The 144,179-nt window shown below is 38.7% G+C and overlaps 2 protein-coding genes and 2 long non-coding RNA genes across 4 annotated transcripts in view; 2 read left to right on the top strand and 2 right to left on the bottom strand.

Annotated features, from left to right (window-relative positions):
* Positions 1-18,728: 18,728 nt before the first annotated feature.
* On the bottom strand, positions 18,729-23,513 carry LOC149130335 (uncharacterized). Its single transcript, XR_016239106.1, has 2 exons — positions 23,218-23,513; positions 18,729-19,314 (listed from the first exon to the last, which is right to left on the bottom strand). It is a non-coding gene; the product is annotated as an uncharacterized LOC149130335 (long non-coding RNA).
* A 117-nt stretch (positions 23,514-23,630) lies between these two features.
* Positions 23,631-34,786, top strand: LOC149130334 (uncharacterized). Its single transcript, XR_016238982.1, has 2 exons — positions 23,631-24,974; positions 33,750-34,786. It is a non-coding gene; the product is annotated as an uncharacterized LOC149130334 (long non-coding RNA).
* Positions 34,787-53,463: 18,677 nt separating this feature from the next.
* On the bottom strand, positions 53,464-119,161 carry LOC149130333 (uncharacterized). Its single transcript, XM_089345171.1, has 6 exons — positions 119,014-119,161; positions 113,449-113,622; positions 110,418-110,509; positions 103,726-103,812; positions 70,814-70,875; positions 53,464-56,305 (listed from the first exon to the last, which is right to left on the bottom strand). Exons 1-6 carry the CDS (start codon positions 119,027-119,029, stop codon positions 53,953-53,955), a joined length of 2,784 nt encoding a protein of 927 aa, XP_089201297.1. The 5' UTR covers positions 119,030-119,161; the 3' UTR covers positions 53,464-53,952.
* Positions 119,162-143,166: 24,005 nt separating this feature from the next.
* The window catches only part of LOC106879930 (ubiquitin carboxyl-terminal hydrolase 19), a 187,638-nt gene continuing 186,625 nt past the window's right edge, over positions 143,167-144,179 (top strand). Inside the window, exon 1 of the mRNA XM_089345165.1 lies at positions 143,167-144,179. This exon is cut by the window's right edge and continues 240 nt beyond it. Within this exon, the coding sequence (XP_089201291.1) occupies positions 143,648-144,179 (532 nt within the window). The 5' untranslated portion in view covers positions 143,167-143,647.

The raw sequence follows: 144,179 nt of genomic DNA, 5'->3' as shown, positions 1-144,179 counted from the left end.
CCTGTGTGTGTGTGTGTATGTTTGTCCCTGCACCATAGTTTGACAACTGATGCTGCTGTGTTTACGTCCCTGTAACTAAGCAGTTTGGTAAAAGAGACTGATAGAATAAGTACTAGGCTTACAAAGAATAAGTCCTGAAGGCGATTTGTTTGACCTCAGCCTGGCTGCAGTCAAGTGACTGAAACAAATAAAAGAATACATATATATATATATATATATATATATATATATATATATATATATATATATATATCTTCCAAGAATCTAATGCTCTTAGCTTAGTTTTTCCTTTGGGCTGGCCAGATTGGAGCAATCTCAAGTATAATCAGCCGAAATTGCGAAGATAATCTGGAACTTGACTGAGGAAAGAAAACTTCGGATGACCCATTCTTGTTTTCTTTGTATCGTCTATCTCGATGTTTTTTTGTTCCATTTTTGTATCACCTAACTGTCCAGATGTTTTGCGTTCTTGTCCCATTTTGTATTTTTTATATATATATATAGATATAGATATATATATACATACATATATATTCTTTTATTCTTTTACTTGTTTCAGTCATTTGACTGTGGCCATGCTGGAGCACCACCTTTAGTTGAGCAAATTGACCCCAGGTCTTATTCTTTTGTAAGCCTAGTACTTATTCTATCTGTTCCTTTTTGCTGAACCGCTAAGTTATGGGGTCATAAACACACTAGTATCAGTCGTCAAGCAATGTTGGTGGGGGCAAATACAGACATGCACATGCACGCATGCATACACACACACACACACACACACACACATATATATATACAACAGATTTCTTTCAGTTTTCGTCTACCAAATCCACTCACCAGGCCTTGGGTTGGCCCAAGGCTATAGTATAAGACACTTGCCCAAGGTGCAGTGGGATTGAACCCAGAACTATGTGGTTGGTAAGCAAGCTACTTACCACACAGCCAGTCCTGTGCCTATATATATATATATACATATATATATATATATATATATATATATATATATATATATATATATATATTCATATATATATATATATATATATATATATATATATATATATATATATATATATATATATATATATATATATATATATATATATATATATATATATATATACATACATACATACATACATACATACATACATACATACATACATACATACATACATACATACATACATACATACATACATACATACATACATACATACATACATACATACATACATACATACATATATATATATATATATATATATATATATATACATGTCGGACGTCGTGCTGGAGGCTTCCATGGCATACATGGAGGCTATGGCTTCGGTTCCCGCAATGAGGAGGGAACCAGACTGCTGGAGTTCTGTGATGCAACCGATTTTATGGTCTGCAATACCAACTTCAGGAAACCTGCCAGTCACCTAGTCACCTACCGCTCCGGCAGACACTCTAGCCAAATCGACTACATCCTCGCCAGAAATAGGGAAAGAGGGCAGCTTATAAATGCCAAAACCTACCCTGGCGAAGAATGTACCCCACAACATAGATTAGTAGTTAGCGACTTTGGGATCAAGGCAAAATGGGTGCCCAGAATTAGACCGGCTTGGAGGAGAAGGGTGTGGAAGCTTAAAGACCCTGCAAATGGACAGACACTTAGAGACAAGTTACTTGAAGCATTTAACGAAATAGAAGGGGATATAGCATCATACAACGTGGAAGACAATTGGAGATTTCTGCGGGACAACCTGTTGAAAGCCACCGACCAGATTTGTGGGTGGTGTAAGGTCCCCTCCCGACCCAGAGTAACGTGGTGGTGGAACAAGGAGGTAGACAGGGCTATTAGACAAAAGAAACAGGCTTGGAAGGACTGGAAGAACGGTGGTAGCAGGGAATTGTACCAATGTGCCAGAAGGGCGGCTAGGCGACAGGTTTATTTAGCCAGAGTGGAAGCAGATAAGAAAAGATTTGCCAATGTTCTGCGTCGTGAGGACCAAAGACTCGAGGTATTTCGTGTTGCAAGACTGTGTAGGAGAGAGAATAGTGATGTTGTAGGAGAGAAATGTGTTCGCATGGATGATGGTACGCTTGCACTAAATGAGGATGCAAAGAAAGAGGTCTGGAGATGCCACTACGATAGATTGCTTAATAAAGAAAATGAATGGGAGGAAGAGAGCCTGCCGTATGTCGACCCAATAGAGGGACCAGCTATCCGAGTTGATAGTACCAGGGTAGATAAAGCAATTAAGAGTATGAAGACCGGGAAAGCCCCCGGCCCATCAAGAATCACTGCAGAGATGCTCAAAATATCTGGCAGTGTTGGCTATAGCCTAGTCACCCGTATTACGAACCAGGTGATACACGAAGGAGTCATACCCAATGACTATATAGGAGCATCATAGTCAACTGCTACAAAGGTAAAGGTGACGCTTTAGATACAAATAATTACAGAGGCATCAAGCTGTTAGATCAGGTTATGAAAGTTACAGAGAGGGTCATAGCCCAACTAATTAGGGAGCGAATCAATTTAGATGAGATGCAGTTTGGGTTCGTGCCAGGTAAAAGCACTACTGATGCCTTATTTCTAGTGAGACAGCTGCAGGAGAAATACCTAGCTAAGGATAAACCTCTGTACCTGGCTTTCGTTGACATGGAGAAAGCCTTTGACAGGGTCCCCCGATCCCTTATCTGGTGGTCAATGAGGAAACTTGGGATAGAAGAATGGTTAGTGAGAGCTGTGCGAGCCATGTACAGAGATGCTGCCAGTAAGGTGAGGGTTGGAAATGAGTACAGCAATGAATTCCGGGTAGAGGTAGGGGTCCACCAAGGTTCCGTCCTCAGCCCCCTCTTATTTATCATAGTCCTCCAGGCAATCACAGAGGAGTTCAAGACAGGTTGCTCCTGGGAGCTCCTCTATGCTGATGACCTTGCTCTAATTGCGGAGTCACTATCAGAACTAGAGGAGAAGTTTCAGGTGTGGAAGCAAGGTCTAGAATTGAAGGGCCTTAGAGTCAACCTAGCTAAAACCAAAATCCTAATAAGTAGGAAGGTAGATAAAACACAAACCCCTTCAGGTAGATAGCCCTGCTCAGTATGTAGAAAAGGAGTAGGTAGTAACTCTATAAGATGTACCCGGTGCAAGCTATGGACACATAAGAGGTGCAGCAACATCAAAGGCAGGTTAACTAGCAAGTTAGTTTTTGTTTGTGGCAGATGTTCAGGTGCAATAAAGACTGTAAACAAACAGGAAACAACTTCTATCTCATTCCAGGGTGAAAAACTAGAGGTAGTCGATAGCTTCCGCTATCTGGGCGACCAAGTTAGTAGTGGGGGTGTGCTGAAAGTGTAGCTGCTAGAATAAGAATAGCCTGGGCAAAGTTTAGAGAGCTCTTACCCCTGCTGGCGACAAAGGGACTCTCACTCAGAGTAAAAGGCAGACTGTATGACACATGCGTACGAACAGCCATGCTACATGGCAGTGAAACATGGGCTGTAACTGCTGAGGACATACGTAAGCTCGCAAGGAATGAAGCCAGTATGCTCCGTTGGATGTGTAATGTCAATGTGAATACCCGTCAGAGTGTAAGTATCTTAAGAGAAAAGCTGAACATTAGAAGCATCAGTTGTGGTGTGCAAGAGAAACGATTGTGCTGGTATGGACATGTGGTGAGAATGGATGAGGATAGCTGCGTGAAAAAGTGCCACACCCTAACAGTTGAGGGAACCCGTGGAAGAGGTAGGCCCAGGAAGACCTGGGCTGAGGTGGTGAGGCAAGACCTTCGTACATTGGGCCACACCGAGGCGATGACTACTGACCGAGACCTTTGGAAATGGGCTGTGCGTGAGAAGACCCGGCAAGCCAAGTAAGATCGTTGCCAGTGCCCCTGGACTGGCTCTTGTGCGAGTGGCACAAGAGATGCACCATTTTGAGCGTGGCCGTTGCCAGTACCGCCTGACTGGCTCCCGTAGGATTTTCGAGTGAGATCGTTGCCAGTGCCCCTGGACTGGCTTGTGCGGGTGGCACATAAAAGACACCATTTCGAGCGTGGCCGTTTTCGTGCGGGTGACACGTAAAAGCACCCACTACACTCTCTGAGTGGTTGGCGTTAGGAAGGGCATCCAGCTGTAGAAACTCTGCCAAATTAGATTGGAGCCTGGTGTTGCCATCCGGTTTCACCAGTCCTCAGTCAAATCGTCCAACCCATGCTAGCATGGAAAGCGGACGTTAAACGATGATGATGATATATATATATATATATATATATATATATATATATATATATATATATATATATATATAGATATATATACACATATATATACACACACACACATACTTACATACACACATACATATATGTATATATACGTGTATACATACATACATATACTTATATATATATATATATATATATATATATATATACACACACACGTACATACATACATACATACATGATGGCTGTCCACTCGTGACCGAGGAAGACCATTGCCGACCTTCAGAAACATTGTACGCTCTAAGACTAACTTATATTTTGCATTTGCGGCTCTGTTGGTGGCTAATGAGCCCTGCTCTTGACAAACATTCACGACTGCAAACATTGCAGACCAAGCTTTCCCCATTCACTATACGAGCTGTGCACTTTTGCGCAGCTCGCTTAAGTTATTCATGCTGGATACGTGCTCTCTCAAAAGTGTCGATCCCCTCCTTAACCTGCTTCCTCCATCTATGGCGATGACAGGCATTGTTCTCCCAGTCAGTGTCCTGTATATCACAGGCCTTTAATGAGGACTTGACACAGTCCTTAAATCGTGGCCTTGATTTCTGCCGGAGTCTGCTTCCATTCTCAAGTTCTCCATATACCATCTGCTTAGGAATCCTGCTATCCTTCATTCTAATAAAGTAACATTCTAATAAGGTCCAACGTAACCAGCGCTTGTGCACCATTGCTTCAATACTCAAGATTCAGCTGTCCTCAGGTCCTGTGTGTCTGGAATTTTTGAGGTCCAGCCAACATTGAGAATGTGTCTGAGACATCTCTGATGAAAGCGTTCAAGGACCCTTACCTGACGTTTGTACAGAGTCCATGTTTCACACGAGTAGAGGAGTGATGTTAGTACACAAGCGCGGTACACAGCAACTTTTGTTTGCCTTGCTATGCCATGCTGGGACCAGACACGAGACTGAAGAGACCAGAAGGAATTAGTTGCTCTCTGCAACCTGAAGCATATTTCCTCATCCAGGGAGCAAGAATGGCTGAGTGTGCTGCCCAGGTAGACAAACTTGTCTACTACTTTCAGAATTGTTCCTTCAACCAAGATAGCTGGTTCCACATATGGATTTCCTGGTGCAGGCTGGAACATTACAACAGTCTTGTCCAGGCTAATGCCAAGTCCAAATGCCTTGCAAGAAGCAGAAATGCAATTCATGAGTATTTGCATGTCATCCACTGTATGAGTGACTAAGTCACAGTCATCTGCATAAAGGAGGTCACGAATAATAGAATGGAGAACCTTTGAATTGGCAGCAAATCGGTGAAGATTAAAGAGGCGGCCAAAAGATTGATATCTGACATAAATTCCCAGAGAGCTAACCTTAACAAAAATATGAGTAAAAGCAGCAGCAAAGTACAAAGAAAAGAGAGTTGGGGCAAGGATGTCACCCTGCTTGACACCATTCTCTACAGGAATTTGCTTCTATTTGCTTCTATCTTGAAATCAGAGGAAATTATTTCTATTCCCTTCAAATTTTGCTTTTGCCAATGGTACATCAATGTTTTGAAACTTACCTATTTTCCATTACATTTCACACAGATTCAGCACTGAGTTACTGAAGGAGAAATATTGTTATAGCAAATATTCTGCTCAATACCACAGATTTGCTTGTCACTTGCTTGACTTTAATCACTTGAGCATGTCTCTTAGTGGCTAATGATATGTGCATCTCTGGTAGAGCATCATAGCCATGTGTTGAGAGGGATTCTTTGGGGCTTGGATAAATATTGTAACAAAAGTTACGTTTTGAAGGAAATATTATCCATTTTTCATACTTTCTAAGGGTAAGCAACAGGGAATAAAGGACAAAACTCATGTTACACAGTGTTATTGCTGCTGGTGACAAAGGTCTTGTCCTTCAGAGTGTAAAGTAGATTGTATGATGTTTGTGTTAGAACTGCAAAGCTGCATGGTAAGCAAGACTTGAGCCAAGAATTCAGATTTGTGAAGACTAGAAAGAACCATAACTAGTTTGCACTGAAAATGTGTAATGTTAGTGTAAAAAGATTACCAGGGTACAAATAAGTTGAGAGAAAAACTGGGTATCAGAAAGAGACCAAGGAAGAAGTGTACTCACTGGTGATATACAATGCTACAGAAAACTCGATAGTAAATGGTAAAACATACACTCACAGAAGGGTAGAGATTAAGAAGCATACACATGTGTGTATGCATATATATATATATATATATATATATATAATTGCTGCATGGAAGGTGTTTATAAGACATTTAAAAACACACAAAACCATATGATTCACTTCAACATTTAAATTTAATTTGTGTCAAAATATTTTTGTCACTTTGAAACTGTGACCTGTTCACTGACAAAACTTCATGCTGCATCTCATTTCAGCCCACGATCTCAGATCAAGTCACTTGCTGTGCAAGTACATCTCTATAATATATATATATATATATATATATATATATATAAATTTTACTTAGGCATAGTGAGACTAATAACCTGGTATAGAACTCAATATATGTACGCTTCAAAACACAATGTCAGATGAGTATAGACCGGTAATAAGAACAAAGAAATGACACTAGAAAAAGCAAAGGGTATGTGATGAACTTCATTAGCTTACAGATGTTTCTGCTATAAGATGTGGTGGAGTCTTAGTTGAGTACCCAGATAACATCCTATAGCTTCATCATAGCCTTGAATATGAAGTGCACTTTATTTGGGAAAAATCAGATTTTCAGAACATAGAAGTGTTACAAGTGAGAAAGTTTATGTTGATATATATATACATAATTCCGTTTATATATTTGTTTTGCAAGATTTTTGATGTGAAATCGTATGTTGAAACAGATGTTGTTGTACTTGGGGATAGTCATATTGCCAGTTTAGGCAATAAAAACACACGCACCATTTGGCTGATAGTTAGCAAGGTGGGACACACATAAGAAAGAAGAAAGCAAAATACCACTGATGAGGTCACAGAAGTGTGACGAAAGAACTCTGGCCGAAATAGGATTAATGTAATGTAATGTAATATAAAGCTGAAGCAAATTAACACCAAATATACAGTGCGTGTGTTTTTATTGCCTAAACTGGCAATATGACCATCCCCAAGTACAACAACATATATACGTAATGTTATAATAAAAACCCACAAGTCTTGTTAACAAGTTGCATTTAACAAGACTTGTGATTTTTATGACATCATCTTTACTCGCTTAGCTGACTGAGTGTTATTCTTCTTGATGAAGCTTTACCACATAAAAAATATATATAAAGGGTGTCTTGAAATTAAGGCAAACGAAGTTTTGGGCTTTAATAACTATCAATAAATGTGATAAGATATGAAAATTATACATCATTATAAAAGCTTAGTATATCTCCTTTTTGTTTCAGACTAAATAAATTAAGATTTATAAATTAGATAATGGCTGTAGATCAAAATACAATCATAACCCTCCACAAAAGTGATGAAAGTAATGCAGCTATAGCAAAAAAACTTAAAATTAACCAAACATTCTGGAAAATTGTCAAGAATTGTCTTCAGGGTTTGCTTTTGGCCCTTCTCATTATACCTCCTTTTCTCCCTCTCCCCCCCTTTCCTACAGCTTCTCTACTTCCTCAGCACCCCTTCTCATCATTATGCACCTCACATACCCATAAGAGACCCATACACTGCTCTTTTTTTCACTGACTCCCTCAGCCTTTCTCTCCATCCAAATTTATTCCTCTCTTTCAGTCACCCTAACCCTTTCTCATTCTCTCCCCTTCTAATATAGGATTACCCTAGACCGCTGATCCATCTGGACATTGCCAAAAAAGAAGTGTATGGACTCCTCAGCTTATGAAAAGTACCAGAGAAAAGATATGGCAAAATCCTCATTGTTCTGTCAGAAAACTGGCTGTCACAGCAGAAATAAGCTGAACATCGATGTATCAGGTGCTAAAGGAGGATCTCAGGACCCATCCCCTAAAACATGATGCACTGTCATGATCTCATGCAAGTTTATATGTCCATGAGACTGGAGAGAAGTCGTCTTATCCTGCATCACATTACTGAAAGCATGCTGCCCAACTTGGTTTTCACTGATGAAAAGAAATTTGACATCAAACAGACAGTAAGCCATCAGAATGACCAACTTTGGAGTGCATCTGCCTCTTTCGAGGGTAGACTCATAATTTGACATCAAAATCTACAGTCAGTTATGGTTTGGGTGGTTGTGACAGCCACTGAAAGGTCTCTCCTCGTTTTTGTGCCCTCGGGTTTTAAAATTAGCACTCAGGGATATGTTAGTGACATTCTGGAGGCTGAACTGCTTCCATGGGTGAATGAGCACTTTGAAGGTGCATCTTGGAGCCTCCAACAGGACTTGCCACCATCCCACAGCTCCAAATAGACACAACACTGGATTCAGAAAAATATTCCGTCACTCATAGGCAAGGTTGTATGGCCCTCAAGAAGTCCCAATCTCAACCTGTTGAATTTTTCTATTTGGTCCATTTTGGAAACAAGGGTCTCCAGCACTTCTCATGCTTTGTTTGATGCTCTGCAAGCAAAACTGTGCAGGAACAGTTGCGTGCCACGTGTGAAGCATTTGTACCTAGACTTAAGGCTGTGATTCAAAACAGAGGTAGTTACATTGAATAAATGTGGTAGTGTCATAATTGTGTTTCCCTTACCATTGCATTGAAGCACTTGGACCCAGAATATAACAATATTTGGTGTGGCAAAACAGAAAACACTTGGTCGACTTAATTTAGGGACACCCTGTATATGCAGGCAAATCAAAAAAAAAAAAAAATGCAAAAATAACAATAGTCAAAAGGACACACACAGTGAATGCATTAGGTTGACACTCAGTTTAAGATGGAAAAAAGAGGTGGAGTGATGTTTTGAGCATGATTCTTCATCAGAAAGAAGAGAAAAGGTCTGGAGAGAATAGAAAAAAATAGTCCTAATATATATATATATACATACATACATACATACATATACATATATTATCCATCTAAAGGTCATGGATCAGTACATTATATATACATACATATAAACAATAAACTAGATAGAGAGATTCAATTGACAATCTAATAATTTATTTATGTTATAATGCAACATAATATACTAATATAACATTAAAAAATCATTAAAAAACCAAAATAGCCAACAATTTATTTTGACTTATATACATCCAGACAGTTAGGTGATGCAAAAAAGCGACAAGAAAACATCCAGATAGACAATACAAGGAAACAAGGACAAGTCAATAGGAGTTTTCTTTCCTCAGTCGAGTTCCAGATTATCTTTGCAATTTTGGCTGGTTATACTCGAGATTGCTCCAATCTGGCCAGCCCTAAGGAAAAACTAAGCTAAGAGCATTAGATTCCTTGGAAGAAAGCAGCGAATGTATATAAAAAAAAAAACGAAAAAAAAAAAACAGAATGTTACACAAATACAAAAAAACAGGACATAACAACAGCTGTCTTTTGACTAAGGACGAAGTAAATTAAGCTGGCGTGTGTGGAAGTGAAGCCTTACGGCAAGGATACAAGTTTTCACAGGCACAGAGAGGAATATAGATGTTGCACGGATAACGGCCGAACCAAGAAAGAAAGGTCAGGCTTGGCCAAACACCGGTCACGTGGGGGGAGAGAAGAGAGAGAGGTAGAGGCAGAGGGACAGTAGAAATAAGGAGGGACAAGAAAAAAAAAAATGAAAGAGACACAGTGAAGTGAAAGAGGAGGGAAAGTGAGCATGAAGAGAAGGCCAGGAAATGTGAGAGAAGGGGAACAAAAGAACGAAGAGTGGAATGAACGAAGGAAGCGTGAAAGGGCTGATAGAAAGAAGGAAAGAATAGAAAGAATAATAGAGTCGTACAAAATTTAGATATATATATACTTACATATAAGATACCAAAGTGTATGTACACCACTATATATATATATATATATATATATATAAAATACAAATGGGACAAGAACGCAAAACATCCAGACAGTTAGGTGATACAAAAAGGGACAATGAAACATCCAGATAGATGATACAAGGAAACAAGGGCGGGTCCTATATGTATATATTTGTATGTATATATATATGTATATAAACATAGATATGTATGTGTGTGTGTGTGTGTGTATATATATATATATATATATATATATATATATATATATGCAATAATAAATCTCTGAGTGAGTAGCAGCATGACATCATGAAGTATATTTGCCACCTAAATGTGGCTGATCCATATGGGACAATGCTATTCTACTTTATAGCCCCAGGAAGACATCTCCTCCAGCTGGTGGTTTAGTTCACAGGTAATCTAAATGATTAGGTATGCTAGGTAAGTGTTGTAATGGACTACTAGAGTTCTAGTGTTATAACTGAGATGGTTATGGAGTTATGGAGCCATTGCAGATTTCTGATGCAGTGGATATATGATTGTTAAAGAGAACAACAAACATTATGGCAAGGCAAACATCTCAAATCATATACAATATTATTACTGGAAAAACTCAAAGTCCTACAGCTGTTTCCAGGATATCCCCAATTATGGGATATTCCGTCATCAGAGACAAATAGGGAAAAATAGGGAAAATGAGAATGGTGTATATTACCGAGATGACAGCATAGAAGAAGGGAGTAAAAGAATTTCCTTTATCTTCCCTTTGATGTCTTCTGATACTGTTCCCAAGAACCCAACAATAATTGGCACTATCTTCACCTTCTTCATTTTCCAGAGCCAGGCTCATACTTAAGAGGGTGGTATCTTTTCACTTTCCTTCTTGACTATTCGTGGGTCAAAGGAGCATACAATATCAACTATGTAGCATATACGGTGCACCTTGTCTACCACTACTAGGTCTGGTCTGTTATGCTCTAGCATCTAATCTGTTTGGATTGGGAAATCCCAGAGGATTTTGCTAGTCTTCAACTCTGCCACTCTCTGTCGTTTCTGTTCATACCACATTTTGCCTCTCTTTAGCCCCCATTTTTTTCACAGTTTCCAATGTAGCATTTTCACTAAGTGGCCGTGTTGCAACAACTTGTAGTGGTTTTGGGCAAATCTAGGGCATTCGTTTGTGATATGGACAATGATTTCATTCACTCTATTGCAGATGTGGCGCAGTGGAGACACTTGCTCATTCCTAAGGTTGACCCTCCAGTTCGTAGCCAAAGCTTGGCCTTGCGCTGTCAGCATAATGCACTCAGTCTCTTTTTTTAGTGTTCCTTTCATCAGCCGATCCCACCCATTTTTTCCAGCAACTTCTGTTGTGGCTGCATGGAACTGATTGTGTAGTCCCTTCTTGCGTAATTCTTCTTCATGCCCTTTTTGCACTTCTTCCTTTGTTTTCCCTTTTTTCTCTGCTTTTAATACTTCCTTGTTCCTAACTGTTACTAGCAAAGTTTCCTTACTTTGCGCCAGGTATCTCATTAAACTCTCGAGTTCGATACGCACTCAGTCTTCCACACTTATCAGTTCTCTTCCTCCATTTGCTCTCTTCATTTATAGCGATCAGTGTCTGCACATGGATGATGGGCTTCATGCATCGTAAGACGCTTTTTTGACTTCCTGTCCTTTACTTCGCTCTCTGTCCGCTTCAAGACTCCAGTGCCATACCGAACTACTGCGACTGCGCGCGAGTTTATTGCCGAAATTATGTTTCTGGCATTTAGCTTTGAGGCCAATATTTTCTCACCCGCCGCAGGTACTCTCTTTTTGTTTTTTTCCTTCATGTCATTATATTTGCTTCCATCTGCCTCAAGTATTCCCAGTATTTATAGCTGGATTGAGGTTGAATTTCATCACTTGGCAATCATATGCCCTCTGTCTTGGCCAGCTTTCCTCACCTCATCACCATCGTAGCACATTTTGGGAGTCCAAACTCTATCAATGGAGAAAATCCACACAGACTGGACTAGGCTGTCCAGTTCTGCTTCAGTTTCTGTGAATAGCTTCAGGTCGTCCATGAATAGCAAGTGGTTCAGTTTTCCCTTATATACCCCAACTTCATTTTCTGTAGAATTTCACCCAATGGGATCATTCCCAGCATAAATATCAGTGGGGACACGCTGTCACATTGGAAGATTCCTATTATTATTATTGTTCAGTAGTTTTATTTTTATAATGTGCTTTCACTTCACTACTGAGTGCAGCTCTGTGTGCCTTGGGTATGTGCTATAGTTTGCTGTGATGCTCTTATGGTTACTGTATTGAAAGTGTTTTGCGTAGGATGTGTGCAGTGCCCAGTAGTGCAATTTTCTGTATGTTATATATATTTGTAAGTCCTGGTGTTTTTGTTATGTATTTGTCTGAATATTTTTTTATTATACCTAGGTTACCTACTATGATAGGAATTGTTTCTGTTTTTAGATTCCACATTCGAGTTACCTCTATTTCCAGGTCTTTGTATTTTGAAAGTTTTTCCATTTCTTTTAGGGAAACGTTGTCATCTGCTGGTATTGATACATTAATTAGAAAGCATTTTTTTTCTTCATGATCTTTGACAACTATATCTGGTCTATTTGCCTTAATTTCTCTATCTGTGTGTATTGACATATCCCAGAGTATGGTTGCTTTCTCGTTTTCTGTGACCTTTTCTGGCGTGTGTTTATACCATCTTTTTTCTGTTGTTATTCCATAGTGTTGGCATAGCATCCAGTGTATATAGGTCCCAGCTCTGTCGTGTCTGTGAATATATTCCTTCTTAGCCAGGACTGGGCAGCCAGAGATAATGTGATTTATTGTTTCTTGTCCTATTATTATTATTATTATTATTATTATTATTATTATTATCTTTAATGTTATTATTATAATAATTGTTATTATCATTATTATTACTATAATCATCATCATCATCATCATTATTGTTTTCATATACTATTTCCTGTTTATATCCTGTGTGAGAAAGCCAAATTGTAAAAGTGAGAGTATGAATTGAAAATATCTACATTTGCCAAAAGTTGTATAATTCTACTTGAAATACCTTAAGCTAAAGAATTAATAATGGATGGGGTGTTATTGGAAAATTTGCTAACATATTTAGTGATTTTACATGGTTTTCTGTATGGATAGCAGAGTCTGGATTTTAGGTTTAACGAGACATCTAAAAAGTTAACTAATTTCGTACCAAGTTCAAAAGTTAAGTCTCAGTTAAAGTTATAGAACAATTTCTTAATTTTTTGGCACATTCTTTCAAGTATAACTTTGCTATTAGTGAGTCTGACAAAGACAGTGTCATCTCTATATAGACCACCATGAAGATCTGGGAAATCACTTGCCAGCAATGCAAAAGGTAGATTCCTACAATATTGGTAAACTGGGCTAAGTCACTCAATCCTCTTACTATATCAAAATTGTCAGGGGTGTTGCTTCTCGTCCACAGTCTACCTTCAAATTCAATTATAGTTCTAGCTAATAAAATAATTTCAATCTTATCTTTAGTAATGGGTGGGAAGTTTCTTGCATAAATTAGGGCCTTGTTTAGGAGTGTGTGGGATATATTTGAATAGTATGCATCTATATCAAATTGAAGGAACGAGTACTTCTATTCTGTAATAATGTAAACCAGGTTATGACTTAGTTTAATTTCTGGAGTAAATTTAGGTATGATCAGTTGGCTTAGTAAGTCTACCCTAGATAAGATCATGCCTAAACTTACTCCAAAAATGCATACTTGCATGGTATGCTATATTGAAGGAACTAACCCCTAAATCCTGTGTATCTCTGCCCTTCACCCTTTGTCCTTTAGCTAGCGAATCCTAAACCCTGAGCCTAGACCTAATTGGCTTGTATGTTTTTATTTTTCTTCACCCTTACCTTTGCTTTCTTTATTATTTCTTTCTTTAGCCTTAATTTATATTAGGACCTCGCCTTGCTACCCACTGCTCTAAGCCTACTATGATGAAATATCACCTACACCCCACTCCAGCCTATGTTAGAACCAGTCTAGCAGACACCTATCTCATCTGGGTCCTTAGATATCATATTACACACTTTCAAGAATTATATTCTTAACCTGCTGTATTCTTGGGATATTATTTTGTTTGTAAAATTACATTTCAGCTGATGATTACGGTTTTTTTGTAATGGAGTAATGTTCTCATTCTTCTCTTGAAAAGATGCGTAAGAAACAGCTGTAATGAGCTGACAATTATCCATTGTGTGCTATTATTTATTTATTTATGTGTGTGTGTATGTATGTATGTATGCCATTCTCTGTACATCGGACAAACGGTGCGCCGCTTGGTCGACCGATTCGCGGAACACCTCTGAGACATCAACGTTTGCAATGACACCCTGGTGTCACGCCATTTCCGCTCTGCCGGTCACTCCTTGCAGCAACACCTGTCCGTATTTGGATTGTCCATGCACAGGGGCCATCCGGACTCCCGTTTGCGCCGTGAACAGGGATTAATCTTCTCTCTTTGCTCCTTTACGCCACATAGGCTCAACTCCCCTCCCCTCTTCATCTAACCCCTCCCCCTTTGCCATCCCTCCTACTTCCTCCCACCCACCTCTCCCCTCCTGCTCCGACTCTTACTTCTCTGTACTTCTCTTCACCCCTACTCTTTCTCTCTTCTCTCTTACTCTCTTCCTCGCTTTCTCCCTCCTCCCATACCCACCTTCCCCCTCTCTTATATCCACCTTCCCCCTCTCTTATATCCACCTTCCCCTTCTCCCCCTTCATCGTCAACCCTCCCTCATAAGCTCATCCCACCCTAACACACTTCCACTCTACCTTCCCACCCCACCCCATCCAATTCCTTACACCCACCCCAACCTCTGCCTACCCACATACCCCTACCTCTACCCCCACCCTCAGCCTAACCCACACTCCACCCATGCTTTCCCCACTCTCGCCTCCCCCGCCTTCGTCTTCCCCACCTCCCAACACTCTCACATCACACCACACATCACTTCACATCACCACACATCACTTCACAACACACCACCACGCACACACTAGCACTGACCAACTCCTTTCTCCCTTCCCCATTTTTTCACACCTACATACACACATACATACTTTAAGATCACCAGCATTCTCTCTCACACACACACACAGCTTCTCGTATTTGGATCACCGCTTCTTTCCCCTTTTGTTATCTCCCCCTTTTTCTTAGCTCTCCTGTGTGAACTTTCTGTCCGGCAGTCGCCATGATAGATCGCTGACCAAACACCATTCAATTTTTTTTCTCCGTGTTTTTCTCCTTGTTTTCTCCGTATTCTTTCTGTTGAAGAGCGTAGCTCGAAACGTCAAAGACTTTCCGTATTCCCGAGCGTCATACTAATACATCCTTTTGTTGTTTACACCACCTGTCCTCGTCTGTTGTTGTTTTTTTCGTAAATTCGCCCATATATATATATATATATATATATATATATATATGAGGTCTGATCAATAAGTATCCGGATTGTTGCCATAGTAACAAAGCTAAAGCATGCAGAGTGAAGCTGCTGGCATACATTGACCAGGCCCTGCTATGCATGTGCACCAAGTTTTGTTGTTCTAGCTCACTTCCACTGCTTACAGCAGTGCTTGGAAGGAACGTGTGTAGTGTATGATCATCGCATTGACCATGACAGAGAAAGTTTTCGTGGCGATACCTGCTCAGAGGCCTATGCAAGGTTGCAGAAAGTGTATGGAGAGGAGTCTATGAGTCACTCACAGGTATATGAGTGGTTCAGATGTTTCCAAGATGGCCAAAAACATGTTGATATTGATGAACATTCTGGGAGACCCACAACCAGCAGAACTGAGAAAAGCATTGCAGCGGTGTGAGCAACTGTGAGGGGAAATCATCAAATAACCATCCTTGAGTTATCAGAGGATGTGCAGATTAGTTGCAGTTCAGTTCGGTCCTTTATCACTGAAGATTTGGGAATGAGATGTGTCTGTGAAATTTGTGTCAAAACTGCTTTCAGCTGACCAAAAAGACACTCAGGTTTCAGTTGCACAAGATCTCCTTGATTGTGTTGAGAACAATGGCAAAAACCTTTTTGAAAACTTTGCATAGGCCTCTGAACAGGTCTCACCAAGCATTTGGTAAAATTTGATGCAGATTCTCTGCTCAACTTTCTCTGTCATGGTCAATGTGATGATCACATGCTACACACGTTCCTTCAAATCACTGCTGGAAATAGAAGTGAGCTAGAGTGTTAAAACTTAGTGCACATCCACAGCAGAGTTCAAAGTCAATCTGTGGCATGCAGCTTTATTCTGCATGCTTTAGCTTCATTACTATGGCAACAGTCCAGATACTTATCAATCAGATTATGTATACATGCATGTGTGTGCTTACACACACACACACACACACACACACACACACACACACATACATATATATATATATATATATATATATATATATATATATATATATATATATATATATATATATATATATATATATATAAATATATATATATATATAAGAAATATAATATTTCTAAATCTCTCAGAGAGATTTAAGCAGTAGTGGAGTGACAAAGTTGTAGTATATTGTCAACTTAATGTGACAATCCCAATAAGGGAACACACTACTGCCGTTTAGCCCTAGGAAGCTGGACCGCTTCCTGTCGGCCTTGACACAATTACTGTGTCCTTAAGTTTGCGAAGGGGAGACAAGCTCCTCCACCCAGCCTAGCCAGCATTCAGGGACATGTTTCTGAGTCTTTGCTCGTCATCAGCCTGAAGTAGCTTGCCAGCTGGATAGAGAGGCCTGTCTCTCCTTCGCAAACTTATGAAAATCATAGTGAAGTTCATTCACTGATCAGCAAAATTAGAAATATAATATTTCTAAATCTCTCTGAGAGTGGATTTGGTAGACTATAACGAAAGGAAGACCCTGGTAAAATATGATACCAGAAATAAGTACATTGAGGGCGCCTTAAAAGAACACCCCACCACAGAGGTGTTTCAACAGCGCAAGGACTTGACAGAGAGGTGTGCTTGGATAGGAGAAGGTCTTTACAAGCAACTGAAGGACAGGCATCCAAAGACCATCAGAAGTATCCCGGACATTCCAGATTATCTGAAGAAGGAGGAGGAGGAAAGGGCTGCCTCACGTGTAGTGAGGTCAGCCCCAACATCACCAGTTAAAGGAAAAGATAATGAGTAAATAGAACCCTTGCTTTTCCTTGTTTTTAATGACTACACTTAACCTTGGGTGTTTGAATGTGCATGGTTTGAGCTCGAAATGGAAGCAAGCTTGTTTCCTCGACAACCTCAGATCATACGATATGCATGTGATGGTTGCTGCAGAGACAAGCCTTCTTGCCCCTCCTGAATGGCTATGAGAAAATCATGTCTCCTAGCCAGACCGGAGGGCAAGGGGCTGTAGTAGTACTGGTCCAAAAAGGCTTGGCTCTGCAGACAAGTACAGTCTATCTAGACCTAGAAGGTGGGCTGGTCGTCCTTCAGGCTGATTGGGATCTATGCACCTTGTGCTAGAGGATTTCAAACTGATTTTTATCGGCGCCTAGAGAACTTTCCCATGACGTCGAAGACATTAGTGGTGTTAGGAGACTATAACGCTATCGTTGACGCATGCATCGATAGCGTTGGCTCGATCGATGGGAAAGTGAACTCACGTCTCGTAGATCTGCTTAAGCGTTTTCAGTTGGCAGATCGTTATAGACTTGACCATCCGAACGTCCCAGAATGGACCTGGATGAGTGGCAACAGAAGGTTCAAGTCTTACTTACATAGGATAATGATAAAGACTAGAGATAAGTCTAGTTTTAGCTGTCCACAGCTTGTCCAAGTAGCTTACACTGACCGATGTAGATAATACAGTTAAGAGAGGATCCGGCTACTGGAAGCTGAACAAGTCTATTTTGACTTGTGAGGCATACCGTAGCCGGATTAAAGAATTAGTACAGATGGCATTAACCGGCGGTGTGGTTAATAACTGATGGTGGTTTGCCCTCAAGAGAGACATTCGTTTTGAGCCTATTAGGTTTCAGAATAGAAGGGCAACTAGTTAAGGACCTAGAAGAGGCGTTGATGTTGAGCTCTGAGAGTGGATTTGGTAGACAGAAACTGAAAGAAGCCCGTCGTGTATATATGTGTGTGTGTGTGTGTGTGTGTGTGTGTGTGTATGTCTGTGTGTCTGTGTTTGTCCCCCCAACATTGCTTGACAACCGATGCTGGTGTGTTTACGTCCCCGTCACTTAGTAGTTTGGCAAGAAAGACCGATAGAATAAGTACTAGGCTTACAAAGAATAAGTCCTGAGTTCAATTTGCTCAACTAAAGGCAGTGCTCCAGCATGGCTGCAGTCAAATGACTGTAACAAATAAAAGAATATATATATATATATATGTGTGTGTGTGTATATATATATATATATATATATATATATATATATATATGTGTGTGTGTGTATATATATATATATATATATATATATTGGAAGGTTTGGAGGTGATGTACAGAAATTATATAGAAAAAAATTAAGGTACTCAGAAATCTGGATGTTTGTACATTTACAGATTTTTATTAATGTCACATATTAAATAAAGCGCTTTTCACCTAATCGTGTAGGATTTTCAAATTGTTTTGAGAAGACCTTGCGGAGGGTCTCTTTATATAGTTTTATTGAGTGTGTAGGGGTGGAGAGAGAGATATATAGGATAGTAAGAGAGGGTGAGGAAAAGTGAGAGAGAGAGTGTGTGTGTGTGAGTGTGTGTTTTTTTGTGTTGGTGTGTGTGTCTGTGTGTGTGCGTGTGTGTGTGTCGATGGGAAAGAGAAAAGAAGAAAATTGGGTTCATAGCTGGTTAGTTCTTTTCAATGATAAGTTTATTTTTAGCCTTTTAAAGGAATGGCAAAAGCAGGTGTGATTGTTTTGAAGAAGTTGTTTTTCGAAAAGAATCTTTGGTGTCATTGTCTAGTAGGAGAGTGTGGGTGTGTTTTTGTGTGTGTGTGTGTATGGGTGCGTGTGTGTCTGTGTGCGTGCGTGTGTGTGTGCCTGTGTATTTGAAAGGTGTGTCAGTAGGAAGAGGAAGATTCTGTTTACAGTTTACAGTTGGTCAGTTCCTGCTGTGACAAGTTCATTCTTGGCCTTTAAAAAAAAAAAAAAAAAAAGAAGCAAAACCAGATGAAAAGACAAAAGAAAGAAAGAGACTTCGATATTATGTAAATAGAGGAATTTATTTGTAAAAATATGTGACAATTATTCGGTAGCCATGATAAAACTCTGAGTTTCGAATGCCGGGGCGGAAACCCATGTGGCTATCTCTTCAGTTATCTGGCCATTGAAAATTCCAATGAAAATGACCGTTAAACAAAGCGAAATTACTGTGTGGTTGACCATTATTAAGACAAAAGAGCTATTAGAATGACCGCTAAGTAAGGGGAGGGAGTAAAGGTAAGGGAGTAAAAAAGTCCATAGTATTCGTGTAAGCGCACCAATCCATACATGCGCCTATATGTATATAGTCATCCACCCTCGCTTGAAACACAGACATGTTCACCCACACATTCGCCAAATATATATATATATATATATATATATATATATATATATATATATATATATATATATGTATATATCCGCATACACACGTGCGCAAAAGGGTCCATCGATATACGCACGTGCTCAAGAAAAAATACAGGGCTAAAAGCAAAATACAGAAAAAAGTGTGCAAAAACTATAAGGGCAAAACATGTCTATACTTGCATGCACGCACATACATCTATATACGCACATAAGTTTCCATGTTCGCATCTATAGACGCACAGGAAAAAAGCGGAGTGGAAGGGAGAATACAGAAAAAAAATGTGTGAAAAATATACAAAATAATATCTCTATAAATATGTAAAAAAAATATATATGAAATCTAAGTAAAAAGTATAGAGAGATAAAAAAAACTTGTGTACATAGACACAAAATAGAAAGCAAGTCCTCTCAGTAATCTCGGGGAGACCAAAAACGTAGTAAATATTTAGCCACATGTGGACATGATCTGAAAAGTTCAGTTCTTGAATTTAGACATGTGGTAGGGTCTAAGCTGCCTTTCCAGATGAGCCATCTTTCCATATCACATAGACCGCACTTTCCACTGTCGTTGGTGTAGGGTTTACACTTGGCTAAGATCTTCCAATGGATGTTGTAACTGACACCTTTATCAAGTGTAAACCTTACACCAATGGCAGCGGAAAGTGCGGTCTATGTGATATGGAAAGATGGCTCATCTGGAAAGGCAGCTTAGACCCTGCCACATGTCTAAATTCAAGAACTGAACTTTTCAGATCATGTCCACATGTGGCTAAATATTTACTACGTTTTTGGTCCCCCCGAGATTACTGAGAGGACTTGCTTTCTATTTTGTGTCTATGTACACAAGTTTTTTTTTATCTCTCTATACTTTTTACTTAGATTTCATATATATTTTTTTACATATTTATAGAGATATTGTTTTATATATTTTTCACACATTTTTTTTCTGTATTCTCCCTTCCACCCTGCTTCTTTCCTGTGCGCCTATAGATGCGTACATGGAACCTTATGTGTGCGCTTGTGGATGTGTGCAGGTACATGCAAGTATAGATGCGTTTTGCCCTTAAAGCTTTTTCACACTTTTTTCTGTATTTTGCTTTTAGCCCTATATTTTTTCTTGCGCATGTGCGTATATTGACATGTGTATTGACTTTTTTGCGCACGTGTGTATGGGTGCGAGTGTGTTGCATGTACGTGTGTGTGCGTGTATGCGGGTATATACATGTGTGCGTGTATGCGGGTATATACATGTGTGTGTGTGTGTGTGTGTGTGTGTGTATTTGGTGAATGTGTGGGTGAGCATGTCTGTGTTTCAAGTGAGGGTGGATGACTATATGCATCTAGGCACATGTACGGATTGGTGTGCTTACACGAATACTATGAACTTTTTTACTCCCTCCCCTTACTTAGCGGTCATTCTAATAGCTCTTTTGTCTTAATAACGGTCAATCACACAGTAATTTTGCTTTGTTTAACGGTCATTTTCATTGGAATTTTCAATGGCCAGATAACTGAAGAGATGGCGGCGTGGGTCCCCCCCCTCCGGCATCCAAAACTCAGAGTTTTATCATGGCTACCGAAATATTGTCACATATTTTTACAGGTATATATATATATATATATATATATATATACATATATATACATAAATGTTATATATATATATATTATATGTATATATAAATGTTATATATATATATATATATATATATATATATATATGTATATATATATATATATATAACATACATATATATAATATATAGGCGCAGCAGTGGCTGTGTGGTAAGTAGCTTGCTTACCAACCACATGGTTCCGGGTTCAGTCCCACTCCGTGGCACCTTGGGCAAGTGCTTTCTACTATAGCTTCGGGCCGACCAAAGCCTTGTGAGTGGATTTGGTAGACGGAAACTGAAAGAAGCCCGTCGTATATATGTATATATATATGTGTGTGTGTGTTTGTGTGTCTGTGTTTGTCCTCCTAGCATTGCTTGACAACCGATGCTGGTGTGTTTATGTCCCCATCACTTCGCGGTTCGGCAAAAAGAGACCGATAGAATAAGTACTAGGCTTACAAAGAATAAGTACCGGGGTCGATTTGCTCGACTAAAGGCGGTGCTCCAGCATCCAGCATGGCCGCAGTCAAATGACTGAAACAAGTAAAAGAGTAAAGAGTAAAAGAGTATATAGAACATATATGTATATATAATATATATATGTAGAACATACGTATATATATAATATATATATATTATATATATATACATATATATACATATATGTACATATATTATATATATATATATATATATATATATATATATATATATATATATATATATATAACATTTATATATACATATAATATATATATATAAAATATACAGATATATATATATATATATATATATATACAGATATATATATATATATATACAGATATATATATATATATATATATATATATATATATATATATATATATATATATATATATACAGATATATATATATATATATATATATATATATATATATATATATATATATATATATATATATATATATATAAAATATACAGATATAGGGCAGGGAATCGTCAATTAGTAATTAAATTAATAATTAACAATTTTGCCAAGTAGTTCAGTATGAAAAAAACCTTTATCGGTAAAACCGTTTATAATCATAAATATACAGGGATTAGCATGAGTTGGAGAAGCAACTCATGCTAATCCCTATATATTTATGATATATATATATATATATAGATATAACATTTATATATACATATAATATATATATATAACATTTATATATACATATATATATATATATATATAACATTTATATACACATATAATATATATATATATATATGTATGTATGTATAACTGTGGGAAATGAAAACCGCCGTGTTTTCCTCCACCGCCCATAATGTCGCCACTCCACCTCTCTCACTGTCGCTACCTCCCACCTGTGTCTCTGTTGCTGCCTCCTATTTCCTCGCCCTATGACGCCATTTATAAAAATAGCTTCTTTCTCCCATTTTCTGTCTTTCATTTAATTTGTCCAGCTGTTACTTGTTTTATTTTAAATTTACTTCAACACGTTTATTTTATCATTGGAGCTTATAAAATCAAGATCCATTATAGGAAAAATTAATAATAAAAATAAAACGATACAACCATCACATTCATTGCGGAATAAATGATTTTGTATTTTATTTTATTATATGCTAATTAGATTTTATTTTTCCTTTTGAAATTATAAATAAAATTAAAACAATTATTGAAAAAAATCAAAATTATTAAAATACGTTTAAACACCTATGAGCCTCAGTTTCTCTTACACTCACGTTATTATAAAATAAATTATCATTAATATAATTTAATTTTTTATATTTCATTACAGCATCCCCAAAATAATTTTAAAAAATAAAGAAAATAGTGTAATTACAAAAACTCACTGAGCTCTCATCACGGTAGAGATGTAGAAGATAATTCGGTAATTGTCGTACATTTCCGTTATTTAATTAATGCGCACACACACACACACACACACACACAATTTAAAGATCCAATATCGGTAGAATCAACAAAAAGAAAAGAACTGCATCCAGTGAGAGATAAATATCAATTTTAACATACAACCGAAAGAGCTATTAAAACTTTCATACTATTATGATACTCTTGAACAGGCATATTTATAAAATACGCTATGCATCTTAAAGCAATCTTTCAGGTTCTGTATTTAAATTGATATATATATATATATATATATATATATATATATATATATATATATATATATATATATATATATATATGTGTGTGTATATATAAATTCCTACATATTAAATAACTATTATTTTTTATATAAACTCGTTTTATTTTTTAGACTCAAGATATTTCAGGACAGTTGAAATTAAAAGCTTTTTTTTAGCTTTTCCAGCTTTGAAAATGCTGCGCAGTCTGGTCTCGTTTCCCCGAGAACTTAAACAGCGATCGATGAATGAATGCGATAATATGATGTTAACAAAAAATAAGTAATAATAAATGAAAAAAACATAATAATCATTTCCACTATAGAGACACAGTCTGAAATTTAGAGAGACGAGGGTTAGTCAATTACGTCGACTCCAGTGCTCAACTGGTATTTATTTTATCAACATTGAAGAAAAAAACATGCGAAATTTACATCGATGGAATTCGAACTCAGAACGTAAGCAGTAGGAGGAAATGCGGATAAGCATTTTTTTTTGTTTTTTGTCCCGTGCGGTAACGATTCTGCCAGCTTGTCACCTTAAGAATACGAAGAGTATTTTTTCTATTTGACACAGGGTACTACTAAAGCAGCGCGGACCCGAACGCGCAGACGCGCGTCCGCGCTAGCTAGTCTTGAGTGGTCGATCCTAACCCTAACCCTATCCCTAACCCTAACCCTGTCCCTAACCCTAACCCTAACCCTATCCCTAACCCGCGTGTGCAAATGAATACGTGTTTAGGGTTAGGGTTAGGGTTAGGGTTAGGATCGACCACTCACGACTAGCCAGCTCGGACGCGCGACTGCGCGTTCGGGTCCGCGCTGCTTTAGTAGTACCGAACCCCCTCATAAACATTCTTTCTTAAAATGAGAGTTTAAAATACGGATAGTTCAGACTTTTTGCTTAAATTTCAGCAATAGACCACCCTTGGATGCATCTTCATTCCATTCAATGTGTTTAAGAGGGAAAAATATCGATAAACATCAATACATTTCAGAGTGACAAATAAACGAGGAAGGTATCTGGTGGTCGTAAGATGTGCTAAAAACAACAACTAAATTGCCCTTAAATCACACAAAATTCCCCCCTCCCCATAATCGTATGAATTCCCGTGTGTAAAACACAAATTCGCAAAAATTTCCTGAAAATTCAAAAAAAAAAAAGTTATGAGGGTTTATATAGGAAGCTTAAACCGGAATTCCGCCAGCACAGGTTCATGACAAGGACAGTCTACAGTTTGTGTTGAGGGGAAAGAAAGGGGTAAATCGGTGAAGTGAGATAATAGTATACATAAGTATGTGAACATATGATGGATGCAGTCCTCCTGATACTGGAGAAACACCAGCTAGAGTCAACCTAGGAACCCTACAGAGCCAGGATGACCCTGGACATGCCTACATATGTGTACCCCCACAACTTGGTTTCCTTATAACTTCCAGGAAAATGGATATTTTTTTAATGTAAGTTTCTATAAATATGCTTTAGATGGTGCAGATTCCAATTATATCTGAATTTGTAGAGAAAATTTTCCAAAGATAGGGAGAGGAGTTTTGGAAAATTCACACAAGTCGGTTTCGTTTTCTTATAACTTTTAGAAAAATGGCTAATTTTTATGTAATTTTCTTCAAGTACTTTTCAGAGTAAGTAAATTACAATTATATTGGAATCTGATGTGAAAAAAAAGTTAAAAAAACCTGCTGGGCACACACACATACGTACTGACACACATCACAATTTTTTATGAATATCTCAACTTTCATTTTGTAGATACAGGGGTTGGACAAAATAGTGGAAACACCTTAAAATTTCAAACAAATTTATCTTAATATGGGGTAGGACCACCTTTGGCAGTAATTACAGCTTGAATTCTACAAGGTATTGAATTGTTTCCAAAGGAATTTTTGTCCATTCTTCAGTTAAAACAGTCTCCAGTTCTTGTAGTGATGATGGTGGAGGATATCAACTCCTTACTTGTTTTTCTAAAATGCACCATAAATGTTCAATAATATTGAGATCTGGGGTCTGTGGTGGCCAGATAAGATGTTCAACTTCACTAGAATGTCCGTCGTGCAATTCAGTAACCACTTTAGCTGTGTGAATCGGTGCATTATCATCGTGTAAGATTGCGTTTCCTTCCGGAAGCAGTTCTGCAACCATAGGATGAATTTGATCAGATAAAATGTTTAAGTAGTCTTGACTATTAATTCAGCCATGAAGGGAAACCAGTAGGCTAGTGGATTTCCAAGATATAACCCCCCTCCCCCGATCATCACAGATCCTCCTCCATGTCAAATGCTTCTTTTGGCTGTCTCCACACGTATACTCAGCTGGTAGTCAGAAATAAGGTAAAGGATGACTCGTCTGAGAAAATAACATTCTTTCACTGCGTAAATACTCTAAACGCCTTGCAACGTTTGTTTTTGAAAGTAGTGGTTTTCTGATTGCAGCCCACCTGTGAAATCCGGCTTTGTGCAGCTCCCGGCAAATAGTTTTTGTGGAAATTGGGTTCTCAAGGTAGTCATTAAGCTCTGCAGTAATTTTGGGAGCTGTATTTTTGTGATCCTTTCTAACAATTCTTGTAAGAGTCTGACGGTCTCTATCTGAAAGTTTTAGTTTTCTTCCAGAGTTTTGTTTCGACGAGGAGTTTTTTCCCTCTTTCTCAAAGGCTCTCATTACTTTCAAGATGCACCAGACATTGCGGCTGTTTTCATTACCCTAGCACCTGCCATATGAGCACCAACAATTTGACCTCTTTGAAAATCCAATAGATCTGTCATTTTAATGAATTTTAATTATCTTTTTTCTGATGATATCTGTAAAGAAACAGCAATTTTAGCAAAAACATATTAAACAACACTAATAATAAATCAAAAAGCATAAATATAAACAAGCTTTTGACGGTTTTATAGATATTTCAAAATTATGATGCTAGGTGTTTCCATTATTTTGTCCAACCTGTGTATATGTGACATGTGTCAGTAAGTATGTGTACGAGCCAACCAAATTCTTTTTTGTTTTTCTTCTTCAAACTAAATTTTTTATATCCTGGACAAACGTTGGATATATAATTTAATAGAAGGGAAGTAAAAATCAATGTCTTCACACGACATGCATCGCGAGACTCTAAAACGCTCTCTCGATGACTTCTATCAACCTCTCGTCTCAACCAATACACTACTCTTTATAAGAGTTTGGCTAGTCCAGTTTTCCAATCCCCCAGGGGTGTCAATGACTCTTGCCACATCTCCCCTTTGAGATTGACTTCCGTTGGAAGTTAATATTATTTTCATCATATCTCGCATTCTGAGATTTCTTCCCCAGGAAGTTTAATATTACTTCCATTTAGGCACTACTTCCAATCATTCTGTTTGTTGCCTCTTTATTGTGCTGCTACGCATAGGTTCGATTTCTTGTGGCATTGGAACATCAAAGGTGTTGTAGAACACTTCCATGGGTATCTCTTTTCTTTTTTCTGTATATCTATTTTTTTTTAGCTGGTTTAAATGTCTTTTGCGTTCCCATCTTTTGCCTCTTATCATATATGTCATTTTGCCTACTCTTTTTGTTACTAACCTGTCTTCCCAACTTTGTCTTCCATTTTTATATATTTTGAAAAACACCTTGTCACCAATGTTAAAATGCTTTGTCGTATTTTTAGTGTTTTGTCTATTTGTTTTTCTAACTGGTAGCAGCTTGTCAAAAATTGATCTTATTTTTCAAGCAAACATTAGTTCCACAGTGTTTGGGGGTTTGGTGTTATCCTATAAACCCCCCAGGGATTGTATCAATGTTGCATCATTGACTAGCTCATTTCTTGATTTCTTTAATGCTCTTTTAAATGTATTCACGAACCTTTCTGCTGGCCCATTTGATCTTGGGTGATTCGGAGTAGTGAGTACATCTTGCAAAAATTCTTAAAGTCATTTGCCGTGAATTGTGTACCATTATCAGAGTCTATAGTATCCGGGACACCATACCAAGCAAAAGGTTTGTGTAGAAATTCCACTGTTACTATGGATGTTGGTTTTCTACATTTACACATTTCTGGCCATTTTGCAATGCTATCTACCACAATTAGATAATATGATCGGTTTAACGGTCCTGCAAAGTCTATGTGTAGTCTGGACTATGGAATATCAGTCTTAGGCCAAGGTTGAAATTTTATAGATGGTGATTTCGCTGCAAGAACACAACCTCTGCAGGATTTTACCAACTTCTCCATATCTAGATCCATTTTTATCCAGTAAACATAACTCCTCATAAGCGACTTCATCGTAGAAATTCCTGGATGTCCAGTGTGAAATTCCTTTAACATTCAATCCTTTTAATGAGGTAGGCATTACGCCCCTCTGTGCATACATAAGCACATCATCATATATCGAATACAAATTTGAAACTGTACTACGTCCAGTCACACGTATTTTTTTATTTGTCTTCTGATCTCACTATTTTCTCATTTTTATGATAAACTCATCCGTCTCTGCCTTAATTTTTATTTCCTCCAATATCACAGACAATTCACGCACACCATTGTACAATATATTCTTTATTTCATTTTCGGCTTTTAACGCCGCTATCACTCTGTCTTCTAGTGGTTCACTGTATTTTGGTATTAACCTTGGCAAACCAACTGCATGTCGCAATTTTTTCGATGGCAAATACACCACACCTCACTTTAAATCGTACATATCAACCCACAACCCCAGAAACAATGAAGCATACAACACAATTGTACAAAATCTCACTCTGCTCACTCAAGACCCGAAAATGAACAATATTCTGAATACACACAAATTACTAAAATGCAAAAGACAAGACAAATCATTCAAGAGACTCCTAACAAGTACAAAACTGTACTCAACACATAAGATACCAACAGTTAAAAAATGCGGACAACCTAATTGTGATACATACCTGTACCTAACATGCTTGGAATTCACATTCCAGCAAGAAGAAAAATTTTCAGTTAAGACCAACTTCGCATGTACCTCCCAGAACCTAATTTATGTCCTAACTTGCTCAGGTTGTGGCCACAATAATGTGGGTCAAACAAGCCTTACTTTGAGATGCAGAGTTATGCTGCATAAGGAACAGATTCGTTCTCCTCAATACAGGCAGATAGCTCTGAACAAACATATTAACAGATGTGCAAGAAATAAAACACCGAATTTCCATATTTTTCCATTATACCAATGCAAATATTCAATCTCCTTACAAGAATGCCGAAACAAGGAAAACTTGTTTCATACAAAAGTACAGAACACACCTTAATATATAAACTTGACCACCTGATTCCTACACATTCCTATTTCAAAATCAAATTTAATACCACTATTCAATAATACTGAGGAGGTAGTTGTCTACCTTTCCACCTATTGCCTCCCTTTATCCACTCTCTTCATTCATTCTTACATTTCAAGAAATCAAAAATGGCGTGATTCCTTTGACTCAAGGAATGATTACTTCACAATGTCCCATGAAAAGCTAATTTAAATAGCGAAAACCAGTAGGATATCACTACATTTTATGAGACTTTTACCACCCATAATATATGTATATATATTTTTTTATAAAAAGATATTAAAACTATGTGACATAAAAGCATTTCTCTTTCCCTTTTTATATGTTTTACACATATTTTCACTTCATTATATTTATATATATATATAAATATTTATGCATATATAGAAAAGCTGAACATTAGAAGCATCAGTTGTAGTGTGCAAGAGAGACGATTGCGCTGGTATGGACATGTGGTGAGAATGGATGAGGATAGCTGCGTGAAAAAGTGCCACACCCTAACAGTTGAGGGAACCCGTGGAAGAGGTAGGCCCAGGAAGACCTGGGCTGAGGTGGTGAGGCAAGACCTTCGTACATTGGGCCTCACCGAGGCGATGACTACTGACCGAGACCTTTGGAAATGTGCTGTGCGTGAGAAGACCCGGCAAGTCAAGTAAGATCGTTGCCAGTGCCCCTGGACTGGTTCTTGTGCGGGTGGCACATGAGATGCACCATTTTGAGCGTGGCCGTTGCCAGTACCGCCTGACTGGCTCCCGTAGGATTTTCGAGCGAGATCGTTGCCAGTGCCCCTGGACTGGCTTGTGCGGGTGGCATATAAAAGACACCATTTCGAGCATGGCCGTTTTCGTGCGGGTGACACGTAAAAGCACCCACTACACTCTCTGAGTGGTTGGTGTTAGGAAGGGCATCCAGCTGTAGAAACTCTGCCAAATTAGATTGGAGCCTGGTGTTGCCATCCGGTTTCACCAGTCCTCAGTCAAATCGTCCAACCCATGCTAGCATGGAAAGCGAACGTTAAACGATGATGATGATGATGATGATGATATAGATATGTATGCATGTTTGTATGTGTATATCTATGTGTACATATATATGTATGTATATATATATATATATATATATTATATATATGTAGATGTATATGTGTAGATGTATAGGTGTATATGTATAGATGTATATATATCGATGTGTATATATATATATGTATCATGGGCCGTGACTGCTGAAGACATGCGTAAGCTCGCAAGGAATGAAGCCAGTATGCTCCGATGGATGAGTAATGTCAGTGTGCATACCCGACAGAGTGTAAGTATCTTGAGAGAAAAGTTGAACATAAGAAGCCTCAGTTGTGGTGTGCAAGAGAGACAATTGCGCTGGTATGGACATGTGGCGAGAATGGATGAGGATAGCTGCGTGAAAAAGTGCCACACCCTAACAGTTGAGGGAACCCGTGGAAGAGGCAGGCCTAGGAAGACCTGGGATGTGGTGGTGAAGCACGACCTCCAAACATTAGGCCTCACTGAGGCAATGACTAATGACCGGGACCTTTGGAAATATGCAGCACGTGAGAAGACTCAGCAAGCCAAGTGAGAGCAAAATCCAAGGCCTCTGCCTAGGATGCAGCCAGCCCACTTATGCGTACCATTCCTTCATTGGACACCAAACTGGTGAGGCAAGTGAAATCGGAACTGAACTATATTTGTAGGAACACTAAACTCGGCTTGCGAAGACCTGTTGGGGCAAGCGAAATCGTGTTGGCACCTGTACCAGTGGAGCACTAAGAGCACCGTCCGAGCGCGATCATTGCCAGAGCAGCTGTCTGGCTTCCATGCTGGTGGCACGTAAATAGCACCAGTGTGATCGTTACCAACGTCGCCTTCCTGGCACTTGTGCCAGTGGCATGTGAAAAGACATTTGAGCAAGATCGTTGCCAGTGCCAATCGACTGGCCCCTATGCAGGTGACATGTAAAATTCACCATTTCGAGCGTGGCCGTTGATCGTTACCAATGTCGCCTGGTGTCGCCTCCTGGTCCACCAGTCCTCAGTCAAATTGTCCAACCCATGCTAGCATGGAAAGCGTACGTTAAACGACGATGATGATGAAGTATGTATATATATATATATATATATATATATATATATATATATAATACAAATAATATGTGAGTATATGCATATATACGTACATGTATGTACATACCTACATCTACATGTATATGTAGATGCATATCTGGGTACAGGACATTACAAAAATACGTGGACAAAATGAAAAACAGAACATAAACAGAGTACAGAAAACACACAGGCCACATAGAGAACATTTCCTTCATCAGCTGCCACCATTCTAAAACTAGGTGTTTCGAAGAGTTAGGGCAGGATGCATTGTTAGAATGGCTCTTCCAGTGGAAACAAATTAAATTTATAGTGCGGAGGAATATCGTGGCGAACAGAAAACATGACAGGAAAATGAGACAGTGAAAATAAACAAGAAGGGCTAGTAGGGCCAGACGTGAAAAAATATATATGTATACTGAACGCTGTGATGAGACGAACTGGAAGGGAGAGAGAAGAAGTTCGTGCTGGCTTGGCAGTGACCAAGATAAGAAAGGAGGCAGAAGCCAGACACATGTGACCAGCAAGGGGTAAGGAGAAAGAGTTGTAGAGAGAGAAAAAAGGGGAGGAAGTAGAATATAGGTAAGCAACGAGAGTCAGGGAGGAAGATATATATATATATATATAGTAGTGAAGAGAAGAGGCGAAGAACAACAGAAGGAAGAATGAGAGGGAAAGAAAGATACAAAGATAGATAGAATCGCATCAGAAATATAAAGTTAAGACTTACATATATATATAGATAGATATGTATATATATATATGGATGTATATGTATATATAGAAGTATATATATATATATATATAGAAGTATATATATATATATATATATATATATATATATATATATATATATATATATATATATATATATATATATATATATATATATATAAAAACAAATAGTAAATGAGTATATGCATATATACGTACAGGTATGTGCATACCGACATCCACCTGTATGTATAGGTGCATATCTGGGTACAGGACATTGCAAACAAAGCGTAGACAAGAAAACACACAAGCCACATAGAGAACATTCTCCTTCATCAGCTACCCCCGTTTTAACACCGGCGTTTCGAAGAGATATATATATATATCTGTCTATTTATGTATACATATATACGTATATATATATATTTTAATTTATGTATATATTAATATTTTCTCAGTTGAAAAAACTTCGATAATGTAAATATGTTAATCATTACCAGGGTAGCAAAAAACACACAAAAACTGGGATATCACACCCGTTTAATAGGTAGAAATACCATGTTAATCTGATGTATTTTGAGTAGATATGAATAATAATAATAAATGGGCCAAAACGCATGTAAACAATAAGTTCCTTTAATTCCTACATATGTTTCAAAATATATGTGCACTCTACTCCAAAGAAGTAATAGGTGCTGTAATTGCACATAAATTCATCTTCATGGAACCAACAAACAAAAAGCAAGACATGCGCTAAATACTAAGGTTGCGTACGAGTTATAACGTTATATAGCTAAGTAAGTGACCGGTAGAAACAAGAACGCTGGTTTATAGGGAGTTATTAAGGGAGAGAGGCTATGAACACTATACTAAAAGTTTGAATTAGAGGAAGGCATAATGCACCCCTCCCTCGTAACCCTATCCCCATACAATCCAACCCCACCCTCCCTATCCCTCCCATCCCTCCCCACCCTTACACCCACTCCCACATACCCCACCTCTACCCCCAGCCTCAGCCTAACCCACACCCCACCTTTGCTTTCCTCACTCTCGCCTCCCCCAAATCCCAACACCATCATACCACACCACACACCACCATACCACACACACACTAGCACTGACCACTTCCCAGACCCACATCCACACACCTACACATACACACATGCACACGTCAAGGTCACCAGCCCTCTTCCACACGCACATACATGCTCTCTTATACACACACATGCGCACCTTCATTTTGGGATCTCTACTACTGTATTATATCCCCTTCTTCCTAGCTCACCTGTATGACCCTTCTGTCCGGCATTCACCATGATAGATCACTAGCCACTACACCTTCTTTATTTTCTCTCCTTGTTTCTTTCTGTGTTCCTTTCTGTGGAAGAGCGAAGGCTCGAAACATTAAATACTTTTTCACTTCCCGAGTGTCAAACTAATACATCTGTTTGTTGTCTACACCACCTGTCTTCATCTTTTTTTTTTGTGAATTCTCCCTATATATATAGATATATATGCATATATATATATATATATATATATATATATATATATATATATATATAGATGTAAATATATAGATTTATATGTATATATGTATATATATATATATACATATATATATATATATATATATATATATACATATATATATATACATATACATATATATATATACATATATATATATATATATATATATATATATATATATATATATATATATATATATATATATATATATATATATATGTCTATATATATATTTATGTGTATATACATAAGTATTTATGTATATATATAGATGTATATATAGGCATATATATATAATTATATGTATATACATGTATATATATATATATATATATATATATATATATATATATATATATATATATATATATATATATGTATGTATGTGTATATATATATATATATATATATATATATATATATATATACAGGGGTTGGACAAAATAATGGAAACACCTTGCATCATAATTTTGAAATATCTATAAAACCGTCAAAAGCTTGTTTATTTTTATGTTTTTTGATTTATTATTAGTGTTGCTTAATATGTTTTGCTAAAATTGCTGTTTCTTTGCAGATATCATCAGAAAAAGGTAATTAAAATTCATTAAAATGACAGATCTATCGAACTTTCAAAGAGGTCAAATTGTTGCTGTTCGTATGGCAGGCGCTAGTGTAACGAAAACAGCCGAAATATTTGGTGCATCAAAAAGAACTGACAGCCTTTGAGAAAGTGGGAAAAACCTCCTCATCAAAACAAAACTCCAGAAGAAACCAAAACTTTCAGATAGGGTTTGTCAGACTCTCACACAAATTATTAGAATGGATCACAAAAGTACAGCTCCCAAAATTACCACAGAGCTTAATGACCACCTCGAGAACCCAGTTTTCACAAAAACTGTTTGCCAGGATCTGCACAAAGCTGGATTTCACAGGTGGGCTGCAATCAGAAAACCACTACTTTCGAAAACAAATGTTGCAAAGCATTGAAAGTGGAATAAAAACTTACAGAATTGGTCTCTAGAGCAGTGGAAGAATGTTATTTTCTCGGACGAGTGATCCTTTACCTTATTTCCAACCACGGGCCGAGTATACGTGTGGAGACAGCCAAAAGAGACATTTGACCCAGAATGCCTTCTACTGACTATTAAACATGGAGGAGGATCTGTGATAATCTGGGGGAGGCTATATTTTGGAAATCCGCCAGCCCAATGGTTTCCCTTCATGGCAGAATTAATAGTCAAGATTATTTAAGCATTTTATCTGATCAAATTCATCCTATGGTTGTGGAACTGTTTCCAGAAGGAAACACAATCTTTCAGGATGATAATGCACCAATTAACACAGCTAAAGTGGTTACTGAATTGCACGACGGACATTCTAGTGAAGTTGAACGTCTTATCTGGCCACCACAGTCCCCAGATCTCAATATTATTGAACATTTATGGTGCATTTTAGAAAAACAAGTAAGGAGGCAATATCCTCCACCATCATCACTACAAGAACTGGAGATTGTATTAGCTGAAGAATGGACAAAAATTCTTTTGGAAACAATTCGAACTTTGCAAAAGGTGGTCCTACCCCTTATTCAAATAAATTTGTTTGAAATTTTAAGGTGTTTCCATTATTTTGTCCAACCCCTGTAGGTATATATATGTATGTATGTGTGTGTATATATATATCAAAATAAGCAACACGGATTTTAAAGATGACTGCAGTACGCACGTTTCATGCTACTCCATTTATTTAAGCAATGCGAGCATTACATTAAATGCAATATGTAGAGTAATCTTCAGCTGCACAGAAATGTAGAGAATTACAGTAGAATAGACATATTATAATTGTGGCAACATTTAAAATCCAAGTGGGAAGAAGAATACATAAAAATTCATCTTGACATATATATATATATATATTTCGAGCAAGATCGTTGCCAGTGCCCCTGGACTGGCTCTTGTGCGGGTGGCACATAAAATACACCATTTTGAGTGTGGCCGTTGCTAGTACCGCCTGACTGGCATTCGTGCTGGTGGCACGTAAAGCACCCACTACACTCTCTGAGTGGTTGACATTAAGAAGGGCATCCAGCTGTAGAAACTCTGCCAAATCAGATTGGAGCCTGGTATAGCCATCTGGTTTCACCAGTCCTCAGTCAAATCGTCCAGCCCATGCCAGCATGGAAAGCGCACGTTAAATGATGATGATGATGATGATGATGATGATATATATATATATATATATATATATATTAGGGACAAAATCCAAAATTACAGGTAAAAACTCAATTAAAATCAATTTATAAAAAATTAAAATTAAATTGAGCTTTACAGATTAAAATATATATAAATATATAGTTTTAGGGAAAAGAACCAAGTTTCATGAACTCATCGATGAAAATCCACTATCACATATAGAAAAATTAATAATTAAAAGCACAATAAATTAGTATAATATAATACAAAGTAAATATCATAAGATAAAGATAATATCTTATGATATTTACTTTGTATTATATACTAATTTATTGTGCTTTCAATTATTAATTTTTCTATATGTAATAGTGGATTTTCATCGATGAGTTCATGGAACTTGGTTTTTTTCTCTAAAACTATATATATATATATATATATATATAATAATAATTATGATAATGATATTACGTATAAAAATCCAAATTTACAGGGAAAAATTCAATTTAATTTAATTTATCAAAATTAAAATTAAATTAAATTTCACAATATATAATATATAAATATATAATTTAGAGAAAAAAAAAACACAATTATTGAATTCATCCATGAAAATCCAGTCACATATAGAAAAATTTAATAAGTAAATACACTAAAAAGACCTATAATAAAAATCAAAAAAGTACAAAGTAATAAATATTAAAATAATAAAATGACTACACATGTTTCATAACCACATTTTCATTTTATTATTTTAATATTTATTACTTTGTACTTTTGTGATTGTGGTCAAGCAATCTTCAAGAAAAAGTAAAAATAAACATCCTTTGAATTCTGGTTGTTGGAATGTGCGCACACTCCTTGATGATAATTTCAACAAGAGGCCAGAAAGGTGTACTGCACCTATTGCATGAGAGCTTAAGAAATATTCCCTTGATATAGTTGTGCTCTCTGAAACTTGTCTCTCTGGTAAGGGTGAAGTAAATGAACCTACTTATGGATATACTATCTTCTAGAGAGGCCTACCTAAGGGTCAGCATAGAGAATCTAGTGTTGGGTTTGCTCTCAAGAATACATTAGTATCCTCCATTGCAGAGCTTCCAAGTGGTATATCTAAATAGACTATGTCATGCCATATTAAAGTGACAAAAGTTAGCTTTCTTACCGTTGTCAGTATTTATGCACCAACAATGTCCCATTCTGATGAAACTGTAGGACAGCTTTATGATGATCTAGCACAATTATTGAGGAAAGTACCAATTTCTGACAAGCCGGTCATATTGGGAGATTTCAATGCAAAAGTTGGAAAAGACTGTTTCCTGGCCTGTTTTAGGTCGACATGGGATTGGAAAATGCAATAAAAATGGAGTAGCTCTTTTGACGTTTTGTACTGAGAATGATCTGGTTGTCACCAACACTCTGTTTAAGCAGAAAAATAAATATAAAGCCACCTGGATGCACACCAAGATCTAAGGACTGGCATCTCATAGATTATATTCTGATCAGAAAACGTGATATGAAAGCTGTTTCTAGTGTTTGGGTCATGAGGGGGGCAGAGAGCTGGACTGACCATCATCTAGTGTGTAGAAAAAAAGATTTTTCGATAATGCCTAAAAATCGACAGTCTGGTCCTAAGGTACTCAAAAAGTTAAACCTTGCAAACTTTAAATTATCAAGCAACTTGCAAAGATTCCACGACGCTATAGAAAGTATTAATCTTGATCCAAACATTCTATGGGAGGATTTCAAAACAAAAGTATTTCAGGTTGCAAGTTTGTCAGTGGCATTTAAACCTCATAAATCCAGTGACTGGTACTCAGGTAGATCAGCAGAAATTCATGATCTACTTATTGAACACCTTCCAGTTATAGAAGAGAACCAACTCTAAACGACATTTATTTAGCTGTGAATAAGCTGAATAACAACAAGTCTCCAGGGTCTGATGGAATCTGTGCAGAAGTCTTGAAATATGGGGGTGACAAAATGATGGAACTCTTAAATATATTAATCTGTCACTGTTGGAGAACTGAGAAAGTGCCTCAAGACTGGATTGATGCCACTTTATTCTCCTTGTATAAATCGGGGCCATGGGATCTGTGTGGTAATTTTTGTGGGATTTCGCTTTTGTCTGTGGTTGGAAAGGTACTTGCCCGCATTTTGTTAGAACATTTAAATACCTTTATTGTTCCAAATACAGTGTCTGAGTCTCAGTGTGGTTTTCGTTCCTCCAGGGGCACAGCTGATTGTATCTTTACTGTCAGACAACTACAAGAAAAGTGCATTGAACAGGATCTTGCTCTATACCATTTCTTTGTTGATTTGAGCAAAGTATTCAATACTGTTAATCGAAATGCTCTATGGCTAATTCTAAGGAAAATAGGTTGCCCAGAAAAATTTGTAAACATGACCAGGGCTTTGCCTCAAGATATGAAAGTTAGAGTTAATTTTGGTGGTGGGCTCTCTGAATCTTTTGCTGTGGAAAATGGAGTAAAGCAAAGAGACCTTGATGCAATATACTTTGCTGTTGTGTTGTCACATGCTTTTCAAATCTCTTCGTTGGACCCTAAACTCAGCTTGTGAAGACCTGTTGGGGCAAGTGAGATCGAAACTGAACTAAATTCGATGACTGGCACCCATGCCAGTGGAGTGCTAACAGCACCATCTGAGCGAGATCACTGCCAGAGCAGTGGTCTCGTTTCCGTGCCGGTAGCATGTAAAGAGCACCATTTTAGTGCGATCGTTTCCAGCTTCACCTTACTGGCACTCGTGCCAGTGGCATGTGAACAAAACATTGGACTGACTCCTGTGTAGGTGGCACGTAAAAAACACCATTTGAGCGTGACTGTTGCCAGTACCGCCAGACTGGCCCTCATGCCGGTGGCATGTAAAAAGCACCCACAACACTCTTGGAGTGGTTGGCGTTACGAAGGGCATCCAGCTGTAGAAACACTGCCAAATCAGATTGGATCCTTGTGTAGCCATCTGGTTCGCCAGTCCCCAGTCAAATTGTCCAACCCATGCTAGCATGGAAAGCGGATGTTAAATGATGATGATAATGATGATGATATATGTATACATATATACATACATATATATATGTATATATATATATATATATATATATATATATATATATATATATATATACATATGCATACACATATATACATACATATATGCATACATATATATATATATATATATATATATATATATATATATATATATATAATAATATTAGGGACAAAATCCAAAATTACAGGTAAAAACTCAATTAAAAGCAATTTATAAAAAATTAAAATTAAATTGAGCTTTATAGATAAATATATATAAAATATATAGTTTTAGGGAAAATAACCAAGTTTCAAGAACTCATCGATGAAAATCCACTATCACATATAGAAAAATTAATAAGTAAAAGCACAATAAATGAGTATAATATAAAGTAAAGTAAATATCATAAGATAATATATATATACATATATATGTATACATATCATCATCGTTTAATGTCCACCTTTCATGCTAGCATGGGCTGGACGATTTGACTGAGGACTGGTGAACCAGATGGCTACGCCAGGCTCCAATCTGATTTGGCAGAGTTTCTACAGCTGGATGTCCTTCCTAACGCCAACCACTCCAAGAGTGTAGTGGGTGTTTTTACGTGCCACCAGCACAAGGGCCAGTCATACAGTACTGGCAACGGCTTCGCTCAAAAGGTGTTTTTTACATGCCACCTGCATGGGAGCCAGTCCAACGGCACTGGCAACAACCTCGCTCGAATGACTTTGTAACATGCCACCACCACAAGTGCTAGAAGGCGACTCTGGTAATGATTACACTCAAATGGTGCTATTTACGGGCCACTAGCATGGAAGCCAGACAGCTGCTCTGGCAATGAACACGCTCGGGCAGTGCTGTTAGTGCTCCACTGGCGCAGGTGCCAGTCATCGAGTATGGTTCAACTACGATTTTGATTCTAATTTCACTTGCCCCAACAGGTCTTTGCAAGCAGAGTTTAGGGTCCAATGAAGGAGAGGTTGGCATGTGTGCCAGTTGTCAAGATTCGGTTCGATTTCGATTTCAGATTTCAAATTTACTTGCCTCAACAGGTCTTCACAAGCAGAGTTTACTGTCCAATGAAGTAAAGATACAAATAAGTGAGCTGGCTACACTTCTGGCAGAGGTCACAGATTATGCTCTCACTTGCATTGCCGGGTCTTCTCACGTACTGCATATTTCCAAAGGTTCCGGTCGCTAGTCATTGCCTTGGTGAGGCCTAAAGTTCGAAGATCGTGCTTCACCACCTTATCCTAGGTCTTCCTGGGCCTGCCTCTTCCACGGGTTCCCTCAACTACTAGGGTGTGGCACTTTTTCACACAGTTATCCTCATCCATTCTCGCCAAATGACGATACCAGCGCAATCGTCTCTCTTGCACACCATATCTGATGCTTCTTAGTTCCAACTTTTCTCTCAAGGTACTTACACTCTGTCGGGTATGCACACTGACATTACACATCCATCGGAGCATACTGGCTTCGTTTCTTGCAAGCTTACGCATGTCCTCAGCAGTCATGGCCCATGTTTCACTGCCATGAAGCATGGCTTTTCGTACACATGTGTCATACAGTCTGCCTTTTACTCTGAGAGAGAGGCCCTTTGTCACCAGCAGAGGTAAGAGCTCTCTGAACTTTGCCCAGGCTATTCTTATTCTAGCAGCTACACTTTCAGCGCACTCTCCCTCGTTACTGACTTGGTCACCTAGATAGCGGAAGCTATCAACTACTTCTAGTTTTTCTCCCTGGAATGTGGCAGAAGTTGTTCTCTGCATATCTTCAGTGTTTATTGCTCCTGAGCATCTGCCACATACAAAAACTATCTTCCCAGTTAGCCTTCCTTTGATATTGCTGCACCTCTTATGTGTCCATAGCTTACACTGGGTGCATCTTATGGAGTTTCTACCTACGCCTTTTCTGCAGATCAAGCAGGGCCATCTACCTGAAGGGGTTTGTCTTGTCTGCCTTCCTACTTATTAAGACTTTTGCTAGGTTGACTCTAAGGCCCTTCAATTTTAGTCCTTGCTTCCACACCTGAAACTTTTCCTCTAGTTCTGATAGTCACTCAGCAATTAGCGCAAGGTCATCAGTATAGAGGAGCTCCCAGGGGCATCCTGTCTTGAATTCCTCTGTTATTGCCTGGAGGACTATGATCAATAAGAGGGGGCTGAGAACTGATCCTTGGTGGACCCCTACCCCTATCCGGAATTTTTCACTATACTCGTTGCCAACCCTCATCTTACTGACAGCATCCTTGTACATGACTTGCACAGCTCCCACTAACCATTCTTCTATCCCTAGGTTTCCTCATTGACCACCAGATAAGGGGTCGGGGGACCCTGTCAAAGGCTTTCTCCATGTCAACGAAAGCCAGGTACAGAGGTTTATCTTTGGCTAGGTATTTCTCCTGAAGCTGTCTTACCAGAAATATAGCATCAGTGGTGCTTTTCCCTGGCACAAACCCAAACTGCATCTCATCTAAGCTGACTCTCTCCCTAATTAGTTGGGCTATGACCTTCTCCGTGACCTTCATTACCTGGTCCAACAACTTGATACCTCTATAATTGTTTGCGTCTAGGGCATCACCTTTACCTTTGTAGCAGTTGACTATGGTGCTGCTACACCAGTCATTGGGTGTGACTCCTTCGTGTACCACCTGATTAACTATACGGGTGACTAGGCTGTAGCCGACACTGCCAGATATGTTGAGCATCTCTGCAGTGATTCCTGATGGGCTGAGGGCTTTCCCTTTCTTCATACTCTTGATCGCTTTATCTACCAAGGTACTGTCAATTAGGATAGCTGGTCCCTCTGTTGGGTCGACATGCGGCAGACTCTCTTCCTCCTATTCATTCTCTTTATTAAGTAGCCTTTCATAGTGGTGTCTCCAGACCTCTCTCTTTGCAGCCTCATTTAGTGCAAGTGAGCTATCATCCAAGCGGACACATTTCTCCCCTACGACATCACGATTCTCTCTCACACACTGTTTTGCAACATGAAATACTTCAAGTCTTTGGTCCTCACGGCGCCGAAACATTGGCAAATTTTTTCCTATCTGCTTCCCCTCTGGCTAAATAAACCTGTCTCCTAGCTTTCCTTCTGGCAGTCTGATACAATTCTCTGCTACCTCTGTTCTTCCAGTCCTTCCAAGCCTGTTTCTTTTGTCAACCACATTGTTCCACCACCACGTTACTTTGCACCATCCACAGATCTGGTCAGTGGCCCTCAGCAGGTTGTCCCGTAGAAACCTCCAGTTGTCTTCCACATCATGTGATGCTATATGCCCTTCTATTTCATCAAATGCTTCGAGTAAGACATTTCTAAATCTCTGTCCATTTGCAGGATCTTTATGCTTCCAGCCCCTTCTCCTCCAAGCTGGTCTACTTCTGGGCATCCATTTAGCCTTGATCCTGAAGTCGCTAGCTACTAATCTGTGTTGTGGAGTACATTCTTCACCTGGGAAGGTTTTGACATTTATAAGCCGCCCTCTTTCTCTATTTCTGGCGAGAATGTAATCGATTTGGCTAGTGTGTCTGTTGGAACAGTAGGTGACTAAGTGATAGGCAGGTTTCCTTTAGTTGGTATTGCAAACCAAAAGATCGTTTGCATCACAGAACTCCAGCAGCCTGGTTCCCTCCTTATTGTGGGAACCGAAGCCATAGTGTCCATGTACGCCATGGAAGCCCCCTGCATGTTGTTGTCCAACATGACCATTGAAATCACCAGCCACAAAGAAAAGGTCCCTGTCATTCGTCAACGAGGTAGTTTGCAAGAGGGTGTCGTAGAATTGGTCTTTCTGCCCATCCCATAGCCCTGGTTAAGAGGCATAGGCCGAAATGACAGTAGCTAACCTACGGTGAAGCACTAGTCTAATCTTAAGTACTCTGTCACATACTCTAACTACCTTGATTGATTACCTTATCAACCCATTTCTCTGCTAGAAGTATTCCCACGCCCCTGACCACGTCTCAGTTCCCTGCCCAGAAAATCTTGTACCTGTGTTCTTTGCCTGTGAGGAACCTAGCGAAACCTCCTCTCCACCTTACTTCTTGGAGGCAGCAGATATCGACACATCTCCATTCAAGCATCTCAACAATCTCACCAGACCTACCTTTCAGTGTGCCGACGTTGAGAGTGCGAATTCCACGGTGTGGGAGGTGTGGACCAGTGAGACCTTGGGATGAGGGACAGCAGTGTCGTGTACCTGAAAAGAAAGCTTGCATTTGGCAGAATTCATAAACAAAACAATGCCTACAATCTGCATACACTACACCTTCTTTATGCGTAGGGGATGGGATGGCATAAGGCCCTTAGAAGTGTTCGCAGGAGACAACCAAGGATGACAGAGGATAAGAACTTCCGGTACTGATGGAGGGGGTGGGAGGGCGGGTATCCTGTGAGCCAGCCACTTGTATGTATATATATATATATATATGTTTATATATAGCTTAATGGTAAAATTCAAAAGTCTTCGTTTTGGCGCGCTAATTCCAGGAATATATCCGCAGAAAATATTTACTGTGTCTTATATATTCAAATTAATATATGACTAATTACCAGATTTTATAATAATATTTTACCCATTGCTCATGTTCTCATACTGGATATATAAGACGCAGTAGATATTTTCTGCGGATATATTCCTGGAATTAGCACGCCAAAATGAAGACTTTTGAATTTTACCATTAAGCTGTAATTAGCAGAACCATATGCACGCGCACCCATGGCGGTGGGCAACTCTGTATACGATTCTGATGATTGGGGTTAAATTACAAATCAGGCTGATAAGGAATAGACAAATGATAAGAATTTGTTAAATCCGAAACTAGTTCCTGTTTAATAATGCTTTTTTAGGTGATTTTAAATGTCTTGCCCGCTCATGTTTTTGGTATGCTGCTATATTTCATGTTGAGAACAATTTAGGTCTTAATAGACACAAGATGTGATCTATTTCTAGCGCATTAATTGTCCACGTTAGTGGTCGACGATATTTTTTTTAAATGTTTATATATATATATATATATATTTATATGTAGGTATATATATATGTATATATATATATATATATATATATATATATATGAACAACCATGCTACATGGCAGTGAAACATGGGCTGTAACTGCTGAGGACATACGTAAGCTCGCAAGGAATGAAGCCAGTATGCTCCGTTGGATGTGTAATGTCAATGTGAATACCCGTCAGAGTGTAAGTATCTTGAGAGAAAAGCTGAACATTAGAAGCATCAGTTGTGGCGTGCAAGAGAGACGATTGCGCTGGTATGGACATGTGGTGAGAATGGAGGAGGATAGCTGCGTGAAAAAGTGCCACACCCTAACAGTTGAGGGAACCCGTGGAAGAGGTAGGCCCAGGAAGACCTGGGCTGAGGTGGTGAGGCAAGACCTTCGTACATTGGGCCTCACCGAGGCGATGACTACTGACCGAGACCTTTGGAAATGTGCTGTGCGTGAGAAGACCCGGCAAGCCAAGTAAGATCGTTGCCAGTGCCCCTGGACTGGTTCTTGTGCGGGTGGCACATGAGATGCACCATTTTGAGCGTGGCCGTTGCCAGTACCGCCTGACTGGCTCCTGTAGGATTTTCGAGTGAGATCGTTGCCAGCGCCCCTGGACTGGCTTGTGCGGGTGGCACATAAAAGACACCATTTCGAGCGTGGCCGTTTTCGTGCGGGTGACACGTAAAAGCACCCACTACACTCTCTGAGTGGTTGGCGTTAGGAAGGGCATCCAGCTGTAGAAACTCTGCCAAATCAGACTGGAGCCTGGTGTTGCCATCCGGTTTCACCAGTCCTCAGTCAAATCGTCCAACCCATGCTAGCATGGAAAGCGGACGTTAAACGATGATGATGATGATGATGATATATATATATATATATACTTATGTATATATATATATATATATATATATATATATATATATATATATATATATATACTTATATGTATATATTTATACTTATATGTATATATATATATATATATATATATATATATATATATATATATATTTATATATATATATATATATACTTATCTTTTGGAGCAATTCCAATTGACTTCATAGCAGTCCTTATGCCATCCTTAAACCTTTTTTTAGGTTTATGCCGATAACGTTTCCCCTCTGCAAGCTCACCATAAAACAGCTGTTTCGGCATGCGTTCATCTGCCATTCGAACAATATGGCCACACCATCTCAATTGGTTCCTCAAAATCATGGCTTTAATTGAGGGGATGCCTGCAGATGCAAGGATATCTGTGTTTGATGTAAAAGAATTCCATTTAATTCTTAAAATATGACGAAGGCATTTTTGGTGGAATTTTTCTAACATTTTAAAATGCCTTTCATAACAGGTCCAAGTTTCACAGGAATACAATAGGGATGTTAAGACAAATGATTTGTAAAGAGCCAGCTTTGTATTGTTATTTATATGTCGCTGGCGCCAGACACGCGACTCCAAGCCACCAAATGCTTTTGCTGCCCTTTGAATTCGCAGGTGTATTTCCGTATCAAGATTTCCATCATCTTGAACAGAGCTTCCCAGGTAGACAAATGAATTGACAACCTCAAGTAACTTTCCCTTAACAAAAATTTTAGCGGGGTTACAAACAGCACCATACGCAGGTTGATACATTACAACTGTTTTTTTCAGATTGATGGTCAGGCCAAAATCATCACAAGCTGCATCAAATGCAGATACAAGGGATTGCAGACCCGATTCAGAATGACTAACCAGATCGCAATTGTCAGCATACAAAAGTTCCCTAATAAGTGAAGTAAAAACCTTCGTTTTAAACTTCAGTCGGGTCAAATTAAAAACATTCCCCGTTGTTCGATATTTTATGTAGATACCCTCCTCAGAGGAATGTGACACCACAACGGCAAAGTATATCGCAAAGAGGGTGGGTGCATCAAGGTCTCCCTGCTTTACTCCATTTTCCACAGCAAAAGATTCAGAAAGCCTACCACCAAAATTAACCCTAGCTCTCATATCCTGATGCAAAGCCTTGACCATGTTTATAAACGTTTCTGGGTAACCAATTTTCCCCAGAATTAGCCACAGAGCACTTCGATTAACAGTATCGAATGCTTTGCTCAAATCAACAAAGCAATGGTACAGAGCAAGATTCTGTTCAATGCACTTCTCCTGTAATTGTCTGACAGTAAAGATACAATCAGCTGTGCCCCTGGAGGAACGAAAACCACACTGAGACTCAGACACCATACTTGGAACTATAAAGGTATTTAAACGTTCTAACAAAATGCGGGCGAGCACCTTTCCAACCACAGACAAAAGGGAAATCCCACGAAAATTACCACACAGATCCTTTGGCCCCGATTTATATAAGGAGACAAGAATGGCATCAATCCAGTCTTGAGGCACTTTCTCACTTCTCCAACAGTGACAAATTAAAATATTTAAGAGTTCCATCATTTTGTCACCCCCATATTTCAAGACTTCTGCACAGATTCCATCAGATCCTGGAGACTTGTTGTTATTCAGCTTATTCATAGCTAAATAAATGTCATTTAGAGTTGGTTCAGATGCCATCTCTTCTATAACTGGAAGTTGTTCAATTTTTTCTATCGTCCTCATATTAACGGATGATGGTCTATTCAAAAGTGCAGAGAAATGTTCTACCCAACGCTTATGAATAGAAGCGGTGTCAGTCAGAAGAAAACATCCCTCTTCTGTTCTCACTGGAGCTATTGAAGAAGATTTTGGACCATATACCTCCCTAACATAAGAATACAAACAACTGGCATCATTTCTATCAGCTGCTTCTTGTGCCCCTTTTACCCTATCATTCCACCATTCCTGTTTAATTTTCCTTAGAGCAGTTTGCACCCTCCTTTTCAGCTTTCTGTAAGTTTCATTTGAGTTGGGATTCAATGACTGAGAGAGCAGTGTATTGCCTAAGTTTTGTTTTTCTAAAAGTAGATCATGAATTTCTGCTGATCTATCTGAGAACCAATCTCTGGATTTATGAGATTTAAATCCCACTGACGAACTTGCAGCCTGAAATACTTTTGTTTTGAAATCTTCCCATAAATTGTTTGGGTCAAGATTAATACTTTCTATAGCGTCGTGGAATCTTTGCAAGTTGCTTGATAATTTAAAGTTTGGAACATTTAACTTTTTGGGTATCTTAGGACCAGACTGTCGGTTTTTAGGTTTTATCGAAAAATCTATTTTGCCATGCAGTAGATGATGGTCAGTCCAGCTCTCTGCCCCTCTCATGACCCGAACGCTAGAAACGTCTTTCATATCACATTTCCTAATCAAAATATAATCTATGAGATACCAGTGCTTAGATCTTGGGTGCATCCAGGTGGCTTTATATTTATTTTTCTGCTTAAACAGAGTGTTGGTGACAACCAGATCATTCTCAGTACAAAACGTCAAAAGAGCTACTCCATTTCTATTGCATTTTCCAATCCCATGTCGACCTAAAACAGGCCATGAAACATAGTCCCTTCCAACTCTTGCATTGAAATCTCCCAAAATGACCAGCTTGTCAGAAATTGGTACTTTCCTCAATAATCTTGCTAGATTGTCATAAAACTGTCCCACAGTTTCATCAGAATGGGACATTGTTGGTGCATAAATACTGACAACGGTAAGAAACCTACCTTTTGTCAGTTTGATACGGCATGACATGATCCGGTCAGATATACCACTTGGAAGCTCTGCAATGGAGGACACTAATGTATTCTTGAGAGCAAACCCAACACCAGATTCTCTACGCTGACCCTTAGGTAGGCCTTTCCAGAAGATAGTATATCCATAAGCAGATTCCATTACTTGACCCTCACCAGAGAGACGAGTTTCAGAGAGAGCAACTATATCAAGGGAATATTTCTTTAGCTCACATGCAATAAGTGCAGTACGCCTTTCTGGCCTCTTCGTGAAATTATCATCAAGAAGTGTGCGCACATTCCAACAGCCAAAATTCAAACAATGTTTATTTTTACTTTTTCTTGAGGACTGTTTGACCACAGTGGCAGGATGACGACCGGGTCCAGCCCGTGATACACTGGGACACCTGCCGGGCCAGACCTGTTCCCCTGATGTTCCCAAGCCTTTTTTGCCATTTACTGAATTTGTTTCAGACATTTTAAAATAAGTTACAGGTGCATTTTTAGGTTTCTGCCAACCAACCAATTGAATGATTTTACTAAGATTTGGAGTACAGGAAGTACCTGTGCAGATGAATAATTTTTAGTGGGTGTAGCTTGCACTGCACTACCCCCACTTATTAGCCCAAGAAGACTTTCACCGGTGTGACAAGAGAATTGACAAAACCAGGAATTTCCAAGGCCTCAGGTTTTATTTCGGAGATTTCCTTCTCCTAGGTAGATTACCAACCAAGGTTAAAGAGCTTCTACCTGCCCATGAGGTAAGCCGTCCCATTCCAGACACCTAACCGACACTCAGACACTCTGTAAAGTGAACAAATATCACTCCGGTGACCGATGTGGAGCAGCTCATCAAAAAAAAAAAAAAATAATAATAATAAAAATATATATATAAATAAAATATAAAAGATAAAAAATAGTATATATATAAAATTAAAATTATTCATATATACATATTTACAGACATTCACACATATATACACACCCATACATATATATATATACATATTTACAGACAAAAGATATAGAAGTCCTCGCTTCAGATCGAGTTGGATGGCGAACAAGGGTGTGGAGTGGAGTGAAAGCATTTGAAGAGGCCAGGATGATGCAAGCAGGGCTCAAGAGATATTTAAGGAAAAATGTAAAGACTGAGAAGGTGAATGACAAGGACCTTTTTGTGTGCACAGTCTGTGACAGACCATGTCTGTCCTTGGCTGGCCTCAAATCTCACCTGCGAACCCATGGAAAACAAACCTCATCCAGCTATTCTGATTATATGTCTGTGCACACGTTTGAATGTGGTGTGTGCCAGAGGGTTTGCAAATCCAATGGGGGTCTTAAAAGACATGTTAGGATCCACAATGAGCAGAACTTACTTGCAGGTATTGGTAGTGCAAATCAGAGGTGCAATCTGTGTGGGTGTTTTTTCAAAACACTGTCTGGTTTAAAAAGCCACATCAGACACCATGAAAGGGCTAAGGTGTAGGTGCAAGAGGTGGTCAAACTGTGTAAGGAGTAGACAACCACCATATATACTTATATATATAAATACATACATATAAATATACGTACATATATACCTGTACACACATATATATATACATAGAGTAGACAGACCGTGGACAGTTTATTGGTTTCATCCCCTCTTTTCTTCATAATTAGAGTAGATAGTATGTTTTTGGGGTAGTTGTTGCTTAATAGATCATTACTGAGCTTGATCATTTCTTTCTGGTGTGTCTACCCTATGTGAAAGGCTTCTCCGAAAAGATACAAAAGATATGCGGCCCATATAACATCAGGACAGTATTCAAGAGTAATACAACACTTCGCAAATATCTCCTTCAAGTAAAACCACCAACAGAAGAGAATAAGTCGTGTGGATTCATCATTTTTTCTTTTTGCCTACATAAAAAAGTGTGTTACTGTCTCAGAGATATTTATGGTAGTTGAAAAGACATTAGCATCTATTTCTAGTTTGGTACTTGGCGAAGCAATTAGCTGACCCCTGATTATAATTATGTATATAATGATAGAATATTTTGCATAATTCACCTCTTTTTTTTTTTTTTTTTTTTCTCTTTTACTGGTTTCAGTCATTTGACTGTGGCCATGCTGGAGCACCGCCTTTAGTCGAGCTAATCGACCCCAGGACTTATTCTTTGGAAGTCTAGTACTTATTCTATCGCTCTCTTTTTGCCGAACCGCTAAGTTATGGGGACGTAAACACACCAGCATCGGTTGTCAAGCGATGGTGGGGAGACAAACACACATACATATATATATATACATATACATATATACAACGGGCTTCTTTCAGTTTCCGTCTACCAAATCCACTCACAAGGCTTTGGTCGGCCCGAGGCTATAGTAGAAGACACTTGCCAAAGGTGCGACACAGTGGGACTGAACCCAGAACCATGTGGTTGGTAAGCAAGCTACTTACCACACGTACTAACTACTTGGTAAAAGTATTGATTAATTAATTTTACCCTTTATTATTATTATTCATACACACTCACACACATATATATATATTACAGAAAAGGAGGAATTTCTATTATCCCCACGTGGTGAGTTGTAATATATATAAGAAATTAAAGAAGGAAAATGCACACACTTTCACTATTTCATGACATTAAGATTTAATTGTTTAAATACGTATTTTCTTAAGAAGAAATTTTCTATTTTTTGGTCCATGTTGTGTAATATTTTTGAGTGAATGATATAAACAGTAGAAAAACTAAGGGGAGGTAATTGGTTGTCATTATTGTAGGCAGGGAAGATAACTGTGCAGTTTTCAGGGGGGGAGGGAAATATATATATATATATATATACACAAAAATTCGAAAACTAGTTTAGTGGGGAGATGAATGTACAGTGATGTAATTGTGAATTAAGGTATGTAAAGAGATCAAAGTTGGTTATGCATGTATATTTAGACGCGTTCTGTATTTTTCTATGAAAAAAGTTCATTTAGATGTTGTCGTAGACAAATTGTATTTTTGCACTGGTAGAAGGGGAAGACCGTGAAATTTGATTTGATGTTACCTGCACATTTCTCTGTGTTTGTGAACTCACGAGAAATGTGTAGGTAACACTCCCTGCAAAACACACCTGATCTTTACACACAGACACACAAAATAACAGCAATCAACTAACGACAGCAGAGTGCACAATAAACATCAGTGACCTGACTGTCACCTGTACTCTTGACAAGAGATACCAGTTAATTTTTACACCTACCAGGCTCATTCATATTGGGCCGAGTTGTTGGATAATTTTTTGTTCCTTTAAGAATATTGTAGAATGGAAACTTTTCATAGATTGGAATTTAAATCATCTCTATTGAAATTTATTGTTTCAAAAAAACATTGAATTTGAATTACTATTAATTTTTACAATCATAGCTAACAACTTGGGCTGTAACTTCTGAACCTGAGTCAAGCATGTGTAAACAATGTTGAGAGAACATCTGCTATGGATGATATTTTTTTATACAAGGCACCTCTAATATGACTGCCAGACACTGAACGTAAATAAATGAACTGTGACCAGGTTCAATAAAAAGAGCCCATGTTATTGGCTGAAATTATATACTCGAAGTCAGTGTTGGTAGAAATTAAATCAGCTTGAAAATGCACGTTCACTTTACTAAATATATACTCGGGTGAAGCCCGAACAGTTTAAGTGCTGGAGTCGCCACTGATCAAGAAACTGAAGATGTACAAGATGAATCTATTTATTTCACCTCCTCTGTTCCTTTATATAAATTATACAATCCTAATGAAATGATCATTACTGATTGGATTTACTGGATTTCAACTGCATTGAACTATACATTACACCCCTATCTATTGGTTTACCATGTGGTTTAAAGTCTGGTCTACTAAAGGAGCTTTTCTGTGAGTACCAGCAGATTAGAGAAATCCATATATTGTGCATTAAATGTAGATATTTATTATGCAGGGAGACTTCAACAAGTAGTATAATAGTCAGTCATCTAAGAGAGTAAAGATAATGTTATAATAAAAACCAAGAGTCTTCTTACAGCTACCCAACGTTTCCTGGTGAAAACAAGAATTTATTCTGCCATTTTTCAAGCTGAGAACAAGACTCCTGTTCTCAGCTTAAAAAATAACGAAATAAATGTTTTGACCAGGAAAACCTGGGTAGCTGTATTTAGTAAGAGCTGTGGTTTTTATAATAATATTACATACCTTTTATCTTTTACTTGTTTCAGTCACACAGAGGTACTGCGTCGAAGTGTTTTAGTCAAACAAATCACCTCAGGGACATAAACACACTAACATCAGTTGTCAAGTGGTGGGGGAGGAGGTCCAACACACATACATACATATATATATACAACCTTGTTTGAGTTTCCATCTACCAAATCCACTCAGAAGGCTTTGGTCAATCTGAGGTTATAGTAGAAGATACTTGCCCAAGGTGCCATGCAGTGGGAGAAAACCAAGGACTACGTGTTTAGGAAGCAATCTTCTTACATACTCTCCAGCCTTCATCTGGTTCTCATTCCCAAGGTATTTTTCTGATATTATTATTACTCACTGCCTGGAATCAAACTCAGAATCTTGGGGTTAGTATCTCGCGCTTTTAACCACTACACCCTATGCCCGTGGGCAATTATGGAGTGAATTGTAGGGTTTATAAATCTAATATTTTCCTATCCTTCCTTAATACCAATTCCCATATGCTGTTCATATCTGCACTCGGTCTGCTTAAAAGGTTATTATGTCCTAGCATATGTACTGCTTCTTTTAGTTTTCGTATTTTCCAGTAGTGTTCTCTATCTATTATTTTTCATCCCACAGAAGGAAGTGATCTCCATTTTTCCATACATGATCAGCTATACCCGATTTATCAGTATCTCCTCGTGTCACAGCTTTGCGATGTTCCTCTACCCTTATTTTGAGGGGGCGACATGTTTTGCCTTTGTATAACCTACAACAGCTGCATGGGATGGAATACACGTAGTCTTTGGTCATATTCTCTTCTGTTGGTGGTTTTACTCAAAGGAGATATTTACGAAGTGTTGTATGACTCTTGAATACTGTCCTGATGTTATATGGGCCGCATATCTTTTGTATCTTTTCGGAGAGGCCTTTCACATGGGGTAGACAGACTGTAGTCAGTTTATGGGTTTCATCCCCTCTTTTCTTCATAATTGGAGTTGACAGTATGTTTTGGGGGTAGTTGTTGCTTAATAGATCGTTACTGAGCTTGATCATTTCTTCGTGGTGTGTATCACGATCACTACTTATATTCTTTACTCGATGTTTTAGGCACTGAGCAATCCCTCTCTTTACACTGCATGGATGGTAGGAATTGAAGTTGAGGTATCATCCAGTGAAGGTTGGCTTGTGGTATATGGATGTCCTGGATCCATACTTGGTGCATATTATTAATACTTCCAGGAATGCTAGCTATATAAATTTTTAATTTTTACAATCTTATTTTCATTTCTGTTGGATCCTGCTTATCTGTTCACAGCAGCTTTTTTCAATTGGCTGCAATCATTTTCTCTACCTCCACCCCCAGGCTGGAGCATTAGTTTGGCTGAACTTAAACAATGCATTCAGTTAGCAGTGCAGGAGCTAACTCCTAAAATGCTTCAAAATGTGTTTTGCAAGGCTATGGATAGATTTCAAATTTGCAGGGATACAGACGGAGCACATGTTGAAAATTTTCAATAAAGTTTTGACATAAGATTTATAAATCTATTTGTTTTGGTATTGTAATTAAATAACAAACATAAAATTTGTCTGATTTCATTGAAATAGAGAGTTAATTCTGTGTGTATGAGGCAAAGTGAAAAAGTTCCTGGCTTTGGGTAAAAGAAAATACTGGAGAATCACTTAATTATGATTTTATTCAATATATTTCCTTCTCACACACTTATTGTAGCAGTCTGTCAATTTTCTAAGCCCTGAAAAAAAATCTCAGAAAGTTGGGCCACCAACCTGGCCTTTTGTGATTCCTTAAAGCCAGGAACTTTTCAGCACCCCCTCATATATTCGATGGACCTCGTTCAGTTTTCGTCTACCAAATCCACTTACAAGGCTTTGGTTGGCCTGAGGCTATAGTAGAAGACACCTGACCAAGATGTCATGCAGTGGGGCCGAACCTGGAACCATGTGGCTGGGAAGCAAACTTCTCCCCACACAGCCTGCCTGTGTCAAGCCACATATACTGTGGATAAAGGACATAATCGTTGCTAAACCACAACAAACAATGAAAAACATTAGAGAAACAATAAAAAAATCATGAAAGTTGTTTATAATTATTATTACTATTATTATTATTATTATTATTATTATTATTATTAATTATAAAATTCTATATCAAAATAAACAAAAGAACAAAGAAAAATCAAATGAAACAAGTTGTATTTGGAAATAAAAAAAATATTACCCCCTCTCACCCAACAAAACTGAGGGCCAACACACCTCTAACAAAAAAAATAATAAAGACCCACCCACCTCCCCAAAAATACTGGACACTTCCAGTGTTCCTTCTATTCCCAAAAAGAGAAACAAGGACCCACACCAACCAAAAAAAAAAAAAGTCCTTTTGTTTCCTTCAATTTTTTAAAATTTTCTCCACAAAAATTAAAGGTCCTTGAATCCTTGATTTGGGCCATTAAAAACTTTTCATCTGTCCCCTAAGGGGTCTTTCAGAACAAATGATCCCAATGTAATAATCCCCTCTCCTCCCTCTTCTGTAGACCATCAGCCCACCTTCTACCCACCAAATATCTGATTTTGCTGGGAAAGAATGAGTTGTAGGTTAAATTCCTCATTGTTTTTGACCCATTGTCTAACTTTCAGGTCATTGACCTTCAACCCGACCCAAGCAAGTTCAGTAATACTGATTGTAATGTCCAGTGTTGTCTGTCTGTGATCTTTGTGCTTGCTGCAGCTGGGCCAGGGTGCTGCCAGGCGGCCGTGGATGAGGGCCCCTGGGTGGTGGCGGCATTGGTCCTCCAGCCCACCCCATCCTGGGGCTACCTGGCTGTGGCTGTTGCTGTTGGGGTTGCTGTTGCTGCTGGGGAGGTGGTGGGTAGCCGGCACTGATGGGAGGTGGGGGAGGCTCCTCGTAGGGCCCGTGAGGGTTGGGGAAGTGAGGGGGAGGGGGAGGCGGCGGTGGGGGAGGCTGAGGGGGCATGCCAAGGCGTTGCTGTTGCTGCTGCTGCTGTGGAGGAGGGGGCTGGCCAACGACAACTGAGGGCATTGGCAATCCTGGGGGGTGACCCTGCATGGGTGGCGGCGGTGGTGCAGTGGCCATGTTTGCAAGGGGTGGGGGTGCTGTGGCTATGCCAGAAAGCAGCGGTGGGGGGAGCTGGGTGCGCGGGGGACCTCCGCTTCCTCCTCCACCTCTCGGTTGGTGTCCAACCATCACATGAGGGTGATGGGGTGACGGTGGGGGAGGCCCAGCATGACCTCCTCCTCCACCACCCTGGGGGAAGCTTTGTGGAGGAGGCCTGCCATGACCACCCCCACCCCCACCCTGGGGGAAACCCTGTGGAGGTCCTCCATGACCTGCTGAACCGCCACCACCCTGAGGGAAGCTCTGTGGGGAAGAGTATAGTGGGGAGCAGAGTGGGGGCATTGGTGCCCCCCCACCACCCGCTCCGTGTCCAACCACCACTGAAGACGACGTGGGAAGCGGGGGTGCATAGGAAACAGGAACAGGGGGCATGCCTTGAGGGGACAGCGCCATCGAAGAGGGCGGGAACGACCCAGCTACAGTGGTTGCAGGTGGTGGCTGCTGTTGCTGGGGTGGCACATGCACAGCGACCTGCTGTAGGGGGTGGCCTGGAGGGAAAGGTACCGTAGGTGGTGGTGGTGTGTTGGTGGCAAATGGTTGCCCCGATGGGTGGTAACCTCCTCCTGGCTGCTGTTGCTGTTGGTGATGATGATGGTGATGGTGCTGTTGGTGGTGTTGTTGATGCTGCTGATGATGGTGAGGGTGGGCATGCGGCGGAGGTTCAGCCCGGCTGCCGTACTCTGCCTCATCCTGGATTGGAACTGTGATTAGGTTGGTTCGCGTTGAGCTCGACATCACTGGGATTGCAGAGATGCCATAGGAGTCATGGGCTGAAGCCATTGGCTGCTGTTGCTGGGGGTGGTGGTGGTGTTGCTGTGCTTGCTGTTGTTGCTGCTGTTGCTGGTGGTGATGGTTGTGGAGGTGGGGCAGTAGAGGGGGAGGCATGCCTCCATGAGGAGGCGGCTGTGGTGGAGGTGGCGGTACACCCATGCCCCCAGCCCCGGCTGCTCCACCAGCATTTGGTCCACCACCCCCTCCTGCTCCCACACCTACCCGGCCATGCTTTCCTGAAGCAGGGGTCGGCAAGGGAAGAGTCACTGATGCTGTCGACACCACTGGCATCCCACTGACCACATGGTGGCCAGCATGTTGCTGTTGCTGTTGCTGCTGCGGCAGAGGAGGAGGACCATGCAGGTGTTGCTGTTGCTGGGTCGGAAGAGCCAAAAGGGGTGGTGGCGCTGATGTCTGCCCCACCAATTGCGATTCGTCCATTGTGCTGCCAGCACGATGGTGATAAACCATCTGGTCGTGTTGCTGTTGTTGTTGCTGCTGTTGTTGGCTGATCGAGGTCAAGAGGTCGATCCCAACTAACGACTGCGAAGGAGCGGATGCTGGAACGTAGTTGCTGGTCATGGATTGGTGACCACTGGCCGTTGACTGTCCCAAGTGACCACTACTTGGTGCTTGTTGTTGTTGCTGTTGTTGCCCACTTCTGGTTTGTTGTGGTGGTGGTGGTTGCTGTTGTTGTTGCTGTTGTTTCTGAGCCATATGACTGTGGGCCGTTGGCTGAGATCCTCGGCCGTGCTGTGAGGTCAAATGTGATGACTGCTGACTCTGACCTGGTCCCTGACTTTGCTGCTGCTGCTGTTGTTGTTGTTGTTGTTGTGGTGGTGGTGGTGGTTGCCCAATTGCGGCTGCCTGACTACTGGATACTGATGATACAACCTGCTGCTGCTGGGGTTGGGGTGGCTGTGTCTTTGAAGCTGGCGGAGGGTCAGGTCCTGCACCTTGCCGCAAATGACGGTGGTTGATGTGGGCTTGCAGGTCACGCTGAGACAGGTATGTCCGGCGACATCCAGACACACCATGTTTTGCACCACCAAAGGTGCATACAAACACAGAACCCAACGCTGACTGCTCAATTCGTTGCACAGGGTCACCACATCTGCAGAAAAAGAAAATGATAACTGATGGAAAAGAAACAAAAATTTACAGAAAAACTAAACAAAATGCATAAAAAAGTGCCAATCTCCAAATTTGGAAGGAAACTGGGGAAGAGGTAAACCCAGGAAGATGTGGGATGAGGTGGTGAAATGTGATCTTTGGATGCTGAATCTCACTGAGGATGACAAGTGACTAACACCTTTGATGATTTGCTCTAAAGACATGTCAAGCTCAATGAAATCATTATCATGGCCAGTGCTGGTGACACATGAAAGGTACCCATGCCAGTGATGCATGTGAGGTACTCATTCTGGTGACATGTAAAAGACACCCATGCCAGTGACACATGGAAAAAAAACCCCCCATCCTGGTGACACATAAAAAGCACCTGTGCCAGTGAAACATATAAAGCATCCATACCAGTGAGAAGTAAAAGGCATCCATGCCAGTGCCAGTGATATGCTGAAGGAATCCATGCCAGTGATATGTAAAAGGTTTTCATGTCAGAGACACATAGAAGATACCTGTGCTGGTGACACATAAAAAGCACCCGGTACAATTTGTAAAATGGCTAGCATTAGGAAGGGCATCCAGCTGTAGAAATCAAGCCAAACTGACTGGAGCCTGGAGCAGTTCTCTGGCTTGCCAGCTCCAGTCAAGCCACCTTACCCATGCCAGCATGGAAAATGTACATGAAATGATGATGATGAAAGTACAGTGCGACTGTGTGATTAAGAAGTTTGCTTCCTAACCAGGATCCGTTATTTGTTTTGGCATGGTTTCTACGGCTGGATGCCCTTTTTATCGCCAACCATTCCATAGTGTACTGGGTGCTTTTTACATGGAACCAGCACCAGCAGGGTCACTAAGCAACTTGTGAGACAAAGACCCTTTAGTTGGGAGAGGAAGCAGTATTGAGGGAGGTGGCTTTGTGCCAGGTGAGAGGTTAGCCTCGTGCTTCTCAACTATTTTTGCCTATAGATCCCTTTGATCCCTACTTTACTCTCTTGTCCTTTTATAATTAAATATTAGGAATTGCAAAAAAAGAAAAAAAATAATATTTTGTGTATTGTATTATCATTGCACATAAATTCTAACAAAATTTCATGCCGGGCCATATGCTTGTCTCTTTATCATATTCTAGGCTAGTGTTTCTAAACTATTTTTTACCTATGGACCCCTTTGCTTTCTTTTTTACTTGGATGGACCCTCATAAATATTTGATGTTTAAAAAAGTCCCACTATATTTTAATAATTAAATATTATAAGGAATTGTATTAAAAAAATTCAAATATTTTGTGTATTGCAAAAGTACAAGCAATTTATTGCAGATATAGGGACTCCCAAGGGCCATATGGGGCCCAGCTGAGAACCACTGGGTTAGAGTATGATAGAGGGGTGGAAATAGGTGTCTTACTATAGAGAACATACTTGGCTACCCTAGTAGAAAAAGGAAAGAGAGGAAGGGGAGAGAGAGTGAGTGAGAGAGAAATAGATAGTATTGGAGATACATTAGGACCGATCCACAAACAACAGTGGGGTGGAGTAGGGGAGAATTTTGAATTAAAAACATTTCCAACAATGTAAATGTCCCTTGGCATAATGAAGAGATGTTTCCCAGAAACATGAGAAGACATGTCAAGATAATGGGTGTATAAAAAAAAAAACATACATGTGTCATCGATAATGTTTATCTATATAGGATATCAAATCTATCTTCAAAACAAATATTTGATAAGGCCCCCCCCCCCAACACCATAATAACACCCTGGCCAACAGTGGCTTCAAAGAGAAAATATATTACAACTCTGAAAGTAAAAATACGAATTGTAAAAATAGACCAAAAAATAGACCTAGAAAAATAATTTGGTTTGCCCCTCCTTTCTTCCTTAACCCTTTCGTTACTAACCCGGCCGTAGCTGGCCCAAAAAAATTTTGGTTCATAAGACTAACCTGGCCATAGCCGGCCGAGCGTACCCATTGTTATTTAAATGTATATTTGAACCCAAATCTCGTTAGTACATTCGTTAAAACACCTGATTTCACTTTGCAAACAGTTGAGTTATTGTCTCTGACATTGTTTGGCGTGATATTTGAACTCAGTGAATTTTGGAAGATTTTTTTCCACATTTTTTGCGGCGTTGATTTTTTTTCAACTTTGAAGATGGAGAGGAGTTTCATGCTATCAAGCAGTGATTCCGAATTTGAAGGTTTTTCAATAGAAGATATGGAGATATCGAAGAAAAGAATGAATGAGCTACAAAAGCACGTGGTGAACGATAATAAATCGGATATTTCTGTATCCGAAACTGAAATCAGCGATTCTGAAAGCGGCGAGGATGATTTTACACCAGAATGGAGTAAAAACTTTAAAAAAACGTTTTTATTAACAATTTTTCTGAGGAAACAGGGTCTACCCATAGTCTTTCTCAGGAAGCGAAACAATTAGACTTCTTTTTCATGCTTGTTTGAAATTATTACTGCGGAAACAAACCGTTACGCAGAATGTAAACAAACCGGAAAAAAAAGATAGCTTGTGGTTTCCTGCAACTGTAGATGAAATACGGGCATTTTTTGCCATAAATATTATTATGGGTATTAGACAGTTACCCAGAATAACATATTACTGGAGCGATCAGGAACCTTTTGGCGATGAATATATTTCCAGTATTATGAATGAGTACGATTCGTGAAGCTGAACCAATATTTACATGTGAGAGACACTAGCAGTACCCCAGTACGTGGAGAACTTTCAGACAAAAATTATGCAATAGATGATTAAGAACCCTTTCTTTAATTATGTTCCAAATATCACATTAATATGTTGATAAATAAAAAAGTAACAGGTGTTTAATGAGACTAGTCTAAATTCATGATTATTTTGGAATTTAATTGAAACTCATGAGGGGTGTATTTTGGTCAGAAATATAGTAACGAAAGGGTTAATGTTAAGATTGATACAGCCAAGAAATCCCTGTCTCTTTTTGATAAACATTTTCCAATAAATCATAAATCCAGGAAAATTTTTAACTGATGCTCAATAAAAATATACAGCTGCTGCACCAATATGAAGAACATTCTAGCTGACAAAAATCACCAAGAAACCACTCCTGATCATAGTTGTCAAGACCCTGAAGCTTGCCCACTTCACCAGACACATGTCTGGTGAAGTGGGCAAGCTTCATATATGAGGCTGAAGTTACAGCTATGCTCCAAAACAAATCAATTGAAAAGAAGAATTACATCGGACTATGTGAGGGTGAATTCAAGAGACATTATGCAAACCACCTATATTTTTCCCAACACATCAATAAAAGTAGTGCAACTAAGTTGTATGGAATTTGAAGGGTAGCTCCACATCACACACAATTAAGTGGAGAATAGTGCAGAAATCCAAGTCATATGTTAATCAATCTAAGAAATGCAACTTATGCATAGCAGAAAAATCTCATATTCTTCTTAGATTCAGCAATTTCAACACATTGCTTAATTCCAGATCTGAAATTTTTAGCAGGAGCAGACACATGAACAGGTTTCTTTTATTAAATTGGAGGTCACCACCCACTCCAGACTTTCACATTTTTTGTTATTTTGCTCTAAATCAGTTCCATTTAATGTGTTTTCTGCAATCAGGGAGGACGAGGATTGTAGTTCTTCATTTCGTTTCTTTTTCTTGTTCCATTTTTTGCACCAACTTTCTTAATGTATTTTCTTATTGTCCAGCCTCCTTGTTTTTAAAAATTATAAATAACGCCTAAGCAGAACTTGAAAGCTTGCTTTATGCCTTTTCAAGTATCATAATAGCATGAGACTATTAGTAGCTCTTTTGGTTGTGTATTTAATTTTATATATATGTGTGTGTGTGTGTGTGTGTGTGTGTGTGTGTGTATATAGAGAGAGATAGATAGATAGATATGAATTAGAAGCAGCCCAAGGAATATAAACAATATTGAACACACACACACAATGTATTTTGTCAGTTTGTGGGCAGGCAGCGATTGTAGGTGTAAGAGAATATATTCTAATCAATTTACCTGGTGTTAAAACACCTACAAGTCATAGAGAAGCAAGATAACTTGCATCAGGTCCCATTAGAGGAGTGATAGACATTAATGTTTTGTCGTTTGTGACTTGTCAATACCGTATGCCCAAAATGGGGCCAGGTGCAAGCTAAATCGCTTTCTATGACAAAATGCAAAATAGTGTAAGATGACGAAACATTAATGTCTACTGCTCCAGTAAAGGGACCTGATGCCAGTTATGTCACGTGTCCATGACTTTCAGGTGTTTGAACACCAGGCGAATTCATGAGAATATACTCACACCTACAATCGCTTCCTGCTCATACACTTACAAAACACATACCTTATGTGTGTGTGTGTGTGTGTGTGTGTGTTTGATATTGTTTATATATATATATATATATATATATATATATATATATACATAAAGGATGAAGTGGTGACAAAGGATCTTCAGATGCTGGGCCTCACTGAGGAGATGACAAAAGACTGGGACTTGTGGTGATATGCTGTACTTGAGAAGACATGTCAAGCTAAATAAAAATCACAGCCATCCATGCACACAGGCATGTCCTATACAGCCATGCACCCATCTGTTTTCAAGCAAATAATATTCCCCCCCCCCCATGGCCAAACATGTTCTCACAGTATGTTGGAAATGAATGATGCTCCTTGTATGACAGTGACACTCATTTACAACTACCATGTGATGTCAAGACAAGGAGACACATACATACATGACAGACTTCCATCTACTAAATCCATCCACAAGGCTTTGGTTGGCTTGGGGCTATTGAAGAAGATGCTTGCCCAAGACACCAGAAACGTGGTTGGGAAGCAAACTTCTTACCACACAATCACATCTGGGCAGTGTGTGTGTGTGTGTTTGCAAATCCAATGGAGGCCTCAAAAGACATTTTAAGATCCACAAAGAGAACTTATCTGCAGGTGGTCCAAATCGGAGGTGCAATCTATGTAGGTATCTTTTCAGAACATTATCTGGTTTAAAAAAACAAATCACATGCCATGATGGTGCTAAGGTGTAAGTACAGGAAGTGGTCAAACTCTGCATACAGAGTAGACAACCACCATATATATATATATATATATATATATATATATATATATATATACTATATATTTATGAAAAGGGCAGACATTGTCTCACAAGCAGTTGTGCAGGCAAAAGTGTTAGTAAATGTGGTTGGATTGTGCTGAAAATTTGCACACCTATGTTAAATGTGCTGGGGAGTATGCATGCCAACTTTCAGTTTGCTCAATTGGAAAGCGTGGCCGCTAGGGCAAAATTGCTGATCTTTAAAATGGACTTTGATGTGTTTGTGTTCCTCTCTTTCTGCCTATCAGCCTTTCTTTCTCAATCTCTCTCGCTCCCTTCCTTTCATTGTGTCTCCACAACGGCATCTGGCAGCTTCCTCTCTCTTTCTTTCCCTCTCCGTCTTCGCTATCTCTCTGTCACTCTTTCTCACCCCGCCCCTCTCTCTCTCTCTCTCTCTGTATGTCTGTCTGTATCTATAGAGAGAAAGCAATGACTGCCGCCAGTGTTCCTCTATGTGGCAATTGATGTCCAAGAAATAACAGCCAAATCAAGTGTATTAAAATATACATATGTACATACATACATACAAAGAACAAAACTGGTGACCACCTGTGTTTAATGGAGAGGAATAAAAAAATAACCATATTTTGTTGAAAACACATTTTACTGACTTCAAGTTTGAATATTTCCACCACAAGGCTTTTAGAATGGTGAATTATTATCGCTCACCACCACTGCACCATCATGATAACAGATATTATTAATCAGATATTTGCGTTAATTTATATATGTGTGTATCTCTTTTACTTGTTTCAGTCATTTGACTGTGGCCATGCTGGAGCACTGCCTTTAGACGAGCAAATCGACCCCAGGACTTATTCTTTGTAAGTGTAGTACTTATTCTATCGGTCTCTTTTGCCAAACTGCTAAGTTACGGGGACGTAAACCCACCAGCATCGGTTGTCAAGTGATGTTGGAGGGACAAGCACAGACACACAAACATACACATATATATATACATATATACGACAGGCTTCTTTCAGTTTCCGTCTACCAAATCCACTGACAAGGCTTTGGTCGGCCCAAGGCTGTAGTAGAAGACACTTGCCCAAGGTGCCACGCAGTGGGACTGAACAAGGAACCATGTGGTTGGTAAGCAAGCTACTTACCACACAGCCACTCCTACACCTATATATATATATATAAAGTCTATATATATATGTGTATACATATATATATAAATATATAAGTATGAGTGTGTATATATATATATATATATATATATATATATATATATATATATATATATATATATATATACACCCACCCACACACACACATATATATATACATATATATATTTAATGCGTATGTATATATAATAGGTGCAAGAGTGGCTGTGTGGTAAGTAGCTTGCTTACCAACCACATGGTTCCAAGTTCAGTCCCACTGCGTGGCACCTTAGGCAAGTGTCTTTTACTATAGCCTCGGGCCGACCAAAGCCTTGTGAGTGGATTTGATAGACGGAAACTGAAAGAAGCCCGTCGCATATATGTATATATATATATGTGTATGTTTGTGTGTCTGTGTTTGTCCCCCTGGCATTGCTTGACAACCGATGCTGGTGTGTTTTGTCCCCCATCACTTAGCGGTTCGGCAAAAAAGAGAGCGATAGAATAAGTACTAGGCTTACAAAGAATAAGTCCCGGGGTCGATTTGCTCGACTAAAGGCAGTGCTCCAGCATGGCTGCAGTCAAATGACTGAAACAAGTAAAAGAGTATATGTGGTCAGATTGAGCTAAAAATCTGCACACCTATGTCAAAAGTGCTGGGAAATTTGCATGGCAACTTTGAGTTCGCTCAATTGAAAGGCGTCAACTCTAGGGCAAAATTCTTCATGTTTTAAAGTATGGCCTGTGTAAATCTGAATGAAATTGGGTTATAATACTAGTGTGTGTGTGTGTATATATATATATATATATATATATATATATATATATATATATATATATATATATGTGTGTATATGTGTATATAGCTTAGGCATTGCAAGACTAAAAATCTGGTGTGTGTATTTATTTATTTATATAAATATCTTCTTATATGATAAAATATTTAGTGTGTCTCTGTCAGTCATGTCGTAGGCAAAGAATAACAAAACAACAAAGTGGCAGTGGGTAGCAGTGACAGATCGGCATTTATTTTGTATTTGCTGCCGATAAGAAAAAGCGCACATGCGCAGGAGATTTTGAAAAATTATAGCATATAAGCACGAGTCATGTCTCTATGTAGTGCCTCGTGTTTATATGTTAATCTTGACTTTTCTGCTGATGATAGCTGGCCTTGCAAAATATTTTATTTTATTTTGCTAATTATAGCTTGAAACCATTGGTTCGGAAAATAGATGGTAAATGTTTTTATTTTTCATTCCCTTTCGAAATTATCTCTAATTGTGGTGTGGAGTTTTGACTGCTCCTTCTAGCAGGTTAGATGTCCTATTATGGACATCTCTGATGTGTTTAAATGTACACTATATTTAAATGAATAATATATAGTCGATTGACTAATTTTTTCTTCTCAATAGACCACTGGTGACAAATAGAATTTCTAAAAATTTTTTTGCTACCCTCAGATTTATTAATAATAATAAAATGTTATATATATATATATAGAGAGAGAGACATAGATATACAGGCAGAAAGAGAAAGGGAGAGGGAGAAGATATCAACAATATATGTACCTGTGTGTGTCTGTACCTAGCTAGCTATCTATTTATAGATAAATTTATGGTTGTGGGATGAGTAAGTAGGCTAGAGATACACACACACACACATACATACATACATACATACATACATACACACAGTGGACTTTTTTCAGTTTCCGTCTACCAAATCCACACCAAGCCGGGGGCTATACCTTATGGTGTTGTATATGTAAATATAAACATTTATGTGTGTGTGTGTGTGTGTGCACGTATGTATATATGTATGTGTGTGTGTGTGTATATATATATATATATATATATATATATATATACACACACACACAAATATACATTATGTGGGTGATCTGTGTATATGTGTGTGTCGATCTCTGTCTCTATCTGGTTTAATTTTCTGTTTTTGTGTATGTGTATGTAGTGTGTATATGCATGTTTGTGGATAAGCATTTCATATTGGTGTGTGCATGTGTGTATATATAAAGATATTTTTTCTGTTTTTTTCTACCTTTTCTACTAGCAAATCTACTTGCCTTTTGAACAAACTTTTTATATACATCAGCAATGACTTTCTCACTGGTAATGCCTTCCATGTATATTGCACTTCTTATTCGAGGCTCCCAAATTTCACTTCATATTTGGGGTCCTCGATGAAGCTATATGATGTATTTCAGGCACTCCACTATGAGTCCACTAGGTCTTATAGCAGAAACAGCTGTAAACTAATGAGGTTTTCCCTGTGTCATCACACTTTTCTGTATTTCTGGCTGGCATAAAATGATACTGGTAATGACACCGGCATGGCCATGCAGTTCAGAAGCTTGCTTTGCAACCACATGAGTTTGGGTTCAGTCCCCCTATGTAGTACCTCAGGCAGTCTTTTACTATTGCCCTGGGCAAATCAATGCCTTGTGAATGAATTTGGTAGACAGAAGCTGTGTGGAAGCCTGTTGTATGCACCGACACACATGTACATACAGGTGTGCATTTCACCAGTCATAGCATTCCCCCACCCACTACTCATGCCTCTTACCAATACCTGGTCACATATATTATGACCTCCATACCTTGGAAGTATGTCCTGCCACCTGCCACCATTTACCTCTCTCTTGCTTACACTACCATCCCATCTGTGCCCTGATCCCCATTCCTTGCGAGTATACCCTGGCACCTTGCCGCCATCTCTCTTCTGCTCTCTCTTGCACTTTTGCTGTTTCCAACTCTCTTGCTTTTCCCTTGCCCTTCCATCTGACTGGGTAGCCATGTATCTCCTCCACAGCAGCACCCCTGTTTCTGCTCTCGTTACTGATCACTCTCCATCCTTCCTAGGTAACCATCTATCTCCTTTACAGCAGCACACTTGTTCCTGCTCTCTCTCTTATTTACTGTCTCTCTTTCTTTCTCTCACTCTCCTGCTGTGTAACTATGTATCTCCTCTACAGCAAGACACCTATTTCCGTGTCTCCGTCACACTCTAATCATCAGAGACAAGATCACCTCCTCCAATCTCAAAGATTCCTTGTCTTGCAAAGTTACTTGGTGACCCTGCCAGTGTTGGTGCCACTTAGAAAGCATCCAGTCCACACTGTAAAGTGGCTGGTATTTGGAAAGGCATCCAGCTGTAAAAATCATGCCAAAACTGACCTCACCTGTACTGGTGCCATATAAAATGCACTCAGTCCACTCTGTGGCATAGTTGGAAGGGTATCCAGCTGTAAAAACCCTGCCAAAACAGATACAGAAGTATGGTGCAGGTGTCCATCTAGCCAGCTCCTGTCAAACCATCCAACCCATGGCAGCATGGAAGGACATTAAATGATAATGACAATGATGATTGTATATATGTATCCGTTTACTTCATTTCGTGAGTTTGTCTCACAACAGAAAGGTGGTTTTGCTCACTCCCTCACTTTTCATCAATCTCATGAGGTTAGTGCTTTATGTGGTTATTGAGTTGTTTTCTGACTCTCATTTCTAGCAATTGGTGCTTTTTGTACCCTCATTTATTAATTTGTTGTTAGATTTTAGTTGCTAATATGCTACCTATATCCTAATATATTTAAATATATTATATTTTTAATGTATTTAATATATTATCTTATCTGTTGTATGTATATATATATATATATATATATATATATATATATATATATACATATATATATATATATATATATATATATATATATATATATATATATATATATATATATACACATAACATATACAAAAAGTACTCTAGGTGTTGGTATGACTAAGCGATAAGAAGTTTGCTTCCAAACTGCATGGTTTTGGGTTCAGTCTCAGTGTGAAACTTTGACCAAATGTCTTCTACTATAAGCTCTGGGCAGAAATTGAAAGAAGCCGGTCACATATGTATATGCTTGTGTGTGTGTGTGTGTGTGTGTGTGTATTGGGTTGGCAAGAAAGTAATTTCGTTTTTCGCAAATAGACACAGTTACAATTTTGTTGAATGACTTTTGTCAATGTTATGATTTTTTCCTTTTGACATTTGATAGTCATTACTTTTGGTTTACTTTAGAAGCAAATTATGTGTAATTTTGTTTATAGCTGTTCGTTCAGTGTCAATTTTAACCTGGACTGCCATATTTGCTTTTTTATTTCCACAAGGATGCTACTGAGGCTCACAAAGAGATATGCAAAGTTCATGGTGCTGATTGCTTAACAGAATGCACATGTCAGAAATGGTTTAAAAAATACCATTCTGGAGATTTTTCATTCAAAGACGACCAACATTCTGGTCAACCTACTAAAGTTGATGGTGACCAAATCAAAGCCATAATTGAATCTGTTGTCATATAACTGTGCAAGAGATTGCAGAGAGGTTAAATCTATCACACACAACAATTGAAAAATCACTTAAAATGTCTTAGACTGATTAAAAAGCTTGATATTTGGGTTCCACATAAATTGAAAGAGATTCACTTAACAGAACAAATCAATATTTGCAATATGCATCTTAAACACAATGAAATGGAGCTTTTTTTTTTAAACAAATCATCAATGGTGATGAAAATGGATTTTCTACAATAACATCAATTGAAAACAATCATAGTCCAAGCGTTATGGACCAGCACAAACCACATCAAAAGCTGAATTGCCTCATAAAATGGTCATGCTGTCAATTTGGTGGGATTACAAAGGTGTTGTGTATTTTGAGCTGCTTCCAAGGAAGCAAACGATCAATTCAGATGTTTACTGTCAACAACTAATGAAACTGGAGGAAAGAACCAAAGAAAAACAGCCAGAATTGCCAAACCGTAAAGAAATCGTGTTCCACTATGACAACACTAGACCACACACGTTATTGCTAACTCATGAAAAATTGTTGGAGCTTGGTTGGGAAGTGATGTCACATCCACCACATAGTCCTGACCTTGCACCATCAGATTACCATTTATTTTGAAGTTTGCAAAATTCTTTGAATGGTAAAACTTTCAATAGTGATGATGACCTGAAATTGCACTTGCTTCAGTTTTTGGTTGATAGGGACAAGTTCTATGAGGGTGGAATCATGAAGTTGCCAGAAAGATGGCTAAAGGTCATCGAACAAAATGTAAAATATATAATGGATTAAAGTTCATTCTTTGTATGAAAAAAAAATGACTTATTTCACACTAAAAAACCGAAATTACTTTCTTGCCAACCCTATATATATATATCATCATCGTTTAACGTCCGCTTTCCATGCTAGCATGGGTTGGACGATTTGACTGAGGACTGGTGAAACCGGATGGCAACACCAGGCTCCAGTCTGATTTGGCAGAGTTTCTACAGCTGGATGCCCTTCCTAACGCCAACCACTCAGAGAGTGTAGTGGGTGCTTTTACGTGTCACCCGCACTAAAACGGCCACGCTCGAAATGGTGTCTTTTATGTGCCACCCGCACAAGCCAGTCCAGGGGCACTGGCAACGATCTCGCTCGAAAATCCTACAGGAGCCAGTCAGGCGGTACTGGCAACGGCCACGCTCAAAATGGTGCATCTCATGTGCCACCCGCACAAGAACCAGTCCAGGGGCACTGGCAACGATCTTACTTGGCTTGCCGGGTCTTCTCACGCACAGCACATTTCCAAAGGTCTCGGTCAGTAGTCATCGCCTCGGTGAGGCCCAATGTACGAAGGTCTTGCCTCACCACCTCAGCCCAGGTCTTCCTGGGCCTACCTCTTCCACGGGTTCCCTCAACTGTTAGGGTGTGGCACTTTTTCACGCAGCTATCCTCCTCCATTCTCACCACATGTCCATACCAGTGCAATCGTCTCTCTTGCACGCCACAACTGATGCTTCTAATGTTCAGCTTTTCTCTCAAGATACTTACACTCTGACGGGTATTCACATTGACATTACACATCCAACGGAGCATACTGGCTTCATTCCTTGCGAGCTTACGTATGTCCTCAGCAGTTACAGCCCATGTTTCACTGCCATGTAGCATGGCTGTTCGTACGCATGCGTCATACAGTCTGCCTTTTACTCTGAGTGAGAGTCCCTTTGTCGCCAGCAGGGGTAAGAGCTCTCTAAACTTTGCCCAGGCTATTCTTATTCTAGCAGCTACACTTTCAGCGCACCCACCCCCACTACTAACTTGGTCGCCCAGATAGCGGAAGCTATCGACTACCTCTAGTTTTTCACCCTGGAATGAGATAGAAGTTGTTTCCTGTTTGTTTACAGTCTTTATTGCACCTGAACATCTGCCACAAACAAAAACTAACTTGCTAGTTAACCTGCCTTTGATGTTGCTGCACCTCTTATGTGTCCATAGCTTGCACCGGGTACATCTTATAGAGTTACTACCTACTCCTTTTCTACATACTGAGCAGGGCCATCTACCTGAAGGGGTTTGTGTTTTATCTACCTTCCTACTTATTAGGATTTTGGTTTTAGGTAGGTTGACTCTAAGGCCCTTCAATTCTAGACCTTCCTTCCACACCTGAAACTTCTCCTCTAGTTCTGATAGTGACTCCGCAATTAGGGCAAGGTCATCAGCATAGAGGAGCTCCCAGGGGCAACCTGTCTTGAACTCCTCTGTGATTGCCTGGAGGACTATGATAAATAAGAGGGGGCTGAGGACGGAACCTTGGTGGACCCCTACCTCTACCCGGAATTCATTGGTGTACTCATTTCCAACCCTCACCTTACTGGCAGCATCTCTGTACATGGCTCGCACAGCTCTCACTAACCATTCTTCTATCCCAAGTTTCCTCATTGACCACCAGATAAGGGATCGGGGGACCCTATATATATATATATATATATATATATATATATATATATATATATATTTACAAGCTGCATTCCAGAAGTTTAAAGACTTCTTTGGGAGAGACATTTCTTAATTCCAAAGAAGGAGAAAACCCTATTTTCCTTCAAAGTAGGATCATCTGACTTCATTGCACCAGCCACTTCATAAGGGCCCCCATGGAAGTCCGCCAAAGGATCTCCAAGATCCTTGTCACAACCTCCTTCATCTTCTCTATGTCTTCAAAATATCTACCCCTGAGGTTCTCCTTCTGTTTGGCAAGCAACCAAAAGTCAAAAGGAGCAAAGCCTGGACTGTAGAGAGGATGAGGGACAGTTTCAATGCCCATCTCAGGGTATCCTAGGAACAAACTTTGCACAAATTTTGCGCATGTTCAGATCTCCAGGAATAATTGTGCACAGTTGCCATACCAACTCTAAACTGTTTGCTTATTGTCTTTATAGACATCCAGAAAATTGTGTATTTTCTCCACTAGCTCTGATGGCCCTCTCCCTCCCACACTTCTCATCATCTCTCACCTCCTCTCTACCATCCTTAAATCTCTAGTGCTAATGAAAAATTTAATCTATAAGCAGTTTGGAGCATTTCATAAGTTTCTGTAGCATTTTTGCCCAGTTTAACACAAAAATTTATTGCATAGTGACCTTCTAAATTATCTTCACATCTCAACTGCATTCTGCAAACTAATCAGTTGTGACAAGCAATACTTAGCAGGACGTGTTAAAAGTGCTGTTACAGCTGTCTCCTTTAACTTGAATAACAAATGTTGGCAGGTCAGCTTATTGGATGTCTAGTAATGATATACTGAAATTAGAATAATCTAGGATAGTTATAACTGCCCCTCCTAAAAAAAGTCTCAAAACCTCTGAAATGCACATTGTGTGTGTGTTGCTGTCTTCACATCACATGGCAGTTGTAAACAAGTGTGACTGTTATTATGCAAGCAAAGTCCTTCATTTCTAACCTTCTGTGAAAACATGTTTGGCCATGGGGAATATTACCCTAGTTAGAAACAGGTGAGGGTTGGTGACACAAAGGGCATCTGGCCATAAAAAATCTGCTTCAACAAGCTCTGTCCAACTCATGTGAGTGCAGAAAATTGGATGTTAAATGATGATGATGATGAATTTGCACTCACAATGTCAAGAAGTTTATCTACAATAAATTGCTTATACTTCTACAATGCACAAAATATTAAAATTTTTTTATACAAATTTTAATAATAATTATTAAGATACAGTAGAATTTTTTAATAAATATATTGAATGGCTGTGGAGGGTCTATCTGAGTAAAGTATGAAACAAAGGGGTCCATGGGAAAAAAATGATTAAGAAATACTGCTGTAAAGCATTTAGTTTGGTGCTTGACCATCTCACAACTACTCTGATGTCAAAACAGTAAACTTCTAGATTAGAGAGGGTACATACCTTGGGCAAGTCTTTTCTGTCTTCTTTGCACAATCAAAGCAAAATACATGTTTACATGGTATCTGGAAAAAAACAAAAAAACAAATTAAAGATAGAGGATAAAATGAAACAATAGGTGTAGATTTAGCGGTGTGGTAAGAAGGTTGCTTCCCAACCACATGGCTCTAGGTTCAGTTCCACAGCATGACACCTTGGGCAGTACTCTTCTACTTAGCCTCAGGCTGACCAAAGCTTTGTGAGTGAATTTGGTTGATGGTAACTGAAAGAAGCCTGTTGTATGTGTGTTTCTTTGTGTCTTATGTTTGTCCCTCACCATCGCTTGACGAGTGTTGGTGTCTTTATGACAGCAGTTCAGCAAAAATAATTGATAGAATAAGTACCAGGCTTTAAAAGAAGTACTTGGGTTGATCCATGTGATTGAAAGATTTTCAATGTGGCACCCCACCATGGCCACAGTCTAATGAATGAAACAAGTTGATAAAAAGATATGTATTTGTGTGGTATGAAGTTTGCTTCCCAACCACATGGTTCCAGGTTCAATCCCACTGTGGCATCTTGGGTGTTTTCTACTATACTCTTTGGTCAACCAAACCGTTGTGAGTGGATCTGAAAGATGGAAACTGAAAGAGGCCCATCGTGTTTGTGTCTGTGTTTGTCCATCACCACTGCTTGACAACCCGTAACTTAGTGGTTCAGAAAAAGTGACCAACAGATTAAGTACCAGGCTTTAAAAAATTAAAATAAATACTGGGGTTGATTCATTCAACTAAATATTCATCAAGGCAGTGCCCCAGCTTGGCTGCAGTCTAATGACTGAAACAAGTAAAATATAAAAAAAAAAAATCCCTGCTTATATAACCAATGTGCAATACAAGGGAAATAATCAATACTATAGTCACTGAATGACTGTCTCCCTTCAAGATGTCAGGAAAATGTGATTGCACTCTTATCTGACGAGATAATTCACTTGTCAACTTTACTAAAAATACAATCGAATAATAGTGAATATATTCCAACCCTTGGTTTAAGCATAACCAGGCTGTTTATTGCACAATAGTCTGGGGGGATTGGACTTTCATTTTGCTTGGAAACGGGTGGGGAGGGTTAACATAAAGGGCAGATAACCATTGAAGATTCTGCCCCAAATTAATCTCGTCTGACCCACTGATGCAAGAAGTAGAATTTAAGATGATGAGGATGATCATACTTACATACATACATACATACACACACCACACACACATACATACATTGTTGATCGGGTAATTACTTTTAGTGTTTATCAGGAACCACATTGAAAGTATTATTATATGTATAATTTACTCCTCCTATATGTGTGTATTTTTAGAAGAGAAAACCATGTCATAATTGAAGTAGAGGAAAGATCAATATCCAACATGAACTTGTGCTTGTTTATGATACAACAATAATAAGTGAGTTGTATGTGTTATTTCATTTATCTAAACAGTAATGGTAATGATATAATACAGTTCATTGAAATAAGTAATTTACTCATTCTTGAATGTAATGATAGTAATGGGAAATGAAGTTATTGCAGTATTCGTGTTGCATTAAGAGTGAATATTTCTTTATGAACAATGTTTTTTTTTGTTTTATTTCAGGGTAAACCTTTACTACAAACAGTGAGAATGTTTGGGTCAATGAAGTTTGTGCACAACTCATCTGGTACCATTGCATAATTTTGGTTATGACAAAATATCTAATAGCATAATAGGTGTCCCTTTTTTCAACTGAAGACAATGAAGAGCTGTACCTGGTGGTTGTAGTGAGTTGAATTCGATGAGGTACTTGACACTATCCTGATCATAAACACTGTCAATTGAGTTATAAGTGCAGACCTCTGGAAGTTTATTCAATAGCATATTATTAATGATATGTAGAGGAACATTTTTTTGGAGCCAGGATAGCTGTCACCGATGTAATCTATATTGTAATTATGAAGAAGGTTAGGAAAGATTTCAGAGATCAAATCATCAACGGAATCAGTTGAATTCTATATAAGCATGGAGTGTAAGAAACTGTTCTTCAACAATTGGAACTCTCCCTTCACAAAGTTTCAAAAGCTGCTCCACAAATAGTTCAGCTCGCTGATCTCTCTTGAAAGTGTTGGTCTCATATAATAATTGAAGTAGAAAAGAGATGAACTTCTCTTTGTTTATTATAAGACAATAGCGAGTTTTATTTTTTTATTATATTTATCAATACAGTAATGGCAATTATATAATACAGTTCACTGAAATAGGTAATTTAGTCATTCTTGAATGTAATGATAGTAATGGGAAATTAAGTTATTGAAGTATTTGTGTTGCATTAAGAGTGAATATTTCTTCATAAACAATGTTTTTGTTTTATTTTGGGGTGCATAAACAGAAAGATTTACTTTTGCTCCCATACATGATGCTCCTACATAAAGTTGGCCATGTAAAAAGCATGGTTGTTCAAGTTGCAATCCAGCAACTTTTAGTGTTTGGCCCTGACTTTTATTAATGCTCACGGCAAAAGAAACTCGGATAGGAAATTGTAACTGTTTTAATTGGAATGAGATATTGAATGGTATAACTGGTATGCGAGGAATGAAGACAGTGTTGCCTTTACCACAGCCAGTGAGAATGTTTTCTTCAATGCAGTTCTTCATAAGTTGTACCATTGCATAATTTTGGTTGAGACATTTTTGAAATCACGTTCATTTAAAGATATTTCTAAATGATAAAAATACTGTGTTTAGCAAAAGTGAAAATACAAACATTTATTGTAAAAATAATTAATTTTTTTTCTTTTTTTTTTTTGGCATGTTAGTCATAATGCGTCTAATCAAAAGGTTAGATTTTCTTCCCTTTCAAAGTAAAGTTATTTTTGGCATATTTTCCACATTGCATCGTTTTGGGTATTTATACCCACAAAACCCCTAGTATCTCAAGAACCAGTTGTCTGATTCTATTCCGTTTAGGAGGACCTTTATTCTGCGCTAATTTGGCTGTGTAAAAGTGCAAGGAAGCAAGCAAGATTGAAGTTCATCATCATCATTTAACGTCTGCTTTCCATGCTGGCATGGGTTGGACAGTTCGACTGGGGTCTGGGAAACCAGGAGGCTGCACCAGGCTCCAATCTGATCTGGCAGTGTTTTTACAGCTGGATGCCCTTCCTAACACCAACACACATTATATATTTAAAATAATATATGCTTGCTAAGGACTTCTGGTAATGCATGCCTGCACAATGATGTACAGTGACCTGTCAAAGTTAGCAGCATCATAGTTACACATGTGCCTCACCAACTTCATTTCCTCGTAACTTGCAAAAAAATGGATGTGTTTTAATGAAATTTTCAACAAATATGCTTCAGATAGTGTAGATTCCAATTATATCAGAATTTGTTTCGAAATAAATTTCTCATAAAAAAAAAAAAGAAAAGAATGTGTCAGCATGTATGTGTGCTATCCCTCCAATTTTTATTTTGATATTAAATTTCAATATAATCATAATCTACACACTCTGATAGGTATATGTTGAAATTTGAATTGAAAAGTACCTATTTTTCACAAGGTTATGAGGAAACAAAGCCAACTCGCATAAATTTTCTGCAACTCCTCTCCCTATTTGCCCAAATAAATTTTTCACAATAAATTCAGATATAATCATATTAGTCAATTAACAAACCACCTACTCCCCTCTCTCTCTACTGATATAACCAATCAGCTGTTTATTGTTTATCTAACCCTTTAGTGTTTAGACCAGCCAGAACCGGCCGAAAATTATTCTCCTTTATGTGTTTGAATCGGCCAAATCCGGCCAGATCTGATTTCCCTGAAATCACTAAAAAATTTAAAAATCACATTATTGAATTCTTGTAGCTTGAGATTATGCGAGAAAGCCTTTCCTACCTTTATTCAAGTAAAAATACAGTGAAATATTTGAGACTTCTTGTTTTTTTTCAACATTTGAAGAGAAGTGTGTATCTTAGTTTTTAATGATATGGTGTCAGCAAGTAGTGATTCTGACTTCAAAGGTTTTACTCTTGATGATGTACAAAAAATAAGTGCAAACAACAGTGATTTGTCTTCAGATAAATCATACTGACATTAATGAATCTTTGTCTGACGAGGAAGATTTTGATAATGAAAGTGATGAAAATGATATTGAAAACATTATGGCAACATGGTTGAAGATTACTACATCAACTAGAATTGCCGATTTCACAGAAAAGACTAGTCTATAAATACAGTCTACCTCTCAATGCTCAACTACTGGACTATCTATTTATATTTTTACAATTTTCTTTTTGAAATCGTGAATGAAAAAAAAAACGCTCAACGTATAATTTCTATTTGTAGGAGACCCAATCCACTATGGCAGCCAACTAATACTGTGGAAATGTGAGCCTTTTTAACTCTAAACATTATGTTTGGCATCAAGCAGCTTCCTGTGGAACTCTGGAATCCCCATATAAGGTATGGTGATCCATATATCTCGGGCATTATGTCTAAATATAGTTAATTCAGATATTGTTTATGCAAAAGGCAACAAGGAACCTCAGCCAACAAAGTACTACAACCATTTGAAATTTCGGGTTGACATTGCATCTCAGTTATGTGATGGCTTTTCTTCCAGGAAGCACAGAACTGGGAGAAAAGCAAAATAGTGACTTCCATAAAATGGAAAAAATAAATGGAAGGAAAAAAGTTTGCAGACAGTGATCACTGCAAAAGGATAACAGGTCAAGACCTCGTATATGTGTTCGTTTTGCAAAGTGCCCTTGTGCAAAGTGTGTTTTGGACAGTTTCACAATTGAAATATGGCATAACTATATTTTGTTGTTTGATAGTAATACTATCATATGTCCTTTTCATTTTATTAAAAATATATGTAAGAAATACATATTAATTTTCAGTATGTTACACACCTGTATTCATCTTTGCCTCACCTTTTAATGAGCTTTTTTTATTAGATGCATTCTGTTATACTCTTTTACTCGTTTTAGTCATTTGACTGCAGCTATGCTGGAGCACCGCCTTTTAGATGAGCAAATCGACCCCAGGACCTATTCTTTGTAAGCCTAGTACTTATTCTATCGGTCTCATTTTGCCAAACTGCTAAGTTGCGGGGATGTAAACACACCACCATCGGTTGTCAAGCGATGCTAGGGGAACAAACAGACACACAAACATATATATACATATATACGACGGGCTTCTTTCAGTTTCCGTCTACCAAATCCACTCACAAGGCTTTGGTCGGCCCGAGGCCATAGTAGAAGACACTTGCCCAAGGTGCCACGCAGTGGGAATGAACCTGAACCATGTGGTTGGTAAGCAAGCTACTTACCACACAGCCACTCCTGCGCCTATATAAATATATTCATTAAATTGTGTAAAAGTACATAGCTAATGATATATTGACTAGTAAAAGAGTTTTGTACTTTATTTTCAATGAAAATGTTTGAATGAAATATAGAGAAAGAATAAAATTTTGTACCAATTATACTTGTATTTTAATTAATTCAAATTAATGTACCTCATCTTGAAAAATGGCAAAATTGTTGGCAGTTGACATCTGGGATAATTTAGTAACAAATCAAACAGGTAAGATGCATTAAGAATTTCAATTTTAGTGTTTATCCATTAATTTTAGTGTTTCAATTTTAGTGTTTAGTCAGAGTGTGTGATAGAGTACTTAAGCTCAGGCTAGTCTTGTAGAATAGTACAGCAACAATTATCTCTGCCTATTCCCCCACCAGGCAGGGCTGCCGAATGAACAGAAAGACCACTTTTATATCCTTTTGCAGGCTACCTCAAAGACAAATGACAAGGTTCTCATCTTTGTGGCTGGTGATTTCAATAGACATGTTGGGCAGCAGCCAGGTCCCTTCCATGGAGTACATGGGAGTCATGAAATAGGCTCCCAAAACAAAAAGGGAACAAGGCTATTGGAGTTCTGTGATATGAATAACCTAATGATCTGCAACACCAACTTCAGGAAGCCAGCCAGGCACCTGCTTACCTATCAATTGGGTGACCATGCTAGCCAGATTGATTTCATTCTCACCAGACAGCGAGATGGTCACTTGTAAATACAAAGATCTTCCCTGGTGAAGAATGTATGTCCCAGCATAGACAAGTCATCAGTGACTTTAGACTTCAGGCCAGAAGACTGCCTAGAAGCAGACCTATTTGAAAAAGAAAGATCTGGAAACTTAAGGATCCTTTATATGGTTAGATATTTAGGAACATCTTGAGAAATTTGATAAGAAGGAGGAGGAACTACAGACTTGTGAAATAGAGGGCAACTGGGAATTCTTGCAGGACAGCTTGCTGAGAGCCACAAACCAAATCTGCAGCTGGTGCAAAGTCCAAACCAGAACTAGAGTGAGATGGGAGTGGAGTGACACTGTAGACAAGGTCATTAGAGCAAAGAAACAGGCCTGGAAGACTGGCGTTAGCAGGGAACTATATCAAGTAGCTAGGAGGGAGGCTAGAAAACAGGTGTATTTAGCCAAGAGAGAAGCAGAGAAGAGGAAGTTTGCCAATGTTCTGCGTCGTGAGGACCAGAGGCCCGAAGTGTTCCAGATAGTAAGACAAAGTGTCAGAGAAACTTGTGATGTGGTAGGAGAGAAATGTGTTTGCATGGATGATGGATCACTGGTAGTTAGTGACCCTGCAAAGAAGGAGGCTTGGAAGTACCACTATGATAGGCTCTTCAAAGTAGAGAACTCGTAGGAGACGGAGAGTTTGCCTAGTGTGGATCCAACAGAAGGACCAGCAATCCAAATAGACAGTAGCATGGTAGACAAAGCCATGAAGGATATGAAGGCAGGAAGAGCCCCTAGCCCATCTGAAATAATTGCTGAGATATTTAAAATATCTGGCGGTGTGGGTTATGGCCTAGTCACTCATATAGTTAATCAGTTTGTACACAAAGGAGTCAAACCCAATGACTGGTGTAGCAGCACCTTAGTCAAAGGTAAAGGTGACACCTTAGATAGAAAAAATTACAGAGGTATCAAATTGTTGGATCAGGTGATGAAAGTCACAGAGAGATTATAGCCCAACTAATTAGAGACAGGGTTAGTCAAGATGAGATGCAGTTTGTTTTTGGGCTGGAGAGAAGGACCACTGATGCAATATTTCTGGTAAGGCAGCTGCAAGAGAAGTACCTAGCCAAAGACAAACCTCTGTACTTGGCATTTGTTGACATGGAGAAAGCTTTTGACATGGTCCCCCGCTCCTTTATCTGGTGGTTTATGCAGAAACTAGGGATAGATGAGTGGTTGGTGAGCGCTGTACAAGCCATGTACAGGGTTGCTGTCAGTAAGGTGAGGGTTGGCAACAAGTAGCAATGAATTCAGAGTACAAGGATCAGTCCTCAGTCCCTGAGAGCTCCACTATGCTGATGACTTTGTCCTTATAGCTGAATCACTACCAGAACTAGAGAAGAAGTTCTAGGTGTGGAAGCAAGGTCTAGAATCAAAGGGCCTTAGAATTAACCGAGCAAAAACCAAAGTCTTATTAAGTAGGAAAGCAGACAAATCACAAATCCCCTCAGGTAGATGGCCCTGCTCAATCTGTAGGAAAGGTGTAGGTGAAAATTCCATAAGATGTACCCAGTGTCGGCTATGAACACATAAGAGATGCAGTAATATCAGAGGAAGGTTAACTGGGAAAATAATTTTTGTATGTGGATGGTGCACAGGTACAATAAACTCTTAAAGTGTACAGAAAATAGACTCCCTCAAATGCTAGGTGGGGTAAGCTAGAAGTAGTTGATAGCTTCCATTATCTAGGTGACCAAGTTAGTAGTGGAGGTGGATGCTCTGAGAGCATAGCTGCAAGAATAAGTAGTTTAAAGAGCTCCTATCTCTGTTGGCAACAAAGGGCCTCTCCCTCAGAGTGAAAGGCAGATTGTATGATGCCTGTGTGTGAACAGCTGTGCTACACGGCAGTGAAACATGAGCTGTGACCACTGAGGACATGCATAGGCTTGAAAGAAATGAAACTAGCATACTTTGTTGAATGTATGATATCAAATTGCAAGTACAACAGTGTGTAAACATCTTGGGAGAAAAGTTGGACACAAGAGGCATCAGATGTAGAATCAAGAGAGGTGATTGCACTGTTATGGTCATGTGATACATATGGACAAGGACAGCTGTGTAAATAAGTGTAGATCTCTAACTATGGAGGGAACATGTGGAAGAGGTAGACCCAGGAAGACATGAGATGAGGTAGTGAAGCATGATCTTCGAACGTTGGGCCTCCCAGAGGCAGTGACTGAGACCTTTGGTGATATTCTCTGCTCGAGAAAGCCCATCAAGCTAAGTGAAATCGTAGTCGTGGCCGATGCCAGTGTCATGTAACTGGCACATAAAAATCACCTTTCGAACATTGGGCCTCACGGTGGCAATGTGACTGATGCCGGTGTCGCATAACTGGCAACTATGCCAGTGTCACATAAAAAGCACTTTCAAGCATTGGGCCTCACAGAGGCAACTAGCACCCATGCTGGTGGTATGTAAAAAGCACCAGCCAAGCGTCAGGCCTCATGGAGATAATGTGGCCGATGCCAGTGTCGAGTAACTGGCACCTGCGCCAGTTGCACATAAAAAACAACTCTGAAGTGTTGGGCCTCATGAAGGCAATGACAAATGACCAAGACCGTTGACAATATGCTATGTTTGAGAAGACCCATCAAGCCAAGTGAAATCATAGTCGTGGTATATACTGGTATCATGCAATTGGCATGTAAATGCACCTGCTACACTCTTGGAGTGGTTGGCATTAGGAAGGGCATCCAGCCATAGAAACCATGTGAAATCAGACTGGAGTGTGGTGCAACCCCTCAGTTTACTAGCACTGGTCAAACTGTCCAACACATGTCAGCATGGCAACAGACGTTAAATGATAATGATGATAGGAAATTCATAAAAAAGTATGCATTTATCTGAAGTTAAGAAGAAATTAAATTGTTGGGGCAAATTTGTGTACAAATGCTCATTGCTTTAACATAATACTATGTTGCTATTATATATCTACATATCAGTTGGCTTTGTATGACTTTCATTTTGTATGTAACTAATTGTACAACTGCATGTTATATATATACAAAGAATATACTTCTTTTGTTCAGTTTGCATCAAAGGGGAATAATACTGAAAATGTAATGGGTTCAATTTTTCACTATACATAAAAATAAATAGGATAACAGTATTTATGATGATATTGTGTTTAGTAATGGATATTAACTGTATTTTAAATGCATTGCAATATATATCATCATTATCATCATTTAACGTCTGCCTTCCATCCTGGCATGGGTTGGGCGGTTTGACAGGAGTTGGCCAGGCAGGAGCCTGCAACTAGACTGGTCTGTCCATTTTGGCAGGGTTTTTACAGCTGGGTGCCCTTCCTAACACCAGCCAGCAGTAATTTTTTATTGCTTTATAAACATACACTCTCTTAATATAACTGCACTTCATCTTGTAGCCCTACATTTTCCATTATTGATGTTAGCGCTTCAGTCGTGTACGTCTTGCCACCATTCTTACTACATGCATACTTATGCGCATACACTACAGGAATATATGATACAATGATATCAAACCAATGTAAAACATGCTATCTTAAAGATAGTGTGACTGCACTAGTGTGTGTGTGTATATATATATATATACATATATATATTCCATCTTTTACCTTTTACTTGTTTCAGTAATTGAACAGCAGCCATGCTGGGACACTGCCTTTAAGGGTTTTAGTAGAACAAATCAACCCTAAGACTTAATTTTAAAGCCCATCAGTTTCATTTGCCAAACCACTAAGCTACAGAGATATAAACACACCAACACCGGTTGTCAAGTGATGGTGGGCAGACAAACACAGACACAAAGACTCACATATATTCCTTTTCCTTGCTGATGCTCTTGAATTAACAACTCGCTAGTTCACTCTTTCTTGAATCAACAGCTAAATTTTTGTTATTATTCATATATGAATTAGTCAATGAATCTAGGATTCTCCCATTTCTTTCAATATCTAGTTGCTAAGGCCACGTGTAATTTTTATTTCACTTCAATTTCAGCCATACTCCTGTTGCAAAATGCTTACGAGATAATTTTATCGATTAAAAAAATTTAGATGTACATTAATTTAGTATTAATATCTTAATGATAAGAATAATAATCATTATTAAATACCACAGCTTTCCTTCTGTGCCCAAACTAGCTATATGGTGTGTAAGCTTAGTTTACACTAGGACTGCTCAACGTCCATTTTGCACACCCGTTACCAAATATCAAACCAGTTGAGGGACCAGCCATCACAGTTGATAGCAGCATAATAGATAAGGCAATTAAGGACATGAAGATAGGGAAAGCCCCTGGGCCATCAGGAATCGCTTCTGAGATGATTAAAATTTCCAGTGGCGTAGGATACAGCTTAATCACCTGTATAGTTTATCAGGTTATTCAGGAAAGCACTTTCCCCAACAACTGGTATAGTAGCATTATAGTTAGCTGCTATAAGGGTAAAGGTGATGCCTTAGATAGAAACAATTACAGAGGTATTAAACTGCTAGACCAAGTCATGAAAGTTACTGAGAGGGTTATAGCTCAACTGATAAGAAATAGAATTAAACTATATGAGATGCAGTTTGGTTTTGTGCCTGGGAAGAGTACCACAAATACCATCTTTCTAGTGAGACAGCTGCAGGAAAAGTACTTGGCCAAAAGTAAGCCATTATACTTAGCCTTCATTGACCTGGAGTAAGCTTTCGACAGAGTTCCTTGCTGTTATATAGTGGTCCCTAAGGAAGTTAGGAGTAGAGGAGTGGCTTGTTAGAGCTGTACAAACCATGTACGGTGGTGCTGTCAGTAAGGTGAGAGTTGGCCATGAATACAGTGGTGAATTTAGCGTACAAGTAGGCGTTCACCAGGGCTCAGTTCTCAGCCGACTCTTTTTTATTATAGTCCTCCAGGCCATAACAGAGGAATTCAAAACTGGATACCCATGGGAACTTCTATATGCTGATGACCTTGATCTTATTGTAGAATCTTTAGCAGAATTGGAGAAGAAATTCCAGGTATGGAAACAAAACCTGAAATCAAAGGGCCTTAAAAGTTAACCTAGAAAAGACAAATGTGGTTGTTAGTAAGAAAGAAGATGAAACTTTCTTTCTGTCAGGTAAAAGGCCCTGCTCTATATGTAGGCAAGGAGTTGGAAGAAATTCCATTCACTGCACCCAGTGTAAACTATGGACACATAAGAGGTGCAGTGGACTCACAGGTAGATTAACAGATAGAGTAGTCTTTGTATGTGGCAGATGAGCAGAAACAAAAAATACTAAGAACACACAGTATTTAGATTCTCTCAAATGCCCTGGAGGCTCTCTTGATGTTGTAGAGAGTTTTTGTTACTTAGGTGACCAAATTAGCAATAGTGGAGGATGCTCTGAAAGTATTGTTTCTAGAATAAGAATTGGGTGGAGGAAGTTCAGAGAGCTATTACCTCTGTTGGCAACAAGGACTCTCTCTATTGGAGTGAAAGGTAGACTATATGTTGCTTGTGTATGAATGGCTATACTCCATGGTAGTGAGACATGGGTTCTGAATGCAGAAGACATGCGTAGACTGGGAAGAAACAAAGGTAGTATGCTCCATTGGATGTGCAACATCAGAGGACATGTACAACAAACTGCAAATGTATTGAGAGAAAAGTTGGGCATAAGAGGAATCAAATGTAGTGTAGTAACGCCTGCGCATGCGTAGAATTAAACAAGCAAGCGTTTCCCGCTCAATTCATTCTCTTTCTCGCTGGCCAGCGATTGAGCATGGACGTGTGTTTAAAAGCTGTCTCTACATCTTTCGGTCTTATACTCGACAGCTCGTTATTCTCACCTCTAAAGATGTATAACTAAAAGATATGTATGTTTTACCACCTAAATAAATGTTGTTTGAGTTGTTTAGTCTGGAGTTCAGCGTTCCGTCTATTTCTTTAATTTTATAGTAGAAAGTCAGGTATACAATCTAAAGATGTATAACCCACTTTCTACTAAAGTAGCATGCAAAAGAGAAGACTATGTTGGTTTGGACATGTGATGCATATGAATAAGGACAGCTGCATAGAGAAGTGCCAATTACTGAAAGTGGATGGTACCTGTGGAAGAAGGAGACCCAGGAAGACATGGGATGAAGTGGTAAGGATTGATCTCAGGAAGTTGGATATCACGAAGGAAATGACCATGGACTGAGATGTCTGGTGATATGAAGTTCTTGAGAAGACCTGCCCACATCAGCAAAGCTAAGTTCTAGAAGCACTGTTTATAAAACCTCTCACACACTCTACCACAACGACCCAAACTATGTCTTTACATTCCTTCTCTTCCTCACATTTCCACTTCATGTACAATGATTACCTCCCACTCCCCAATCTTGTCCTCTTGGCCTGGTCTCACTGTATCATTGCTCACTGCTTGTCCCCGACCTGTGTGTTCTACCCACATGCCTTGTCTCACTCTATTATTGCCATCTGCTAGCCCCCAACCTAGGTGTTCCACCCACACATAACAAGAAATCTTTTCCCTCACCCTACCCCAACAAACCAATCTACATCTCTTTCTCACATTTCCTCCTTCATTCACTATGCCCTTTCCTCTGTATCATTGCTATCCAGTAGCCCCCACCAATTCTATATATACCCTTTTGCCACTTATTTGCACTCTTTAATCGCACTCCCTTCGCAATATCCTGTCACTTATATTATGACCTTCAAACCCCAAGGGTATGCCCTTGCACTTGCCACTATCTATAACTCTCTCTTCCTTTACTCAACCCTCTCATTTATATTCTGATCCCCATTCCTTGCGAGTATGTCCAGCATTTTGCCACCATCTCCATCCAGCGGTCTCCCACTCTCTCTCTCCTTCTGCACTTCCCTGAGGTTGAGCAACCATGTATTTTCTTAGCGGTAGCACGCCTATTTCTGTCTTCATTCCTGATTTTTCTCTCTCTGGCTGGGTAACCTTGTACTTCCTCTTTAGCAAGACACCTATATCTGTTTCACTATAATCTTTTCATCATCACCTCCTCCAATGTCTTATCCCCTCTTAAAAGTTTCTTATTTCTTTATTGCCGACAAGGGGCTAAACATAGAGGGGACAAACAAGGTCAGACAAAGGGATTAAGTCGATTACATCGACCCCAGTGTGTAACTGGTACTTAATTTATCGACCCTGAAAGGATGAAAGGCAAAGTCGACCTCGGCGGAATTTGAGCTCAGAACGTAAAGACAGACGAAATACCGCTAAGCATTTCGCCCAGCGTGCTAACATTTCTGTCAGCTTGCTCGCCCTCTTAAAAGTTTCTGTCTTGTAAGTACTTAGTGACTCTGTCAGTGCAAGTGCCCAGTCCACACTGTAAAGTGGTTGGTGTTCAGAAGGGCATCCAGCTGTAAAAACCTTGCCAAAACCTCACCTGTGCTTATGCCATATAAAAACCACTAAGTCCACTCTGCTGAGTGGTTGGCGTTAGGAAGGTCATCCAGCTGTAAAAATCCTGCCAAAACAGTCACAGAAGTCTGGTGCAGGCTTTGGCCTGGACAGCTCTTGTCGTACCATCCCACCCATGCTAGCATGGAACACAGACATAAAATGATGATGACGATGATATATATATATATAAAATGTTAAAGAGAATTCAAATAGGTTTAACAATTTATATAAACATATATTCTGCCATGGATCGATGTTTATCAGTTTTTGAATATAGAAATGCATCAGTCATTAAAATATTAAAACATATTAAAAATCTATGAATATATAAATATATAAAAATTTAATATACATATATGGAGAGATGAATGGGATTAAGTTGTAGAAGAGTAGATGTATAAAGACATATAGAGACATCTAGAATTACAGTCATATTAAAAGGCATTGTAAAAATTACTAAAAATAGTCCTAAAATCTATGGATTACTGTGCCCCTGAAACAGCCGTAAGATGACTACCACCAACAGTTTATCTAAACAGGATTACTTATTCTCTCGGATTATTTACATATGTTTTTTGAAAAATCCAATCTCAACGCTATGATCTTTCTTTATTCCCTCCTTTCATAAGACTTTATTTTATTCACTTTTTCATAAGGGCATATTTATTCTTAAACAATTTTTACAACGCCTTTTAATACGACTAAAATTCTAGATGTCACTATATATATCTTTATACATCTACACTTTTATAACTTCATCTCTCTATATATGTATACTCTTTTACTCTTTTATTTGTTTCAGTCAATTGATTGCGGCCATGCTGGAGCACCGCCTTTAGTCGAGCAAATCGACCCCAGGACTTATTCTTTGTAAGCCTAGTACTTATTGTATCAGTCTATTTTGCCGAACTGCTAAGTTACAGGGACCTAAACACACCAGCATCGGTTATCAAGCGATGTTGGGGGATGGGACAAACACAGACACACACATATATATACATATACATATATACAACGGGCTTTTTCAGTTTCTGTTTACCAAATCCACTCACAAGGCTTTGGTCAGCCCGAGGCTATAGTAGAAGATACTTGTCCAAAGTGCCACGCAGTGGGACTGAACCCGGAACCATGTGGTTCGTAAGCAAGCGACTTAGCACACAGCCACTTCTGTGCCTATATTAAATTTTTAGAAATTTATATATTCATAGATTTTTAATATGTTTTAATATTTTAATGATTGATGCATTTCTATATTTAAAAACTGATATACATCGATCCATGGCAGAATATATGTTTATATAAACTGTTGAACCTATTTGAATTCTCTTTAACATTTCTTTATATCTGGCGTCTTGGGCTTTTATCTGAGCATTTCAAACTACTGCCTATACAATACACAAAGGAATTTTACTATATATATATATATATATATATTGTTGGCACTCCATCACGGGTTCCAGTTGATCCAATCAACGGAACAGCCTGCTCGTGAAATTAACGTGCAAGCGGCTGAGCATTCCACAGACACGTGCACCCTTAACGTAGTTCTCGGGGATATTCAGCGTGACACAGTGTGACAAGGCTGACCCTTTGAATTACAGGCACAACAGAAAGTAAGAGTGAGAGAAAGTTGTGGTGAAAGAGTACAGCAGGGTTCGCCACCATACCCTGCCGGAGCCTCGTGGAGCTTTAGGTCTTTTCGCTCAATAAACACTCACAACGCCCGGTCTGGGAATCGAAACCGCGATCTTATGACCACGAGTCCGCTGCCCTAACCACTGGGCCATTGCGCCTCCACACACACACACACACATAATATATATATATATATATATATATATATATATATATATATATATATATATATATATATATATATATATATATATATATATATATATATATATATATATATATATATATATATATATATATATATATATATATATATATATATATATATATATATATATATATAGGCATAGGAGTGGCTGTGTGGTAAGTAGCTTGTTTACCAACCACATGGTTCTGGGTTCAGTCCCACTGTGTGGCACCTTGGGCAAGTGTCTTTTACTATAGCCTCAGGCTGACCAAAGCCGTGTGAGTGGATTTGGTAGACAGAAACTGAAAGAAGCCTGTTGTATGTATGTATGTGTGTGTCTGTGTTTCTCCCCCCCATCATCGCCTGATAACCAATTTAGCAGTTCAGCAAAAGAGACCAATAGGATAAGTACTAGATTTACACACACACATAGTTGTATGTACACCTAATCATCCTCAATTTCATATGTATATATATCTACACACACATATAATATACAATACACTGCAATGTGCCTTGTTGGTCACGCTGGTAAAAGGAGACTAAAACAACAAAGTGGAAATGAGTGACTATGAGCGACGCTAAATGCAAATGAACTATAGTAAAAGGTTTTGTTTGGAAGTTTCTGGTATTTTAATAAAAAGATAAAAATGCAAATTTTTATTGCTAATTGTATTAATTAGTTTATCAGTTTCCCAAACACACACACAGTAATAATGATAGCTAAGTGGACCTGTGAAAAATTCACGGAAAATGTAAGAAATGTAAGCATCTGTAAACAGTGTTCTGGTGCCATGAGAAATGTTTGTATATTATGACCGTCTGTCTTTACGTTCTGAGTTCAAATTCTGCCGAGATCAACTTTGCTTTTCATCCTTTTGGGGTCTATAAATTAAGTATCAGTTGTGTACTGGGGCTCAGTTGATTAGATCAATGGAGAAATTATAAAAAATGTATAAGTGGATAAGTAAAGCACCAGCACAGTTTTGATTACCTGTTATTATCCATAGATTTATTGTAGGAACTTCATAGTGGTGCTTGAGGTAACAGAATTAATAAAATAGATGGATGGAATGAGTAAAAGATTTTATTCAGTACGACACATGTTCTGGGTCTTTTCTCATACATAAATAAAAAAAATAAAAAAGTTTCACTAGAGATTTCCTAATTCAGTTTTACATACTGCTATAGGTCGATCAACTTTGAGAATGAGAAAAAACAGAAAAACTGAAATGTGAAAAATTCAAAAATGAACATGAAAATTACACATTCTAGTTTAGAGAAAATAACGTAATGAGCCATTGCTGTTCTAACTGTTAAGAGAAAGAAAAGGAGGTCGAAGCTGAAAGGAAGATAACACTAAGACAAAAACTTTTTTGTATTCGTGCTTAGACACACATATACATAGATACATATATGTGTGTGTGTGTGTGTGTGTGTGTGTGTATGCGCACTTTTACATAGGCACTCACACATACATATCCAAGTATATGGGTATATACATACTAGATACATGTGCATACGCACATATATGGACGAATATATATATATATATATATATATATATATATATAATTATAATACAGGGTATCTAAGAGATACCGCCACGCTGAAAAATAGCAGTCAAATCCTGACTAAACCACAATAAATGTTCATACATATATATATATATATATATATATATATATTTGTATTTATGTACTTGAGTATATTCCACCGATGAAGGCAAAGCATTTATTATGCAAAGCCAGAAATCTGGGATCTGGAATTATCTTGTTATTTTTACTGGTTTATTTTGTCTTCGTCTTCGCTCCTTGTGCTATATGAACATTTATTGTGGTTTAGAGTCAAGATTTGACTGTTATTTTTCAGCGTGGCGGTATCTCTTAGATACCCTGTATTATAATTTTAAATAATTATTACCTTTGATGGTTTTTATTCCCATGCTGACCACTTGATAAAATCAATATTTTAAATATCGATCTTATCCTTATTTATATAAATATATATATATATATATATATATATATATATACCCAAAGACAGATTCAGCGGAGCAAAACCAGGTGGGCGCGAGACCAGTGAAAATTATAAATACCTCAGTTATCTGTAGACCATGGTTTCAAAATCTAACGAAAGTATCTGTCTATCATCAGTACAGACGGCCAAAATTATTATAATCTAACAGAATCCCGTGCTAGTTGTCTCCAACAAGTGAAAACGTGCACGTGATTCTATCAATTATAAAGAGTAAAATTCAAAAGTCTCAGTTTTGGCGCGCTGAATCCAGAAATATCTCTGCAGATGGAGACAACTAGCACGGGATTCTGTTAGATTATAATAATTTTGGCCGTCTGTACTGATGATAGACAGATACTTTCGTTAGAAAGTGTTGATTTTGAAATCATGGTCTACAGATAACCGAGGTATTTATAATTTTCACTGGTCTCGCCCGCCTAGTTTTGCTCCGCTGAATCTTTCTTTGGGAATTTTTTAAGTGATCTTTTTCTAGCACATTAACAGACCACTTAGTGGTCTCTTTTATATACACAAGTACTATAATCCTTTTAGGATCTCAGAAAATTTATTCTGAACCTTCTGATTCTTTTAATGTGCTGGTTTCCTGGTATTAAATTGATATCAATTAATATCAAATTTTTACCCTATTATGTTAATTATGTGTCGGTGTGGAATATTACTCGTTCACGCTTACACAGTTTGCTAGCATAGTCAAATTTACTACTGGAATACAGTATTGATGAAGGAAATTGATTATTAATCATAATCCAGAAACGCGTCTACTGTTAAACGTCGGAATTGGTTAGTTTTTCATTGTTTTTTCTTCTTGTTTTTGCCTTTGTGAGTTACAAGTGATGCTATCTGTGGGATTCTCAGCTTTTTTAGCTGCTATTTCTGAACTTCGGTATATGGTGAAGCAAATATTTGCTGATCCCTTAATTATATTTATAAATATATATGAACTTTAAATAAGTTCTCCACCAATAATGGTGCTTTCATACCGATGGGCTTGGTAAAAATTATTAATTGTTAATTGATTTATTAATAAATTGATAATCCTTTACCCTTTTAATTTGTAATAATATATATATATATAGGAACTTATATATACAGGTACACATGTGTATGTATACATAAATATACGCACATAGCATAAATAAACATGTGCATATATTCGTATGTAAAGTGAGATACAGATGTCTGTGCAAAGTTTGACACATGCATGTGTTAATACACTCACATATACACATAAGTAAATATATACATGCACATACACACACATATACATACATATACACATATAATCACATGTCCACGTACACATATACACAAATTCACATTAATATATACATCCACCTATAAAGAACACAAATGCGCAGCGATAAAGATGTAGACATGTACATCTTGACACATATGTACATACACGCACACACATGCATGTACACACACATATATATACACATACATACATGTGTGTATATATATATATATGTACATACACACACACACACACGCACACATGTATACACATACACACATATGCATGTACACACACATATATATATACACATACATACATGTGTGTGTGTGTATGTATGTATATATATATAAATATATATATATATATATATATATAAATATATATATATATATATATATATATAAATATATATATATATATATATATATATAAATATATATATATATATATATATATATATATATATAAAATATATAGTTTTAGGGAAAATAACCAATTTTCAAGAACTCATCGATGAAAATCCACTATCACATATAGAAAAATTAATAATTAAAAGCACAATAAATGAGTATAATATAAAGTAAAGTAAATATCATAAGATAAATATAATAAAAAGATTACACGTGTTTCATAACCAATTTTCAAATAGAAAAGAAATTTAAATCGATTAAAATCAATTGAAATTATCGAAAATAAGTTCTATTCAAAAATATATCTACTCGTCAGATCGTAAGTAGAACAATAATTAGATATATATCTCAACCAACAATAAGTACCAAATGAATTAATATGAAATACTTATTATATAAAGATAGAAAAATTATTAAAAAAATATCATAATATCAAAATAATAACCATTCAATAATCATCCCTTCATCCATTATAATAACATGTATATTATATACAAAAAACATCTTACATAAATTATCATTGTTTTAAATTATCATTGTTTTAAATTATCATTGTTTTAAATACAAGTTGAACGAAGTTTAAGTTTAAAATAATAATGAAGATAAAATTAGTATATATTTATATATACACATACACACATCATCATCATCATCATCATCATCGTTTAACGTCCGCTTTCCATGCTAGCATGGGTTGGACGATTTGACTGAGGACTGGTGAAACCGGATGGCAACACCAAGCTCCAGTCTGATTTGGCAGAGTTTCTACAGCTGGATGCCCTTCCTAACGCCAACCACTCAGAGAGTGTAGTGGGTGCTTTTACGTGTCACCCGCACGAAAACGGCCACGCTCGAAATGGTGTCTTTTATGTGCCACCCGCACAAGCCAGTCCAGGGGCACTGGCAACGATCTCGCTCGAAAATCCTACAGGAGCCAGTCAGGCGGTACTGGCAACGGCCACGCTCAAAATGGTGCATCTCATGTGCCACTCGCACAAGAACCAGTCCAGGGGCACTGGCAACGATCTTACTTGGCTTGCCGGGTCTTCTCACGCACAGCCCATTTCCAAAGGTCTCGGTCCGTAGTCATCGCCTCGGTGAGGCCCAATGTACGAAGGTCTTGCCTCACCACCTCAGCCCAGGTCTTCCTGGGCCTACCTCTTCCACGGGATCTATATTGCAAAATCATATGTCCAATACAGCTTATTCAAATATGGTTCCTCAACTTCATGTGTATTAAGAGTTGCGAGTGCCATGTATACATCAAGTTATGTATGGTCTGGATTGTAGTATGTAAATGTGTGTTTCGCTGCATGTAGTCATCTGAGTAATTGTTCAGTGTATTTATTTATAATGCACTCCTTTGTCAACATTATCGAGAGTGACTACTCGGAGCATAATTAGCATTTGCGGGATATAGTGTTGTAGGGACTTGTGTGTCTAAGTATGGACCATGTAAGGTCGCATTTTGTCTTTGCTTCCTTAAGCTGCCAGATAAAATCAGCCAGGGATGTTACATGTCATTTAAGAATATTTTGAAAGCTGGTGATATGGTTGCGATATCAATTTTTGAAAAAATCGGCTGATGCCCCGATATATACGTAGGGGCCTCCTCGAGAGTTTATAGTGCACTTGTATACGACATTCTTAGTCATACATTGGTTATCCAAAGGGCAATTGGATCTATTTCTGCATGAGCATAGCTGTTTGATTTTGTTGGCTTGAGTACATTGAGCGCTGGAGGGATTGGTTTGTTCGGTATATTGGTTGTCAATATTATCCTTTTATTATCACTAGGTGTTCTCAGTTTATTATTTGAATTGTTGCTGGTGTTATTTTTTGGATGGTTATCATGGATATTGTAATTATTGCTCTGTTGATTGGTACTATAATTCAAGTTATAAACATTGTCTTTAGGTTGGTCATATGAGTTATGGTTAATGTCAAGGAGGTTTTGAGTGCTGACTAATCTTCTTCTCAGTTTACGGTTGTTAATCCTATGAATATGGTGCTCTAAATTTGATGAATTTTCATAGGATAGTTTTGTAGTGTGACGGTTAAATATTTTGCTGTACACTCCATTTTTAGGGAAGCAGCGATCAAATGCGCTGAATACTTGTTTCGTGATATTAGATAAGATGTTGGAGTTCCAGACTGGGTTATACCAAAGGATGTCATGGTTTTTATATTTTCATTTAGGTTTGTTTGTCTGGGTGCTCAGAGCGGCAGTTGGATTTTGTGGCAGTGGTTGTTTAATTTGTTGTCTATTATAAGCTTTCTTTAACTCATGGTTGATACTAGTGTGTCTGGGTTTGGTTGGTCTTATCTTATCATTTGGGATTCTATTTTCTAGGTTTTTTATATTGTTTTTGTAGTTATTATTGTGTTTGGCAAGGTTGTTATAATGAATCGTATTATTACTAGTTGAGTTATAAGAGTTATTATTATTATTATTACTACTGGCATACTGGATTTTCTCACGGTATCTGGCCTTAGCTAAGGCTGAGTTATAAGGTGTGTGTATGTTGAATATACTTTCATTTGCAGATAACCTGGATATTCTAGCCGAGATGTTGTTAACAAGTCCCCTAATTATTGATGGTGGATGATTAGATTCAACACTGATGTATTTCAGGTTCTCATTAGGTTTATGGAACGGTTCATGTAGACCAGTATCCAAGTCAAAAGTAGAATCTAAAAAATTGACGATATTCATTGATTATAGTGAAAGAGAGTTCATTATTTAAAAAAAAAACTTGAATAGAGATTTTTTTTGTACTTTTCACGCTGTACTTTGCTACATTTATATAGGAAGAATAATGCGTCATCTCTGTACAGGCCTTTGTTCAATCCAGGAATATGTAATTGTATCTGGGATAAGGATGTAAATTCCTAAAAGGTCAGTTACTTCTGCAGAATCAAATGATCCTATAGCTATGTCAAACACATTTGGAGTGTCAGATCTAGTTCATAAATTATTATGAAAATCTACCAAGGTTCCTCACACGGCTAGTATTATGTCAATTTTGTAGCTGGAAAGATCCAAAATGTTCCTAGCAAAGATTAAAGCCCTATTTAAGGGGATAGGGTTAATATTGGCATAATATCCCTCTACATCTAGTTGAATGAATTTGCTTTGTTTGCTTGTTATTGGGTGGTTAAACCACCCAATTACTTGTTGGGTGTCAGACTTTAGTGCTAGAGTATTTCTAGATTGAGGTTGGGGTATAATCCTATCTAATATTGTCTTACTTATCCTCCCGATATCAGATTTTCAGGGGCAGATTAATCTAACACAGGGGGCAATACGGAAGTTTGGTTTGTGCTATTTTAGTTGTATTCGAGGTTTGTGTGGTGCATAAGGTTCAGTTCTATCATGTATATTTAAGTTATTTACTATTTCTAAACCTTTTCTATTCATTATGTTGAGTGTATCTGCTTGTGCATGTCTGTATTTACTGCATAGATCACGATGTATCAGACTATTATATAGATTAAAGTAAACAATATAAACATTACAGGTTTCATCAGCTGGTATGATTATTCCCTGGGCTTTTTCAAATTCATCAAGTATTTTCCTAAGTTTACGTTGGTGTGGGTGTGTTTTGACACAGATTTTTCTAAATTCAATGATTCAATGTTTGTGACAATATTGTATAATTCTTCTTTGAATTTAGCAAGATGTTTGTTGATGGGTGGGTTGATTCATGATCTAATATCATCATCATCGTTTAATGTCCGCTTTCCATGCTAGCATGGGTTCGATGATTTGACTGAGGACTGAGGAACCACATGGCTACACCAGGCTCCAATCTGATTTGGCACAGTTTCTACAGCTGGATGCCCTTCCTAACACCAACCACTCCGAGAGTGTAGTGGGTGCTTTTACGTGCTACCGACCCGAAGGCCAGTCAGGCGGTACTGGCAACAGCCACGCTCAAAATGGTCTATTTTACGTGCCACCTGCACGGGAGCCAGTCCAGCGGCACTGGCAACAATCTCACTCAAATGACTTTTCACATGCCACCAGCACAAGTGCCAGGAAGGCGACGCTGGTAACGATCATGCTCGAACGGTGGTGCCATCACGATTTCGCTTTCGCTTGCGCAAGCCGAATTTAGTGTCCAATGAAGGAGACATTGGCATGGGGGCCAGTCGTCGAATTTAGTTCGATTTCAATTTCACTTGCCTCAACAGGTCCTCGCAAGTGGAGTTTAGTGTCCAATGAGGGAAAGGTACGCATAAGTGGGCTGGCTACATCCCTGGCAGAGGCCTTGGATTTTGGTCTCACTTGGCTTGCCGGATCTTATCACGAATAGCATATTTCCAAAGGTCTCGGTCAGAAGTCATTGCCTCGCTGAGGCCTAATGTTCGGAGGTCGTGCTTCACCACCTCATCCCAGGTCTTCCTGGGCCTGCCTCTTCCACGGGTTCCCTCAACCGCTAGAGTGTGGCACTTTTTCACACAGCTATCCTCATCCATTCTCGCCACATGACCATACCAGCGCAGTTGTCTCTCTTGCACACCACAACTGATGCTTCTTAGGTTCAACTTTTCTCTCAAGGTACTTACACTCTGTCGAGTATGCACACTGACATTACACATCCATCGGAGCATACTGGCTTCATTCTTTTCGAGCTTACGCATATCCTCAGCAGTCACGGCCCATGTTTCACTGCCATGTAGCATGGTTGTTCATACACATGTGTTATACAGTCTGCCTTTTACTCTGAGGGAGGGACCCTTTGTCACCAGCAGAGGTAAGAGCTCTCTGAACTTTGCCCAGGCTATTCTTATTCTAGCAGCTATACTCACAGCGCACCCACCCCCACTACTAACGTGGTCACTTAGATAGCGGAAGCTATCAACTACGTCTAGTTTTTCTCCTTGGAATGTGGCAGAAGTTGTTTTCTGCACATTTACAGTGTTTATTGCTCCTGAACATCTACCACATATAAAAACTAACTTCTTACTTAACCTGCCTTTGATATTGCTGCACCTTTTATGTGTCCATAACTTACTCTTATAGAGTTACTACCTACACCTTTTCTACATACTGAGCAGGGCCATCTATCTGAAGGGGTTTGTATTTTGTCTACCTTCCTACTTATTAGGACTTTGGTTTTAGCTAGGTTGACTCTAAGGCCCTTCGATTCTAGTCCCTGCTTCCACACCTGAAACTTCTCCTCTAGTTCTGATCGTGACTCAGCAATTAGGGCAAGGTCATCAGCATAGAGGAGCTCCTAGGGGCATCATATCTTGAATTCCTCTGTTATCGCCTGGAGGACTATGATAAATAGGAGGGGGCTGAGGACAGAACCTTGGTGGACTCCTACCTCTAGCCGGAATTCTTCACTGTACTCGTTGCCAACCCTCACCTTACTGACAGTGTCTCTGTACATGGCTCGCACAGCTCTCACTAACCATTCTTCTATCCCTAGTTTCCTCATTGACCACCAGATAAGGGATTGGGGGACCCTGTCAAAGGTTTTCTCCATATCAGCGAAAGCCAGGTACAGAGGTTTATCCTTGGCTAGGTATTTCTCCTGCAGCTGTCTTACCAGAAATATAGCATCAATGGTGCTTTTCCCTGGTACGAACCCAAACTGAATCTCATCTAAACTGACTCGCTTCCTAATTAGTTGGGCTATGACCCTTTCCATGACTTTCATTACCTGATCTAACAACTTTATACCTCTGTAATTATTTGTATCTAAAGCGTCCCCTTTACCTTTGTAACAGTTGACTGTGGTGCTGCTACACCAGTCATTGGGTATGATGACTCCTTCATATATCACCTGATTGACTATATGGGTGACTAGACTATAGCTGACACAACCAGATATTTTGAGCATCTCTGTGGTGATTCCTGATGGGCTGGGGGCTTTCCATGTCTTCATACTCTTAATTGCTTTATCTTATACATATTTATATATATACACAGACATGCAGGAAGTAAATAAACACCTTTAATTTTCAAAATTTCTGATCTAAGCATCTTAATATGTAGAATTTACAATGTAATTATTCTTTTTCATTCCAGGTGCCATTATATTAAAGATTTGCGAAGAATAACCATGCCATGCACAAAAAATTTAGCAGAACTGTCAGACTTTCAAAGAGGTCGTATTGTTGGACAATCCGATGCTGGTCTTAGCCAGTGAAAAATTGCCGAAAATCTTCAAATTCTTCTTGCTACTGTTAATAGAATTATAGTGCAATTCAAAAGCCAAGGAAAAGAATCAACAAATTCTCGTCCCGGCCGACCCAGGCTCTCGGAAAAGAAGCTTTGCTGTTTGAAGAGAATTGTGGAAAACAAACCCCATTTGAAGCCTTCTGACATTGCAAAACAGCTAGAAGTTAGTTCAAGAACGTGCATTACATATATATACATATATGTATACATATAAATACACATATATATTTATTTTTATTTATTTATGGGTTTCAGCCAAGTGGCTGTGGTCATGCTGGAGCACCACCGTGACTTTCCGTCTTTATGCTGTGCCCTCTTCACGTTCCTTGCATGGCTCTTCTCCTCCACCTGATATAGTCCAATCAAGAGTATATATACATATATATATATATATACATATATATATATATATATATACATATATATACGTTATATATATATACATAAAAATATACATATATAAATACATAGATATAAATATATACATATATAAATATGTAAAATATATAGGGTAGCGAGTTTTTTCTTAGAAGTTTCACTACCAGTAGCCTAGCATGTATAAAATTCAATAGACAACAAATTCTCAATATAAAATAGCGTACATTTAAATACAAGCGTAGCTGCCTTCAACAGGCAGCTTTACACGCTAGAAGAAGCAGTGAAAACGACCAAAACCACATTTAAGCGCAATTTCGAAGGGAATGAAAAATAAAAATCTTTACCTTGTTATTTTTTTACGGTCATACTTAGGTTTCAAATTTTTTTAGCAAATAAGATAATTTGCTAGGTGAAATTCTCATCAGTGACCGTGCCATAATACTAACAGATAATTAAGAGACAAATAACAGGTGTCTCATCGTCATACATTATGATTTCTCAAATTCACTGCGTAAATGCAGTTTCAGTCAGATGGAACGACCTTTGAATTGGTTTTCTCCTCTCTTAATTTTTATATATATATATATATATATATATATATATATATATATATATATATATATATATATATATATATATATATATATATATTTGAAGGTTTGAAGGTGATGTACAGAAATTATATATAAAAAAATTAAGGTACTCAGAAACCTGGATGTTTGTACATTTACAGATTTTTATTAATGTCACATATTAAATGAAGCGCTTTTCACCTAGTCGTGTAGGTTTTTCAGATTGTCTTAAAACAATCTGAAAAACCTACACGACTAGGTGAAAAGCGCTTCATTTAATATGTGACATTAATAAAAATCTGTAAATGTACAAACATCCAGGTTTCTGAGTACCTTAATTTTTTTATATATCTATATATATATATATATGTACATATACATATATATTTCTATATGTATGTATGTATCATCATCATCATCATCATCATGGCTACACCAGGCTCCAATCTGATTTGGCAGAGTTTCTACAGCTGGATACCCTTCCTAACGCCAACCACTCAGAGAGTGTAGTGGGTGCTTTTACGTGCCACCGGCATGAAGGCCAGTCAGGCGGTACTGACAACGGCCACGCTCAAAATGGTGTATTTTATGTGCCACCCGCACAAGAGCCAGTCCAGGGGCACTGGCAACGATCTCACTCGAAAGTCCTTACACATGCCGCAGGCACAAGTGCCAGAAAGGCATCGCTGGGCACAGGTGCCATCACAATTTCGCTTTCGCTTGCCCCAATAAGTCTTCGCAAGCTGAGTTTCGTGTCCAATGAGGGAGACGATGTTGGCATGGGTGCCAGTCATCAAATTTAATTCGATTTCTATTTCACTTGCCTCAACAGGTCTTCGCAAGTGGTATATATATATTTATATATATATATATATATACATTTATATACATATACAGATGCACACACATACATACATATATACATATGTATACACACACATGCATACATACATACATACATACATACATGCATGCATGCATAGGCACGCACACACACACACACACACTGACCCACACACATTCGCACAAACAAACAAAAACGCAGACAGAGTCAAGACTATTGAAAAGGTGTAACGAAAATTTTAGGAAAATAAAAATAAGAAATAAGTGGAAATTTTACCGGTGAGTGTGTTAAATTATAAGGCACAAAAATAAAATGACTCTCCCCAGACACAACAGAATATGCTTCGACACATGAACACACATAAAGAATCTTGCAAACCAAATCCTAAAACGAAATATATATTTACATATATATGTATACATATATATATATATACCGTAAATCCTCGAGTATAATCCGCATTTCCCCCCCAAAATTTAAAGGTCAAAATCCCTAGTGCGTACTTTATATGAGGTTAATGAAAAATATTTTTCTAAGCAATGTCCGAGTCTCTATTTGCTGTCCGGCAATGTTTATTCAGACGCATTCTATGATGTTGGGATTGTAACTGATAGTGATAAATATATAAAGGCAATTTACTTAATATTTATTTTTCACTGACGTTATTACTGTTATATCTTTATTTTCTGCAAACAAAGTGAACAAAAAAGCTACACGTTTGCATTATGTTATATACACAATAATAATAAAGGACGTTACCGTATATACGTTTACAAACCAAGGACATTATATAGACCTCCTTGACTCCAGTTAGAGAAGGGGTGCGTATTATACACAAGGTTTAGGTTTTTCAGAGGTACAGCCCCCTAAAAATCCCCTGCGTATTATACTCAAGGATTTACGGCATATACATATATATATATATATATATTTATATGTATACACATATATATATATATATTTATATGTATACATATATATATATATTTATATGTATACATATATATATATTTATATGTATACGTATATATTTATATATATACGTATATATTTTGATATATATATATATATATATATACATGTATATATATCTTCTATAATATAAATTGGACATGGGCGATCGTTGTATTCTTTCTTGTCTTGAGGTTCACAACCAAACGGCTGCATGGATACACGTGAAAAATGGCACACATGTGGAGATAGATTGGAATGCCGTTTGTATTTTTTTCCTAGCCCCCATAGTTACCAAGAAAATCGATTAAAACTTTTTCTAATGGAATTTCCCTCTTTCTTCCCTCATTAAAACAACCAGTTGCTCACACAGTCGGCATATACCATTTCGCTAGCAACAAGGGGAGTATAGGATGACAGTCAGCCAAAACTTTCTCTATGCTGTCTCTCTTCTTTCACCTTTTTGTGGGGTTAATAACCTTAATCTTTAGTTACAGTTTCTCATTCAAACTACATAATAGGCAGAATTGTCGGATTAAGACAGTAGGGTGTTTTGAGGGAGATTTGGCTGCTATTTCCACCAGGTCTAGCTACCATGTAGAGGTCTGAACTTAATTTTCATTGACATATTTGCATTTAACATAATCTTTACCATAAATCAACTATCGTAAACACATACACACGCGCAAGCATGCACGCGCACACACACACATACATACACACGTCCATTTTATATATCTTCTTTCAATTTCTGGTCTCTGCAAATAAAATTTTTACGGATACAACTGCTTACAAAAATAGGGATTAATGAATAATTTCTTTCTATGTTCATAATTAAATCAATGTTTTAATGATTAGACAGAGATCCAATAGAATAGCTCTCAGAAACAGACTACGTACAAATTCATTCTTCACAACTCCTGAAGGTCTTTTCTGACAGCGGGGGTGGGGGTGGCAGGAAATTTTTATACAGCTGTAGGCTCCAATCGAAACAGGGGACCCGAAATGATAAGTTTGAGAAACAGTTACAGATTATGCCTAACCGAAAACGATCACAGCCATGTCATCCAAACAGACTGGGTGAAACCGGGCTTAGCTGCTAGTTTATATATATATACACAGACATGCAGGAAGTAAACAAACACCTTTAATTTTAAAGATTTCTGATTTAAGCATCTTAATACGTTTTCAGCAGTAGAATTTACAATGTAATTATTCTTTTTCATTCCAAGTGCCATTATATTGAACATTTGCATTCCCCCTCTCCCTTCATCATCACCCCTCCCTCGTAACCCACGCCTACACAATCCAACCCCACCTTCCCTATCCATCCCAGCCCATCCTTTACACCCACATACCCCATCTCTACCCCACCCTTGCCTCTCCCACATCCCAACACCATCACACCACACCATACACTACCATACCACACAACACATCAAATCAAATCACGCCACCATGCACACACTAGCACTGACCACTTCCCAGCCCCATACCATCATCCACAAACCTTCACATACTCATATGTCAAGGTCACCAGCCCTCTTCCACATGCACATACATACTCTTTTATACACACGCACGCACACCTTCATTTTGGGATCACAACTACTTTATTATCTCCCCTTCCTCTTAGCTCTCCTGTGTGACCCCTCTGTCTGGAATTCGCCATGATAGATCACTAGCCACTACACATTCTTTATTTTCTCTCCTTGTTTCTTTCTGTGGAAGAGCATAGGCTCGAAACATTAAAGACTTTTTCACTTCCCGAGCATTAAACGAATACATCTGTTTGTTGTCTACACCACCTGTCTTCGTCGTTTGTATGTATATATAATCTATATAGATACATATATAGACATACATAATCACATACATATATACATATACATACATAAATATATATATACACATACATACATATGCATATATATATATATATATATATATATACACACACACATACATATGCATATATATATATATATATACACACACATACATATGCATATATATATATATATATATATACACACACATACATATATATAACTACATATATATATAAACACACACACATATATACATACATGCATACATATATAAACATATATATATATATATACATATATACATACATGGTGGTTGTCTACTCCTTACAGAGTTTGACCACCTCCTGCACCTACACCTTAGCCCTTTCATGGCGTCTGATGTGGCTTTTTAAACCAGACAGTGTTTTGAAAAAACACCCACACAGATTGCACCTCTGATTTGCACTACCAATACCTGCAAGTAAGTTCTGCGCATTGTGGATCCTAACATGTCTTTTAAGATCCCCACTGGATTTGCAAGCCCTCTGGCACACACCACATTCAAACGTGTGCACAGACATATAATCAGAATAGCTGGTTGAAGTTTGTTTTCCATGGGTTCGCAGGTGAGATTTGAGGTCAGCCAAAGACAGACATGGTCTGTCACAGACTGTGCACACAAAAAGGTCCTTGTCATTCACCTTCTTGATCTTTACATTTTTCCTTAAATATCTCTTGAGCCCTGCTTGCGTCATCCTGGCCTCTTCAAATGCTTTCACTCCACTCCACACTCTTGTTCGCCATCCAACTCGATCTGAAATGAGGGCTTCTATATCTTTGGAGCCATTCCAATTGACTTCATAGCAGTCCTTATGCCATCCTTAAACCTTTTTTTAGGTTTATGCCGATAACATTTTCCCTCTGCAAGCTCACCATAAAACAGCTGTTTCTTTATGCGTTCATCTGCCATTCGAACAATAGGGCCACACCATCTCAATTGTTTCCTCAAAATCATGGCTTTAATTGAGGGGATGTCTGCAGATGCAAGGATATCATACATACATACATATATACATATATAAACATATATATATATATATTACACTCTCTGAGTGGTTGGCGTTAGGAAGGGCATCCAGCTGTAGAAACTCTGCCAAATTAGATTGGAGCCTGGTGTTGCCATCCAGTTTCACCAGTCCTCAGTCAAATCGTCCAACCCATGCTAGCATGGAAAGCGGACGTTAAACGATGATGATGATGATGTACATATATATAAATATGTACATACATATACATACACATATATATGTACATACATATATATAAATATGTACATACATACATATATATGTACATATATATATATAAATATACACATAGTCAATGCTGGATCCCACCTGACTCGCTCCCGAGCTAGCAGCGACCTTCATGAAGCTGTGTGCCCAGTGACATCACCATGCTTACTTCACAAGTTGTGAAATCTGTGATTTTGTGATATGTGTATACAGTAGTCTGCGACTTTTGTCATGGACAAGAACAAAGAGCCAACAATGAAATTTTGCATTAAACTTGGTAAGTCTGCTCCAAAGACACTGAGAATGCTCGGCAAGCTTAATTTGATGAGCCAATGTTTCAAATGGCATAAGTGCTTCAAAAGCAGAAGAACATCTCTGGAAGCAATCTAGAAGACCTGCCACGAGTGTCACCTCTGGAAATGTGGTATTGTACATCAAGAATTTGTCCCCCAGGACCAGACTGTTAATTCCGTGTTCTACTGTGACATTTTGAAGCATCTGAGGTGGGACATTCAGCGAAGGTGGCCAGATCTGTGGATTCTACAGGACGACAATGCAACCGTTACCAAATTCTCCTCACTCATGAGTTTCTCGTTAAAAACAACATGGTATCGCTTCCACACCCACCCTAGTTGCCAGATTTAGCACCTGTAGACCTCCATCTCTTCATCCCCAAGATGAAAATGCAGCTCAAAGGTCACCAGTTTAACACCATTGTCAAGATGAAGTGCAAATCGCAGGTCCTCAACTCATTTATCGGAAACAACTTCCAGGCCAAATTCCAAAAGTGGCAGGAACACTGGGACCAGTGTTTTGCTGTGCAAGGTAACTATTTCAAAGGCAATGATGTTAAAACTCAGGTAAATAAGTTATTTCCTATTAAACATAACTAGTCCAGGAACCTTTGATACCACATTGCATGGGAGGGCATCCACCCATACAGACACAGCAGCCTAGGGTAGATTTTCTACTTGGCAGGCTCCTGTCAACCATCCTACCGACGCCTGCATGGAAGATGGACGTATGATGATGATGATGATATATATATATTTATATATATATATATATATATATATATATATATATATATACACACACATACATACACATATACAAACACACACATGCACACAATTGTCTTTAAAAGCAAATGGAGGGTTTATTTACATTAACTTTAATCATCATCATTGACCACATTCAGCTGATGCTTTTTAGGTTCCACCGGCACGGGGAGCCAGTCAGGCGGCACTGGCATCAGCCACACCTACAATTTCCATTTTGGTTTTGATTTAATTGGGATTGTGATTTTAATTTTACTTGACTCAATAGCATGGCATGTCGCGCAACAATTCAAAGGTACTTTTTAAATGGGTTGGTTATGTGACACTGGTATAGGCTATGGCTGTGATCTCACTTTACTTGCTGTGTCTTCTCAATTACAGCATATCTCCAGAGGTTTTGGTCTCATCATTGCCTCTGTGAAGCCCAATGTTCGAAGGTCATGCTTCACCACCTCGTATCTGCAACACTGACTCTAAGGCCCTTCAATTCTAAACCTTGCTTCCACACCTGAAATTTCTTCTCTAGTTCTGATAGTGACTCAGCTATTAGAGCAAAGTCATCAGCATAGAGGAGCTCCCAGGGGCATCCTGTCTTGAGTTCCTCTGTTATTGCTTGGAGGACTATGATGAATAAGAGGGGGCTGAGGACCGATCCTTGGTGAACCCCTACTTCTACCCGGAATTCTTCACTATTTAATGTTATAGAAAAATAGTAAAGCAAATTTGAATATGTGTCCAATATGTGAAACAAACAATAAAAAAAACAATAAAAGAAAGAAAATATAAACCACTTACCATTCGTCCATAAGTTAGAATGGGTAAGCAGCATTTTTCACAGCAGTGTATGACAGGGTCTGTTACTTTCAGACCAATTAGGTTGACCTGTAATTAATTAAAAGAATAATTAATGAACGGAGGACATTCCATGGAGAACAGTAATTATATGGTAACACTTTAGTGTGCAGTTTACTTGGCCATTTTCACTTTAGCATGCAGCTTAACTCTAAACATAACCCCAAATGCTAAATTCCAATCCTAAGTCATCATCATCATCATTTAACGTCCGCTTTCCATTAAACGATGATGATGATGATGATGATTTAGGGTTGGAATTTAGCATTTGGGGTTATGTTTAGAGTTACACTGCATGCTAAAGTGTAAATGGCCAAGTAAACCACATGTAAAGGCTAAATTCTAATCTTAAACCTAATCCTAACAGCGAATGCTACATTCTAATCCTAAATCTTAACTGCTAAGTTTTAACCCTAATCCTAACCCTAGCCATAATGCTAAACCCTAACCCCTATCAGGTCATTTCACAGTATACACTATGGATACTCCAGCAGACTGCATGCTAAAGTGACACTGATTATGTTTCTATCTTTAGACAGGAGAACTTGCCGTGCTCATGACCCTTTCCTGGGTATCTAAGAGTGGTGGGAGGGAAGGAAGTAGGAATCCTTATTCCTTTAGCATTTAATCCAGCCCAAACATTCTCCTACTTTATATTGAAACCTGCCCTACTATGCCATTCTAAAAATATACAACCACATCATCAAAATAATGCAGGGTTAACTTAACTGTTACCAATCTGCCTGAGCCTGCTTCTGATTCTATACTATCAATTTCCTGTTTAAGTTGAACTAAATTAAAATCTCCAATCAAAATTTCATGTTAATTTATGATCCAAACATCAGCTTCATAATGACATGGTTATTTTTATAAATTTTTCATTATTTTCAAAACGAATTGTAACAAAGACTGTGTATTTCAACAGAAATATGCTAACAAAATGGTTAAAATGATCTAAATTTAAAATTTCCATCAAAAAAATATGTTAATTTATGTTCCAAACACCAGTTTAATAATGGTTTCAAATTTTAGTACAAGGTCAGCAATTGTAGGAGAGGGGTAAGTTGATTACATCAACCCCAGTGGTCAACTGGTACTTATTTTATTAACCCCGGAAAGATGAAAGGTAAAGCAACCTCATTGGAATTAGAACTCAGAACACAAAAACGAATAAAATGCGACTAAGCGTTTTGCCTGGCATGCTCACAATTCTGCCAGCTCGCCATCTTAAACACCACTTTAATTATGGCCAAGTTATTTCACTAAACTCTTCATTATTTTCAAAATTAATCAAAACAAAGGCAGAGTATTTCAACAGAAATATGGTAACAAAAGGGTTAATTCAAAACTATATGAATAAATAAGCATTACATTTGACAGAGTAATTTGAATGCTAAAGGGTTAAATTGGTCATATCTCACTAAAGTATTCTACTTGTTTTATGTTCGAATTGGCTAAATGTTACTCTAAAGATAAAAACAATAACATCATTGAAATCTTGAAGCGATGAAATTATTTGTGATTAGCTAAAAACAATGTGAATAAATAAGCATTACATTTGACACAGTAATCTGAATGTTAAAGGGTTAAACCTCATCTGACTTCTTGTAATAGAGCGAACTCTGTTAAAGGTAGCCAACAACTAGGTATGACTGTATAGGAAGAAACTTGCTTCCCAACCACATGGTTCTGGGTTCACTCCCACTGTGTGGCACTTTGGGTGAGTGTCTTCTGCTATAGCTTTGGCCCAACCAGAGCTTTGTGAGTGGATTTGGTAGAGAGAAACTTGTTGTGTACATATATGTGTGTGTGCGCGTGTGTGTCTGCCCTCTCCACACACACACGCATTGCTTCACAACTGGTGTCAGTATGCTTATGTCCCATGGGGACATAAACCTGGCAGTTTGGCAAAAGAGACTGATACAATAAGAACCAGGCTTAAAAAAAAAGTACTGGGCATGATTCATTCAACTAAAAATTCTTCAAGGTGGTGCACCAGCATGGCCACAGTTTAATGACTGGAAACAAGTAAAAGATGAAAAGAAAAAGGTAATTGGATGGCAATGCTAAACCAGGTGATGAATTAAGATTAGTGTTGTTGTTGCTGTTTAAATTCTGCAGAATCTGCACAAAATACAAATCACAAATTTAAATATAACAGCAAAAATATGACCCTATGAAGGAATGTCTATATGGTCCATTAGATATCACTGTGTTGTGTCCCTGGATTCAGAGGACTGGCTTCCCAGTTTCCATACACAGAAGTACCTTAGATCACAACATTACACCCCAACACCCTTGAACAGAACGTCAGTCCATTGCAGGGTTACTCATTTACAGCTGAGTGGACTGGAGTAGCAATATGAACTAATGTGTTTTTGTTTGAGAACATAATTCACTGCCTTTGTTTGAGAATCAAAACCATGATCTTGTAATCAGAGTTGCAACACCCTAGCCACCAGGGCTATGCGTGCTTTCACCATCTTTCCTGAACAGAACATCAGTCCATCATTGCAACTGAGTGAATGGAGCAGCAATGTGAAATGAAGTGTATTGCTCATGAATACAACACACTACCAGACCCAGAAATTGAAACCATGATCTTGCCATCATGAGAGCAACACCCTAACCACTTGGCCATGCATCTTCACCAAAAAAGAACTGAAAAACTTAGTTCTCTATACGCAGTTTTATTATAATGATGATTATGTGTGGATATGTAGATATTAACCAAGACAACCCATCTATAACCATCGTCATCAGCACCAGTGCCACATAAAGAGCACAGGTACTGGTGTCACATAAAGAGCACTGGTGATGGTGCCACATGGTGATAGTGCCATGTAAAAAGCACTGGTGATAGTGCCACGTAAAAAGCACTGACGCTAGTGTCATGTAAAAAGCACTGGTCATGGTGCCACGAAAAAGCACAGGTGATGGCTTCACATAAAATGCACCCAGTACACTCTGTAAAGGCATTAGGAAGGGCATCTACCTGTAGAAACCAAACCAAAACAGACTATGGAACCTGGTGCAGCCCCCCAGCCTTACCAGCTCCTGTCAAGCCATTCAACCCATGCCAGCATGCAAAACAGATGTTAAATTTGATGATAATGATCATTATTATCATCCTCTGGTTAGGTGACTTACCCAGACCAATACAACTCTTCCGGACCAGATGTCCTCATCGAGTGATGCAGCATGAATTGAGGCTAGGCCTTACTAAGGGGCCATCCATGATTTGGTCCCACATTCACAGCCAAATCTTCATATACCTGCTGTTGTAGTCACATTGGTCTTTTGCTAACTTAAATATTTCATCTGCGCTTGCCATGACTACAGATGATAGCAGTAGTTTGCTAACTGAACTGGTTGACCCTGGTCATTGACAGTTGTCTGTTCATCTGCTCAGCATCTAGTGATATTCATCTGGATGAGAACAGCTGAGTAAAGAAGTGTTGATCGCTGTGGAGGGAGCCTGTGGAAGAGGTAGACCCAGGAAGATGTGACCGAGGCTTTTGTTGATTTGCAGTACTTGAGAAGGTACATCAACCTTAGTGAAATCAGTCATTATCATTGCTGGTGACACATAAAAGGCACCTGTGTAGGGGACATGTAAAAGGCACCCATACCAGTGACATGTGTAAGGCACCTGTGCCAATGATATGTGTAAGGCACCTCAGCCAGTGACATGCGTAGGGCATCCATGCCAGTGACATGCAAAAGGCACCCAGTACCCTCTGTGGAGTGGTTGGCATTAGGAAGGACACCAAACCAAAATTGGAGCTTGGTGCAGCTCTCCAGCTTACCAGCTCCAGTCAAACCATTCTTACCCAGGCTAGCACAGAAAACAGAATCTAAATGAAGGGGGAGAGAGAGAGAAAGTTCAATAAGTTCATCTGCCAAAATCATTCTCATCCATCAAGCTGCATCCCATGATTTCAATATATTCTGGCTGGGGTGGTTACGTGCTAATTAACCCATAGCTGGGACCATGACAGGTGTTACTACTCCACATCAGAGAAGACAGGGAACAATAGTGGCCCAGAGATGGTTCCACCCTTTTCAATAGTCAAGAACACCTGAACTACTTGATGCGGTTTATAATCCTCCCTAAGTCAGTCAAATCATCAGCAGCAGCATGATTTAACTGGGATGTATTGAATGGATTTGATAGGAATTGGCAAGCCAGAGTGCTGCAATAGGCTCCAACCGTCTGTTTTCAATTAGTAATAATTTCAAGAATCTCTTATAAAATGCCTTCACCTAGCAAGATAGAGCTCAGGACACATGCTAACAAAGCAAACATTTTTATACATCATTGGTCTGCATATTCAAGAAAATAGAAGGAACAATACAATTAAACCTTGGGAGAGGCATTATGCCGGTAATAAACACAAGCACTGGTTCAGTCCTTTATTAATTTATATAGTTTTTTGTTAAATTATTTCATTGCATTCTTGCAATCTCTTCAGTAACTTGTCTCTCCACTTCCATTTATTTTGAATATATGATCTAGCGTTGTTTTGGCGTTGTTTCGAAACTGTTCGGTATGAGCATGTGAGTGTGTGCAAGCTCGTATGTGTGCACACATACGAGCTTGCACACACTCACATGCTCATACCGAACAGTTTCAAAACAACGCCAAATCATACATTCAAAATAAATGGAAGTGGAGAGACAAGTTACTGAAGAGATTGCAAGAGTGCAATGAAATAATTTAACAAAAAACTATATAAATTAATAAAGGACTGAACCAGTGCGTGTGTTTATTACCGGCATAATGCCTCTCCCAAGGTTTAATTGTATTTCTTTCAACACACGTATCCACATCAAGAATCTTGCACACAAAATAAGGAACAATGTTTCATATTCAAACTTGGAACCATCTTATTCATGGGTTTGTTCCTTCTACTCTTATACTTCCTCTTAGTTCAATCCTCCCTTTCTTATTCAATTTTCCTCTCACTGCCCCTCACCTGCTTCTCCTCCCTGCCTCCTCCTATTCCTCTTTCTTTCTACCCCCCATACCCAGTTTCTCTCTTTCCTACTAATTCCTGTCTACATATGAAGTTCACATAGTTTTGTGTTCCTCATCAGCTGCAGCCAATTTCTCAAACATACATGATGTAATACTCTGCTGTTTGTCTTTTATTTCATTCCTGTCAACTTTATGCTGAAGAAGGACTCTGTCCAAGACAAATTTTCCACACTCCGTGGCAATTTACCTGCAATTCTTTTTTATCGATTTTACTAAATAATACAAGACCAACTGACTCAGACCAACACTAGTTCCTTTAGAGTCACTTTGATCATATATATGTGTGTATGTGTGACACTACCATCTTTCTTCTCCATCTTCATCTTCTCCCCCAGTTATTACTACTCACCCTTATATAATGTGAGGTAACCATGTTCCTCTTCCATAACAAGATACCTGTGCTTGTCCCTCTATCATATTTTAGCCTCTCAACACTTGGCATAAAGCCACCTGCCCCTTCCTAACACCCCCATGCACACTCACATGTAGCCATGAGGGCTTTTTTCTCTTTCCTGCTCTTTTCTGTCTTGCAACATATTTGGCAACCTCACTAGTGCTGGTGGGACATAAAAGCATCAAGCACATACAGTCAAGTGGTTGGCATTAGGAAAGGCATCTAGCTGCAGAAACCATGCCAAAGCTGACACTGGAGTTCAGATCAGCCCTAAGGCTCACTAAACACTTTCAAACCAGCCAAACTATGCCAGTGCAGAAAACAGATGCATGATGATGATGATATATACATACATACATATATATATACATACACACACATTACTCTTTTAGTTGTTTCAGTCATTTGACTGTGGCCATGCTGGAGCACTGCCTTTAGTCGAACAAATCGACCCAAGGACTCATTCTTTGTAAGCCTAGTACTTATTCTATTAGTCTCCTTCACCGAACCGCTAAGTTACAGGGTCGTAAACACACCAGTATCAGTTGTCAAGCAATGGTGGAGCGGCAAACACAGAAACACAAACACACATATATATAGACAATGGGCTTCTTTCAGTTTCTGTCTACCAAATCCACCCACAAGGCTTTGGTCGGCCTGAGGCTATAGCAGAAGACATTTGCCCAAGGTACCATGCAGTGGGACTGAACCCGCAACCCTGTGGTTGGTAAGCAAGCTACTTACCACACAGCCACTCCTATATATTTTTTACTGGTTTCAGTCAGACTGTAGCCACCTTCAAGGGTTTAGTTGAACAAATCAACCCCCAGTACTTAATTTTTTTTTAAAGCCAGGTACTTATTCTATCAGTCTGTATTGCTGAACTGCTAAGTTATAGGACATAAACACACCAATAGTAGTTGTCGAGCAGTGGTGGGACACACACACAGCTTTTTTTCAGTTTCTGTCTACCAAATTCACCTATAAGGTTTTGGTCAGCTTGATGCTAAAGAAGACACTTGCCCAAAGTGTCACACAGTAGACTGAACCAGAAACAATGTAGTTGGGGAGCAAGCTTCTTACCACATGGCTATGCCTCCGTCTAAAAAAAAAAAATATGGCCCACTTTCTTGGAGGAAAAAGCATCAACAATAACAACAACAAAAGTACTACAATAAAATAAAAGAAAAAAATACTGACCTTATGATTCCAATGAAGAGACTGACAAGGAAATAACGTATCAGAAGGGCTGAGATTTTTCGATATAGGACTGTCACAAGAACTGTTCATGTCTATACACAAAGAAATATAAGAGAGATAGCATTTTAAAACAAAAATATTACAGTAATTTGATTGGTTTGTTTCATGATTTTTTTTCTTGTTTCAGACTACGTCCATGCTGAAGCACTGCCTTGAAGAATTTTAGTCAAATTGACCCCATCCCACCAGTACTAATTTTCTTTTTAAAGCTTGGTACTTATTTTATTGGTTTCTTTTGCTGAACCACTAAGTTACAGGGATGTAAACACACCAACATCAGTTATCAAGTGGTAGTGGGGGATAAACAGACACAAAGAGACACACACACACACAACAGGCTTCTTTAAGCTTAAAATCCACTCACAAGGCTTTGGTCGGCCCGAGGCCATACAAGAAGACACTTATCCAAGGTGCCATGCAGTGAGACTGAACCTGGAAAGCATGTGGTTGGGAAGCAAACTTCTTAAGCACAAAGCCATGCCTGCACTTATGATTGTTTAACATGTATGACTGTGTTTAAGAAGTTTGTTTCCCAACCACAAGGTTTCAGGTTCAATCTTACAGAATGGCACATTAGGCAAATGACTTCTACTATAGCCCCAAAATTCTGTGAATGAATTTGGTACACAGAAATTCGAAGAAGCCCATCATACATACGTAGATGCAGGCATGGCTGTGTGGTAAGAAGATTGCTTCCCAACTACATGGTTCCAGGTTCAGTCCCACTGTGTGGAACCTTATGAAACTATCTTCTACTAAAGCCTTGTGAGTGGATTTGATAGATAGAAACCGAAAGAAGCTCATTTGTGTGTGTGTGTGTGGTGCCACATAAAAAGCACCCAGCACACCCTGTAAAGTGGTTGGTGTTACAAAAGGCATCCAGTTGAAGAAACCATGCCAAAACAGACAGTGGGACCAATGTGGCCCCTGGCCTTAGCAGTTCCTGTTAAGCCATCCAACCCATGCCAGCATGGAAAACAGACATTAAATGATGATGATGATATTTGTGTGTGCCTTTGTGTCACTGTTTATTCCATTCCATTGCTTGATAACCAATGTTGGTGTGTTTACGTCCCCCATAACTTAGCAGTTCAGCAAAAGTGATCAATAGAATAAGTACCAGACTTAAAAAACAGATGAGTACTAGGGTCAATTTGCTTGAGTAAAAGTTCAAGCAGTGCCCCAGTATGGCCACAGTCTAATGACCGAAATGAGTAAAAGAATAAAAGGCAAAAAGTGTATACATATACATGTATGTGTGTGTGTGTGTGTGTGTGTGTGTGTGTGTGTGTGTGTGTGTGTGTGTGCCCCAGTTTAACATCATTTGATGGTTGTAAGTGGGCATCATCATATTAAAAATGATGTTACTTGTTTCCATGTGGAAATATTAGCCAATAATAATCCTTTCTACTATAGGAACAAGGCCTGAAATTTGGGGAGAGGGGACCAGTCGATTAGCTCAACCCCATTATGCAAGTGGTACATAATTTATCGATTCTGAAAGGATGAAAGGCAAAGTTGACCTCGGCAAAATTTGAACCCAGAATGTAGCAACGGGCGAAATATCGCTAAGAATTTCATCCAGCATGCGAACAATTCTGCCAGTTCACTGCCTTTATAGGAGCTTATAATAATAATAATAATACACGAGGGCAGAGCAAACCCCAAAAACTGCTTAATTGGGGACGGCTAGGATTTTCAGATTGGTGCTTGGGTGTTGAGTGTCTTCCACAATAAGTTAACATCCAAGTAGCAAAGCTTATAGTTAGTGGAAAGAGACCCTGTGAGACCTCTGACAACAGGTTGCTGTCCACTCTCACAGAATCAACCAGAACAAATAAGACAGAGCTCTCAGAAATAAATTAATAGTACTTATAATAATAATATCTTTTATTGGCCACAAGGACCCAAGACATGGAGGACAATATCAAAGGATGAGTTACAACACACAAAAACAAAACAAGTGGGGTTTACATCAATCAAAGGGAGACACTACCACATTAAAAGATAAAACAAAGGATACATAAATAGAAAATAGGAAATAATTAAAATCCCCAATAGCAGGGTAGTCAACTTAGAGTAAACCTCAGGCAAAAATCCCAAATTACTCTGCTATCTCCAAGGCATGGCAAAGTGCCCTTTTCCAGTTTCTTTCCCCGCTGCTTAGAAAACCATATTCAGAGTCAATCCATTCAGTCACACCAGTCTCGCCACTCTCTTCTATCTTTTGATAAACACAACAATGATGATAAACTCTTCCGTTGTAGACAACATATGAGTGTCCAGCTTTTGTCAAATCAACTGCACAAGTGATTTGTTCATAGTGATCAAATGTGCTCGCTCCCTCCATCAAACTGACGTTGCCCAAAAAGGTGCACAGTGCACCACATGTCAGCTGTCGAAGTGATTGCAGAGAGATGTGAGATGAAGTGTTTTGCTCAAAAACACAATGCACTACCTGGTCTAGGAATTGAAACCACAATCTCACAATTGTGAGTGCAACATGATAACCAATTGGCCATGCAACCTCACAATAATAATAATAATAATAATCCTTTCTATTATAGGCACAAGGCCTAAAATTTAGAGGGAGAGGATAAGTTGATTACATTGACCCCAGTGCTTGACTGGTATTATTTCATCAATCCAGCATGCTAACTATTCTGCCAGTTTATCCCCTTATTTCAAATTTTGGCACATGACCATCAAGTCTGTTGAAGAGCATAAGTCAATTACATCGACCCCAATGTTCAATTGGTATTTATTTTATCGATTCTGAGAGGATGAAAGGCAAAGTCAACCTCGACCGAATTTGAACTTAGAACTTAAAGATGGATGGAATGTCACTAAGCATTTTGCCCAGCATGCTAATGAATCTGCTAGATTGCTGCCTTTGCTGTAATAAATAATAAGAAGAAGACAAGCCAGAGGAAGAAGAGAATAAAGAGGAGAGGAAGAAGATATTACATACACTGGTCATCAGAGCTGTCCAAGCCATCTGTACTGGTAGGTTTGCTGGGTCTACTCCTTGTCTTTCGACCTTTTGGTCTGCCTTTCATGGGCTTTAGCTTGATTGCAATGTTCTTGCGAACTGACTGTGAATTCGAGCCCCCAGGGGCTTCGTTTTCACACTCCAGCTCAAGATCTGGCAAAAACAACAACAGAAAACAAACACGTAAGGCACAACATAAAAAAAACACACAAATTATTATTATACATTAATATATTCAAACTAAAACCCTTGTGTGTCTTATATAAAATCCAAAGACACCCCACCTTCACCTCTACTGGACCACTAAATTCTCTCTCCTCATGCACTATGCCTGCCTCACTCCTACAGCTAACTTAACCACAGCCGGCATGGCTGTGTGGTAAGAAGTTTGCTTTCTAATCACATCGTTTCAGGTTCAGTCCCACTGAATGGCACCTTGGGCCAACCAAAGCCTTCTGAGTGGATTTGATAGACAGAAACTGAAAGAAGCCCATTGCATACATATCTGTGCGTGTATGTCTGCATTTGTCCCTGACCACTGCTTGACAACCAGTGTTAGTGAGTTTATGTCCCCATAACTTAGTGGTTCAGCAAAAGAACACAATAAAATTAAGTGCCAAGCTCAAAAACAAAAACAAGTACTGGAGTCAGTTCAGTTGACTAAAGTTTCTTCATGGCTGCAGTCTAATGACTGAAACAAGATAAAAAGAATGTCATTTTTCTCTTGTCCTCCCCCTGTTGACAGTATCATCAATACTACCCTGTTACTCCTCTCCTCTTACATGCTTCTATCTTCCCAAACTCACACACCATTCGCTACTCACCCCTCACTCCCCACCCGGCATTCCCTACATCCACACGTTGCATTTTTAGAATGGCACTCCATTGGTTACGAAGATAATTGACCCAATCAACAGAACAGCCTGCTTGTGAAATTTAAGGTGTAAGTGCCTGAGCACTCCATAGACGCCGATACCCTTAATGTAGATCTTAGGGAGATTCAGTATGACACAGGATTTGACAAGGTTGGCCCTTTAGAATGACAGGTACAACTCATATTTGCTTCACAGCACATACACTTGATCACTCAGCATTACCTTTTATATTATTATCCATTATACATATATATAACCATTACCCATTTTACAGTTGGTCCGATCAATGGAACGGCCTGCTCGTGAAACTAACATGCAAGTGGCTGAGCACTCCACAGACATGTGTACTCTTTTTCTCAAGGAGATTCAGCACAACACAGAATGTGATATAGCTGGCCCATTGAATTACAGGTACAACTCACTTTTGTTAGCTGAGAAAACTGGAGCAACATGAAATAAAGTGTCTTGCTCAAGGACACAACAGGCCACCAGGAGTCAAACTTACGACCTCATGATCATGAGTAAAATACCCAAACCACTAAGATGCATACTTTCACCATTTGATGTCACCCAATCTTTACAGATGTTGTCTACCTCTCTTCCAATTTCCCATTTCCCTCCATCTCTCACCACCACCACCACCACCACCACTCCATACATTCTTTTTCTTCCCCCACAACCCCTCCTTTCTTTATCCCTCACTCATTTCTACTCAATTCATACCTTGAGGTGCCACCCAGACACCACATTACCACTATTTGTCTCTTTCATTTTCATCCTCTCTCTTAAACATGAGTGTCCAATATATAATGAGAATGAAAAGAAGCCTAGAGACAATTATTATTATTATTATGGCCAGGTTCCAACCCAAGCCCATCAGCCACACTTCTCAGTCCAACATCACTGCTTCAAGGTCCTGGATACATTCCAGGCCAGTGTTTGCAATCAAGTTATCGATGTGTGACAATGTTTTCCTCTTCTTACATCACCATGAAGTGGGTTCCACAAAATTAATTTGGATGCTTCCAGTTCAGGGTGGCATACGCAATGAGCCATCTTTGCTTGATCTTCTTGCTATCTTTCGGCAGGTCTCCATAAAAGCATTTGTTTGTGATGTGTTGCTGCCATTTCCCATTTAAGATCATTCATAGCAGCCATCTAGCCCATTGGATAATTTCTTTGTCAGTGTCCATGTTTCACTGCCATATAATTAATAGCACTGATTCGACAGCTGCAATGAACATCTTGATTTTGATTCACCTGGGTAATGACAATCACAACAAAGGAAATATCACTAATTTGCAACATAACAACAAACAGAAACTTGGACCAAATTGATAATTTTAATTATGTGGGAACCATTGTCATTTCAGATGAGAAAAAGACAGTAATGAATTTAAATCAAGGATCTGGCACAGGCACAATTGTATGATAAGAAGTGTGCTTCACAATCACATGGTTCTGGGTTCAGTCCCACTGCATGATACCTTGGGCAAATGTCTTCTACTATAGCCGTGTGCCAACTAAAGACTTGTGAATGGATTTGGTAGGTGGAAACTGAAAGAAGCCCACTGTGTGTGTGTGTATATGTCTTGCAGATAAATTGAGACCAGTCTTCAGCAGTTGACTTAGTGGGGTTAACATCTCACGTTTTGATAAAACCTTGCTTACTTGAATGTCTAATCCTCCACTTTATTTTTCAGGTAAATAGTGAACTGATTCGACAACAGAAAGTTATGGAACGACAGAATCGTTCTGCCTTTGTTGTGTTTGGCATGCGCCAAGCACACTGCCAATAAAATTGTTGATGAAACTTCCAAAAGCAACAGTTTATCATGTGTATAAACAATTTAAAGAAGAGGGAAAGATTGATAGAAAAGAACGCAAGACTCAAAGTGATTCCAAATGCAATCCAAAGTTTCTCACTGGCCTCAAACGCTCAATTGAAGCCAACCCATCCCCATCCATGACAAATCTTGCAAAGAAACGCAATGTGTCCCTTTCCATGTTGTCCAGAGCTGTGAACAGGAATCTTGGCATGCCTAGCTATGTTTGATGCTGCTGTCACCTCCTAACAGCCAAGTCCAAAGTAATCAGAGCCAAGAGATACCCAAAGTTTCTGTCATTCCCCAAGCATCAAGATGCAGGAAAAACTCTCTTGTTTGTGGACAGGAAGTTCATTGTGGATGCTGAGGTGAATTGCAAAAATTCTTCAACGATCACATACAACCCTTCTGATGTCCCCATTGTGTTTGAGACTAAGAATCCTGCCTCCATGATGGTATTTGGAACTGTGGCAAGTAATGGAAGTGTCATGGATCCACACTTCTTAGAGTCTAGACTTGAAGATTGGCACAAAGGAATATCTGGACATCCTGAAGAACTCTCCGTTACCTTGGATGGAGCAAAGTTTGGGCTTGACAATGTGGTGCTTATCCAGGATTCTGCACCATGCCATGGATCAAAAGCAACACAGGCCTTCCTTGGTGAGGTGTCATTTTATGTGAAGGCCAACATCTGGCCCAGTAACAGTCCAGATCCCAACCTTCTCCATTAATTTTTATGGGGTGTACTTCAAGCAAGAACCATTGCTTCGCCACACTTGAGTGTCAACAGTTTGAAGACCTGCATCAGGCGTGCAGTATGCAAAATCAAAAGGGCAGAGGTTGCGGCAGCTGCAAAAAAATTTCGTTCTTGTGTGGAGGTAGTAAATTGCCCAAAAGTGCAGCCATATTGAGTAATAAATGTTTTTGTTTTTATAAATGTTACATTAAAATTATATCTGTCTACTACCATTACTTTAGTATTTATAACTATGCATTGTAAAAATTGTCTCAATTTATCAGCAAGACTTTGTATGTGTATATATATGTGAGTGTATGTATATACACACACACATAGGTACGGCATGGCTGTGTGGTAAGAAGCTTGCTTCCCAACTACAAGGTTTCACTGTGTGGCACATTGGGCAAGTATCTTCTACTATAGCCTTGGGCCGACCAAAGGATTGTGAATGGATTTGGTAGACAGAAACTGAAAGAAGCTCTTCATATGTGTATGTGTGTGTGTTGGTGTCTGTGGTCAAGCCCCACCACCGCTTGACAACCAATGTTTACGTCCCCTTTAGCTAGCAGTTCAGCGAAAGTGATCAGTAGAATAAATAGCAGGTTTTAAAAATAAGTACTGAGGTTGATTCCTTTGACTATTAAGATTTTCAGGGTGGTGCCCCAGCATGGCGGTAGTCTAATGACTCTGAAACAGAGGAAGTTATCCTTGAACAGGAGATATTGCCTAAATGTTTGCAAGTGGACCATGTTAAAGACATCAAAGGATCAGATAATGGTGCTTAAATGGGTAACAGATTACGTCTTTTACCAAAAAATCTACAACATAATGTGTGATTTAGAGGCTCACTTTGCAACCAAATAGTTCCGGGTTCAGTTCCACTGCACGGCACCTTGACCAAATTTCTTCTGCTATAGCGCCAATCAATGCCTTGCAAATGGATTTGGTAGACAGAAACTGTACAGAGGTCCATTACGTATATACGTTTGTTTACGTTCTCATAACTTAGCGGTTCGGCACGAGACTGATAGAACAAGCACCAATGTTAAGAATAAAGGAAAAACGTAAGTACTGAGGCAGATTTGTTCGAGTAAAAGCCTTCGAGGCGATGTCCCAGCATAGCTGCAGTCCAATGACTGAAACAAGTAAAAGAGATTCAAAAGAGCGGCCAGTGGTATATTTCATCTCAAAGCATAAAGAATCTGAATATATATTTTTGAATGTAAAATGCTTTCGGCTAAGAAAACCTGTTCTCTTTTCATTTATCTATTCCGTTTCGTTCTATTTCAAAAATTAAAAAAATTTTTTAAATGAACTTGAATTGCAAATCGTGAGCAATGTCCTGTATTTAATCTCTGCAGATGGTTTTAATAATGATACAACATGCAGATCTACATGTTTGGAAGCAGGTGTGGCCATGTGGTTAGTTATTAGGTGGTTCTAGGTTTGACCGGTCGCTCTGTTCAACGCCGCCATCTGGTCCTTAGGTGTCATTAACAGGGTTCGCTTTGTGACCAATATTCGGACCAATCTTTCTCCCGTAAAACGTTTTTTCTTTTTTCAACATCTTCATTTTCTTCCACCAGTCTGTGATGAGAGAGACACCACAAAAAAGGGGTGGGGACACAGTTATGCACCTATTACTGTGACAAACAAAACAACTGGAACGGGTAGGTCCGTTATGTTTCAACCGGGAAATACAAGACGTTCTGCATGGCGACGAAGGGAGCAAAATGGTTTACATGAAATGCTGAAAGACGATCACAGGAAAAAGGAACAAACAATGAAATTAACAAATATTTGCATGTATCTGTGACCTAGGATTGAACCAAGATTGAGGGTCCGGCTCTGGCTTCCCTATTTTTCCATCTTCTTATCAAATCAACAAGTTCGCTTGACGTTTTGAAAGCAAACCAAAACAGACCAGCAAACAAGCAGCGTGTGTTTTCTCCCGTCGTCCACGTTTAAAAAGGGGTCAACCCAGGACTCGAACAGCATCGGGCCAAACACTAAGATACGCTATGTGCATGAATCCAATCCCAGTTCCACTGTCCCCAGGTAAACGAAATATCTTTGACGTTGAACATCTAACATTCTCACTTACCTGCTTCCGCCGCCATGTTTCTGCATTTGCCGAACACCGTTATGTTAGCTGAGTGTTGATTGGCTAATCTATGACAGGTGCATGAAAAAGCAATTCTGATTGGCCGAACTCTGATCTACCTTTCGTTTTAACCGTCTCGCTTTCTTTCTACTACACAACTTTATCCTCTCTCTCTCTCTTTTACTCTTTTTCTCCTACAGATGTACACCTTCCCTCTATATGTATCTTTCTATCCATTTCTCTGGTACTATTGCATATGCGCACACACACACACATAATCAAACGCCACATGTAACCACAGATACACACACTCACATACATTCTTTTCCATGCACTTTCTCTTTATCATTCTATCTATTTCTCCTCTCCTACCTTTTCTTCATACGCACACACACACACACACACACACTCTCACTCTCTCTCTATTTCTCCTACAGTCACACAACACTCTCCCTCAATATGTATCTTGAAGGCAATCCTTTAGAGTAGCGTCGGAAATTATCTTGTAACCCTAAAATAGTACTTTCTTTGGATCTATATATTTTAAACATTGACAGTTATGATTCTGCAAAAACAAAACAAGATAATATTTTCAAAATAGTAAAAATAAATGATAGGGTAGATTGTCTGGCACCCCAGTTCACTGAAGGACCTTACAGTAAACTTTGAGAGTAACCATAAGCATAGATTGATTAACCCAGCAAAGCCAGAGTTAGGTGTAGTTTGTGAAATTAATTAGAAAAAAACCCTTTTTCAGAGTAAAAAAAACTTTCATCATTAAGATTATGAGGTTATAACATTAGTTAGATGGGTAAGTGGATATTGTTTCGGCTGCATGTTCTCATATAAAACCAAGTTAACAGAAATTCGTATAGTAATTTGAACATAATTTAGTGTGTTACATTAGAATGAAAAGATGTTCATGTATTACAATTAATGGAAACCGTAAAGTGGAAATAGCATAATATGACATGCAAGGAAAATGTCTGTTTGAAGTTTAACACTTGGGCTAGTTTTTAATATATTAAGCAAATATACAGGTGCTGTATCATGTCTCCTTCTTCAATATCCTTGATTGAATATGCAGCCATTAAAACAGCTCTAGAAAGAATGTAATTTGAAGATTGACCCAAGACACTCCAAAATTGGCAAGAGTGGAGAACCATATGGGCTTGGATATCTTGACACTCAGTGAAATTGGCGCCTTTATTGACTGTACTTATAGGCTTTGCTCACAGAAAGTTTCAGATGGGCTGCAGAAATACCATATGAACAACAGTTGTTGATTGGACAAAATATCAGTTGCACAGATGATCAACTTGTTAGTGGCAAAACATGGGTTTGAATCCAGTGTTATAGTGTAACATTTAAGAAGCGCATCAATAGTTTAAGGGAAAAAAAGAGAAGGGGAACTGTAGATTCACACAGTTTGATATTGCTGACTTTGAGCCCTCGATAACCAAAACTCTGTTAACCCCTTAGTATTCAGATCATTCTGTCAAATGTAATGTTTGTTTATTTATATTGTTTTAAATTAATCATGCATTATCTTGTAGTTTAGAGGTTTCAATGATGTGGTTATTTAGTTATAAAACGTCATTGTAGGGTTGAGGTGAGAGGCCATATCTGGCCAGTTTGAGCATAAAACAGGTTAAATATTTTGGCTAAATATGGCCAGTTTGAATGCTAAAGGCTTACTGAAGGCCCTAGATTTTGCAAAAACAGTCAATGATATTTGTGAGTTGGATATTTAAGTAATTATGAACTCAAGCAAATCACTTCTATTTTTCAATAACAACACAGGTTAAGAAAAGCATGAATTATTTGATGCCTCCATGGGAACTTATGATGGAGCCCAGATGAGTAAAATTATATATATTCTAAATTTACTGAGAAAGAAATTTCCTGAAATGAACTGTGGCTTATACCATGACGATGGTTCGATTCTATTGAATAATTGTAATGGTCATAAGTTAGAAAGATTTAGGAAAGATCTGATTAAAGTACTTCAGGAAATAGGTGCAGGTGTGGCTGTGTGCTAAAAAGCATGCTTCCCAACCACATGGTTCTGGGTTCACTCCCACTGTGTGGCACCTTGGGCAAATGTCTTCTACTATTACCTTGGGCAGACCAAAGCCTTGTGAGTGGATTTGGTAAACAGAAACTGAAAGGTGGCGAGCTGCCAGAAACATTAGCACGCCGGGCGAAATGCCTAGCGGTATTTCGTCTGCCGTTACATTCTGAGTTCAAATTCCGCCGAGGTCGACTTAGCCTTTCATCCTTTCGGGGTCGATAAATTAAGTACCAGTTACGCACTGGGGTCGATGTAATAAACTTAATCCCTTTGTCTGTCCTTGTTTGTCCCCTCTATGTTTAGCCCCTCGGGGGAAATAAAGAAATAAGAAGCTGAAAGAAACCTGTCATATATATAGCTATGTGTGAGTGTCTTTGTGTTGGTGTTTGCATCCCCGTAACTTAGCATTTCAGCAAAAGAGACAGATAGAATATGTACCAGGCTTGAAAAGAAAATAATAAGTCATTTGACTAATATTCTCCAAGGCAGTGCCCCAGCATGGCCACAGTCTAGTGACTGAAACAAGAAGAAATGATAAAAAAGATAAATAGGACTTGGTATTTGTGTAGATACTAACCTTATTATTGTTAATGTTCTTGGCACAACATTAAGCCTGGATAATGAAAAGTTAGTATATATACACAGACAATCAAATAACCCACCTTATATACTGAGGAACTTGGTTAACAATACTAGTAAACAGGTATCTTTGTTATCTTCTGATGGAGATGCCTTTATGGGTGCAGTTGGGTATTAATGAGGCACTAGGAAATAATGGATTTGCTAATAAGACTAGGCATGTAAAAAATACTGGGAACACACAGCATAAGAAGAGGAATAGGAAAAGGAACATTTTATGGTACAACCCAGTATTTGATCTAGCAGTAAAAGACTAATACAGCTAAAGAATTTCTTAATCACCATTTTCCACCAGGGCATAAATACAGTAAAATATTGAATTGGAACATTGTTAAGGTTAGTTATGCAGCTTGCAAGAATTTCAGGTGTTACATCAAAGGTTATAATGCTGTAAAGCTGAACAGAAGAGATATGCTAACAGCTGGCCTACAAAAATTGTGCAACTATAGAATTCATGACAACTGTCCAATGGATAGGAACTGCCTGGCAAAATTGATAGTATACAGTGCCAAGGTTAAAACAAACAAGTGTGGTGAACTTCAAACATATGTTTGAAGAATGGTTCTGACATTAAAAAAATGCTATTAAATGTACAAACATTCATTTATCAACCCCCAATAAAAAATGTGCTATGGCTTTGTGAAAATTTATATGGTTCTTGCAAGAGACAAAGCTCTCATGACTTCAAAATTACTTGGTCTATAGTAGTTAGTGCACAACCATATAGCATATATTTGTAGGTAGTGCACAATCCTGTAGCATACTAGCAGTATAGCCCGGCGCTGCCCGGGATTAAGCTAGGATTATTAAGTGATCAAGTGCTTTATTTCAAACCAAAATAAGTAACATTGAGCGAAATCTGTTGAAATTAGTTTGGCTGAAAATGGTTTGCTGGCAATTTGATTGGGAAATCCCATAAGGAATCAGTTTATTGGTTATTTCCACTCATTGACTGTTTTTTTTTAAAGTTGCATTAGAGATCTGCATAGGAGAAGGTTGATCTGAAGGTTTGCATTGGGGGATCTGGATTGGAGTAACTTAGGAAAACTTACCAACAGCCTTAACCAAAAAATAAGGGGCCTGTCCATTCTAGGTTAACTCTAACCCTAACCCTAAAACCTTAACCCTGACCCAAAAACCGTAACCCTAACACCAACCCTAATCCTAATCCTAACCCTAACCCTAACCCTAACCCTAACCCTAAAACCCTAACCGTAAAACCCTAACCATAACCCTAAAACCTTAACCATAACACCCTAGTGGAAATCGTGTGGGTGTTAATCTGAAAAATTACCAACCTTTTTTGTGGTCTGAAAAACGGGTTGGGGGGGGAAGCCTCAGAAATTTTACCCAATTATATTGTGTAATTCACTGACAAATTGTTACATACACCTCTTTGTTTCATTGTTGTTGTGAAATATAAACAAAACTCTTTCGCTCCCAAAGTAGTGTATGTGTGTGTGTGAGAGTGAGAGGGGGGAGAAAGATGAACGATTTGAAATAAATATATTTTAATTGTTGTGTGAGAAAGTATATATAATCTCATTATAAAATATAGTGTCTTTCAAAAACTGCCCTCTCCCACTTTTTCTTTCGTTAGATGCTTTCTGTCTCCCTCTCCCACTTTTTTGTTACTTTTTTTTTGTGTTAGACGCTGGCAAACAAACTCTGTCTTGCTTACAAAAATTTTCTTTCCTTAGACGCTTTCTGTCTCCCTCTCCCACTTTTTCTTTACTTTTTTTTTGTTAGACGCTAGCAAACAATCTGTAACTCTCCCTCACTCCCCCTGTCACAAACACACTATTTCTCTCTCGCTCTCTCCTTCACGCGCTTACGCACAGTTTGACTTCGCCATGTCAACAAACTACAAAATTGGTACAAGTTATGGTTGAAAATCGATTTTTATAGCTATACGCGGGTGCCTCTGAGAGAAAAAGTTGACGAAAATGCAGATAGGGTCATGATGAATCTCCTCCTAAAATTGGAGCGACATGCGTGCTAATTTGTGGACATGCATAAACTACATTCATGTACACACACACACACACATCCTGCCTTATATATATACAGATATTTTTGGGTATATTAATTTGACAGGTATTTTATACCATTTCCTGTATCTAAATATGATGGCTCAATAGAAACAATCATTGGTAATATATGGTGTTAATCACCAATTAAAGATGTGATTTTTCTCTATTCTTATTCTTATTGTCTTATACTCTGAATTTCTTGAAATTCTTCTAAGTAATATTTGGATTTACCTGTCATACATGAAGAACAACCTTGGATGTTAACTCATCATCATCATCATCATTGTTTAACTTTAATGTCTGCCTTCCATGCTGCCATGGGTTGGATGGTTTGACAGGAGCTGGCCAGACAGAAGCCTGCACCAGACTTCTGTGTCTGTTTTGGCACAATTTTTATGACTGGATGCCCTTCCTTATACCAACCACCTTGCAGAGTGGACCGAGTGCTTTTTATGTGGCACCAGCACAGGTGAGGTCAGTTTTGACATGGCTTTTACAGCTGGATGCCCTTCCAAATGCCAACCACTTTATAGTGTGGACTTTTAACGTGGCACCAGCATTGGCAGTATCATCAAGTAGCTTGCAAGACAAAAGTACTTTGCAAGGAGGTGATCTTGTGTCAGATAATGAAATGTTAGAGTGTGATATAGAGAGACAGAAACACGAGTCTTGTTGTAGAGAAGATACATGGTTACTCAGCCAGAGAGAGAGAATGATCAAGAACGAAAACAGAAACAGGTGTGCTGCTGTAAAGGAGATACCTGGTTACCCAGCCTGAGGGAAGAGCAAAAGAAGGAGAGAGAGAGAGAGAGAGAGAGTGTGTGGAAAATAGCAAGAGAAAGCAAGAGAGAGATGGCAGCAAAGTGCCAGGGCATACGTACAAGGGTGGGGACCAGAATATAAATTGGATGACAGAGTAAAGGAAGAGAGGGAAGTAGATGGTGACAAGTGCCAGGGCATACCCTCAAGGTATGGAGGTTGTAATATAAATGGCAGAACATTGCCAAAGAAGTAACAGTGGAATATGGTGATTGTTGCATTGGGTTTGTTGCCACATCCAATGCCACAAAATTTCAAGCAGGAATATAACAAAAGTTTTCCATTAAGATTTGTGATTAAATTAATGAGTAAGGTTGATATTTGTAATGAATTTGCCACTTTTGATGGGTGTGCAGTGCACACCTAGCACACCCGAAATTCACACCCCTGCTGAGTAGAGAGTGGGGGTGGAGAATGCAGTGATGGTGAAAACCTGGATATATAGAGGGGGTGGGATATTACTGGATAGCAAAAACACAGTGATCAGGACCATGTGGACAGGATTGGAGAGTGAAAGATAAGAATAGTGCATGAAAGAGGAAATGTGAGGAAGAGGAGAGATGTAGTTTGGTTGGTTGGGGTAGGGTATATGAAAAGTTATATTGTTTCCTGTGGGTGGAACAGACAGCACTTCTAGAACTCAGTTTGGCTGACATGGGCATGTCTTCTCAAGAACTTCATCTTGCCAAACATCTCACTCCACTATCATACCCTCTGTGAGGCCCAACATCCTGAGATATTGGGCCTCATCACTTCATCCCATATCTTCCTGGGTCTCCCTCTTCTACAGGTACCATCCACTTTCAATGATTGGCACTTCTTTATACAGCTGTTTTCATTCATATGCATCAGATTTTCCAAACCAACTTATGCCCAACTTTTCTCTCAACACATTTTCACTTTGTTATTCAGGCATACTGATGTAGAATACATCCAACGAAACATACTGCCTTCATTTCTCTCTAGTCTACACATGCCTTCTACATTCAGACCCCATGTCTTACTACCATGGAGTATAGCCGTTCAACCACAAGTGAACAGCTATAATTCGTTTTACATTTACCTGATCTATTGTAGGTAGTGCACAACCATACAGGAACAGGAGCATTAAATCAAAGATGTGAGGTGACCTTTGAGCAAAAATTGAGAATTTTGATTCAAGGCAGTAAAAGTTTGAACAAAAGAACTGAGCTGTTCGCACCTTGTATGCACGTGACTAGGTATCTTTTATGAAAATACAAGCCTCCTTGAATATTGTTTAGGTTCAGAGAAAACATTATTTTGAAATGTTTAACTAACATGTTGAATATGTTTCATTAAGATGTTTTGATATATGTGTAGGTGTGTGTCTCTACACTTGTGTGTCTCTACACTTGTCACCATCTACTTCCCTCTCTTCCAGCACCACTTGTAAAGCAGTAATGGGGGACAAACACAGACACAAAAACACACACACACAGATGTGTGTGTGTGTTTCTATGTGTGTAATATATATATATATATATATATATATATATATATATATATATATATATATATGTAGTGAAACTACCTATCGTCACTAGATACAAAACTACTATCGCCATTACATACAATCTTCTCATTTAAATATAAATAAATGTGAGCGTAGTAGAGAACCCATTCCTTGTCATCACGTGACTGATTATTATTCGAATCGGCAACTTCTTCAAACCTTTCCCGCCAGAACGCAAACTGACCAATCACGGCCCCTAATAAGGTCACGTGATAGAGTATATTTCTACCATCTGGTGAGCCAATAGTTTGTTATAAATAGCTTTAACTCGGCGGCCAAATTTGTCTCGGTCCAGTTTCTCTTTGAGAACTGTTCCGTGTACCACACGACAGCAGCAGCAGTTCCAGCGACCACTTCAACAGCTTCGTCCAGCCAACGATGACCATCGCCGTCGCCACATCAGCAACAAGAGTCTACGACTACTATCCAGCATCATCGTCATGACCAACACGATTCTACGATTACTACTACCAAGCATCAATCTCCACCAGCGTCAACACGACTTACTATGTACACCACACCAAACTACCGCGGCACATCTCTCTCTTCGATTCTGTTAGGTGACTCAGCTTCACCACGGTAAATAAACAGACAAGAAATTCTCAGCCAGCGACGAACATCTGTATAACAAGAAACACGGCCCGGCATCGATGCCACAACATCACAACTAGTGATCAGCACTGCCACACTCAGCCAACTCACTTTCACATACAGAACTTTTCCTATAGTGTACACAAGAACTGGTATATAATTGCTCACGTGTTATTGGCTCTCTTTCTATCTGCTGTAAACACTCATACACACATGTATCACTCACATACACACTTTTCTTTGTATGACGGCCTGTCTTTGATAATGTTCTTATATGTCGCATTCGCACTCACACACAGACATACATATATATATATATATATATATATATATATATATATATATATATATATATATATATATATATATATATATATATATATATATATATATGCATGTGTGTATATCTTTTATTTGTTTCAGTCAGTCTGCATCCATGCTGGGGCACTACATTCAAGATTTTTAGTTGAATGACTCAATCCCAGTAGTTACTTTATCAGTCTGTTTGCTGAACCACTAAGTTATAGGGATGTAAAAACACCAACAGCAGTTGTCAATTGATAGTGGGGGACAAATGCAGATACACACACACACATATGACAACTTCTTTCAGTTTCTGTCTACCAAATCCACTCACAAGGCCCAAGGCTATAGTAGTAGACAATTCATATTTACGCAGGTGCATGCAAAATGACCACACACATACATACACACACTTTGTTTCTAAAAACATTAATTAAAAGTTTTACTTGGTGGTTTTATTTTGAGACATTGCTTGAACAACGATAAAATTTTATGATTTGCTTGTATGGCATTTGGGACATTTATGATATTACAATAAGAACCAGAATTGAAATTAAGACATGAGCCTGAAGCAGACATTTTTGTATGTGTAGTTCACAAAAGTTTTTAAACAAGAGAACATAAGGAAAAGAATTTCCTTCAAACCTTCATGTCATCATCATCCTCATCATTTTCATCATCATCATCATCATCATCATTTAATGTATGCAGGCATGAAGAGCTGCCCATGCTCCATGTCTGTTTTGGCATGGTTTCTACAACTAGATGTCCTTCTTAACATCAGCTACTGTACAGAGTATACTAGATGCTTTTACATAGCACTGACATGAGTGCATTTACATGGCATTTGAATGGGTGCTTTTTACATGGCATTTATACGGGTGCTTTTTATGTGGCACCAGCACCAATGAGCCTGCAAAATTAGGGATGCTCAGCTGGAGAGGGATGCAGGGGACATGCCTGTATGTAAGGATAACCATGCTTTTACTTAGCTTGGCATGTTTTCTCAAGCACAACAAACCACCTGGAGTCTCAGTCCCTCTGTGAATCCCAACTTCTGTAGATCCCTTCTCACCACTTCATGCCACATCTTCATGGTCTTCAAAAAGTATTCAAACTGTGAACACTTCAAAAGAAAACCAGGCTCAGTTTACCAGCTGAGGATCAGAAACAAGTTACTCTGATTACAGGAAATCAGAACCTTTCATCTATAGTATATTGAAGAACACTCTATATTTCTATTGATTCCTGTAATTTATCACTTCTGGATATTTTCTTAGTCCACTTTGAATTTAATCCACTTTGGATTGCCTTGATTGATAATGTTGTGTTTGCATATATTTTCAGACATATTAATTTGACTGGTATTTTATATCTTTTTCTGTACCTAAATACGTTGGCACAATAGAGCTAAATTCGTTTCACACTGAGTGCTTTATAGATATCTGCCTGGATTTACAAGGTGGTATCAAAAAGTTCCCAGACTAGTTCTGTAGTGCACCAACAGATGACAGCACACAGTTGCATGCACAGTGAAAGCTAGCAGAGACCTTCATGAGGCAGTGACATTGTTGTGTTTACTTTGTGTTCTTGTGATCACATTTATGCTGTAGTCTGTAATTTTGTCACGGACAGGAACAATGTGAAATTTTGTGTTAAACTTGGGAAGTCTGCTACAGAGACATTGAGCATGCTTCATTTGGTGATATATGCATGTGGTAAACAGACACTAGGAGATTTATGACCAACTGAGGCCCTTCACCTAGTCATAGTCAGCGTGAACTGTCAATATGCTTTGCCTTACAGCAGGATACAAGAATGGTTGGCCAGTTTAATGACATCTACTTAATTGCCCATATGAGTGAGTGTGTGTGTGTGTGTATGTGTACAAAGGACCATAGGTGTGGGTATGGAAGTAACTATAACTGACACACCCAATGTTTTACCTTATTCTATGTTTTATTCTCCTTATTCTTCTTATTTTTCTTAATTACTCCCTGCCCGTATCTATAACTTTGTAGCAGAATCTGTCCCTCGCCATTCCTGCTCAATGACATTAACATGCTGTATTAAATCCAGGTGAAACAGAATTTATTTAATGAGATACCTCTTATTACATCACCTGATGAGACACTTCTGCACCTAAGGATAAACCACCAACTAGTCATATAAGTTTCCCAACCACAAGGGATTAATGCAAGATGTATCAAAACAATCGTTGTGGGCAATAAAGTTTCCCATCTATTCCATTTTCTGTCTCTATCATTTGTTTTGTACTTACCATACACTGAGGAATTTGTGAGGTAGATCCAGTAACAATTGTATAATTACCATGGTAACCATCAGGTAACCATAGACAGTGAATGTGCTTTATAGGTGTACTTCTAGGAACATACTCAACACTTTAATATTAACTCATATATATATATACTTGGAAATGGATGCATGGCATTCAATTAAATAATAATACAAATAATATATATATATATATGCATATATGGGTACAGGACATCACCAACTTTGTAAACATGAAATATGAAAACAAACAAGTTAAATACGCAAACAATAAGAGAAAAAAATGGAAAACGGGACTAGTAAACACAGAGAAACGACCCTTCATCAGTTGTCGGTTGTCCATCTTCTCCTCATTCGAGCATTCAATGACAATATGAGCCTTCAAAGACAGTTGCTCTCATAAATTCTACAATAAAATTTAAGATTTATGGAGGGTCAAAGTTGGGAACAAAAGCAGGACAGTGTAGACACACAAGGAAACTGAGCGAAAACAAACATGGAGGGTCGTTAGACCAGAACGAGGGTAAAATAGAGACGCTGGAGAAATATTTTCTTTGACAAGAGAAAGGATAGAAGAGAGAAAGAGGATATGTCCAGTCCTTAGAACAGCCCTGAAAGAAAAGAAAGATGATCATATGAGGAAAAGAAAGACAGGCACAGAGAGAGAGAGAGACAGATAGAAAATTGTGAAGGGGAGAAGAAAGGGAATTAGAGAAAGGATGAGAGAGAAAACAGTATAGAGTAGAGTCGCATCAAAAAGATTAAGACTATGCATATATGGGTACAGGATGTCACCAACTGCGTAAACAACATGAGACACAAAAACATTGTCCTGATTTCCATTTTTATCTCCTGTTATTTGTGTGTGTGTACCACCTGACTGGCCTTCATGCCGGTGGCACGTAAAAGCACCCACTACACTCTCGGAGTGGTTGGCGTTAGGAAGGGCATCCAGCTGTAGAAACTCTGCCAAATCAGATTGGAGCCTGGTGTAGCCATCTGGTTCACCAGTCCTCAGTCAAATCGTCCAACCCATGCTAGCATGGAAAGCGGACGTTAAACAATGATGATGATGATGACATATATATGTTATTTATATTATTATTTAATTGAACGCCATCCATTTCCAAGTAAGTTTATCTTCATCCTTTTAATGTGACTCTACCCTATGCTGTTTTCTTCCTTCATCCTTTTCTAATTCCCTTTTTCTCCCCCTCCCTCTTTCACCTTTCTCTATCTCTCTCTCCCCTTTCTCTTTTTCGCTCTCTCGTTGCTCACATGTGACCATCATCCATCTTTCTTTTCCTCATGTGACCATTTTTCTTTTCCTGCATGGATGTTCAAAGGATTGGCCTTTTTATTTCTCTATCTTCTATCGTTTCTCTTTTCAATGAAAATATTTCTCCCAGCATTCACTGTTTTCCTCTCGTTCTGGTCTAACAACTCTCCATGTTTGTTTTCATTCAGCTTTCTTGTATGTCTCCACTGTCCTGTTTTTGTTCCCAACTTTGACCCTCCATAAATGCTAAATTTTATTTTAGAATTTATGGGAGCAACTGTCTTTGAAGACTCATATTGTCATTGAATGCTCAAAATGAGGAGAAGATGGACAGCTGACAACTGATGAAGGGTCGTTTCTCTGTGTTTACTAGTCCCGTTTTCCATTTTTTTCTCTTATTGTTTGCATATTTAACTTGTTTGTTTTCATATTTCATGTTGCTTACAAAGTTGATGTCCTGTACCCATATATGCACATTCTCACACTCCTCAAGCTACAGTCCAAAAGTTGCAAAGCCTAAATTATGAGATTTTGCAACATCCTCCTTATTCTCCTAATGTCTCTCCTACTGATCATCACTTCTTTAAGCATTTTGAGCTTTTCATAAGCAATAAAACATTCTAAAGTAGAGAAGAGGTAATTGAAGCATTCAGACGGTTTATCATAGCAAAAGATAAATTTTTTTTTTAAAGATGGAATATATGACATAGAGAAACGTTGGGTAAATGTCATAAATGAACATGGATCATATTTTGATTAAATAAATCAGTTCTCTAACATTTCTGAAACATTTTATTGTTACCTTTCAAATACGACATTTCATGTGAAACAACCTAATATATATTAAAATTTAATTAATTTCACTGAGTATAATTGAAACAGCTGTAAGGGATAATGATTGATTTGTTGCTGATAATAAACTCTTATTAACTTCAAAATCTCTATTTTCTTCTTTTCCCTATATATGTTATGTATGTATGTATGTATGTATGTATGTATGTATGTATGTATGTATGCATGCATGTATATATATATATATATATATATATAATAGAAATATGTTACAAAAAGAAAATAGAAACTATACGTGGAAATGTAAGGGGAAAGTAAGAAGAAAAAAAGTGAAAATGCACATTGGAAATCAAAAAGAGTAAAAGCTTTTTATGAAAAGTAACAATAGATATATACAATTCGATGAACTGAGATAGGAATAGAAGTAATAAAAGTCATCATTGTGAATTGTTAAAATATGGTACCTCATTTCATTGCTATTTAAAGGAGAACTGGAAGAGGTATTTGGACGATTGCTTTATACTTTGGAAAGATAGTATGGACAAACTCCTAGATTTCAAAATAATGCTCAAGAATATTAATAGCAACATACAATTCACAATGGAGCACAGCAATAAACAACTCCCTTTTCTTGACATCCTAATTAAAATAGTCAATAATCTCATCGAAACAGACATCTCCTATAAGCCCACAGATTCAAAACAATACCTATTATTCAACTCATGCCACCCCAAACACATAAAAATTAATATACCTTATAATCTAGCGAAAAGAATCTGTACCATAGTTTCCGACACCTATACTCATGAAAGAAGACTCTGAACTCAAATCAATACTAATCAAAACATTACTCAATATCATTAATAAATGATGGCATTAAACAAGCAACGGAAATAGACATACGAACATTATAAGGGAAGTCAACTGAAATATTACACCAGACTAAAAATTACTCCCATACATCTCCACACATAACCCTATAAACAATGAAGCCTTCAACATCACCATTCAAAATCTACCCGTCCTCACAGGAGATAAAACAACGAACAAAATTTTAGGCTCATATGAATGTGATGAACACCTAGGATTCGTGATAATTCACGAAATAAGGCAGCTTCAAACTGGCATCCACGGTAAGTGGTTATCTTAGCTGGAACCCCAAAATGAGCAATCCAATTAGAAATGAAAGCTCGAGCGACTGACTCAGCGGAAATGTCCACTATTGGAATGGCTTCAGGCCAACGAGAAAACGATCGATGCATGTCAATATGTAAGAGAAAACTGTCCAAGAAGAGCATGAATGTACCTGTGGATTTTAGAACGCTGGCATTTCTCACAAGAGCATGCTCAAGCAGGGATCATCCGGTGCATATTAAGCCAGAGAAACTGAGCCGTAATAAGCTTCACCGAGGCAGCGATGCCAGGATGTGACAGTGAATGCAAAGCATCAAAAACGGAGTGCTGGTGGTTCACAGGTACAAACGGCCTGGGAGAACCAGTAGCTGTGTCACAAAGAATGGTGCCTTCAGCAGATGGAAATGGAAGATAGGCAAACTTGCAACAGGACAAGTTGGTAGAAGTTAGATCCAATGTGTTCAGAGCTGGCTGATCCTATGCAATGACAGTTAAATCGATTGCAGCAGAAGACGAAAGAGAACACATATGGAGATGAGAGAGTGCGTCAGTATATACGTTCTCTTTTCCAGGTATATGCCAAATGTCACTCGTGAACTGGGAAATGTAGTCCAGGGGACGAAAAGCATGAGGCAAGTGTCTGTCCGATTTAGATGACAGAGCAAACGTAAGAGGCTTGTGATCAGCATAAATCACAAAATCTCAGCCCTCGAGTCGATGTTGAAAATGACGAACCGACAGGTAGATCGTTAAGAGTTCATGATCAAACGTACTGTAACGATGTTCAGCTGGCTTTAATTGACGAGAAAAAAATGCCAAAGGTTGAGTTTGATTATCGACAGTATGTTGTAAAACGGCACTGACCACAGAATCTGATACATCAACTGTTAAAGAGAGACAAGCATCAGGAACCGGGTGTGCAAGCAAAGGAACAGAAGCTATTTCCTTCTCGATTGACTCAAAAGAAGATAAAGCCTTAGCAGATAAAGTGATAGTAGAATTTTTTTATTTGTTTTCAATAGTTGAGTCAAGGGAAGTAACTTGTCTGCACATTTAGGTATGAATCTCTTGTAAAAGTTGACGATTCCCAAGAAATGACGCATTTGGCGTAAAGAAGTGGGAGGAGAGATGCGTTGAATTGCATCGACTTTGGAGGAGAGAGGTCGGATAGCATTAGAGTCGATATAATGACCTCGGAATTCCAGAGAGGACTGCCTGAAAACACACTTATCGGGGTTGATTCGCACATTGTAGGTGTGAAAACGCTGGAAAAGATGAGATAAGTATTGGGGGAGGTTTTCACGCGTGTCGGTAGTTATGAGCAAATCATCCACGTAAGCGAACACACAGTCAAGTCCATGTACAACCTCATCAATAAACCTCTGGAATGTGCTCGTTGCATTCCGCAAGCCGAAGCTCATAAACAAAAACTTGGAACTTCCAAAAGGGGTGGTAACGGCTGTTTTGGGAATGCCGTCAGGGTTCATTGGAATTTGATGATAAGCTCGGATGAGGTCAACCTTGGAAAAAATAGTACAACCATGCAAGTTTGAAGAAAAATCCTGGAGATCCCTTATCGGATAACGATCGGGAACAGCGACTGCATTCAAACGTCTGTAATCCCCCACTGGACGAAAATCTGAATCCCCTTTCCGTGACAAATGAAGAGAAGATGCCCAAGGGCTAGTGGAGGGGCTAATAGGGCCGAATTAAAGCATATGCTCAAACTCAGATTGAGCCTTTTTCAGCCAATCAGGGGCAAGACGCCATGGTCGCGAAAAAGCAGGTGGTCCAGAAGCAGTGATATAATGGCGAGTCGAATGTGTGACTTTGACTGATTTGAAAGTCGGATCTACCAACTCTGGGAAAGAAGCCAAAAGAGAGTGGAACTGATCTCCAGCAGTGGCGACAAAAAATGACGGACTGAAAATAGCATTAGTACTAACCCGAGCAGGCATAAACAAAGATGTAGAATCGTCCACGGGTCTCTGTCGCCTGACATCTACTAACAAATGAAAGTAGTTTAAGAAGTCTCTTTTCCCAGAATGGGGTATGGTAGATTTGCTATAACAAAAACCCACCTAAAATCCCTTCGAAGGTTGAGATTTAGGTTTAATGAGACCTGACTGTAAGTTTTTATCAGGGGTAGATTCACCACCTGCAGGTTAATGGCAGATTGCTTTGGCTTGCCTGAAGTAAGATGCAAAGGCCAAATAGAACAGCTGTCAACCATGAACAATTTGTTAGACACACGACCCTTAACAAAGAATGCACAATGAAATGAAAAATTGCGAGAAGAAATTTTAACGTGCCTAAATCTTCCGCAACTAGTTTCCCGAGAGCTTGAATGAACAAGGCTGGATGCATCAATGGGCTTTGTCCTTAAATCTGGCATGGTACCAGCAGAGATTGGAAACCGTTGGAGCAAAACTAGATGAACGTGGCTTAGAACAGTTTCTGCTGTGAGAACGACGAGAGCTGGCGTGTTCTCACCACAGTGTGTCCATGTGACATGTTAATGCATCAACTCACTCCAAAATGTCGTCATGTGACGAGGCAGGAGACTCTGTAGTAGTAGAGGAAGCTACTACAGGGTCTGAACAAGTATGGTGAGGTGCAGGCTGCACAGTAAACGCTATGATCTTGTCCGCCATGGTAGCTATCTGACTGAGCAAATTGGAGTTGACCATGGTGGCCAGTATCGATTGGACATTCGGTGGTAGACGAGAGAAAAACAATTTCCTTAGCAGAGGATTGTCCTCAAGTGGAGTGTCGCTGAGTTCTCGCAACCAACGAAGAAACTCAAACGGTGTCCTATCTCCCAGGTGTTCATCCTGCATCAGTGTCCGGAATTTACTTTCCACAGACTGTATGTTCCAACAGAGGACCTCGGATTTGATGGATGCATAAGTTGCATCCGGATGTGGGTCAGTGATGAGATCTTTCACTGAGCGTGCAAGAGGTGAAGGCATTCCACAGTACAAAAGGTTCAGTTGCTGTTGGTGAGGCACAGCATGGGTGAAAAAATATGCATCCAATTGAGCAAACCAAAGTGTGACGTCACTAGAGTACGTGGGCAAGCTGGGAAGACTCTTCTTTTTTCAGAGGAAAGAAAGGAAAAAGGAAAAAAAAGTATGGGAATGTACAAAACTCTCACAGAGAAAAGGACCAAAGAATCAACAAAAGTGTTGTTGGAATAATAAATGCGTGTGCAGAAAAAAATTTTCTTAACAAAATTTTTGATCTTTTATACTGTGCTGAAAGGGAAAAAAAAATTTTTTTTTTTTTAGTTGTCAAACCTGTTACAGTCTGCTGAAAAAAATATTTGTTCCGTGTTTTTTTTCAAGATGGCATCAGAAATCGGTTTTCTGTCTCTGACAACATGTAAGGCATCAGAACATGGTGGTAGACAGGAACGATGGCTGTAGGCTTGAACAGGAAAAATGGCGAAAACGAAATGGTAGGAAACAATCTCGTCATTACAAGTTTACCGGCTCGTTCCTAGCAGTTTTTGTCATTTCTCAACATAGCATCATTTGTTTACTTCATCTACAGAGCGTGGTACCTCAGGGGAAAACAAGCAGGAGACGAATTTGCAGTTCTCTTTTGTTCATTCGTGTGTATAAGTTTGTACTGCTTTTCTGTTTAGAGGTAGAGCGAACACATGAACATAGAAAGACACAAGGTGCAGCACAGAGAAGTGACTGGCTAGTGGGAATATCTACAACATTCAACAACTGGAAGATAAGGTGGGAAGTCGTCCACATGTGAAGCTCATTCTTTTAGGAATTGTAACGATAGCACAACTTACATATTTAAACTTGGGCTGCGAAGTTGATGGCTGGCTTGCTTGAAATATATCCTCTTGTTGCTGCATTTAGAAACTAAGTTCTTCGTTTGGGTGAGCAATTTTAATAACAATTGAAACTTTTGGCTGCTGAAAATCCTTTTAGACTGGGGGTCACCATTTTATAATGGAAGGAAGGTTTTTATGATACCTTTGAAGTATCTTCTGCTTCCATTATAATTATTCTGTTGATTCAAGGAGCTGGAAATACAAAGAATGAAGTTCTCAGGCAGAGTAAATTCAAATAATTGTTTATTCACAGGTGCTTTGTACAAGGGGTTTGCTTTCAATAACCATAATCATGAGGTTCAATAACCTCTGGAGATAATGCATGTGGTATCACAGTAGGACAAAAGTCTGCTGTGAGTTCCTGGCTTCAAAGTCTTGCTTGGCATCAGCGTGAGAAGAATGTTGTTGTCTTTTCCTTAAATAATGGTTGCAAGCGAGATCTCATTTTTGTTTCGCATATGGCAATAGTTGCAGACGAGATCTCGCTGTTTCAAAATGGTGCTGGCTTCTTTGTGCCTCACTACAAATGTTTTATAGGAGTATTAAATCTACCCCAGTATTTCACTGCTACTTTATTTTATCAACTCTCAAAGAATAAAAGTTATAATTATCCTTCTGTTATAGTTCCATTCACATTTAGGATATTTTTATAGGGTTATTAAATGTTGCTTTGAAAAATTTGGAGAAAAAAGTGCTATTGCACTTAACTGGGGTAGATTTAACATTAACAAAACTTAAATGAGAAAGTATCTGGTTCATGAACCCCTATCAAAATCAAATGATTATAGTTTCCACTAAGCTCTCATCTGGCTGATAAATAGCTTCATGTTGAAGGCATGTAGCTAACTGTTTATAGTATTTAGCTAAAGATTGTAAGATCATGAGTTTGATTCCCTGTGGCACATTGAGTCCTTGAGCATGACACTTCATCTCACATTGCTCCATTCCACTCAGGTGGAAAATATTAATTGTACCTGTATTTCAAAGGGCCAGTCTTGTCACATTCTTTGTCATGCTGAATCTACCTGAAAGCTACATTAAGGATACAAGTGTTTGTGCAGTGTTCAACCATATGCATGTTAATTTCACAAGCAGGTTGTTTCATTGATTGGATCAACTTGAACCCTCATGGACACTGTTATCATAGTGTGTGCTGGCAGACTTCTTTAGATACACATTCTACAATCTCTGATGTATCACAAGACCTAGTTTGGTCACCCAATTTTGGCACCCACATGCTTATATACATCAACAACCTACCTGCCATCACCTTCTGAAGGTATGGGATGTCTTGGCACAGCCGTTTTGACATCATTTATTATTTGGCATTGCTAGTTTGACACTAGCCCATTTTGCCATCAGACAGCTCAATGTTTCTCTAGTTTAAATATCTGTCATGTTCTTTCCATCCTCTCCATCTCTGTTTATCATCATCCTCATCTCATCATCCTCATCTCATTATCATCTGTTTTCCATGCCAGCATGGGTTGTATGGTTTGGCTAGAGTTGGCAAATCAGAGAGCTGCACCACGTTCTAGTGATGTGTTTTGGCACAGTTTCTATGACAAGATGCCAACCACTTTACAGAGCATACTGGGAGATTTTTTACATGGCACCAGCACAGGTGCTTTCTATGTGGCACTGACCCTGGGCCGGACACTGGGTAACTTGCAAGACAAAAACCTTCTTCAGCTAGGGGGAGAGTATTAATGAAGGGTGTTTGTGTATGAAGATATTTGTATTTAGACCTTTAGCATTCAGATTGTTCAGTTTTATTTATTCCCATTCTTTAAAATTAATCCTGCATTATCTCATAGCTTTCAGGAGATTTCAATGATGAGATTGTATTACTTTAGAATGACATTGTTAGGTAGGTGCAAGAGGCCAAATTTGATCAGTTTGAACATAAATAAAACTGGTAGACTATTTGGGCTGGATAAAACTGGTTTGACCTTCTAGCATCCAAATTGCTCAGTCAGCTGTACCCAAACAGCCAAATCATCTTATTTTTGCCTTCCACAACCTTTCCTATAACCATGAGCAGTACTCAGTCCATATACCAACCATTGGCTTTTCACTTCATGTCCAGAAGTGTTACCTCAGATCATCATCATCATCATCATCATCATTTAATGTCTGTTTTCCATACTGGCATGGGTTGGATGGCTAGACATCAGTTGGCAGGATCAGGGTCTGCACCAGGTTTCATAGTCTATTTTTGGCTTGGTTATTACAGTTGGATGCTCTTCCTGATGCCAGCCATTATAAGAAGTGTACTGGGTGCTTTTTATATGGCACCATCCCCAGTGCTTTTTATGTGGCACCATAATGAGTGTTTTTTTTATGTGGAACTAGCACCAGTGCTTTTTATGCGACACCATCACCTGTGATTTTTACATGGCACCATTACCAGTGCTTTTTACATGGTTCTATCACTAGTTCTGTTTATGTGGTACCATCACCAGTGGGACAGCCTACTCATGAAATTAACATGCAAGTGGCTAAGCATTCCACAAACACTTGAACCCTTAATGTAGTTCTCAGGGAGATTCATTGTGACACAGAATGTAACAAGGCTGGCCCTTTAAATTACAGGTGCAACTCATTTTTGCTAACAGAGTAGACTGGAGTAGTGTGAAATAACTGGAATCACCAGTGCTTCTTACATGGCACATTGGATATTAGTTCTGTTCAGATTCCAACAATTATTAATTCACTACAAAGCTCAGGTGAGGTCTGACAACAGAGTATTACCCTTACATTTGAGGCATTGCTGCTGCTGTACACACAGATCCTAGATCATATCCACACAGTTGTCATCCAACAATAAAGCACCTAATGGACTTGTTACAAAGAAAAAGAACTGATATCTGTTGAGATGTTTGATAGACCAGCAGTAATTCTTTTCATCACCAAAAAACAAACAAAAAAATGGTGTCATTACCACAAACGACAAAACAGTTATAAATTTTGGAGATTAATTTCTTTCTTCAATTTTGTGTGCTAGTTGGAAACAAATGTCTTTGTCATGCAGGTAGTGTCCTTTGTTCCCGATCTTCCTTGAAAACATGTGTGGTCATAGAGAAATATAATCTTATTTGGAAATATGTTATGGTTGGTAACAAGAAAGGTGTAGTAACGCCGTGCGCATGCGTAGTCTCACGCATGCGTGGAATTAAACAACCAAGCGTTCCCGCTCAATTCATTCTCTTTCTCGGTCGGCCGGCCATGAGCATGGACGTGTCAAGCAGTGTCTCCAACATTCCAACCTGGAGACAGTCTCTTTCTTGCTGGCCAGCAATAGAGCATGGACGTGTTTAGCTGTCACTCTCCATCTTTCGGACTTACGCTAGACAGCTCACTTACATCTACATAACAACGTCCCAACAACTATGCTCACACACACAGAAGCTGTAACAACAAGAGCTAAAGATGTATATATTTACCACCTGAATAAATGTTGTTTAAGTTGATAGTCTGGAGTTCAGCGTTCCGTTTATATTTCTTAATTTCATATAGGAAAGTCAGGTATACATCTAATGATGTATAACCAACTTTCCTATAAAGGCATCTGGCTATAGAAACAGCAATAGAGTTTGGATTGGTACAATTTTAGCATCAGTTAAAATGTGGTTAGCTTTTGGTCATGCTACTGTCTTCTAATGTCTCTTGTTCACCACCTGTTCATTGCCTTTGTGCTGTCAGCTTGGGTCTGCTGCTACCTACTGTCTTTTCACTGTCTATCTGCCATCTCTTTGTATTAGCTAAGATATGCTGAATATATATACACAGTAATGGTTAGAAACATGCTATAAGATGAAATTGTTGCTGGAGCTGATTCCAGGTGAAGTCTTAATTGGTCAAATTTTTTCAATGATGTTGGTAATATTCTAGCCAATTACAACATCAGATATAGTGATCTGATAGCTAAATATTCCTGCTACAGACTTCTGGCCCACAGCCATCTCTCTACTGTCTCATCTTTTTACTTCTACTTACTACTAAAAGGGGAATTTGCTTGTTGGAGCCAGCTGGGCTCATGCCATTTATATTCAGGGGTTCTTACCCTACCTTTGTCCTCTTCTCATCACTCTTGATCCCACCCTGTCAGGCCCTACATTAATCAATATGCCCAACCCTTCCTTCTGAGGATGGTGGCTTCCTGGAGTTCCCTCTCTCCTCATGTCTTTCCCTTAAGTGATCACCTGCAGTGATTTGAAAATAGAGATGACATCTGGGAGGGCCTGCAATGGCTATGGGTATTGGTCTTTCTTCAAGACCCAGCAAGTAAAAAAAAATTCCTTTGTTATTTGGTCTACGAATTTCCGTCGAGGTCAACTTCGCTCTCATCCTTGTGGGGAGGGAGGGTCGATGAAATTAGTACAAGTTTAGTACTGGGGACGATATAATCGACTAGACCCTTCCCCACCAAAACTTTCCGGCCTTGTGCCTATAGTAGAAACAGTGGATCTTTTTTAAAACGGGGGCCACATTTTTCATTAACGAAACACTTTGAAACTTGGAGCACTGGTAGAATGTGTTATATAAAACATCTTTTTCTCTTAGTCTTCTTAAAAAAGAAGAAATCCCTAAGTTATTCCATGTTAAAGTTGTCGTATTTCTGTAATTTCAACCAATCACTGACGTCTATTCAGCCCATATACATTAAGTGCCGACTACATAAACAAACGATTCTGAAACAATTCTATCGGTGATAGGGTTAGGGTTAGGGTTAGGGTAAAACAGCAAATTTAAAAAGAAAAAAGCAAAACGAAGCTATGGAAATTAAATACGCTTTACACCGCTTAATCAGCCAAAGGAGTAAATATAAACAACTGAATACTTGTCAGTGATTGGTTGAAATTATCGAAATAAGACAATTTTTTACATGAAATAAATTCGAATACAAAAATATTTTTCTGTTCTATAACACAAAATAGATAAGTATACGAAGTTTGAAAGTCTTTCGGTACCAAAAACACTACGTAAAACATTAATGAAAAATGTGGCCCCCGTTTTAAAAAAGATCCGAAATAGTTATTAGGTCGACCAATTTCCAAAGGATTTTTATGACAACTTCATATTACTCATTATGGAATTTTCGTAGGAGAAAATAAATATGGATTCCTGTCACATTTTTCCGAGTCTTTTCCCCCCTTTTATCTTGTTGGTAAACCAATTTTGAGAGATTGAGACAAAGAATCTATCTCAAAATTTGACTGGTAATTAATCTATCAACCCCGAATAGTTGAAAAAGTAAAGTAAACCTCGGCAGAATTTGAACTCTGAAGTGCCGAACAAAGAAAAAGATATCTTAAAGTATTCTCCCTGAAGCTCACTGAGACTATTCTGTCAGTACATTATCTAAATACAAAAGCTATTTATTAATTACCAAATGAAATTTTTCTCCACTACGCCAAGACGAAACTAACTTCACTTTTAAAATGACTTCCCCCTTTCCTTGAAATATCTAACCTTACCGAGGTTAGAATCATTAAATTTTATCTGTTCACGCGTAAAAACAAAACCTTACTGGTGATAGTCTATAAATCCCACTAGAGTTGACTGTACCCCTATCGTCCGTCCAAATTTGATAATTCATATAATAGGTTTAATTAAATAGACACCCCTTGGCCCCATTATGTCCTTAACGTCAGACCTGTTTTCGCTTCTCCTTTTCAGTATGTTAGTCACATAACCATAGTAGGAGGATGTGACAAAGAGGGAGAGAGAGAGAGAGAGAGGGCGAATAGAAATAGAGTAAGAGTGTCCTCCTACTACTATTTACATCCATGCCTTTTTAACGTAACCATATTCGAAAAAGAAAAGAGTAAAAGTTGAGTAAGAAGAGAAAAGTGTGTCAGTAGGAGGAGAACTATGGTCTTCCTCTCACTCTTATGAAGTGTAAGAGAGAGAAAGAGACAAAGCAGAAGCAGAGAGTGATAAAAAAACAGTGTCTTTCCTCTTACAACCAGTAACAAAGAGAAGAAAGAGACAGACACATTAGAGAAAAAGAGAGACTTAAAGAGAGTAGGAGATCAACAAAGAGAAGGGTGTCAGTAAGAGGAGAAGAAAGCATATCCTGCTCTAGATTATTCTACTCTCACTATTACGACCACCACAACATAGAAAGAGAGAGGAGGAGGAAGATGAATCAGGAAACGCAAGAGAGTGTCGGTGAGAGGAGCAGTAAAGACAACCTAGTTTCGTAGGCACTACTCTCACTACGACCATCTGAGAGAAGGAGGAGGAGAATGAAGCTAAGAAGAAAATAAACAAAATGTCAATGAATGAGAGGAAAGATAAAGGCAGCCCGCTTTCATCTGGTCTACTTTTACTATCACCACCGCAGACTAACAGACAGAAGAGAGACAATAAAGCTAATAAGCAAGGGTAGAAGAAAATTAACAGAGGGTAAATGAATGAGAGGAAAGATAAACGCAGCCAGCTTTAATCTTCTCTACTGTTACTATTACCACAGAAGGGCAGAGGAGGAGGAAAGGGTAATAAGGAGGGGTAAAAAGAAAAATCAAGAGAATGTCAATGGGTGAGAGGAAAGAGACACACAACCCGCTCTTAGCTGCTCTACTCTTACTATCACCACCACAGAAAGCCAATCGGGAGAAGTAAAAGAAAATTAATAGAGGAAAGGAAAGATAACTGCAGCCCGCTCTCATCTTATCTACTCTTACTATCACCACTGCAGACAAGGAAACAAATAGAGAGGCAAGGGGAGAGATAAGGAAACACACACATAAATTTATTTATAGAGAGGGGGAAGATAACGAAACAAATAGAGAGAGGGGGAGGTAAAGAAAAGAAAAACTAACGCCTCTTGTTCTCTTCTTGTCTACTCTCACTAACACCAAAACATGCTCTTTCATTCTTCCACCTCCCGCTACCACTATTCTCAGTACCACCACTCACTTTCCGTTTCGTTGGTGTCGTCCGTACGTTGGATTCGAAACCCCCTCTAAGCTAGTCGTAGCCGAGCTTTTATTTCTTTCTTTTTTTTTTTGCTTCTTTCCATCTACAACACATATTTGAGACACAGATCGCACATGTATATATATGATTTTGGTTCGAGAGTACAGAAAGAATCTTAGATTAGGTGAAAGCCGTATCTTTTAGATTTGTTTTGTCTTGTTTGTGGAAGAGAAAGCAGGAGAAGACGACGAAGACCAAGGAGATTATCAAAGAGGCAAACATAGATCAGACTCTCTCTCGACGTCGTCGCAAGAGGCGGCACGCTTGTAGCGTGTATGGCACCAACAACACTGTCATAATGGCCACAGGCAGCAGCAGCAGCGGTAGCGGCGGCGGCGACGACGTCGGTAGTGGTGGAGGCGGCGGCGGTCATGGCCGCCATCACCACCACTACCATCACCATCATCAGCAGCAGCAGCCTCTCAAGCCAGACGGTCAAGTGGCGGGAACGACCATGATGATGATGGAAGAGGCGGAAGTGGCAGCAGCGGCTGCGTCTCCTCCTTTGCAGCACGGCATAACGGACTCCACCTCTTCCACCGCAGCCGCCCTGGCCAGAGACGGTGGTAGCAGCAGTAGCAATGCCGTCGCTACCACCACCGCCCCCGCCACGTCGCTTACCAACAACACCAGCAGCAGCAGTATTATCACCACCGTAACCACAATCACCACTACCACAACTACTCTTCCTGTTACTCACGGTTTATTACCACCTTCGCCGTCACCAACGGCAGTAGCAGCAGCAGCACTACTCCCGTCGTCTCATCCGTCTCCTCCTACCGAATCTCTTCCGTCGCTCGCGCCGACGCCGTCGTCTCCAGCAACAGCAG

The sequence above is a fragment of the Octopus bimaculoides genome, chromosome 29 (genome assembly GCF_046866305.1).
Source record: "Octopus bimaculoides isolate indiv1 chromosome 29, ASM4686630v1, whole genome shotgun sequence".
Classification (NCBI taxonomy): Eukaryota; Metazoa; Mollusca; class Cephalopoda; order Octopoda; family Octopodidae; genus Octopus; species Octopus bimaculoides.
Note: the sequence above shows the minus strand (reverse complement) of the source record. Positions and strands in the feature narration are given on the sequence as shown.

Bases quoted from the DNA above. Each gene is read 5' to 3' on its own strand.
- LOC149130333 (XM_089345171.1), bottom strand. The intron at 70,876-103,725 runs GTAAGTGGTTTA...GTTTTTTTCCAG, and splicing joins TTCTAACTTATGGACGAATG to ATACCATGTAAACATGTATT. The intron at 56,306-70,813 runs GTATGTACCCTC...CTTTTTCTGCAG, and splicing joins ACAGAAAAGACTTGCCCAAG to ATGTGGTGACCCTGTGCAAC.